Here is a 144179-nt window from a genome sequence, read left to right as displayed (position 1 = left end):
TTTGAACTACAAAAATCGGATCTATCTGGAGGGCGGGTAAAAAATTCGGAAAATCTTATCTGCTGCGAGTAAAAGGGAAGAAAATAGCTATAATAAGTTAAAATGAGAAAGGATTGTATGTAGTTTGAATTTTCTGTTTCTCTTTGAAAATCGGTGAATTTTCTGAAAAAGCGGAATACTTATATAAAAAAGTGAAATTTTTAGAAAAATCTGAATTTTTGATTAAAAAAAAACTGAAATTCAAGAGATAAAAGCTGAAATCCGCTAAAAAGCGGAAAAATCTCATCCCTGAGGATCACTATAAATTTATAAAAAATGCGGATCAACTGCCAAATTTCACAATTAAATAGAGTGGGTTTTTAAATGAGAGGAAAAGTTTTACAATTGAAAAAACGTGTTTTTAAATGTCTCTCTCCAAAACAAAATTGTCATTATTCAGCGATTTTTAAAAATTGTACAGTTTAAAAAGTTATTCAAGGTGACAAGTTTTCAGATGAACACATGGACAAATATAAATGAATGCTTGGTGATTCTCACAAAGTACAAAGCATTAATTAACGAAACTTCAGGGACAATTGCCATTTTTTTTTTAAAGGAAAAGTTCCACAGTTGAAAGAGTGGGTAATTCAAACGTCTTCCTCCAAAACAAAATTTTCATTATTCCGGGATTTTCAAAAACTGCACAATTTAAAAAGGCATTCAAGGTGACAAGTTTTCAAATGAAAATACAGATTTATAATACCTCAAGGACAACTGCTGCATTTTTTAATTTTATTTAGAGGAAAAGTTCTACAGTTGAAAGAGTGGATTTTTAAATGTCTCTCTCCAAAACAAAATTGTCATTATTCAGTGACTTTTAAAAATTGAACACTATAGAAAGTTATTCAAGGTGACAAATTTTCAGATGTACACTGTAGGGGGCCAGGTGGGATAAAGTGGTATTTTTTAAAGTAGACTTTCTAAAATCAAACTATTAAATTTATTTTACTGAACATTTTGATGTATTTTAGATACATAGGATTAATATAGATTGAATATGAAGCATAACTTATTAATTTTGTTTTATAGTTTTCTTACAGTAATGCATTCAAAAGAACATGTTTAGATATACATACTTTACTCCTAAGTGGGTACTCATACCATAGTTCTAAAATTAGTACAGTACAGAACCCGTTATCCGGAATTCAGAAAATCGGAACGAAATGTAATAAATTTTCCCGTTATTTTCAAAAAAATAATTTTTTTTCCTCATAAGATTTTATGATTTTTCTTTCTTTTTTGAAAGATGTTTACCTTACCATCATTTTGGAAATAATCATTAGTGTATTACTTCATCATTTTTTCTTCTTTTTAAGATTATTTATAAAAAAAAAAAAAACCGCTTTTCGTAGCGATTCAGAAAACCGGAAAAATCAGTTATTTGGAATAGCGATGGTCCCGATTGTTCCGGATAATCGATTCCCTACTGTATATACATACATTTCATTAAAAACCATATGTAAATATTGTTTTGGAAATAAAAATGTTAAAAATAAATAAACAAATATATAAATGTATCTTGATTATATTTAAAAGAATAAGTGCTAAAAATTTTTCTTCTTCGTATTATTAATTTAAAGTGAAAATGTTCATGGCCATCAAAATTTGGTTTTACTTTGGATGTTGTATAATTTGCTGAACTCCACACAATTTCATTAAAAAATAAGAAAAGTGTAATAGTTTTTTGTTTATTTGAAATAGAAGGGAGAATTAAAAAAAAATTTATATTTATATTGGTAATTTAAAGCGTTTTTACTCTTTAAAAAAGACATGTATTTTTATTCAATTTTGTTATTGAAGGATAATGTTTCGATTTCCATGAAAAAACTGCAACATGAAGGCAGAAACTAACGTGAAAACTCATCTATATTTTTAAATATGCTCACTAATTTGAACAATAAATACAATCCAATACAATAAATAATTCCTCAAAAACAAAAAAAGAGGACCCAGTAAGAGATAACAAACATGGGGTGCCTTTTTATCAGAATTTAGAATTGAAGCCTATTTCATTATCCACCTTTTATTTTTTGGTTTGTGCTGTTAGGTCAAGTGAATACTAAAGGGTGGGAAATCTACACTGGTGTAAGAAATTAAGAGAATTTGCAGACTTGGTCAATTATCTCTAGAACTACAGGACCGATTTTAATGAAATTTGTTATATTGGAAAAAAAAACTTTAACAATGGACTGAATCATTATGTTCATATCATAGTCTAATCTAACTAGAGCCCTTTGAAACATATCAATAACAGTGAAGTAGAAATATATAGTAACTCCTTCACATACAAAAATTGCTATTTTAGTTTGAAAAATTACATGACAATCAGCAACTGTTCAGATAATTGTTTTTTATTTGATAAGAATTTTGCATTTTATAGCATAAATAACAGCAATTATAAATAAAATTTTGATGATGAGTTAATTAACTCTTTTTCCAAAAAAAAAAAAAATTAAATTAAATCCCTTTCTGAGTTATTGCTATATGCTATATTTTATGATTGCTATATTTAGTCATTAGTCCATCTTCAAACATCTTGTGACAAATCCTATTTTTTTTTCTTTGCAAGCACAGAATGTAAGTTTTGAATATATTCCCTTCCAGTTTCTCTGATGTTGTAACACTTACATATACTAATAATCGTCATTAGAAAAACAGTCACCTTTATAGTAACTAATTAAAAAAAATAATTTACTTCTTACAAGAATCGCGATAGTTGATCTTAAAATTGCGTGAATATGAATAACAATTATGGATTTTGAAATCACATGAATATGAAACTAGATATACGATTTAGAAAATGAAAAAATACAAACTGGCATATAGAATTTTTAAAACGCGTAAATACAAATCACGATTCATAATTTTTAAATAGCGTAAAGACGAATCATGATGCACAATTTTTAGATTGCATAAATAAGAATTATGAATTTTTAGAATGCGTGAATGCGAATCCCAATGCCTTATTTTAAAATCACATATAAATACGAAAATCAATGTTTGATATTATAAACCGTATGGGCAAATCAAGACATTGAATTTTAAACTTGCGTGAATACGAATCTCTACATAGGTTTTTAAAAAGGCGTAAATACGAATCACAATATTGGATTTTTAAATCTTGTAAATAAGAATCGCAACACACAATATTCAAATCATGTGAATAAGAATCGCAACACGCAAATATGAAAAGCTATGTTTGATATTAAAATCGTGTGAATAAAATCTAGATATTAGCAGATTCCAGGATTGGGACTTCTAAAAGGCTCGTCAGAAATAGCTTCGTTTGAATTAAAAAATTCGGATATATCTGGAGGGCGGGTAAAAAATTCGGAAAATCTTATCTGCTGCTAGTAAAAGGGGAGAAAATAGCTAAAATAAGTAAAAATGAGAAAGGATTGGTAGCTATGTAGTTTGAATTTTCTGTTTCTCTTTGAAAACCGGTGAATTTTCTGAAAAAGCGGAATACTTATTAAAAAAAGTGAAATTTTTAGAAAAATCTGAAATTTTGATAAAAAAAGCTGCAATTCAAAAGATAAGTGAAAAAAGCGGAAATCCGCAAAAAAGCGGAAAAATCTTATCCCTGTATATAAATGTGATCGATGATTTCTTGAAACTTCTGGACTTCAGATTTCCGGAAACTTTTGGATCGCGGGTAGCAAAAAATCCGGAAGTCTGGATTTTTTCCGGAGCACAATCACCCCTGTGTGTGTGTGTATATATACACAAAAATTTGACAAAAAAAGTTTTAAACTTGTAAGCCATGTGATTGTAAATCCCGATGATTAATCTCAAAATTGTGTGAATACATGAATATGAATCACATGCATGATTTTAAATTGAGAGAATATGAACCCCGATATGAGGCTTTTAAATCTAATGAATATGAAACTCTATATTGAATATTAAAAAATGCGAAAATACAAATCATAATGCGTAATTTTTAGATCACGTAAATGCGAATCATGATGCATAATTTTTAAACTGTGCAAATACAAATCACAATGTCTAATTTTTAAAGCACGTATAAATACGAAAAAACTACAAAAAAGAATCACAACATTTGATTTTTAAGCTCGCGTGAATATGAATCGCTACATAGGGTTTTAAAAGAGCGTAAATACAAATCGTGATATTGGATACTTAAATCTTATTAAAAAGAATCGCAATGTTGAACGCTCGAATTTTCGAAACAAAATTTAAAAAAGGGGATATTTATATTTTAAAAAAAATTAAACTTTTAGATTATCGGAGTTATAAAAAAGGCTGAAGTTCGAGAGGCAAAAGCGAAAAAATCTCATCCCTGTATAAAGGTCAACTAGTTTTATCCCAAGGAAATGAATTTTAGAGAAACTTCAGAGGGAGGAATGAGGACTACAATACTTTCGCTCCACAGAAAATTAAATTCCCCATAAAATAGTTTAACTAGTTAAAAAAAAAATTTCTGCAGAAGTTAGAGGGAAAAATGGAAAGCATTTATAATTTTCATTTTCTCATTATTATTAGAAATCAAAAAACGAAAGTCTCCCTGAAAATATAAGAATATAATAATGAAATGGTCTTAAAATGAAGCTTATATTTAAATCACCATGTTACATATACAAGAATAGGAATAATAAAGAATCACTATGGAGCAATCTCGGGAGCAATGAAATTGCCATTATAGAGTAGAAATTTAAGTCATTGCTGCAGCCTATTAAAACAATTAAATATATCCTAACGGCAATTTGTTCTATTTTCAACATCAATTAATTTAAATACATATTTAAGTGTTACAAAAAATGTGATAGATAATATATCATAAAAATTTAATAATATCTGAAATATTTCAATGTAAATACATAATGTGGTATGAAACTTGAAATTCGTAATTCATATGCTGGTTTTTGAGAATTTATTTTTTCTCTTAAAGCAAATGCATATCATTGTTCCACTCGGTCTAAGAAACAGTGGTGGCCACTATTTGTATTTGGGTTAGAAAATGCGATTTGAAATATTTGGCACATATGTCATTTGTATCCATTTTCTTCTTCAAAATTATTAGATTTTTTAAGCATCAAACATGAGAATATGTTTAACACATTATCAAAGACCACTTTCTCTGATCCAATCAAACTTAATTCAAAAACATGCAGATGCAAAGTGCAAGATTTAATTAATTATGATGGTATAAATCACTTTGTTGGGGTGAATAAAACAGTTACACTGAGGAAATTGTACAAAAAAAGTCAATGGAAAGTGCAGTAACAGCAAATGTTTTTAGAATTTCATATATAACTTAATTTTATTTTTTTTCTAAAGAAGCTAAAATTCTTATTTTGGATTCTTTTGACTTTTAGATTTTTATAAAATAAATATCCGTTAAAGTTTAATTCCCCCCCCCCCCGTCATTTGACACCATTTTCAAAACCAAACAGAATATTAAGTTGAAAAAAAATTCAGATATTAATGGGTTGAAATAGAAAACTATGTCTGTACAAGACTTACAAGCTCAATGTGAGCTAAATAAAAAACATGCAATACAAAAATTTCCCATAACATCATAATCAAATATTTAAAAGGATAAACAGCTACTGAAGTTAAGTGAAAATCAAAGTTAATAATTTTCAAAACTATTTACTTAGTCATTCGTTGACGTTTGTTGTTGTTCTTAGGTTCTTCGACAATTTCGCCACGCTTTCGACGCTGAGGGGGCATGACAATTGACAACTGTCCTAATGTTGAGTTATTGTCGAGGTTTGTAGTTCTGTTGTCTCGTAAAGTCTAAAATGAAAAAACTTCCTTAATTGAATGTAAACATTTAATACTTGACAAATAATCATATATTTTAGAATGAAATACATGTTTATTAATTACACTAAGAATCTATATATAAAACAAAATCCTTATTGTTAATCAGAATTTTCAAAAGTAGGAAAAAAATGACTATAAAATTGGAAAATATAGAAAAATAAAGATATACAAATTTTAAATTTGAGCAAAAACACAAAGTCCAGCTTTTTGAAAGCTTTTGGAAAGAGTATGTAATATAAAGAGGGAATTAATAACTTAGATAATAACTAATAATAAAGCTAAAATATATTAAAGTAAATTATATAAAATGAATAAATATAAAGCTTAACATTGCTGTTTTGAAAGTTAAAGCTAACAAATAAATCTATTTTTAGAAAATGGAGTCATTTATGTATTGTATTAAAATTTAAAGGCTTCAATGAGAGATGTAGGACTTTTTTGTTTTTGTATAGGATATTTATTAAAACCAAACTTCACATAATTTTCTTTTCATGGCTACAATTACAAAATTAATTGTTTTTATTGTATTTTATATTCCAGCAGTTCCATCATGAAGTTTTTTTTCTTTATTTAGCCACTGATTTTTTTTTTTTAAAGAAAATTTTATACACAGGCGAGACATAAAAATAAATTTCTTAAGTGCCTCCACAAATTTAATTTTTTTTTAGAATTTAACTTTCATTCAAAATTCGATAAAGATGTCCAAGACAGAGGCTGTACTATATTATTTGAGTGGAATAAATCAAACAATTGTGGTTTGCATCATTCCTATTGGATAATTCATGTTTCTATCCCCATAGAAACATATTCCTATTGGCTGTTAGCTGATAGATCATTGATGGATTTCCGGAGGATTGGTAGGTGAAGAAAAATCAGCTTTTTAGAAAAAATTTGTATGCTTTATAAGCTTTCTTGGGATATAGACACTATTTTCATTGCTGATACAAGCGCCAATATTAGGATGAGGATCATCGTCATTAATTCGTGGTATTTCTGAGCGGTGTTGTATCTGAATTAATCTCTGACAATATTTTATTCAAACTTAATATACTTCTTTCATTTATTGAACAATGCCTAATAGGTCTATGTTAAAGAAAATGTTGATAAGGCATTTTCAAATTTTTTAATATATGTCTAGCATTAAAAGCAAGTTATTTTTTCAGACATTTCTAAAATACTCTATGTTGTTTTGAGTTTTTCCCTTCAAGGCAAAAATATTATCCATAAAATGTTGAAGGAGAAAATCATTATCAGAAACGTTTTTAAAAGTAAGGCGCTATCATAAAATCGCTATATATGTGTGTGTGTGTCATAAAAAAAGAATATTCACAAAAGCCAAAGAGAAAAAATAAAAACCGATTTTAATTTCTGAAAGAAAATTTTGAAGCTAAACATATCAGTTTCCATTTACCACATTTTCAAGAAAAAGTAAAGTTTAAAGTCTAATAGAAACCCTTGCGTAATAAATATATAGTCTATAAAATCAAAGGTTTTTTGAAAAAGAAAAAGGTAGATTGAGGCCAAAACAAAAATCATTCTTAATTTTTAAATGTAAGATTCAACATTAAAAATCTCAATTTAAATTTCTCACATTGCCGTATTTTTTAGAAAAGATTGACTATAAAAGAATAACATTTATTAGAAATGCTGTTTAAAAATGCTGTCATGTTAAAAACAATGATAAAAAGAAAAATTAATAAAAAAAAACAAAAAAAAAAATTGTTCTTAGTTCTGAAATATGACTTTAACGTTGACACAGTTTTTTCCGGTTATCCATTTCATTGTAATGGAAAAAAATGACAATAAAAGAATTAAATTGAATTAACATTCAGTTAAAATGCTGTCCTATAGTTAATACAGAAAAATAAACGAAAAAGAAACAATTAAATTTTTAAAACATAAAGTGTTGAAAAAAATAATGAAATTGACATGCCTGTTATGATTCAAAAAAAAAAAAAAAAAATCAGCTTTACAAAACTTAGTATTACAAAACTATAAAGTAATCTAGTCTCAATTCCTCTAATTTCACTTTTTCTCCTTCAGAACATAAATTAAGCAATTAATTTAATTATAACTTAACAAATATGTGTAAAAACAATTCTTCATAATGAATAGTAAAACATACGATTAGAGTTTCCCCCCAAAAAAAACTTTGTCGAAAAATACTTTTCCAAATAATACTATTTGCCGAGCATTTGGTTGAATATCTAGCAAAAAGGCTGAACCGAATATCCGTTACATCCCTATTTAATAATTAAATTTCCTTAAGCAATCATTTCAGTAAATATGATTGCAAGAACACTTTTTCCTTACATGAATAAAATAGAGCGTTTTTAAAACATAGTGTAATATTACAGTAAATAAAACAAAGAATAATCTCACAAGTAAATAAAAAATACAATGAAATCTCAATATGATAAATTTGAAGTATAATGCTTCAAATATTTCGATATCCAAAATCAAGTATTTTATTTAAATATTGAATATTTTTAAAAATTTTGCTAATTTAATAACTGTACAATTATTTCAAAATAAAAGTTAGTTACTTGTTAGAAGAGTCAGTAACTAAAAGATATTAAAAGTCAGTATACATTTTGATTCTACCACTTACATAATGTTTTTAAAAGAAGGTGTAAATAAAGTGAATTTAAAAGATAAAAATTACAATACAGAGAATTAAAAATTTAGAGAGAATATGTAACGTCACAATGGAATACCTGCAAGTGACATTGTGTGGGTACCTCGATCCTGATTGGTTGTTGAAGCGTGGCATTTGTTTACATTAGCAACTGTTTTTTTCTCATTTAATTATGAGTAAGCCAAGCCTGTCAAGTATCGTTCTCTTAAGTGACACATTTTATATTCTTTCAAAAAGATTTCAATTCTTTCACTATATATTTCTTACTTAACAGAAAGCCATGTAGAACATAATCAAACAAATTATGCATTGAAGTAGACCATAACATAAAGCAAAATATATCATAAACAAATAATAAATCTAAGTAAAAGATGTAGACGAGAAATAATTATATTTCAACAAATTTGATATGCCATACGGTGCTGTATTAAATTAAATTAGGAGGCTTCGCCCCTTGCTCGCTCATTCGCCCCCGGAACTGCTTTCACAGTTCATTTCGGATTGCTACGCAATCCAATGCTCACTCATTGGATAGGTTCTCAGGGGTCTGTCTAGGTTTTTCTGACAGGTACCTATTTTGTGAAAATTTAGACGTAATTTGTGAAAAATTAAAAATTATATTAAAAAATCAACACAAAAATATGGATTTATCGTTTCTTAAGGGGTACAAAAATGAAATTTTAAGAAAAAGTATTTTGTGAAACTACCGTTTTTCCTGAAATTGAATTTGTGAAACTACCGTTTTTCCTAAAGTTGAATTTGTGAAGGTACCGCTAAACGGTAGTAAATTCGGCCTGGACAGACCCCTGGTTCTTAACGTCTAACTTTTGAATACTTTTTTGATTACTGAAGTTCAGAAAACTTTTCACTGTAGAAAATTCTAAACCTGTACATTTCAATATTAATTTGAAATTGCAAACAGTTCACATGTTTTTCTTAATCACACTATTCTAAATTTCAGTTGTTGAGAAAAGTAACTGTTGTAAGTTTTGTTTTAAAGTCTTTCCCACCAGAGTGTTAAAGCCATGTGTTGTAAAACAATATGAAATAGTAGTCTGCCACTGAACGCCGGATGTAAAGCATCGGCTTCGATGAAGATAATTTTGTATTTTTAATTCTCTGAAGGGCGCCACCCTAATAATATGGAATTTGTAAAATAAATGTATATATTTTTGATTGTTGATGAAGCCCATCATTTTGTGTTTTCATCAGTGTTCAGAAGCAGAACAACTATAAGTTTTTTATTTTATCACAAAAATATAAAATGTATAAAAAACAAAGAAAAGAGTAAGAAAATGAGTATAGTCATAGAAACAGTTAAAATTATAATGTAGTATTTGTGAGTTAAAATAAAACTTTTTGTTTAAGTCATTGTTAACAATTCAAATTTCTCCGAGGCAATTCTAAACCTTAATTTTGTTCTAAATGTCAGTATTCAGACACACAACAGAAGTTTAATATGAATAAGTTGTAAAATGCAAATATATATATAAAGAGAGAGAGAATTCCTTTAAAAACACAATTGTTAATTTGGGCATTTGGCGATATGACACTTATAGAATTGAAGGATTTGTTACTTCAAGCACTCAGGTATCTTAATTTTGATCTAGTTGCGCTTCTATGTCATTTTGAATTATGTTGCTAAGTTAACTTTCAAAAAATTCTATGGCTGGCAACAGCATTTTTATTTTTTAAGTTGTTCATTTTTAATTCTTTTAGAATTTGTTCTTTTTTTAGCAAAATGCTTTTTAACCTAACAGAATTCTCTGCCGACTGTTCTCTCTATAAAAGAAAACAAAGTAAATATTTAAGTGTTGTGAAAAGAATCTTATTTAGTTGTACAAAGTACTTCATTAAAAATGAAAACTGTTGCCACCGTCGGAAAAGAAATACAGCCAAAATTTGGGAGCCACGTAAGAGAATTATATATATTAGATTAACGGTAATTAACATTCTAACTTATATGGAGAAACTTAGCACAACTTTAACACACCGTATTGCTTATAAACGATCAGCTGGAGGAGACGTCATAGGTCACATGTGTCTTCTTGAAATGCAAGTACCCAATTATGCTGAAATAAGCTTTTTGGTGAAAAAAATACAGACTAAATCATAAGATCCGAAATCAAAACAATATACCACCATTTAACATGAATTGCTGTTCTGGGACACCAGTGATAATTATTTTAATGGTGGTGTGAGTAAAATTTTCATTGTTTCGAACCAACATTAATTTTAGCACTGTAAATGCTATATAACACATATTAACTTAAAAAATTACTTTGAACAATGTTAATATCTCTGCTTTGTCATTTGATTTTACATTTTTGTGCATTTCTTCTCTTTTGTTATTATCTTCATTCAATATTTCTTCAGGTGCTAAAATCTTTAATATTTCTGATTCTTTCCAATCACAACACACTGTTTGATTGTTTTGGTAACTAGTTTTTCTTTTGAATTCATTAAATTAGAAAGCTCTTTCGAAGCTTACGGGTGGCAGATATGAATAATTTAGGCGAATATGCGCATCAATATTTTTATTGAAACATTGATAATGTTCTGTTGATAAATGCTTCCTTCATGCACTTTTTTCTTACTCAAATTTCAGGTTTTTATTAAATAGTATTTTTGCATATGACATTTTTGGATTTCTATTCTCAGCTTTCATGGTTTTTTTTTACCAAACTCATCTCTGTGGTATAAATCATAGTTTTATAAAAATTAAACATTATTAAAAAAATCCCTGATTTTCAAAATGAATTTGGTCAAAATGAGGCAGCAACAAAAGTATTGAAACTTATTACAAGAGTTAATCGATGTGTGCAGAAAGTTTTTCACTTTATCTAAGTCTGACGGATGGCTAATCTCCTCTTTATGCGCGTATCTTTTTTAGGAATGAATCATTCAGTCAATTTTTTACTCTTCCAGGAAATCTTTTACTTATTAAAACTTGCAGAAACGGTTCATAAAATTAAGTTCTAAGATTATGGTTCAAAAAGTCTTAAAAGGTTTTAAGTTGAAGAAAGTATTCTTTAGAAATTATGAAGAAAACAAAATCAAAAATATTTTATTAAATCAAGGGTCACCGAGCAATGTATTCAGCAAAAGGAATTTTTTTTAGCATAGCAAATGTGTAAGTAAATTGGATTTTTTCAGGATATTGGGACTGTATTCAAAGTATGACAGGGGGCAGTAGTAGATAATAGTCAACCCAAACTTACAAAAAAGGTGTATAAACACATCCTTTAAAATAAAATTACATTTTTCTTTAAAATTAAAAAAACGAGATAAGTGGGACAGTACATACGAATTTTATAATTTTTGTAGAAATTAGAAAAAGACGACTCACTAAATTTTGTAAATCTTGTGAGAGGGATGAGGAGGAAGAGCTGGGTTTCTCCGTGATGTTGATTCTATTGAAAACCAATCAAATATGTTGAATCTTAAAAGTAAAGAATACAAAAGCACGTTATTTTGATAGAAATAAAATTACATATTTTTTGGTAATTTTAAATTTCAGAAAATATATAACTTTTATAGCATCAGTTTAAATTTCTAAAGTTTTAGGTCTGAAATAAATGTTGAAGAATTTCATCTATAAGCAAAAAAAAATTTTTTTTTTTAAAGAAACTAGTCGAAGATTAAAAATCCCTACAAGGCTCCTTTCACCAACCCCCACGGTTGCTACTTTACAATTTTTCTTAATCTTAAAAGGTGATAAAAAAGATAATTTTGTCTATAAAATATATAACTACTATAAATTTATGTAAGCACATTTTATAATTATGTTAATCGAGAGTCCTCCCTAGGAATAAAAAAAGGGCATGGTGCTTTCTTGCAGAAAAGGGCACTCACTTGCCGCCATTAAAATTTATTAAAATGTGCATTATTAAATAATAACTAAATTTGATCTTCAATTTTTAAATTACCCTCTATGTGCATATTTTACACAGTAATTCTCACTCATTATCAAAATAATGGGAAAATGAAAAGCTCTTGAAAAATAATTAAAGGCAACATTGAGGCCTGATACATTGCTAGGGAGGCATGGTGCAAATTTATAGCTTTGTCAGAAACCTAGCTAACGGATAAATACAAAAAAAATAAAACTGATCAACTAATTAAAGTATGCAAATTTTTTTCAGTGTTATAAACTTTGTGGCAAAAATGGTTGTTTATTTTCAATAAATAAAAACAAATATTTATATGAAATGAAGTTTAACAACATATGAACAAGGTATAATTTTTCAGCTTAACATTAAATTTCTTCAAAAGTGATTTTATTTTACGTCACAGTATGTTCTACAACTTTTACCACTTCCTTCTTAATTTTAGAGCCAGTGAGAACAGGAACATTTGCGTTACTGAACTTTGCCCTCTAAATTATAGTACTGAAGATAAAAATAATTAACATCGTTTCCATCTTTGACCCGCATGTCTTTTTTTTTGCTTCTGACAACCCTAAATTTAATCAAATATATTTCTACACATATTTTTTTAACTATTAATTAAACATAAAATCTTAGCAATATATATGAAATAAAAATAACTGCAACATTTAAAAAGCAGAGCAAAAAAAAAAAAAAAAAATAATAATAATCAACAGCAAACTGATTTCTGTGTATAGTCAAACTCTCCAACCAAAACAATAAACTAGTATACAAAGTTAGAGATGGTTTTGTTTTTAAACTCGTCAAAGAGATAGACTATTTATCTTCATTTTGGTCAAATACATTTTCTAACTCATTTTAAAAAGTTTATTTCAGTGCCATTTCTCATATGACTTGTTTCAACTTGCTTTGAGTTGAAATATTTGATTAAATAAAATAAATGAGGGAATAAAAATCTAGTGATTTCTGTGTAAAGCAGCCTCACACCATCATTGTCAACAATAATACAATGAACTTGTAAGTAAATATAATTAAATAATTAGGTTTAATCAACTCTTCAAACATGATGGCTTTTTATTTTTAGTTTGGAAATTACTTGATGGTTTTTAAAATCTGAGTGTGTGACCTTGGAATTTTTTGAAAGAGTCATTTATTTTAAATGCATATAAATATTAACTACTAGGTACACAGAAAATCAAGCTAAATTTCCTTAATTCATTATGTGCAGAGGATTACAAGGACATTGAGTTAAAAAGTTAGGAATTAATGATCCTAACAAAACATAATTCTTAGGTTTTATAACACTGGCATACTATCATGGATGACATTCTTAATAAGAAACTGCATTTGCAAAGCACTGATTAAGTGTGGCAATATTATAGTCTTTAAATGTACTAAATACTCTACTAAGTAAATTGAAATTATTATCTCATAAAATTGAAAAATTCAAATTTGGGTAACAGTAATCAAGTTTTTTGCAACAAAATATGCTCCTTTTTAAACCAAAAGATAATAAAACTTATAAAATAAATTTCACTATCAGTTTTATTTCAAAAAATACAACAAATTACATTTTTGTTTGGTTAAGAATAGATAAATAATAAAAAGCAACTAGGAAGGAAAAAAACGTGTGTTGTACAATTACATGCAATATTTTATTCATCATAATATCATTGCACAAAAAAAAAGCATGAAGTTGTTCATTTGGGGTTGTAGAAATCTTTACAATCGAATACGTTTTTGGAACAGCTAAGCATTTTTATCTCTCTAAATTTTAACAAAGTAACAAATTACATTCAGGGACACCAGATAAGTTTTTGGGCTTATTGGAAAATAAGACGTTAATGTTTGAATTAATGCATGGTTAATGTCAAACAAAGAAAACTTAAAATATCTTGTTAAAAATATTATTAAACTTAGAAGAAAGTGCAAAGCATCTGTCTCTAGAAAAATTCACGTATTTGGTAATAAATCAACTTAATAAACTAAGGTATGTCATCATTGCAGCTTTTAATTTGAATGTATAATTATTATTCTCTTTTTATAAACAAAAGTGTGAGACAAAATAAGTTTTCTAAGAATTATGCAACTAATAATATACCTCATACGCAGTATTTGCCGGCAATAACAAAAATAAAGAATTGATTTTTAGCGAGCTCTCCTCTTTACAGCAGCTCTGATGTTATGCTTTGATTTTTGTTGTTATGTTTCATTCTGGGAGTGCGGCTTAGCCGCAGGGAAATTTCTAGGAAAAAATAATAAAATTTTTACTCAGAGGTTGTTTTTACAATAACAACATTATAAATAATAATAATTACAATTTCTGGTGAATTTCTTCGTCAAAATTGTGTTATTTTTTCCATTACAATAGAAGGAAAATGTTTAAGTTTTCTGAAAATTAAGTGCATAGCTTTGCGTACGATATCTCAAATTTTTCAACTGGTGCGACGAGTTCGTTAATTTCATTCGAAATCTTGAAAATTACAGGCGAATCTCATGATTCTGACAGAATTCATTGAATTTAAAATACTCACAAAACTGGTGCTTATATTTTTAAAATTTGGAAATAAAACTAAGTAAGAGATAAATCTTACTGGTTAAAACTTCTGTTTTCGTTGGATAAGATCCTTCCTTGTTAAGAAGCTATTGTTCAGCAATAAATTTTTCTCTTCAGGCATCTTTACATGATACATCGAAGAATTCCAAAAGTTAAGGATTCAACCAATAATAAGGACTCATCATGTGACGTCATGTTACGTAAGCCCAATCCAATTACAAATTTTAACTTTGCAATGTTGCAGTGCAAATTTAACGTGTAAACATTAATTATTTCGGGGCTATGTAAATATTGATTAATTATTTGAGGCATTCAAATTCTGAGTAAAAAAAAAAATTATTTTTTCTGAAACACAATGTTTAGATGATATTTGTAAGAATATAACTCAATATATATATATATAAGGTAGTTTCTTTAAAAGGAAGTTTTGAATGGCAGGCTTTTAAACAACATCCGGGTGCCATTGCTTATGGCTCCTTTAAAGTTTTTTTTTTAAGTTTTTCACACTAAACTATTAATGTAAACAATATTTTCTGGTGAGTGTAAACCTCTCCATCTCACTATGAGTTTTAGCTACAATTTTAACATATATTAAGAAGATCGTTCTATGGATAACCAGCGATATGGATTGAAGATAATGAAAAAAATTGAAATAAAATGATACATAAATCATCCGTAAATAATTTTAATGAGTATGTGTGCTTTTTAAAAAAAATTCCAGCCAGACAGATCGTATGAAATAGTTATATTGTTCGATGAAATACTTAACTAATTAATTTTTGTTGCCACAAGGAAATTGTGAAATAAAATCAATCTGCTCTTAAATCACCTGTAATTAGCAATATGAAAACAAATAAAATTGTTGATCTTGCAGTGTTTTTCAACATTTTGTGATAGAGAACTATAATTTTTACAATTTTAATTGTTTATACGTAGCTCACAATATGCTTCCTCAGGTTATGAAATTTTGCAGCCTTAAAGGTCGGAATTTTTAAATTTTAATAAAAAGTAGCTAAATATTATTCACTCTTGTGACTAAAAGAGACATACTTTTTATGATGTATCATCTTTATATTCTAGCTTTTAGTTATAAATTCTTTATATCAAGTGTTTGTAGCGCAAATTACATCATATGATGAGACTGCATAAATACAAATACACCAATAATCTTATTATATTAGTTAAAAAAAGTTGGAGAAATTTTTTTTTAAATGTTACAATAATTAGGTAACAGTATTTCAGTCTTGAATATGCTTGATAATCACTGTTGGTTTTCTTTTTGCAATTCTCTAAATTTCTTTTGCTCACATTAGTAAATAAACAATCATTACATTTGCTATTCTGTTTATTACAATTTGGGTAAAAATATTGCAAAACCAAATGTCTTTTTAATTTCTTTTGTAATAAAAATATTGATAATGCTACTTATGAAACAAAAAAGAAAGTTAGTTTCAGGGGATAATATTTGACTGTATACAAAAAGTTCATATTTTGTTCAGTAAGAAATTTCTTTTATTTCTCTCTGTTTTAATGAAGATTCAATTAATCTATTTCAACAATTCAATATTTATTAGTTCAATCAATTCTTAGTTTATCAATTCAAAATTATTAGCTGTTATTAGTTAATTTATATCTAGATCCACTGGGTATCTTCTTTCATTATTGATCTATTGTTTTCAATTTTACATATTTAATTTAATTTATTATCAATAAATTTCATTTGTTCATAAAGTTGTCCCTTTGTAAATTTATAATTTTGATATATTTTTGTCCTTGAAATGTATTAAATTAGAACTATTTTTATACTTGAAAATGTGACTAAGGATAAATTTGAAATGTTGAATATAATATGCATAGTAATAATTGTCTGAAATAATAGATTTTTTTCGTTATTCTTACTTAATTTAACAAGTAGGTTTCCATTTTGTTGCTGGATTACTCTATTTTAAATTAAGATTTAATTTTTTCATATATTTCAGATTAAAAATATATTTTTTAAAATTATTTCTGTGATCATATAACATTTTGTAGAAAAGACCCTATACTTGTTTTTATTTTGATGGTTACCTACCTAATTTATATTCTATTTCTTTAAACACTAGAATTAAGTATTATCTTTTGATTTGCATTAAAAATTCTATGAAAGGTTACTTTTGCTTATTAAAGACAATTCATATGAAATAAAACAAAATTCTTAAATGGCAAACTAATTTCAAAATAATATGCTATTATTGTGTACTACATGTACCATCAAAAGTTAATATGGAAATAAAAGAGACAACTGTTTTAAGTTTTATTTCAATTTCTAAGCAACTTTTTTGTTGAGATCAAGATCTTTGTTGGTTATAAGTTATAAATCTACCATTTAGTAAATTTTTTGGCTATAATGGAGAGAATATCTACTGTCTCTTTGAATCTATTTAGGTATATATCAAGTTTTACACTTTTTGCAAGAAATATGTTTCTGTTGTAGTGATCTGAAGAAGAATATTATAAAATAAATTAGAATATTACAAAAAAATCAGGCTTTTCGAACATTTAATTTCACTATCGATTGATTATCTGTGTCTTTTATATATACATTAAAAATATTTATATTTTGTGGTGTTCATATTTCATTTTTTTTAAAAACCTTTTTAAGAGATATTTTTTTTAAAAAAATATTATTAAAAATAACTTTTACTATCAAATTGAAAATAATTTTTTACTGGTGCTATCGAAATTCTGTAATAGTAAGAAATCATGTTTAGGATGGTAGAAGATGAAGAGATTGAAAGTGTTGCTATTGCTGCTCTTTCAGAATGCATTAAAAATATTTGCAATATGTAAGGCTTCTTAAATTTTGTTGTGTCAATGCTACTTTGTTTTTTACTTATTTTTCTAATTGATTTTCATTTATTTCAGATCAGAACTTTTAAAGTTATAGTGCTATAGACGAAGATAATTTTAACTAAAAGTGAAGGTAAAATGAACTATTATTTAGTTATATTTCTTTTAATCTATTTATGATTAGAAATATAAGATGTCCTTTACATCAAAATCTACTGATACAATAATAATATTTAGTATAACATATATAGTAGAACTCTAATTATTCAACACCAGACCATACGACACTTCAGATATCTGACACCATTTAAAAGTGTCTTGACAGATATTTTTTCATTATTGCAGCTGATGTTATTGTACTACAGTTTATTTTATGAGCTTCATGCCGTTAAGCTCCAAATTTAATTCTATTACTGTTCTGTAGAAGAATCTTAATTCTGGTTACGAGAAAATGATTAACAGAAAACAAAAATTATGTACTAAATTGAAAAGTTCTCCCATTTACAAGACAATTATGATTTTCGGATGTACCTGTAGCTCTTTAAGTGTCGGGTAATTGAAGTTCTACTGTGTATGAGAGTCAGAAATTTGTTTGATAAAATGTTAGACATATTTTATTGTCATTTTAATTGGAGAAATGTGTTTCTAAAAACAGAATTGGACAGGCCTGTTTGCTTTACAAATTTTTATATTATATCTAAACTAAAGTTTGATAAAATTATGATGCTATGAAAGATATTTTTAAATTAAAGCTAAGCTGAAAGCTATGTATTTCTTATTTAGGAGTCACTAATTTGATAAAATGTTGGGTATATTTCACACCATTAGGAGCAACATTTTTATTTAAGAAAGGTGTTTCTAGAAGCAATATTAAACTGGCCTATTTGTTTGTAAATTATCATGGATTTAAACTAGATAAAAGTTAGTTAAAATTATGAAGCTCTGAAAGATATTTTTTAATTAAAACTAAGCTGAAAGCAGTGTATGACATATTTAGGAGTCACTAATTTGATAAAATGTTGGATATATTTTGTTACATTAGGATCAACATTTTCATTGTAGAGAGGTGATTCTAGATGTAGTATTAATCTGGTATATTTCTTTTAAAAAATTTTCTGATGTATTTAAACTAAAATTTGATACAATTGTGATGCTATGATAAAGGCCTTTGTTATAGTTAAGCTGAAAGCAATGTATGACATAGTTAAGAGCCACTAATTTGATAGTGTTGGACATTGGGCCATTAGGAGCAACATTTTTATTGAAATAGAAGCAAAATTTGACTAGCTCATTTGTTTTACAAATTTATATTATGTTATATTTAGACAAGAGACTAAGTTATGATGCTAAAGAATAAGAAATTTTTAGCTGAAAATAATCTATGAGATAATTAAGAAATGCAAATTTGTTTGATAAGCTGTTAGGCATATATATATATATATATATAATATCAAAGAAAGGTATTTTCTGAAAACAGTATTACTTTAGCTCATTGTACAAATTCTTGATGACATAATATTGCAACTTCTATAAAGTTATGATGCTATACATGGAGTTTTTGTATTGTTAGTTGAAAGTTATGCGTAGCGTAGTTAGGAGTCCTAAATTTTTTGATAAAATATTAGATTTTTATAAGTGCCTTTTGAAAACTTTTTACTTTATTGGAGAATGGTTTTCTAGAAACATTATTGAACTGGTCTAAGTTTTTGCGATGTTATATATATTATGTAAAGTTCTATAAAATTACTATGCTATAAAGTTAAGCTAAAAGCAGTGTTCAAATTTTTATATCTTGTCTATTAATTTTATCTGTATCTATTACGTTTTTCAAAAAAACTGTTACACTGTAAAAGTTTATTAAAAGTACTATAAAAAATAAAATATATTAGAAAGTTAAACACCTTAATAGCAAATAATTGCAATATTGCAAGTCATCCAATTTTGCTCATTCCTTTAGTTAAAAATATATTGGATATCATAACTATAAACAATAACAAAAGAATTTGTGTTTACAATTAAAGTAATTATATTTATAGAAATCATTGAATTTCTTTTAAATAGTTACATTTTAACCAGAAAGCATAAGAGTTTCTAATTTGTTTTATTTTTTTAATGATATTTTAAAAATTTAGTTTAATATTAGTTAAATTTTATAAATGTAATTATAATTGAAATATCAAAAATAAATCCTAAAAGTAAATTTCAAACAATATTACTGTATGAAAAATTGTTTTATAGTGCATAATGCATGTAAATGCATGATTCAAATTAATTGAAAAAAGATATAATTTGAAAATCATTAAAAAATTTAAAATATTTCTTCTCTGAAACTTTTTAAATTAATGATTTTTTTATAGAAATAACATTTTATTTAATTCAATCAAAGATTTTAAAAAAAAAACATTTCATTTAAATAATGGTTTTAATTAAGCTGATTTGAATCTGCTAACCCTGGCAGAAAATTAGCCATTTAAAAAAAGGGGGGGAGGGGAAATGTTTGAGGATTTTAATAATTTTTCAGAAAACCTTTTGAAAAATTGCATATTTGATTTTTTGCATTTTTGATTTTTTGACCTTGAGGTCTTGTAAATTATGAAATTTCATTGAAAAGTCCTTGAAATCTAAATAAATAAAAAAAATTATCCCTTTTATGTAACTAGTTGTCATTAGTGAGTAATATTTAATGCAACCTAAACCAAAAAAAATTTGTGCATAAAAAAATTTTTTTTGGGAGGGGGGAGGGTAAAGATGGAGGTAGTTTTAATATTTCACACATTTCAGGAGCATCAGAACTATTCTTTACATTTGTTACTATTATCATATTTATAATAGTAGCAAAGTATTATATTATAAGAGCTGTTCTTCACAACTTAAGAAAAAAAATGCGATATCAGAGATCAATTGAACAATAATTAATTTTACCGGGTAGTTAATTTTATGGTGTCATCTTTAAACAATTTTACTATAAGCAAACAGGGCTGGTCCGAGGTGTAAGCCTGGTAAACGGCTGCGTAGAGCGCCTAGTAAAGGGGGCGTTGAATTCTGGCAAAGCTGGATTTAAAGATAAACTTTTTACCATCTTATTTTTTGCCTTTCTAAAACCTTATTTTATTGCTTGCTTGTGAAAAGTGACAGTAAAAATGTACTTATTTTCCAGATGTTTTATGATAAGTTTGTACTATTTTATTTTATCTGTTCATGATTTCTTTAAAATTTTTCAATTTTAGCTTTAAAAAAAAAAGAAACACCTGTTTTCCTTTTAGTTAGTATAAAATAATGTGAATTTGTTGGATTAGTATTGATTTTTTTCTTTAAATTTTCCATTTTATTGTGTTTATTTTATTTTTGGTGATTCATAATATTTCCAATTTAAATTAAAATTATAGTTAATTATTCTTTAATTTTATACAATAAATTCGTTAAAGCAGACTTTAGACAAGTTTTTTTTTGTTTTAATCAATGTTGTAAACATTCACATTGTCTGAAACCTTTTGTTATCAAACCAGGAAAATTTAAATGCAGAATTGTTAAACTTCTGTTGTAACTTTGAGCAAATATTAAGAGCAGGCATTTTGTAAATGTTATATTGATCAGAAAATATGGCAATCTGATGCTCCTGCCTTTATTTATTAAACTTTGCTTGATAATTCAAGAGTGCACTGGTCAAGATCCCCAGGGAAAAACATATGAATTGGGGCGGGAGTTCTCCAATCCCCCACCATTTTTTGCCTACACTGCACTATCAGGTTTCCATAGATTCTGATCACTATAACATTTTCTGTGTAATACAAAATTTGAAAATATGAATGTTTGAAATACCTTATTTTTTGCTCCAAAGATATTAGGTTTACATTAATCCAGCATTTAAATTTTCTGCGCTGGATGACCAATGATTCCTGATGAAGTGGATAACACAGAATTAATAATTAAAACCTGTTAACTCTTTTTGAGTTTAGTGTAACAAAAATGAAATTCTTTTCCGGTCCTTTTGATATTTTGTGCACTGTTTTGTTTAGCTATATTTTTAGTTTGTAAATGTTATGTAAAATTTAGCAAAGTGAAATAACTAACTGAATGAATTAATAACAAAAATAATTTCTCTCAATTTTTTTGAAGTTTGCTGGAAGAGTATAAAACACATTTCTTTCTTTCCAGGGCTGGGTTTTTGACGTCAAAAAGTGGTTTTTGACATGACAAGGGTATAATACTGGTTTAAACCGTCAAAAACCCGTCAAAAGTGTCAAAAACCCGTCAAAAGTGTCAAAAACTGAAGTTTGCCAAGAAAATATATAAACTTCAAAACTACCAACAGTTGCCATGCATTATATTGAAATTTAATTATACTATAGGTAATCAGCAGGTTTTAAAATATTTTTTAATCAAAATTAAGGTAAAATAACAGATTTAAAATCTCAGAAATTTATATTCAAATGCATGAGCAGAAAAATTTTGCACAAAATTTTTTTAAATATTTATATTTTGAAAAAAAAAAATTTTTTTTTGATACTTAAGAAAATTAAAAGTTTATTACTATGCATTTTTGACATATAAGGAACATATAACTAATATTTATAAGGAACTTACAAGTTATGTTGTATAAATACAAACTTGATACAAGTGTATAAAAATTTTTTTTAATGTTATACCGAATATCTTTATTATCCAGTATGTTAATTTGAATTTAAAAGTAGTTATATTTGTGAATAATGATAAATATAATTCATATTGTTTATTATATTTATTTATAATTATTACACTTATCATTTTAAAACAATTTTTACCTCTTAATTTTTTTTTTCTCCACTTGTATTAAGAATACAAATAATGCATATCTTGAAAGCAAGAAGTAATTATTCAACAGCTGAATATTTAGATATTCAACAAAACTATATAGTATTCAGCAAAATGAAATTCACAAGTATTTGGATAAACTAAATTTTCAGCATAGTAAATGAATAGGCTGAATATACTGTAAATCGACACTAACTACTCTGTGTATTTAACAGAAAGCACTTAAATTTGTAATGTCTTATGTTAAAAAGATTATTAAGAGGATTTAAAAGAATATTAAAAAGATTTTTCTTTAAAAGATGTCTAATGTACAAAGCTGCTAATGTTTATCTTTAAAAATGTCTAATTTTTAGTATAATCTATACTATACACTAAATTTGGTTATAAATAAATTTCTTAATAATATCACTGCAGATTTTCAATAACACATGAAAATGAATACATAATTTTACAAAAGATGTGAGCTTTCAAAAGTACAAGATTTTGGTTACTATTCAAAATATAAGTGTTTCTTCAAAATTTTAAATTTATTTTTTCTAGAACATATTTAGAAACACTATCCTTTATAAAAAATATATAAATTTTATGCATTAATTGAATTTCACATATGAATATAGGTTTTTGACATTTTCGACAGTGAGGTTTTTGACGTGACGGATTAAACCATGGTTTAAACCGTCAAAAACTGTCACATGTCAAAAACCTGCCAACCCTGTTTCTATCTTATATTCCTCTCCTTAATAATTTTTGTTTCTTAGAGAAATGTCTCCATTTCAAATTGGATTTTAAAGAGTGTCGTATATTTAAAATTCGATGTTTAATGTACGACAATCGAATCTTAAATATACGACACATCTTAAATATACAACACTTATCGCATCTTAAATATATGACACTTATTGAATCTTAAATATTCAAAAATCGAATTTTAAATAAACGACACTCTTTAAAATCCGATTTCTCGGGAATTATTTACCAGATTTCGCTCAAATTTTGTATTTTGCCATGAAAATTACGACTGAAAAAAAAAAGCTTAAAATTCAAACTTTTTCCCACTATTATTTAATAAAAAATAATAAGTAGCAAGAACTAACAAATAATAAATATTTACTAAAATGTATGTTTCTGCATGGAATTATCTTTGAATAAAAGAATTTTATACTTGTGTGCAAAAAATGTTTCGAATAAGCTTAAAAATTTTTCGAATAAGCTTCAAAAGTTTTCGAGATACGATGAAATTAATGTTATGGGGTCTAAACTTTGGATTGCTCTCCTGACTAACCTACGGGAACCATATTTCTCAGATTGTGGCTTCCCCTTATATTTTGGGTGTCAAAAATCTGAATCAGTTGAGGAAATGTATGTTTATTTTAAAAAAGTATGTTTTTGTGTCTGATTTTGCAACTTGAAATATTGTCTGCGCTAATTAATTAGCATATTTGAGATCACCCTCTCAAACTATTAAGAGTAAATCTTAGAACCTGAAGATCTGATCATTAGATCAAAAGATAGAGTTAGATTATTTTTTTGTCACACTGTACATCTCTTTATCAATTCATAGCTTCATAGTTCTATTATTTTGCTCTATAGAATTTGAAATAAAAGTACAATATATAAGTAGTTTGTACCGCATTTTTATTAAAAAAATAAAAACTTTAGATTTTTACTTATTTTTATAATTCTAAATAAAATTAATTTTACTCTGTGTATATTTATTATTGTCCTTAATGGAGAAGGGCACCAAAATCATGTTTGCTTACACTTGAAAATCAGCTTGGATCAGTACAAATTTGAAAGAAATATTATTTCTTAAAACTTTAGGTAATATTTCAATTACATTTAAGATTTTTAAGTACACTTTAACTTTTTTTCTGTGGAGCAACTAAGTGATAGGGCATCCATTTTTTAGTTTATTCGATCCACAATTTAGGAAAATAATTAAATGAATATGAAAGCATAAAACTTTTGACCATTCTCAGAAAAATATTCTAGTAATTTCAAAACATTAATTATTAAATTCGTAGCAAGGGTAATCTTTTTGAAGAAGGTATTGTATCTCAGATGTCCCCTCATGGAAGGTTGGCAGACATATTATTATTTGAAATTCTAATTTTTATGAAGCAACAAAAGAAGAAACTGTAAAGCAGTTGCTTATTTCTACCTCTATGAGAGTCTTCAAATTGTTAAATATTTTTGTTTTAGAAGATATTCTTTTTAGTAGTTCAATTTTACCGATTTCATTCATTTTTTTTCTGAATATGTGTGTCTTGTGATAAATTGTTAACTAATATTTGTGTATGAATTCTCATACATTGAACAATTATTCATTTATTAGATAGTAATTTACAATGTCATATTTAACAGTCTTATTGTTCAAATTAGAAAGATTATTTCTTAAGTTTTTAGGCAGTGTTCGCCCTAAGAGTTTTCTGAAGGTCGTCCCACCCTGCTTGCCCTTTGATCCCAATAAGTGCGTCCTCTTTGCCTTTCTTGTAAAAATAAGCCTCCATTCCTTAAAAACAGTGCCCTTTTAGTCATATTCCATTTTGAAAAAAAAAAAATTCTCAGTTTAAATAATAAATAATAATTTCACGCTGGCAAAATTATCTGTGTTTATAGGTTTAATTTTGATTACTATTACAAGTATTTACTTTGTTGGGATTATTCTCAGCTGGTTAAATTTTTATAAGTTTCTCTTTTTCTTAGGGAGACTGTTTATTAATGAAATTTTTTTTAAGTGATTTAAAATTATTTTTTAAATAATACTTTCAAGGTTTTAAATGCCTTTTTATGTGTTCATTTTTTCATAATTTTCAGTTAAAATTATAGAAAAAAGCTTTAAATTTGTTTATCAATCAATAATCTCTTTTTAGTTTACTTTTTTTTAAAAAATAATTTCTGCTCAGTCGTTTATCGTTTAGCATGCCTTTAATTATTTTTTATAAACTACAAATTTTTCCCTTGTTTTGATAATGTGTGAGAATTACTTTTTGAAAGATATACATAAAATAGTATTGGAGGGTAATTTAAGAATTGTTGAGAATTAAATCAGCGTTCCCACGGTCCTTAAAAGTCCTCAAAAACTGCTTAAATTTTAATATGGAAAATAAGGGCCCTTAAAAGTACTTAATTTTGGTTCAAGGTTTTTAAAAGTCATTAATTTTTTAGCATCACTATGGTTGATAGGAACAATTTTTCAGTTCCATTTTTTAAAACAAAATGGTGTTCTTTTATCACTTAGAATTAGACCATGCATCTATTAGACCATGCTAAAGCATTTTAGAGAGACAAAAATTCATGTGTGTAAAGGAGGCAAGGGGAAAAAAACATGAACTTTCATTAATATATTCTGCCCTTTGCCTAGAACGATACTTTATCAGGAGAGTGAAGCATTTCAAAAGAAAATAATAGTGTGGACAAGGGGAATACTGCACATGGAAGAAATAGTGCTCTTTTTTTTGAGGGGGGGGGGGGGCAGTTTTAAGGTACCTAAGTGGAATACCCACACTAGCCTTCAAAATTGACTGAATTCAAGAAATTAAGTTCTACTGGTAATGCATCTGCTTATAGGGATTAAGTAAAACACTAAGAAAAGAAGTATTAGTAAAAAAAATTTTTTTTTGGAACTAGAATACATAACGAAAACTACTTACTAAAATCTCTTATTAAATAAATTGGTATAATATTTCATTCAGTGTAATCAGTAACTGTAAATTTATAGAAAGGATAACATTTTTTGAAATTCATGATTGTACTAAAAATTAAACAGATTTGTTAGAAACAGGGTATTTGTACTAAAAATTAAACAGATTTGTAAGAAATAGGGTTTAAAAAATCTCAGCTCACCTAGGTTTTTCATCAAGAACCTGGGGTTTATTGGTAAAAACCAAGTGTTTTTTCAAAAATACTAACTTTTTTTTCCTGGGTACCAAATAAGCTAATTTTGCTTATCTGGGTACTAAATACTAAATTTGCTTCTAACAAGAAAGTTAAATATTTGGTAACTATTTATAATTTGTTTTGCTGCAATGTATATATTTTTTTAAAATTTTAAGATTGTTACACTATTATTTTTATTTCTTAAGGATAAGCAGATTTGCCTGGTAATTCTTTGGCGAGCGTGTTAATTAATGCATTTATATCAGTGCTTACATTACAATAAAATTTATTGATTTTTTTAGGAAGGTCAATAATTCGCACTGTCACTGGTGGCATATGTATATTCAATGATAAATAATCACACTATTTTTTTTAAAATTCTTTATTTTTCAAAAAAGTCCTTAATTTCTTCAAAAAAGAAAGTCCTTAAAAGTGCTTAATTTTTGCTCTGTTGAAAGAGTGGGAACCCTGTAAATTCAGTTATTACACAATTTGATAAATTTTTCTGGTGTTAAGCGAGTGCCCTTTTCTGTGATTTAGCTCCCTGCCCTTTTTTATTTCTAAGGAGAACTTTGAATAAAGGCTATAAGATTATTAACTTTTTTCTATAATAATAGCTGCCAACTTGATACGCATTTTAGGGCTTTTAGCTACGCATTTCTGTATGATTTTTTCTAGTGGTACCAAAGTTGTTTTAATATTTGACTATTGGCTCAGTATATTTTATTTTTTTAGTATATTAAGTGACTTTGATGACCACAATTTATTATACTTTAATCATATATAATAATGTGTAACTTTGTTCCAGTTATTTCATGATGAAGGTTTTAAAGTGTTTAAATAATTAAACCGAATTTTGCAAAACTTACTGTCTAATTCGCAACCAATTTTAAATTTTTTTTGCAGAAAAGCAGTTGGCAACTTAATATTACAAGGCTTTTTTTCTTCTTCATTTTGGTTTTATATTAGTTAAAATTACAGCCATGTACATATTTGACATTTATATTTTCAGTGGGTACTATGAATTATAATTAGGATATTGATTGAAGAATGTTAAGATAATTAATAAATGAATTAATTAATGATTTTGAATAACTACTATGCACTATTGGTATTTGAGTGAATTAAATGTAAAAAAAAAAAGAAGAAAAAAAAGCTTTTGCCATTTGAAGGTTCACGTGAAGAGGGTTTTGTCATTGATACATTTTTAAAAATTAGTTGGCCATCTTTTGTGCAAAAATATTTGTACATCATTGGAATATTTGCAATCTTTGCTATAATTTGAAATAGAAAGGTAATAAAAAATGTAGATTTTTACTTAATATTATATTTTTTTAAAGTGTATAAACATTATTCTCAAGTATCTAAATTATAAATATATTATTTTTAATGTAATAAAAAATATTATTTTAATTAGATTTGTTACTGTGATGAGTAATTTTGGATATAATGCAACTACGCTTTGAAGATCGAAAATCCAAAAATCATGGATATATTAGTAATCTTATTTCAGAAAAAGAGCATGATTTATTCCTGTATTACGTGATTAGTATGAAATAATTGGTGAGTACTGTTGATATAAGTATTTAATAACTGTATATATTTATGTTATGTGAAAACTTAATTTAAATCATTGCACACATTTTACTGAAACTTTCTTTTTAAAGGCAGTATTTACATATTTTATTTAAATTGAGCAATTATTACCTTCATGTTTAATTAATTTTTATTGTAAAATTGTGTTTAAAATACTCATGTAAACAGTTAATTAGAACAGCAAAATTTTAGGTAGATTTGATATCAAGAACTAATTAAACAGTTAAATCTCCCAATGAAATACAAATGTTTTAGTTACAAAAAAAAAAAAAAAAAAAACAATTCTAAATAAAATTAGTTGTAAAAAAAATATCTATATTAAATCGATAAATTAAAATATTTTTGAAAGAATATTGCATTTAAATAATTTTTCTATTAATCAAGCTTGAGAGGATTTTGTTTGAGTCTACATTTTTTTCCCCTGGTTTTATTTTTATTTTAGGGGGGGGGGGGGTAATATTTTACAATAATCAAATTCAAGAAATAATACCTCAACAAACATTAGATAGATTTTACAAAAAATTGGACTAAAGTCTGTTTAGTATACTTTTCAAATAATTATCAATAATTAATTAATAGGTAATTTCAAATAATCTTATGAAAACCTTGCACTAATATATTTTACAATTACACTAATTACAATTTTATGTCCTCAGTAACATAATATGTTCACATTATAAATTTAAATGTTTGGATATTCAATAAAAAGATTGATTTGTATCACAAATGCTGATTGAAAAAATTTTAATAGAAAAATGTTTATGCAGACAGAAAATTTCTTTTTCTGTACGCACATTTATGTTTTGTACGCACATTTTAATTATTTTAAAATTCTATTTTTTCAATTAAAATATTGGAAAAAAGTAATTTTTCATTCTTTATTGTGTTATTTGCTCCCTTTGTAGTAAAAGAGCATAGTTTTTATTAGTTGAATTTTCAATAAATTAATGTATTTTTATTTATGACTTCTGCTGGTGCTTAAAATATTGAAAATTTATTATGCAGTCGAACCTTGTTAATGCGAAATTGGTGGTACTGCCATAATTATTTCATGTTAAGCGGATTTCATCTTATCCGATACACCATGAAAATATTTTATTTTGTACTTACTACATAAATATTGCATACTTCATTAATGTTTGTAAACAATACTGTTATGCACCAAACAAATAAAATTAAATTCGAAAATTTTAATTAAATTTGTAACTATTTTATTGAAAATAACAAATGAAAAATATAATGTAGATACCAACACTTTATACATCCTATTTCTAGCTGAAATAGGCCGTAGTTGATTTTTGCTTCGTCTTTTGATTTTCACATCAATTTTAAAACTGCTGAATCTCTTCTAAACAATTTATAGTAAAAGTTGTGTTTTCGTGTTGAATAAGAAAATTCTCTAAATTTCTTATTCATGCAGCAGCATCAGTCATCTAAACAGTTGGTTGAAATACTTCTTGATTTTGTTCTTTTTCATCTGATGATTCGTTATTTTTTTTTCATCCAAAATGTCTGCAATTATGAATTTCATCCAAAATGTCTGCTACTTCAGAAATAGCATCAGAAGTAAGGTTTTCATCGACATTTATGTAATCTTGAAAATCATTTTAATTCAGAAGCCCTTGTTTTTTAGCCTTATGAATCAAATCAAATGCAGATTCCTCTTCCACTGATTCCGTAATTTCTGATTCAACTGTGCTAAATCCCCCATGTCTGAAACAATTAGAGATTGTGTTTGCCGAAGCATTTTTCCATGCTTCTCTAAGCAAAATCATAGCTTCCAAGAGGTCGATTGAAAACTCAATCTTGTTGTCATAACAGCTTATAATTTTATGTATGATTTATTTTCGATAATTCATCTTTAAAGTCTGTATTATTCTCTGGTCACAAGGTTGTAATTTTGCTGTCGTATTGGAGTAGTAAAAATATGCACTTTATCGCTTTTAATCCAAAAATTTCGTAGAGCCAAAAATTTCGCAATAAGCAAACTTTTCTTTTTTTCTCCAGGAATATTTCCTAAAAAACATGGATCCATTTTGAAAAAATGTCCTTATTTATCCAGGCTCTTTTCTAAATGAATAATTAATGGACAGTGTTTTTACATTTATAAGGAATCGGGGTCTTGACAGATTTTCTATCAAAGACTAGCTAGATTTTGTAGCTTTTTTGACTCATCTATGTTGCAGTCCACGAGAACGGTTTGCTGAATTTTCCACTTGAACACTTTTCATTTCTAAACAAAAGTATTCGATTTGGAAGAGCTTTAAAAAAAAAACACCATTCTCATCAGGTTTTAAAATATCTTTGGGAGTGGTGTAATCTTTTAAAATAGAAGGTCAATTTTGTGTGAAAAATGGTGCTATCTTTTCAGGATCTACAGAAGATTCATCACCGCAAACTTTTTTCTAATGATTCCATATCTTTCTTTAAATCTTTGTAGCTAGCCATTAGAGCATGTAAAATTAGTGATTCCCGTAACATCTGGAACATCAGCAAAAATTTTCTCTAACTTCATATACCCAACGAAGTAAAGCCACTTCAATTTCTTTGTGCTTTCGGTTCTGAGTCATTTTCTCTCTGGCTTGAACTGATTAGAAACAGGCAATTTCCAGTTTCTTACAATTATTTCAAAATTGTTGAAGGCTTACTTTTGGCAATTCCATATTTCTTTGCAATTTTAATCTTTTTCAACACACCATCAGAAATTTTGTTTAAAATTTTTTGCTTTGTTTCTAGCAGAAAGGAACATTGCTGCCTGTGACTCATGTTTCCCCAACAAGCATTATTGATTTAACCTAATGATGTGCAAGCTCAAAAACTTACTCTAAAAAACAAGATCAAAGAATAGCTAGACTAGATACAACCAGTTTAGTCCCCCTCCCATTTTACACCATTTTTCACTGGAGAAAAAACCAGTTTTCACTCTCTTCCTTGCTCAATAGGCATTCATTCCTCCTTCTCCTACTTTCAACAAAGGGAGAAAAATAACAAAAGCATTCCTCAAAATGAAAAATTGGCACTTTATTCACATGCTTGTCATCTGTTTTTACATCTACGTGTCCAGTTTCCTTTCATGTTAAGCGATAATCAGCTTAAAAATTTCATGTTAAAGATGTAAAGTACAATACTAATTGATTGTTGACTAACTGGACTAAATCTGTGCTTCATGTAGAGCAATATTTCATGTTAAGTGATTTCGCGTTGACGAGGTTTGACTGTATATGAAAGAGAGGAAGCTGATTTAAACGATAATTTTCCCCCACATTAAAATTGACATTCACTAAGCTATGGAACTCAGGTTAACTAGCAAACTATACAAATGATTATTACTTCTAATTATTAATTTATTCTAATTTAATTTTTTCTAAGAAATTATTAATGCATTTTATTTACGTTAAATTTTGACTGAGACACCCGTTTTTCCCCCCATCTACATAATCTTATTTTATGTACTATTTTTACTATTACCAGTCTTAAGCAAAAGGCTAAACACTGTTATACTTAAAGTAGTTTGAATTGTTAATATGAATTATGTGAGGACATTAAATTTCAGTTCTAAAGACACTATCCAGGATGAAATTTGAAATTTGCATACTTCCCTTTCAGCACTAAAATACCATTTGTCAGGGTCAAAAGCATGTTATGGTTGGATCCCTTTCTAGAAATCCCAAATAAATTATGCATATGATTTTTGAATCCTATGGTTTCAAAGGTTTTCCAAAGTTGTGTCTTGATATTTTCCCCAGCTGTTGCAGGTAAATACTAACTTTGGGAAAAATTTGGATAGTATTTTGATTCGTGGCACATCACATTATAAGACAAAACCTACTTGCTATTCTAAATATTCTATCACCAATGGCGAGTGGAAATTTTATGTCCTATGCTATATTCATGATTTATTCATAAGATAGCTTTTGTTGAACACATATCTGGACCGCATGAAACATATAAGCTTGTTAATTATCGTTTTCTATTCTAAATTAAATTTACATAATTTATTTTTGATTTAAAATTTGTTTAGTTTAAAATGTCTATTGTTGTTGTACAAGGCAGTTAAGTTTTCTGAGATTGTTAATGTATTTGGAATTGTTGTTAATTGGAATATAATGTGATTTATATCAATTATATATCCTATATGAAAATATTTTATTAAATATACTAAAATACAAGTTATTTCATGTAGTATTTGTTTGAATAAAATATTTTGTAGAAAATTTTTTATAAAATTTATTATATGAAATAATATTTAAAGTATTAGTTGTGCACATCTAGCTAAAAATACAAAGCCATTACAGACCAGAAAATTTTGTTCTGGCTGCTTTCCTATAAATTTTTCATTTGAAAATAAAAATAATAAAATTTGAAAAAAATCCAATTGTTCATCGTTTTCACTTAGTGGAACAAACAAAAGAACTAATTGGACTAACACTGTGGGAACTAATAAGAAAAATTGGTATTTTTGTGTTTTGTACTTTCCATTGCAAAATTGAATCCATTGTGATTATTAACATACTATTTTTAAAAATTTTAAATTGTGTATTTTGTGTGCAAGTCAGCTAGTAAATGAAGGTAATAATTTAAAATGAAATTTATATATTAAAAATGGGGGGGGGGGACTAATAAGTTCACAAAATATTTGAACTCCAGCTAACTTCTTTGGAAATCAAATTTTATGAAATTTATTTTCAGAAAAAAAGATCCTCTACAATTATACTTTTGAACAAACTTTTAAATTATTGGTTTCAAGAAATTTTGAATTACTATTTAAACAAAATGTGATTTTCATAACATTTTGTATTAAATAGTTATTGGGAGATTTTCTTTGATTTACATATGATGACCCTGAAATTGTATTGAGATAATAATATTTTTTCAACACCATATAATGTACATAGTCAATCATTAAAAATGAAGCAAAATAATCTTAACTTTTTTCTATGTTTGTATTTGTAATAGATTTCACAATTGCTTTATTGTACGTAATCTATTATGTTGTTTAAGGCCATTGATAGCACCTCTTTCGTCGTTGTGGTTTGAATCCCATGTGGCATTTGTCTCACATTAATAATCACTCCCTCCCTTCCTTATGTTCTATAATACCTGCAAACCCTATGAATTATTTCAGAAGAAAAATTCCCCAAGATTGCCCTTACAAATTTCCTACCACATATTAGATTACTTATAAGGCTAGCAGGAGAGTTAGAACATAGAAAGGTAGTGGGCGGTTATTAATGTGGTCAAGGAGGCATGGCAAATCTCGCATTCGTCCAAAAATGGTAAACTGCATTGTTCTCATCTTGAGAAATAAAAATTCTTGATTTAACCCTTCCACTTTCCTGAGCTTATTGCATTGAAATTTTTCTGCTATGCACTATTTTAACTTACCCATTAAATAACATGGGAAACTAGTTTTTCAAAACAGAAAATTTGCAGTTGAATGTTCAGAAAAACCAAAACTAACACTCAATGGATTAATAAATTGCCTACATAAAAGCTAAACTAATAGAAACATAAAAGTAATTACCAAGAGAATAAATTAATATAAAAGTAATAGGACCCATATTGTACTTATAATACACAACCAAAGATATCTAATAATATGATCTATGTAAAAGTTAGCTCTCCATTTTCATTGTTCTTTAGAAAGAAGTTAAAACAATTGATTAATATCTCAAGTACAGTAAAAGGTAAATAATAATTACACATTTAACCCTATGCATCCAGTATGCATAGTTGTTATAATTTAAATTCTGTAACTTTTACAATTACAAAGTTTATCATGCTAAATATTTATAAATAACAAATAAGTATAATTTGATTAGAATTTTACACCTGACTTCTGAAGTTTGAAAGTCACATGAGCAAGTATTATTCTTCTTCTGACTTTTCTCTCACATATTTAAAAATTTCTTTTTTGGTTTGAGTATTAATTGCTCCAAAATTTTTTTACATGCATTAATGGCATTTATTCAGACAGGATACCAAAAAAGTTTGCTTACATTTACTACTTGTTTTACTTAAATTTTTTTAAAGAGAAAGATTTTTGTGATTAAAAAAATTAAAAGTTGCATTGACTTAATTTAACTCATGTTCTTTGTTGACGTAGTTAATAAATTTTAATTACTCAATATATTTTTCTTTTGGAAAACCTGAGTCTTATAAGGTTTGTAAAATACTTTAATTGCAAAAGTTTAATTGTTGCTGTTTTTTTTTTAGCCATTTAAGCATGCTTCATATTTATGCACCAAAGATAATGTGGTTGAAGTTAGAAAATGAGTGACTGCTCTAATCTTTCGGAAACACCAGTCAGTGGGGAACAGGAGCCCACTATGGTCACTGTACCTGTAGTGGGCTCCAGTGCTTCAAATAACATGGCTACCTCTTGGAACAATGGTGATACTCTAGATATGCATGAGTCAAATGATATTTGTGGCCTCTCATTATGCAATGATGTTGTTACTACTTCTTCTAGCTCATCACATATATCAAGTGCTATGTGTACTTCTGATATTATGTCTCATGATAATTCTGATTCAACACCATTCCTGCATTCTGCACTGGCACATGATGCTGATTCAACTTCTGAATCCTTGGGTGTTTGTGACGATGAAAGAATGATTGTCGGTAGGTCTTTGCAAACTTCTCTGACTGTTCATGCAATTGTTACACAGGATGGTTTGACTGGTTCTCAGGGATCTGAAAGCAGTGATGACCAGCTTAGTGTTGTCGATAACTTAACAGCACAGAATTTTTTGCAAGAAACAGATTTAATGAATGCTGCTTCATCAGCACTTGGGCATGATAAATCACCATCTCCTGATCATGACCTTGACAAATCAGACATTCATCATAATTTGTTATCTCTTGATCATCAGTCAGTTACTAGTCCACATGATCATATGGAAATGGAAAACCTTTTGCATGAACAAGATTTGGATGGTCCAGTTTCATCTATGTCAGAGTATCATTTAGATCATTCTCAGGCTTCTGAACTTTCTGTTGGAAGTACTTCCCAGCTTGGAAGCTTAAGTAACTTGCAAGAGGTTGTAAGTGCAGATGGTGTGTGTTTGTCACCATCATCAAATAGTAGCAATTCTTCGTTAGATTTGCCTTCGGGTGTGAGTATATCATCAGGAATAGGTTTACCCCCTGTTTCAACTATCATTAGATCATCAGCTAAAGGAAGGTTTGATGTATTTTGTAGGCCTTCTAACATTAATATGATTATGGGCATTCCTCAATATTTAAGCAACAGTAATTCTTTCGATGTTATGACATCCATTAATAATATACAGCGATTGTCTTCAAGTCCTTGTGACAGTTTGAACAATGTTTCTTTAGCTAGTCCAATGGAAGAGTCATCATCGAGATGTACAGATGTTGTGATGGAAAATGTAGATGTTCCTTTATCATCATCATTATTGGTATGTTCATCAACTCCTATTAGCCATGTTGCATCAATTGTTGAAAGTAGATGCATTAAAGCTAATTCTGTGATGTCTTCTCTGGGACCAGATATTATGGATAAAGATTCTTTATCTGACATAACAGACACTCATTTAGAATCTGATAGTAGTCTTAATTTACAACTTACATCTAGAACTATTCCAAATTTTATTGGGGTAGTGCCACTTCGGGAAATTATGCACATATCCCCATCACCCCCTCAGGTTTCTCATCATTTGTCGCCTCTTGCAATTGAGGAAATGCAAAAAGTAGCTGAAATAAGTGAACACTTACGCTCTGGATCAAATGTTGAATCCCCATTTTCTTTGCATTCAAGTGAAGAATCCATTGCAAGAGCTATGCTTTCTCCTCATTTTAGTGTTGGAGAAAGTTTACATTCAGATAATTATGTTGACTGTATAAGCCAAAGGTCACAACCAACTTCTGTTTCAGCTATTGGAACAAATGTTATTGTTTCAACTTCAAACATAGACACCTCTCCGAAATTTACAGTTGCAGATATAAAAGCTATTGAGCATAGATTCAGAACTGAACAGTCTAGAAATCAAAACATGGAAAATGTCAATCATAATTTAAATAATTCTTCACTAAATAATGAAGTTATAATTCCAGATTGCATTGAAACATCACAAAGTTCTGATATTATGTATTCTGATGTTCAAGATGCACTAAGGCAAGATGCAGCTACAAGAAAAATATTGAAAGCTCATAATATTGTGCGATCTACTATAATTGAGAAAAATTTGTTACAGCAGTCTCAAGTCATTAAAAATGAGTCTGTGATAACTAGTGCTGATAATATTGCTTCTAACAAACTTGTTAATATTAAAACTTCTCAGAACAATAGTGAGTTAGTTACTATAAAAACAAATGACAAGGTAGCAATATCTAGCAGTCAAGCTGATACTTTGCAACACGTCAATCCATCTGCTGTAACTGCAAGTGTGATTCAACAACTTTTACGGGCCCAGTCACCTCCAGGGAAGATAACGTCTACTTTACAAAGGGTGCCACGTGGTGTAATTACTTCTGTAATGTCTAGTAAAGGTGATCATCAAGATGTTTTGATTACTTCCTCTTCACCTGTCCATGAGAATTCTTTAGAAAAGGAGGAAAATGAATCTAATATTTCAGTTTCATCAGCAAGCGTCCTTAAAGATTCAAGTCTGATAAATAGTACAAACAGTTCTAGAAATAAATCAGTTGTTTCTTTGGACATTAATGAACATTCGGTTATTAGTCATGGAAGTAAATCACCTTCCTCCTCTGAAGAGAAAGAAATCTCAATTTCTAGTTTAACATCTGCAGTTCTCCCCTCCCTTTTCCCTAATCTTTCTGCTAGTGCATTAGCTTCATTACAATCTAGTTTAAACTCGGCTCTTCCTTTAACTATACAATCTTCCCTGCCAAACTTAAGTATTGGAGAAAATTCATCTGGTGCATCTCATTTGCCTCCTGTTTCACCTACCTTATCTTCACCACCTCTTTCTCCTATTTTATTACCTAGCATTTTATCAACAACTTTAAGAAATACTTCTACTAAAGTTCCAATCCTGGATTCAATTGTAACTTCAAATTGTGTTACCTCTACTAATAATATATATAGTGGTCTATTAAAAACTGTTGGTTTATCTAATATTGTAAAGCAAGAGCCAGGTATTATTACAGGATCTGGACCTCTCCCTCCTTTTACGGTAGTTTCTGGTTTATCTCCTCTGGTGAAGAGAGATTTTAGTGCTTCTTTGGCTTCAAATTTACTTGGTGCTAATCATACGAGTGCACAGATACCTGTGGTGACCATAAAACAAGAGCCCGGAGCATCCCGAGCTTCTGCTAGTGCCTCAGAATTCAACCCTTCCATAATTTTAAATGCCAATGCAGCATTACCTAATATTGCCTCCATTCATCTTCCTTCTGCAGCTGCAGTCCAACTGCCAGTGGTTGTATCAACTTCTATTGCTGTAGCAACCACTGCTTTAACAAACCCAGTGCCTTCGCAAGCCTCGACCATTGCATTTGCAGGAAGTATCTCAACATCTGTTGCAAATTCAACTGCACCTACTAACTGTGAGGAACCAAAATCTTCAGACAAAAAATGGAATTGTTTGATGTGTAAGAATGGAAGTCCATGTGGCCTCCATCCAACCCAATCTCAGGGTTCAACTTCGGGCTCTGGAAGGTTGACCACACAACCCCAACCTGTACTGTCTGGAGATCCTGCAAAACCTTTTCAATGCACTTTGTGTGGCAAACATCTTGCATCTAAAAATGTGTATCAGTTGCATTTACGCAGCCATTCTGGAGAGAAGCCCTTCACCTGTAATCTATGTGGTCATCATTTTTCCCAAAAGACTTCATTGACTAGACATATGAGATCCCACACAGGTGAACGTCCATTTCCTTGTGATGTGTGTGGTAAACGTTTTGCTGATAAAGAGAGGATTAAGATACACATGAGAACTCACACTGGAGAGAAGCCATTTGCTTGTGAAGTGTGTGGCAAAAGATTCTCTCAAAAATCTACTGTAAAAAGACACATGAGTGTTCATACAGGTGAAAAACCATTTAAATGTGAATCATGTGGTAAGGGTTTTGCTAATCGTGGGAACTTAAATGCACATAGTAAAACTCATGCAAACACATGACATTATATAACTAAAATAATTAAAAAAAATGTTATGTATAATTATACATTCTGTATATTTGAAGGGTTGTCTGGTTACATTCTCTTAAAAGTTTATTGTTTGAGAAATGTTTCCAGCACACCACATGTAGTATATTATTGTAAATTTTTATGACATTTTAGCTAATAACCTCAATTAGGAGTTATAGGAAAATGTTAACAACTTGATACTGAATTGTTAGCAAGCGTACATATTTATGCATATGAAGATATACAGTATCATCGTCCTACAATGAGTGATCTTTTTTGTTAAAACACTGTTGTAAGTAGAGACCATCTTTCAATTCCAAATGGTTTTTGCAGTTTACTAAAAGTACAAACGAATAACTTCTGTTATTGCAATATCAAAGCAGTAGTTTCTTAACATTTTAGATCTTTCGAGCAAGAGAGAGATTTATGTAGATTGTTTTTATCACATGCACATATCTAGTACATAGCTGGAGTTAAAGTTTATATATAATATAATGTTATGATTAGCATAATGTTTGCTATTGTTTCAGATTAAACAGTTGTTTCAGGTCTTGAAACATAGTCATGTTGCCATTTGTTAATCAGGTTAAAATTTGAAGCTGAGTGATTAGTTTTCCTATAGTGCAGTGAGAAATAGTGGTATGCTGTAGCCATTCATGTTTGTCTGAGTGTGTGAATGTGGTGATGCTTGCGATTGAAGATTTTAATTCAATATTTATTATTCAAAATAATAAACTATTTTTATTTAATAAAATTTTTTTTAGTCTGTATATATATATATATTATTTAAATCATTAGTTATTAAATTTTATGATTTTAATTTTAAAAATAATCTGGCCAAAACTATTTATGAATGTTTCATTACAAAGGCTGCTGTTTCTAAAGTGAAAGAAAACTCTAATTTCATATTTTCTTTTTTTAAAAAAAAAATGTAAAATTTAATTTTATATGTTATGCAACTTTTAAAATTTTTCATCTTTTCGCAATGGCTCCACATCTTGAGGAAAGCCTCGGTCTTCTCCAGCTATTCCTGCTTTCGGCAACTGTTTTCCAATATTTTAATTTCAAGAAGTCAAGATTCCTTTTGACACAATAAATCCACTTATGCAGAAGTTTGCATCTACGTATCTTCCCCATGAGTTTAGTCCGAATGACAGTCCATTTGAGTTTCTGTATCTTTGTGAATCTTAGGTTCTTTAAATATTTTGTACTATTCTGTATTTGTCCTCCAAAATCCATTCACTTCAATTCCAGAATACTTCATTAGATTTTCCTTTTCAAATTGGCAATGCCCTCTTCATTACATGCAGTTTATGTCTATGTTTCCGGTGCATATGTTAGTACATGTCTTATAAGATTTTTATGGTAGTAATTTAATTCGAGAAAATTGAACCTGAGACATTTAACTTCTAAATCATTTTTCAAAAATAATTTAAAACTAAAAAAGTGTTAATAACTTTAGATTAGAATGGGCTCTGTAATAAAAATTATGCAGTACGGAAGCTGACTTAGCAAATTTTTGTGAGTATCTGCATAATTTTTTTTTCCGTCTCAGATTTCTTTTTAAAAATTGTGGAGGAAAAAGAGACTGCTACAATTATCAGCTTAATAAAATATTTTGTATATTTGAGTACAAGAACCAGTTAATTTTGATTTCTAGTTGCTGATTTCTTAAGTATTGTTAAAACCAGAAATTCATTTGAAACTGTATCTCTATAAAACATAATGGTATAACAGAGTTTTCCATTGTTGTCGAGGATTTTTGTTGTCGGGAAAATCATATGGTAAGATTCAGTTTTCCCACTTTAATTTCCATGCTTTTTTTAGTTGTTATCAGGATAAAATTAATAAAATGCATAAAGATATTGTTTTCCTATAAAATATTTTTGTATCCCTAATTTAAAGGTATTTGCCTGCAATATTTATTTTTCTTATTCTACTTTGCTATTGTTAGGTTTCATTATTGTTACTTCTATAATAAGTATTACCTTATTATGCTACATTTTCACCCAATCTTATTTAAATTTGTGTCTTCATTTTATAATTGTTATTTTTTGGTGCAAATTACATTAATATACCTTTAAAAATTACAGCTAAAGAGATTTCAGGGCTTGAAAAAACTCGGAAATTTTACCCGTCCCCGAGGACGGCTTGTCCAACAATGTACCCGTCCTGCTTTGAAACTAACCCGTAGCTTCTAAATAAATAAAAATATAATTTTCTCTTATTTATTACGAACATTTATATAAATTGCACAATGAATTAGTAGTTACTAGGATTACAAATGCTAAGATTGCATTATACAGTAATAAAAGAAATACTAGGTTACCAATAGTAACCTAGTAGTTCTTTTATGAAATAATTTATTTCTTTTATGAAATAATTTAAATGACAAAGATCAAGTTATCTGGAATGTCAATTTATCCAAGGGTACTACGTTTTTTAAATGAATCAAATATGACGTTTGCCAGTTCCACAATAAAGCCAATGATTTACAGAGGTTTCTGCACAGAAATCTGAAAGGGGTTTTCTATTTAGGTAGATGTTCTTAATTGCGTTTAACCCTTCTTGTTTAAGACCCGTACGTAATATGTTTTTTTGTAAGTTCATCGCTGAAAACCCCCTTTCAACCGCTGCAGTCCTCCCAGACGGAGAAAACATCAATTCCACCATGCGCAGTATGTTGCTGTATTGTGGGTCATTTTGCTGCATTTGGTCTGACGAAGGAATTAACAGGATTTCTAGGTTATAGGGTCATTTTAAAAGTGAGGTGGTACACTAGACTCTTGTAAGATAAAAAAAATTGAAAATGTATCATGAACATTAACGGGAAAATGGCCGTCCGCGCGGACGTCATATTCGAGGAATTTATTGTCCGCGGGGAATTTTTCACCACCGAGGACGGGCGGTTTTTCGAGCCCTGAGAGATTTGTTAAATAATTAAGAACTTAATGATCAGCTTCATGTACCATGATGCATGTGCAAATTGTATTTAGTATATCTGCCTGTTTGGTAAGCCTAAATTATTGAATTACAGTTGTGCACTCACCAAATTTGTTATAACAGTATACATTTAATTTTAGTATAACAGTATACATTTAATGTTATAACAGTATTCATTTAATTTTAGATGTTATTTTAAAAAATGATTTTCTGAGCAAAATTATTTATCTTCACTAATAAATCATAAGGGAAATGCTCGAACGTCGGAAGTAGGGGGAACAAGAGCGCAAGCAAACGGAATTATTTTAGTACATTAACATTTACTTCAAGTGAATAATTTCAACTTTCATACAACAGGGTTGGTGAGCAGCAGCAAACTGTAGGCTTAGCTTCTAGTATGAGTATATTGCTTATTTGTATTAAATATTTGAATATGCAAATTTAGTTTATGTTACTGACTATATATTATCAATTGTAATCTATAACTAGTCAGCTTGGTATAGCTATTTAAGGGCTACTATTATAATCATGCAGATTGACACAGAAAATTCTAACTAGGTATGTAAGGATTTAAAAATAATTTTTTTAGGATTTTTTTTAAAACAATAATCAATATAATATTATTGTTATTGTATCTAAATAAAAAAATTCTACACTCAAGAAATCTATTTAAAATATTTTTTTTTTTGTTTCACCTTTAAATCTTTTGATTTTGAATAATGTATCATGTAACAAAACAAATAATCCAAGTTTGATATGTATGTAAATTAAAACTTGGAATCTAATTTAAATTTAAAAAAAAATTTTTTTGATAGAAAATATGAATGAAGAGTTTTCTTATGCATAATAATGAAATAAAACAGCCTCAAATTATTATTTTTAATTTTGGATCTGAACAATATAAAAAACAAAATTTGAACTTAAAATATTTGGCATGGATCTTTTTTTCATATTTAATATTTAAGATACTTTATTTTTTTTTTTTATATTTTAACATATTCACCTCAAAAGATGATATTAAGATACGTCTTAAAATAAAATTTTAACTTTAATATTTTTAAAAATATTTTTTAAATTATAATAATTTAACAAAAAACATTGCATTGTTTCAAAAGTTTGAAAAACTTATTTTTATATGTTTTAATTTGTGTTAAATTATATCAGCTTCAAAGCACTCACTGAGTAAAAGGTTTTATCTATGCTTATTTCTATAAAAAAGAAAAGATTAAAAGGGTTAATTTATTTTATTAAATTATGATAATATAAAAACAATTAGTATAAGAGCTGGGCTGATTTTTATTGAATTTTCAAAATGATAATTTACTTTGTCTGATAATTAAAAAATGAATGCTTAACTACCTGTTAACTCTAAAAAAATAAAATGTTTTGTAAATAATGATGTTGTTTGTACATATTGGTATATATATGTGTATAAAGATTTGGGATTGACATTTTATTTTTTTAGATGTTCTCTCTAGTCAAATTTCTTTTTCATCCAAATATAAAAAAAAAGATCTTTTTATATGTACATACATTTTGTTATTTTAATTGGTCTGTAATGAAAATATAGTCAAAGTTTACATTTACAACTTGTTGTTTATCAATTCAATGTTCAAATTTATTGAATTTCATGAAGTGTCAAACATTTTATTTTCCTTAAAATCGTTAATGTTGTATTTCATCATTCATTTACATTAATTTTCCTAATTTTGAAAAAAAATTGGCATTGAGTCTTTTGTGACTTTTCGGTGATCACATATACTTTTGAGGATTGAATAAGGCGAACAAAAATTATCACTAAGTTTATCACATCATGCGAAATCAGTCAGAAACTAAGTTTGTTGCTTTTGCATGCCTCAGCAGCAACTACAGTTTTTTTTTTTTTTTTTTTTTTGCATTATTTGCTTGTAAAATATTCACACAACAGTTCAATTTTACCTTGGAAATGCTCCATGAATGTTTTTAAGCTCAACTGGGAATTTCGTTCTCACTGAACTATGACAAAGAAAAATGTTGGTTTGTGTCCCAAAATCACTACTGAATAATTATAAAGTATAATGCAAAAAATAAATATTACTAAGGTATATGCAAGATGCAAGCTATAGTACTTATGCATCTTATTTGTGTTAGATGTTCATGAAAAGTTTGGATGATAAATTTTGTTCACCCTGTTTTTCGTATTGGGGTTCATTCCCAAAAATCTAAAATTCGGGCATTGCTAAAAACTAACATCTTAAAAGAATATTTATTAGTTTTTTTGTATTTTTATGAGATCAAAATTATGTAAATGGTCATTTTTCAAAATCTTTGACATTTGCCTCTTGAAGTTTTTCTAAATGAGCATCAGATTCATAATCACATCACTTCTGTATCAGTACTTAGTTATTTACCTACTCTGATATTATTACTTGATAGCCTAAACCGTAAAAATTCTTGTCATCCTGTATTTGAGATTTTGCAGTTATTTTAAAGAAATCTGCTGAACAAAATTATGCAATTCTAATCTCATTAAAATCAGTTGTAGTTAAGATGAAATAAAATTTTGCTAACTATCACATTGCCCGAGAAGGTCTATGCTTTTGCATCTCTTAATTTTAGCTGTTGTGCTATGAATAGTTTTATGTTCGTTTTTGTAATGGAAATATAAAGTGTGAAGCATTCACTTAAAACTTATTTCTATACATAGTTGTTGGTTAAATTTGGACATTCTACTTCCTTTCTATAGTGGTAGCTTAGTTAATTTCAAATATGGATCCCTAAATTAATTTTTTTATTATAAACTAAACACAACCCTGGCAGCTTATGGCAAATTTACTGTCTTAATCATGACAGCTTTAAATAGAGTTTAATTCTCATTAAATTAGTATTAATTATTGATTTAAAGGGTATTTATTGCCAGAATTAAAATTTGAAACAAATCAAGAACTCCTGAATCAGAATATGGAGTTCTTGATTTGTCTAAAAATTTAATTTAGATATAGACATTATTAAGACACAGACTAAAAACCTTTTAGAATGGGGCTATGTACTTTGTAAATTTTAAAGCTTGCTTTTAATAATTAGTCTGAAAGTAAGTGTTTGTTAAGATATTATTTTTATAATCATCATTTCAGTTATCACCAGTGTTCATATTTAGTGATTATTATTTTTGATTTATTGCTTAGTATTTTGTTGGGGAAAATCAATATGCTATTTAAAGTTCAACGGTTGTAAAGTTAGCTGTCAGCCCATCTCTTTTACTTTGGTTATAAACATATGAAAAAGAGCACATTTTAACTTTAGTGTGTAAATGTTATTTTTATATTTTGATTTTCATTTCCAAGTGCGATGTTTAAGTTTCTTGATTTATAATGAACTAGGACTTTTCTTGGATTGTAATTAATAGCTAACGAATTTTTCTTTCATCAATTGTCTTAATAGTATGTAATTTGTTTTAATTATGTAATAATAAATCTCATTATTTTTAAAAGCTTTTAAATCATAAAGGACTATTTCTTTTATCTATTATTTTAAGAAATATTTATTGTCGTGCCTTTTAATTTTTAAATGAAATGTGTGCTAAAACGTAAAATTTTCTTGCTGTTGTGTGTTTAAACCAATTAAACTGAAATAACCATGTTGCTGTATAATTCACATTATAAATGTGAATCACTGTCACTGTGTAAAATGATGTAATTCAAATGTATATGTTCCAAAATTTAACATCTTCATGATTTTTCTTTAAACACTTACTAAAATTATACATTTATATTTTAACCATTTTTCTGTTTTATGGAATATGAATTCTGCAAGAAGAAAAGAATCACCATTAAATGTTGATTTTTTAAATTAAAACTTGAAAATGGCAAAATGATTTTGATATATATTAAAAGTTTTTCAACATGTGATGCTATGCTAAGCATTAAGTTTATTTAATCAATTTATATTCTTTTAACTAAAGAAGTTTTAAATCATTTATTCATTTACTTTTCCTGTTGTGTTTAACTGGAAAGAAAAGTTGAGTAAATTTAGAATCAAGTTTATGTGTAATTTTCATTTTACTTTTTCATGCCAAGATGTGTTAATGCATAATATTTAGTGTGCCACATCTTTCACACAAGAGCTTTTTGTTACATAACTTACACCAAAAGAAAAGAAATCCGAGTGTTTATGTTCTTTGTTGAGGCATTATGTATATTTTAAAACCAAAGGTGATGGTAAAGTCATAGAGATTCAGGTATCAGTAGAATTATGTTGCACATTTACATAGTTATTTAGTCATTATTAATTTTATTTTAGATTTTCTTATTATTATCAGATTTTAGTCTTGAAACAAATCTGTATATTTTAATAGCCAAGTAGAAATTTTATGTTGTGTCACTGTTTTTAATGTCTATATAATTTACTTTGTATATTTATGTACAGAAAATAACTAAAGAAAATATTATATTCAGAGTTTTTGTTTATATCAGTCCATCCAGGAGTTGTGCTGCTCCTTTTATATAAATCCTAGTGTGTGTGGCTTAAAAGGGTGAATGAAGTGTTTGTGTCATAGTTGGTTTTAGATATTAAGGTTGCCTTATTCCTGTATTTGCAGTTTGTTTATTGAAATGATGCGCAGTGAATCGAGATAAAGTGAGACTTCTGCTTTTAAGATGTATAGTTGTAAGATTTTTAAACCTATCATTTTGATTTTAATTATTTTTTTTTTAAACAAATACTTCAAGACAGTGAAAACATTAGAATTTTTTGGAGAAACGTATAAATTTATGTTTGTATTTGCTTTGAACTCAAGTTTCAATAACAAAAGACATAAGTAAATATTTTCCATTTCCATAACTACTACCGACTCTTTTCAGTGCTTTTTTTTACTAACTTTTTATGTTTGTAGGTTTTTTTCTTTGTATAAGGCAGGGATTCTCTATTTTTTTGTAGTCTCAACTCAGAATTAATAGGCAGATCTTTTTTACAACCCAAGGATCTGTTTGGAAATGAACTTCTTTTTAATCTAATATTCATTAACCTTTTAACAGATTTGTTACTCAGCAAATTTTGTTGTTTCTATGCCGGAAAAGATTTTTTCCATTCTGAATACAGGGTCAAAGTTGAATGCAGTCCTCAATGTTTGTCTCTTGGGAAACTGCTGGCACACGAGTAATTGTTATTAACATAACTAATTAACACGTGGTGGTTGTCTTTTTGATAGACAAATTTGTTTAGTGTCTGTTTTATTAGGACAGATTTAATCAATTTGGTCTATTTATTGAAAACAACACTTTTGGTAAGTCCACATTTGGTGGATGTTTTAAGAATTGTAACTACAAATATTTCCCATGCTATTGATGCTTAAGTTATGGACAAAGAATGATAAACTCCTCATTGAGACTGAAACGTCTGTATATTCTCTTATGTCTCATTCTTATAAGTATTTTTTGTGCAGGTGTGCAAAGGGATTTATTGGTGAACATTGTTTACTATCCCAGAATAATCATATTTTGTTTCACGGAAATAGATTGTATAAACTAATTTTGAAACTTTAATCTGCTCTAAAATAAACTGTTATCTCTTTCCTGCTAATTAATATTTCAGATTATATTTTATAATCTATCTAACAGATGTGGAGCTCGTATTCACCAATTTATTGATATGACCACCTTCTGACGCATAAGACTGAGGACCCTTGACATAAGGAATTACTGTAAGCTAAGGTCAAAAATACATTTTAATTTTTATTTTTGAGAAACTTAGAAGATTCATCTTGTAAGAAGCCTCTTCCCAAAACTAAGCTGCAACCCATATGTTGGAAAACGTTGGTATATGGAAGTGCATGAAGCAAATTGATCTGTACAAACATATAGGACATTACATAATTTTCACCATGAACTTTAAATTTCCGTTACCTAATTTCATACTCATTTAGATAATTTTATAGCTTTAACTTTTTTTAGTTGTTACAAACATTCCAATTTTTTTCACCTCTGCATACAGAATTGATTATTTTTCATTCCTTTGAAGTGACACATAGTTTCATTCTAGTTAAATATTTAAAAAATGAGTTTAAGAAGAAGTAAATTTTTATGTCTTATTTTACTCTATATATTAAATATTTTCACTGTCTTAAGTATTTTGTTTAAAATAATGTTATTAGAAGGGCAAAGTTTAGACTATTGGGTGTCTCAAAAATGACTGACGATTTACAAGAGAAAACAAAAGGAGATAGAAATGTACTGTTTGCTGCCTCTTGCTAAGAAAACTAAGAATATATTAAAAATATATTTCAAAATAAGTTAACATAATTCATCAACTGATGGCGCTGTTAAAATTAAAAACTGCAAAACAATGCTTTCTGCCTCATGTCAGGTCATTCTAACTAAAATATATGCACAGGTTAGTGGTAATTTTTTTTTTTTTATCTCAAACAGGGGCACATTTTTGCTAATATTAGATATTGGATTTTTATTGTTTTTTTCTTAAATAGCAACGCCATCTGCCCACGAGCTTTGTTACAAATTTTTAAAATTAGTGAAAATAAATTCTTTTTCCTTACACTGAAATGCCGTCTCTTATGCAAAATGCAGCAAATAGTTTATATTTCAAATCGTTAATAATTTTTGGAACACCCCATTATTTTAAATTAAATGTAGTTCTTTTAATCGTATTTTTTTCAAGCATGATATTATTGCCTAGCATCGTAACTTAATATTTTAGAGATCTTATCTTGCAAAACAAAATTTGTTTATATTTTAAGATATGCTTAATAAATATTTAACTAAATTGATTATGATTATTTTTTATAATTTAAATTGGAATTTAATTTTTTTCTTTTATCGAATATTAAATCACTTTTACTACTGTGATACAAGAATAGTTTGATGTCTTATGGAATGTATGCTTGTGTGTTAGGTTACAGACTTAAACAACTGTAGCCTATGTTCGCCCGGTGTTCATTTATTTCTGTATTTTTTCTTTTTTTTTTTATTTCATCATAAACAAGCACCTGTTAGTCTGTATCCGCAATTTTTTTTTCTTTTCAAATTTAGATGTTACTGATAACGAGTCTTAAAAAAATTGTATGTATAATATTTCGGGAGATGCAACTTGTTTACACTTCTTTGCAATTGACCAAAACTCACAACTTTGTAAATCACTTTGCAGATTAAAATAACATGCAAACACACCCGTCTCTTTCTTGTGCTCTTAACTGTTTCAATTATTGTTTAAATTTTTTTCTTTCTGATTATTAATAAATTCTATTTTATTCTTATTCCATTAATAGAAAGTTCTGTGTATGAAAGCCATAAATTAATTTTTTTGAAGGTTGTTTTCTCTTATTTGCAGTTTTGTTTTTATTACTTATGTTTTATTTAACAGAAAGATTGCTAATAAAATTATTAATAAAGTCAATTTCAAATGTATGTTTATTTTTAAAAATTACACGTATAAAGAATGTGCATTTTAAAGTTTTTTGCCATTCTTAAATAATTGTCTTTTTCTCCATTGTTTTATTTTAATTTAATTTTTTGCTTGTTAACTTCTTTTTTCATTTAATTTAAAGGACGTAACTAAATCATTTGTCCAAACTGTGAGAAATGATGTAATAACGTGCCGAAGCAAACAACTGTCACCATACACTACATGTTCTTTTTGTTAATTGTTATTGCATATTTGAATACGAAAGTTTTCCATGGATTTCTTCTATGGCAATATAGTGTTGTGATGAAATCCGAGAAGTAACAAGGAAAAATCAAGAATACAAATGCCAATTTTCTATAGCTAATATCTTTCAAAGGTCAAATCTTTTTTTTTTTTGTCAAGATTTATGGCATTGAAAACTTAATAAAATTTTTAATTAAATAATTTAATTCTATTTATTCGTAAATCAATCCGTTAATTTGTTCTTTTATTGCATTTGAATATTTTAGTATAGTCTTACAGTGAGGCCATCTAGGAACTAATTAACTAACATTAATGCTCAAATTGTTCTCAATACTTTTGAGATGTAAAAAAAAGTATTTTTTTTCTTCTTTCTGTTTTCGCCTTTGTTTATTCGGAGGAGTTACTCTCTTCTGGAGATATGCGGTTATCGATTTAAACTCTATAAGTTGGACCGTGGTAACCCAGTGGTTAGAGAATCAGACTCTGCCCCGGTTTCACCGCGTTCAATCCTCGACTACCCTAAGAACTCTTGGGGGGTCGGTCGCTAAACAGTACCTCTAGTACAAAGGTCTAGAGAAAATTTCCTTCGCCTTTAGATCTATGTTTAAATTGAGGAAGTGACCCCTTACGAATGACTGGTGCTGCCATCTATCCTTGAGGTTCTGAGCTAGGATGTACTTTTACTCTTGTGGAGCTTACTTGTCAAACGAAAGACGCACCTACCTGACTTGATTCACCAATGGCTGGAGACCTTGCCCAAGTGCCATTCGAAGTGACAACAACTCCATAACTCTGCAATTTTAGCTCAACACAGAAGGTGACAAAACATGAAGTTATATCCGTTTTTGTGTTACTTAAAGAGGAAACATTTTAGGGTTTTGTTTTCCACTAGCGATGTGCTTTTAATGTTTGCTCAGTATAAATTTTAGAAACCTGAAAAATTTGTCAGGACTTTAGTCCACGAAGTCAATGTTCAATGTTGAGGTTTTGTCTTAGCGTATCTATAGATAATGATAACATCTGCATTTAGTTACTAAAGCTATTTATAAAAATTGTACTAATTAAGAGTTTAATAATAAACGATTATGCAAGTTAAATATAGAGCTTTACTATTCGTAAAAGTAAGAATGTTTACCCATATTTTAGGTATATTCAGATTAGTCTTGAAATATCATATCTTTCCCTAAATTTTTACATTGCCTATTGACTTTGCTAATTGGAAATTGGGATCTTAATTTTCCATTTCTTCGTTTCGACTTTCAAGTCATCTTCAATATCAGGATTCTTATAAGGATGAAATTCTTCATATGAAGAAAATATTTCGGATATAGTAGATTCTTCATCAAATTCAGATTCTTTAGAAATTTCAGCAATCTCACCAACCTATTTAAAACAAACAACTTAATCACTTTAGGTTTTGCGTATTAGTACAGCGGTAATTATCCATCCTGGTTAAGGTGACCAGTGAGTGAATATATATATATGTGTGTGGTGTGTTTAAGCTTCAATCTGCTCTTAGGGATTGAATAACAAGCACATTTCATTCATAATTTTCGAGTCAACTTAAAAATTTGCCAACAGATTAGATTAGTTACAAAACGCGTGTTTAGTATAGTAATACCAAGTACCTACCTATAAAGAGTGTTCTGAAGTCGAGAGCGATAAGTTGAAATGTGAAAAGAATTAAGATCTAGGAAGAAGTCATATATTCCATGTGCAACGCAGGTTAGCGACACGGTACTGGCTTTAGAATATCGCAGTCTTAGGTCAATCACCACCACATTCGCGCCGATCAGCTGGCTCAACTTTAACGAACTTATCTTACTCAAGGGCTCCTTTTAGTGGCTTAGGTTAGAGCCGCCATTTCGGAGCAAAAACTTTCACCAATGCGGAAGAGCTACAAGATTTGTCAACTTATTGTTGCTACAAAAGACGTTAATCTCAACTAGGATAATACGTGCGCAGAAAAACGTGTTTGCTTTCATCGATTTACTTTATTTTTCGGAAACTTTTTTTTTAAAACTTAAACAAATTCAGTAAAAATTTTATTATTGTTATTTACGAGAAAAATAATATTCATTACTAGATAGAAAAAGTTTCGACACATGTTTGATTTTTTTAATAATTATAAAATTTAAAAAAAAAAACTAAGCAAATGGAGAAGAATGCGTAAATTTATATTTACATTAGATTTAAGCTCATCTGAAATTGATCCTGATTTTGGACAATTTATCCATTTCAGTTTTTTTGGAGGAATTTTTAAAGGATTTGGAATAGTATCAGGCCTTAATTTTTTTGTTACCATCGTTCCGATTTACTTTAAGTAGAGATTCTACAAACTGAACACTCAAGAAAATTTGAAATACTGTTTTATATTTTTATACTTAAAATGAATCATATTAAACGATTCAGAGTTTAAATTTTGTAAGCATACTCCCATTAGCTTTTCTACAACAGAAACTAATTATTTCATCAATTTGTCTCAAGAATTATAAAGAAAAAAATAACATTTATAGATTCAAAAACGTATGAAAGATCGCATATTAGATTTTCTTATTATGAATGTAAATAAACGGTTTGAACTTGAAGCGATATATTATAAGTGACTAAAAAAATTTAAACGAGCCAGGATTAAAAAGCTAACGATCTGATGTATTGGTGAATCAAAATGAAATACAATTAGAAATAGGTAAATATTTATTTTGAACAAAACAAAAGGAAATACTTAAAAGTGAATACGAAACTTGGCGATTCTGAGATAAGTTTGGCGAAAACTTATTCAGCCTATCTCTTGCCTTTATTTACTTTGTTTTATATCACACAGGATTGTTAAATAAATTATTAAATTTTGTTTAAAGGTCATATTTTAAATAAATATTTACTTAATAAATGCAATTTTCAATGTAAATTCTTATATTTGATATATAATAGAAATTTGGCAAGTTCATATTACAAGTTATCACTGAGGTTTAAATTTCGTAGTTGGTATATTGTTAACAAGGTAAAAAGTGTTTCATAACTATTCTTTTTTCAAATGACGATTCTTACGACTTGAAATAACAGGTCTTTAAATGACGATTCATATAACGATTTTTTTCACAAGCACAAAAAGTAAATCAGGTAACAAATACACGTATACCAGATACACCAGAAACAGTTTCCCGGAAGTATAAGCAGTTAAGGGCTTACAGTGCACCCTAGTGTAGAAAACACCATCCATATCTTAACTTTTGGATACCAATGTACCTAAGTTGTTTTTCAATGTTATCGCAATAAATATATCAATGCATTTATTAAAAATACAATGAAAATGTAAGTCTGTTTCAGATGATGAACATCTCTTCAGTAAGAATCATTTCTGGATGAAATTTTTTTTGTAAACAATGAAGACCTGAAACAGGAAGCTAGATCGTGGCTAGTTCTCTTCGTCGGTTCATGAGTATTTTACACCAGGAGTGACATGTTTTTTCTTTCACTAAGTTCCACAATTGGATTTCAATGGTTAAAACAGTTGTAAGCTATGATTTATGTTGAGGGAAAAACTACCTTTAACAATCTAAGAAATTGAAAAGCAATCAGATATACCTGAAAATCTTCTTTCTCACTCATATCAAGAGCGTCTTCTTCAATTTCATCTGCTCCCTGAAATACAAGCATTATTTTACTTCATCTTTATTCTTTAAATTGTGGGGTAAATTACCAAAATATCTAAGATCAGAATGAAGCAAATATTTACATACCTTGATTTCTAAAATTTTTTCGATTATTAAATTTAATAAATTATTCTATAAAATTATATTTTGCATGGAATTATCTTTCAATAAACGAGTTTTATAATTGGGTGCATAAGTTCTTAGATTCTCTTGAATAGTTCCAGATACATGGAATAATGTGCAAAAAGTGAAATTAACATTGCGAAGACGAAAGACGATATTATTTTACCTCTTTCTTGACAAAACTATAGTGGCAATATTTTTCAGAATGTGGTTACCCCCCCCCCCCATTTTTAGGGTCAAGAATCGAATCCGAATCCGTCGGAAAAAAAGTTATGTTCATTAAAAAAAGAAAAAAAAAAAACTTTTTTTCTTGTCTGTTTTTGTATTGTCAACACATACTAATTCGCACATTTAATTCGAATTCGCTTCCAGGTTTTTAAAGTTATTCCCTTGAAACATTTAATTGCATTTTAATGCTTCGATCATTAGAAAACCCGATCATCGGACAAAAAATTATGTGTTCGTTCCATTTAATACTTTGCACTCAGTACATTATCCACCTGTGATTACTTAATCAAACTATGGAATATGGAATCATATTTGTGCATTTTATAAGACTGTGAATGATTGAAAGCTATAAAATATTGTTGATTGTTTTTTGTGGGTCAAAAATCTGAAAAAAAAAAATCGAATTTTTTTGTTTACCAAGAAAACAGTGTGGATGAAAATTACAAATGTCCGTATTTATTTTGCTCCTCACCTAAAAATATTTACTTTTATTATCATTATAAAAAGGGATTTCTGTAGAAATGTTGATACCTGATTTTAAACCTATTTTCTTGTTATTATTAATCATTTTTAATTTTGTGTTTTTTAAGAGAAAATTTTTAATATGAAAAATCTCAGAAAGTCTGAAGTTTCTGTATGATACTTATAAGATAAGCCAATATACAAGAAGATGCTCTGTCATCATCTCTCTTAAACGCCTTATATATGTAATATAAAAAACTTCAATTAATCTTTTTATGTTATTTCTTTTTTATAAAACAAATCCTAATTAATTATTCTAATCGAAACACTTTCTCATACTTTTAAAAAGCCACATCCTGTTCTTAAATCTATTTTTGGCTCTGGTATGCATAATTAAAAGTAAAGACATTTCCCCCTTTACTCTTTGTGGGAATCTCGCGCAACCTATTTCATTTCTAAGACTTCCCTTTTTCCCTAAAATATAATAAAATAGAGGGAAATTCATTCGCTTCTTTCCCTAGGATAAAAACTTAAGCACATAGTTTTGGAGTGCAAATTTGAGCTCCGCCTGATGGAAAATGTTTTGAATATACTGTTTGAAACTAAATAAAATATTTTTGCCTTTCAACTGCTATCTGCGTGGCTCCACAACACTCGACCATGTCTGCCACCCTTTCATATATTGGTTTTGATTGACTTAATTAATGATCATCCTACATATATATACATACATTTATGAGAAAATACTTACTGGCCCCTCACTATCTTCAGAATAACTTTCAGTCTACGAAGAAAAAAGAAGCAATTATAAAGTGAAGACTGCACTGTTAAATTTGTTTTAACTTCAAATATTTTCACAAAATAGGTTGTTTTCTTAACACTTCCAGTTCTTATATAAAATTAGGAAACAAGTAAAAATTTTCTAACCAGCCTTTTTCTAATTGGTAGCTAAAATTATTTTAAAAATAGGATAAATTTAGATAGATATTTCAGTTTTAGCTTAAAAATACCACATTCACGTTAGTATATACTTTATAACTAAACTAGCTGAATATGCGTTCTTCATACGGATTAAAAAATAAAAAAGTGAATAATTACATCTATATTTACTAACACTACGAAATCATGCACGAAACTGTAAAGCACATACACGAGTAATAAATAAAGTTAAAATAATTCCAAATTTTTCGATTTATTATTTGTTGTCCTTCTCAATGACTTTTTTTTATTAAAGGGCTATACGTATAACCTTATATATTTTGGGGAAACCTTTGGGTTAACCGTTTTCTTGAAGGAACCTCTTGATCAAAGAGTAGAAAAAAATAAGATATCAAAGCTTTATCCTACTCAAATTTACAAAATTATTATTACATTTTTATTTTATCACAATAAAAACATGTTAATAAGATAATGAATAATAATGTTAATAAGATACATGTTAATAAGATACATGTTAATAAGATAAACAAAACAAACACGTGGTTTCATATCACTTCAGAAATATTAATTCGGTGGATTGCAAGGTAAACATATTTTTACGCTAATTTAACCTACATATTTTACAATAATAAAGTGCAAAGGAAATCGAAAGAATAGTTCTTACAAAATACAAATTTAAACATAAAATTTCTTTGGGAGGGCAAAATATAAAAAAGTGAAATAATCATCAAGGAGACCAAATTTTTAACCACCCTCCTGCCTAAGCTCTTAGCACCGTATTTTTAAGATTTTGGTACATTTGTACTCCCTACATTTTGTTGATTAGAAAATCTAAATCCGGAGAATAATTAGCTCATTTGAGGTCACCCTTTTGGGTAATTTGGATCGACTCATCGGGAAAATTATCGTAACAACATATTCTCGAAAGTTTTTTTTTTTTTTTTTTAAAGTCTTAGTCACAGTGGAGACCTCTAGCAACCCTAATAAGAAACTTTTAGTTGATGTTGTGAATTTCCAGACTAAACTCTTTACAATTTAGTGTTTCTGTCATATTTTTGTTTTCTCCTGTAAAATTTTTTTTTACCAAATTCTATAACATAATATTTTTAACAGGATAGCGAAAAGAAAAATATGCATGAATAATTGATCTGTAAGAATTTATATAGTATAGTAATTATGAGAAATAACCCTATATCCATATTGATAAAAGTATACGGAACAGTTAAAAGAAATTTCATAATGTATTAGGAACAATAGTTACCCAGTCTTCAAGACTTTCATCTTTAAATTTAAAAGGTCTTTCTGACATTAAGATTTTTCGTAATTTAGTCATTTTAGGTTTCTTCTGCTTTTTACTCTCCAAAATATGAAACATGTCTTCCAAATCCCTCTAAAAAATTCAATGCTTGAATTACTCTTGAAGTTATCTGTCAACTAACAAATGTGAAATGTATAAGAATGCACCTTACACTTTCTTGATCATCTAACAAACCATCAAGATTGTAAGAAGACTTGGAGGCCAATTTTCTTTCTTCCTCTCTGCTTCTGTCCCATTCTTCTAAACTTTTTAATCGGAACTGTTGCGATACTCTCTATTTGTATTACAATACAAACATAAAACAAGTATCCTTAATACAATATTTAATTACACTACTAACATAAAACAAGTATCCTTAATACAATATTTAATTGCAATACTAGCATAAAACAAGTATCCTTAATACAATATTTAATTTGCAATACAAACATGAAACAAGTATCCTTAATACAATATTTAATTACAATACTAACATAAAACAAGTGTCATTAATACAAAACTTAATTACAATGTAAACACAAAACAAGTATCATTGATATGATGATCATTGCATTAGATAAAACGATGCCACAGAGCGTGTATAACTTAACAATATCGGCAATTTATAATGGCCATATACAGGAGTTTACATTAAGTGTTTCGTAAATAGGTTTACTACCAATTCTTTTTAGTCATTTATTTTGATCAAATCAAATTTGTACACATCGTGAAACCGGGAAACGTAATCTTTACTTAGTATTGTATTAATTATTTGTATCAATTATAGATAATGTATCAATTTAACACGTCACGGGGTATACATACAAGAAAACAAGTATCAGTAGACTATCTATCAATTTAACATTTGAGTTAAATTAACAAAAAACAAAGGTCATAGATACAAAACTCTATTATAATACAAACATAAAACAAGTGTCATTGATATAATGACTATTGCAGGTGATAAAGAGATGCCTAGAGCGTGTATTACTTCACAATATCAGCAAATTCATATGCAAGCATTTAACAGTTATTGTTTCTTATATATGTTTATGACCAATTCTTTGCTTACCATTTATTTTTATCAAATCAAAGTTGCATACAGCGAGAAACCGTGAACCGTAATCTTTACTTAGTATTGTCGTAATCTTCACTTGTATTTATTTGATATCATTTATTTACATGATATCGTTAGATAATGTATCAATTTAATACTTCAAAGAGAAGAAATTTGATCTAATGATCGGATCTTCACGTTCTAGGCTCGAGGGGGTGACCTCAAATATGCTAATTAATAATTGCATACGATATTTAAAGTTGTGAAATCATGCACAAAAACGTTTCTTTGAATAAATATACCTTTTTTTTCGATGGATTTGAATTTCTGATACCCAAAATATAGGGGTAATAGCAATCTGGAACATGTGGTCCCAATAGTTTGGCCAGGAGAGTGCTCCTAAGTTTGGACTCCTTAATGTAAATTTTACTTTTTGCGTATTTTGTTGTATCTTGAGAACTTTTTAAGCGAATTAAAAAAATTGTGTACAGTTATAAAACAGTTATAAAGTAAATATGTGTTGTATTTTAACAAAAAATACCAGTGAATAGTAAACAATGTTAATAGATATTCACTGATAAGCTAAAATCAAATCGCAAAACTGATCTGGTGTTGATTGTGGATCAAGGGTAAAAACAGGTTAAAAACTTTTGATATAAACCATTACAGCTGTATATTTATGAAATACAATGTGCAGACAATATTTTAAAACAAGAGGTTTGTACAGCGTATATGTATGATTCTCGTTTTGTCAGTGCATTCCCACCGCTCCCGACACTTGAAAAGTTAATTTGATTCTTTAAATCGTGCAAAAAATTTAATTTAATTTCTTGAGAATTGTTTCAGTTTTTATTTCTGTTTATTATTTTTAGTTTTTGTACATCATTAGTATAGACATTTTGTTCCTATCATAATCCATTTAAATACTTTTCATAATGCGATACATTATCTTTTTTCATTTATACGTACAGGGCCGTAAAATGTTGTCTATCTAGAGTCATAGTAACTTTGTATTTCTGATTTCTAATGCTCTTTCTGATAATGCACAAAGAAGATACGCAGGCTGATTTAGTATTTTCAAAAAATATGATTATGTTTAGTAGTATTTTTGTAAGACACACAAACACATCGTGTCAACGATGTCTTTGTAAATAATTACTTAAAATAGCTTTAAAAAAATGGCATTTGACGTATGGGCTTAAAAAAATTTCTAACATGCATAATTTCAAGACTCAATCTTCTTGGTCTGCTGTATCAGACAAAATCAATTTTACTACATACTAAACAATAAGAGCTGTGATGACTCAAGGGATAGAGCATTCACTTTCCAATGTAGTGAACCGGGTTCGAATCCAAGCGACGACTGGTCGATATGAATTCCGCATCCAGCTTGCACCGACCACAGTGCTGACTTGAAATATTTTCAATGGTAGACGGATCATGGATTAGAGTTCCCTTGCCGTGAGGCTAGCAATTGGAGGTTTTCGTGGTTTTCCTCTCAATTTAACGGAAATGGAAGATAAGTTCCATCAAAAAGACTTCTACGACAGAAAATTTCACCCAATATTTGATCCCTTGTCTTCTGGATTGGGTTCAAAATTACTAGGCTACGGAGTTGAGCGTTAGTAGTCGTAAACCCAAAAATTGGGTCGGCTGTTGAACTGCGGTTATAAAATAAAATAGTAAATAATAAATAAAATATATTTCCTGAACTAATTATCGAATATAAAAAGTTTCAGGACTTATCTTATTTCTCTGCAGAACTTAAATATTTGATAATTAAGTACGAAATAACTTCCGAGAAGCGAAACTAATTATAAAACAACATTGAACATCTATATAGCGTCAGTGACTTTTCGACATTTCATATTGATAGACTAGTATCTGACAATCATTAGTATTTTTTTAAAATTTTTTTCTACATTTTTCACACAGAAATTAAAGCTCTACGATTTAGCAATAATTACAATCAATAAAACCCTTTTTTTGTTGTTCTGGTTTGCCTTTGACTGCATGATTTTGACCACAGTTTCAATCATTAATCACATTGCTTTGTGCATCTTACATACCTCTAGGATCAGTGTTACACTGGGAGCTTACCGTCTATTAAAATTCTCATTAGGATATCTAAATACTATATGTTTACTATCCATATTTTTTTCTTCTTTTTTTAAGGCAACCCACCCTTTTTCTTTAAATAGTTATGAAAGGATAAAATGAAAAATTATTATCATACCCATTCAATTAAATCTTTATCACTAAATTTATCAATGTAATTCTTCTTAGTGACTCTTCGTTTCCACGTGAGACTTTGAGAATTTGGATGTTCCAAAACATAATACGCTTTTGAAAGCTCCATCAAATCTTTCTAAAACAAATAAAATGTTTGTTATTCCCTACAATTAGCTTTACCTTCTTGAATTTGACGCGTCAAAATAAAACTTAATCAAGAAAATGCGTGTTCATTTAAAAGCCATGGATTACTCATTAGAAATTTAAATTACAATTAGTTTGTACTAATTTACTTGCTTATTCTCAAGTAACAATGATGCATGGAAGTACTCGTAAGTAAATTTAAGTATCAGAAAATAAATGCGATCAGTTATGTCTGTCTCGTGGAAAAATCTGTTATTTCGATGTCTCGAAATTTTGCAAGAACACAAGTAAATAAAACAATATTCATAATCCATGTTTATTACAGGTGGAGGCTACTTGGTCGAACAGGTATACTACAGAAAGGATGAATGATGGGATCAAATGCATAAATGTATGGAAATAATTATACAATATATGTATATATATATATATATATATATATATATATATATATATATATATATATATATATATATATATATATATATATATATATATATATATAAACTGCTGTTTGTAGAAAATGCAACACCATGAAGGAATCATCAGAATCAAATGAAATTCGCAGCAAATGTCAATTATAGGATATTATGCAAATTAATAAAGTTTCAGAGCCATCGCGCGTGCGTGGCGCGCGCAGCGCCCTCTGAATTGATGCTGAAAGCGTATAAATAAAGTGCTGTAGCGGGACGTTGAAAATAGTCTATGATTATTTGTTAGTGGCAAACGTTTAGTGAGACCTGAGTATGCCTCCACGACGGAAGAATAAGAAATTCAAGCAACTTACGGAGTTTGAACGAGGGAGGATAATCGGCCTTCGAGAAGGAGGATTTTCCTATCGCGCAATAGCAGCTCGTATGCAGCGGAACAGTTCCACAGTGATGCGAGTTTGGAAGCAGTGGACCGACGAGCACCGAACAACTCGAAAAACAGGCACTGGACGACAGAAGGTGACGTCAGAGCGCGATGATCGACACCTGCTCCGCATGGCGGTGAATGATCGCACAGCTTCCTCCAGGCAGCTGGCAGCACATTGGTCTACTGCTACAGGTGTACAATTGTCGGCTTCGTCAATTCGTCGTCGTCTGCTGCGCCGTGGATTGCGTGCAAGGGTGCCATTATACAGGATTCCCCTCACGGCGGATCATCGACGGCTGCGTCGGCAGTGGGCTCTTGAGCACAGAGACTGGCGAGCTGATTGGCACCAAGTTGTCTTTTCAGATGAATCACGCTTCAATTTGTGGACCCATGATGGCCGTGTTCGTGTTAGACGTTATGCCGGTCAACGCTGCCTTCCTGAGTGTATTATTGAACGACATAGTGGTCGAACACCCGGAGTTATGGTCTGGGGTGCGATTTCGTATCATGGACGATCCAATTTGATACGAATTGAGGGTAATCTCAATAGCAACAGATACGTCCGTGAAGTGCTACAGCCCGAAGTCGTTCCTTTCCTTCAAGGCATCCCTGGAGCTATCTTTCAGCAGGATAATGCACGCCCACATGTTGCGCGGACTGTTAGAGACTTCTGGACCCCAAACCTCGCAGCTTTCGGACACGGACGGTGACGTCACTATTCCCCGGAGTCTATTCTATACCACCGTCCGATAGTAAAACAAAATCCAAACCTCGCAACTCCCGAAGAGAGCGGTGAAGGGAATCCCAGCCCTCGAACAAAGGTTGGGACCCTCCCCCTAGGAAGTGACGTTTTGTATCGATAGTTATAAGAAAGTGACCAATGGCTTTTGTTTATCCTTTAATCGTTCTCCCTTCGCTTAGGGGTCGTGACCTCTATCCCAGAGTTTACAATGCTCTTTCAGAAAGATAATGTATTCTTCTTTCATTTTGACAGTTACATACTTAGTCTAAAATAAATATCTACTTATTTTAATCTTTGATCTTTCTTCAAGAATTTAATTTGTAGTATTCGTTTTAAACTTGTTTGCATTATTGTATTTATTATTAGAGAATCGATTTACTTATAACTATATTTACTAACAGTTTGCCAAAAAAAAGAAATATTCTTAAAATAAAAAATAATACGTCAAATAATACAAATCCAATACATCTTTATTTATTACCTTTTCTAAAAATCATACTTTGAATGTTGTTTTAAATAAATGTAATTGAGTCAATCAGAAATTTTATCACTAGATTATGAAACTTTAGCAATTATATGTATATTATCGAGTGCTTTTAGATTTAAAGAACTAATGATTAATAAAGGTTATTTAATTTCACAAAACATTTGTTTTAAATAATTACATTTGTTTACACAATTACATTTGTTTTAAATAAATGTAATTGAGTCAATCAGAAATTTTATCACTAGATTATGAAACTTTAGAAATTATATGTATATTATCGAGTGCTTTTAGATTTAAAGAACTAATGATTAATAAAAGTTATTTAATTTCACAAAATTTTGCAATTTTCTATTTTTACTTATTTTATTATTTATAAAATTTTTATTATATTTATGATTACTTTATTACCTTCTATTATTTATAATTATTATTTTTTTTATATTATTTGCAATTGATAAAATGAGTAGCTTTATACTTTATAACACTAAAATCTTTTAGTTTTGAAGCTACAATAAGTATCAAAATAACGCGCAATAAATAAACTTTAATAAATCGGTCGAATGCATGAAATAAACTTTAAACTAGCATTTTTTAAATAATTGTTAGTTTAAATAATCTTAAAAAAAATTTGCTTTACAATTTTAAAAGAAACTGCTTTTTCAATTTTTCACTTTCTTTTTTGTTATGATTCCTCTTTATTAATTTTTTTTTTTCGCAATTGCAAACTTATACATTTTAATAATTGTAAGTTATTTTTTCAAGAAAAACATTATTTTCTTCTTTTTTATAATATTTTTTATAATAAATTACAATTCGCAACTCAAACAATGCAATATTTATTTTTCAAATTTAATCATTTATCTCATTTTTGGAAATGGTATTTTCAATCGTTGTGTTATATTGAACTAGATTTGGAAAAAAATTCTCTGCACTGAATTTTTTGCCTTACATTTCCCTCTTACATTAAACCCAACTCAGAAGACAAGGATGCCAAGTAGTTGTACTTTATTTAAGAATTTCATGCTAGAGTTATTAGTTACACAATTTCACGATTGTCGTTCTAACCATAAGGGCAGTTCGTGATTTTTTTTATATCACAAATTCGTTTTTAAAGTTTAACTCGTTGCAAGTATTTTTAATACTTTTAATTAAACACATTTTCAATTTCAAAATATTCTCAATTGTTTTTATATTTGATGCTGGATTTTTTTTTTTTTTGCCTTATCATTTACCATTGTGTATGTAAATAAATTATGAAAAAGTAATTCGGAAAAATATTTGTTTTAAGTGCCACATAAATTTGTAAGAGACTTTTTGAATTAGAATTAATTGCATCAATGAGGATAACTTAAAATATTATTCGAATAATATCAAAAAAAGATTAGTATAATAATTACCAATGAATACTGGTATTAGTTAATAATTAAAAATTAATAATACTTAGCAAAGTATTAATACTTAACTAATATTTAAAAAAAAAATCTCAAAACAGAGAAAACAATTATGCTTGATTTTTTCTCTCCCTAAAATTTGTAATACTAACAATAAGTATTTTCAAAAATTCAAATGTCAAACAACAGCTTAAGAAATAACTAAAAAGTTTTCTTTAGTCTAGAATTTTTTTAGTACAATTTTTAAACAAAATATTTAAAACAACGTGATTTTTTTCTAGAAATTTTTTAATGTTTATTTTAACAATTTTTTTTCATAAAATATTACATAATTTTTAAAAAACAAATTTTTGAGTATATTTCGATGTCATAATTATAAGACTAGAAATATAAATAATTTTTTCTTGGAATATTGAGAACAGGAAAATTAAGGAAAAAAATAATAAAAAAAGGTTTCTTAATTATGCATCTAAATTTACCAGCAACTTTAAAACAATTAATTCAAAAACAATTTTATTAAAAAAGTTTTCTTTCTTTATATTCCGGTCTTTTTATTATGCTCTTTTATGGAATCCAACTCACAAGACAAGGGTGCCAAGTCATGAGAACTTTGTTAGAACTTTTGGGAGTTAGAACTTTTAGTTATACATTTCCATTGTACAGCAATGGAAAATGATCTAGCCATAAGGATTATTCGTGATTTTATTTTATCACAAATTAGTGTTAGTAGTTTAGCTCGATGCAAATATCAACTAGTTTTTATTGCACACATTTTTAAGAACAAAATTTTCTCAATTGTTTTTCTGATTGACGCAGGATATTTTTTTCTTATGATTTACCATTCTGTATATAATTAAATTATGCTAAAGCAATTCAAAAGAAATTCTCTCTTTTTACACGTCGCAAAAATTCGAAAAAAGCTTTTTGAAGTAGAATTAATCGCATACATTAAGATAATTTAAAGTATCACTTGAATAAAAACATAATAGCGCTAGTTTAATAATAACAAATAAATATAAGTGAATATCTTTAGAACAACTTAGCTGATACTTAATGGAGAATCTCAAAACAGAAAAGAAAATAATGCTTAAGTTTTTTTTCCACCCTAAAACTTATTATTTACCATTTTATTAAAGGAGTAATTATTTTAAAAAGATCAAATGTCAAACAGAAGATTAAGAAATAACTCTAAAACGCTTTTCTTATTCAATTGCTTTTTTAATGCTATTTCTAACAACAACAAAAAATTTAAAAAAGGTGATTTTAGAATTTTTTTAATCTTAATCTTAACAAATTTTATTCCTAAAAATAATAGATAATTTTTCAAAAAATAAATTGACGAATATATTTTGGCATTATAGATAGATATAAGAGTAAAAATATCTTTTTGTCTTAGAAAATAAAAGATGAAATTTTCGCATTTAAAGTATGAACAGAAAAATAAAAATAATAATAAAAATGTTTCTTAATTATGCATCTAAATTTAACTACAACTTAATAATAATTCAAAAACCATTATATCGAAAAAATTTTCGCTCTTCATATTCCATGCTTTTTATTACCCACTTATATTCTACCCAACTCAAAAGACAAGTGAAAATAAATGAAATTATGCTTCTTAATGATGTATCTAAACTAATCAACTACTTTATAAAAATTACAAAACCGATCATATTCTAAAAGCTTCAGTTCTTTCAAATCTCTGATAGAAAATTGCATAGCGGATTAAAAATAAGCGTACAATTTATAGTCATTCTTATTTAAATTTTATACGATTTTTAGTTATAGTAATCTTTTCTATTTATTTGGCACTAATCTCAGTCATAACTCACCAATTTTTTAAAGAAAAAAATTCCTTTTTTTTTTTTTTTGCAGATATTTTGAAAATATTACGAGGTAATTAAAATAAAAGTTAATAAAAACATGGCAATAATTATACTAAACATATTATGGCTAAGAATACACAAAAATTTGGAACAGAAAAAATGTTCACATTTTATTTAAAGTCGGGCAAGATTATTATAGATTTTATTATAAGTTCTGCTAGAAACCGAAACTAATTATTTAATCCATTTATTATATGAAATAATAAATTTGTGAGAGAAAAAATTATGTCTGAAATATATTCATAAAATATCTAGGTAAATGATTATAAAAAATCATAAAATATCTGGGTAAAAATTATCTTTGAAATTGGAAATCTAATTTAATCCCAGCGTTAAACGCATCCTATTCGAACGTTCGAATCGCTTTCACCAGCAAATTGTTAGGTGAAAGCTTTCCGATAGATGGGAGGAAAAATGAAGATCGCAGCCCGTTAGCAAAATCCGTTCGAAAGCGCGAGGTTTCAGGTTTTCCCTAGGAGTAGAAACGTGACGTCAAAATGACGTCATTTTTCTCTTCCTAGCTCGTTCGAAGTCTGCGAGGTTTGAGCTCCTGTTCAGCACAACGCATGCAACTTCTTCCTTGGCCTGCTTATTCGCCGGATATGTCGCCTATTGAGCACGTGTGGGATATGGCTGGTCGGCGTCTCACTCGTGATCCGCGTCCTGCAGTTTCCAAAGACGAACTTTGGTTGCGCATACAAGCGATATGGAATTCTCTTCCTCAAGCAGATATTCAACATCTGTTTGACTCCATGCCACGTCGTATAGCAGCACTTATTGCAGCGCGTGGTGGCTGCACCAAATACTGATTTCGGACGCTTAATTTGTTTCTTTTGTTTTGAAAATTTCATCATTTATTTGTATCAGTACAAGTCGTTTCTGCATTAAATTTCATTTGATTCTGATGATTCTTTCATGGTGTTGCACTTTCTACAAACAGCAGTTTATATATATATATATATATATATATATATATATATATATATATATATATATATATATATATATATATATATATATATATATATATATATATATATATATATATATATATATATATATATATATATATATATATATATATTTGTTTTTCCTTCACAGCGATTTGTGTTAATTGTTAGAATAATAATATATCTATTTTTAAGGCAATTTTTATTTTTTACTCCATAGCGGTAAGTTTGCTTCCTGCTTTTTTTCTTTCATCTGAAACTCATTTTCAATCACATTTTTATTTTTTAGTGATATAGACGCATTATAAAGAACAATTTTTATTTTAAAATACTTTTTTTTTATTGGAAACGTATTCTGTTGGCAAATTTAGAAACTAATTTTAAAATTTCCTGTGAATAAATTGTTGGTTTACTAAGAGAAACGCAGCAAGCCGTATGTTTCTGTCTCCTGTTTTTTTTTATCATCGATTTTTCAAATCTTCATTTTTTGTGTCATTATGTATGTTTCTAATGATTGACTGAAGTATTTAAATAATAATGATTAATTAATGAAACGATAAACCATCTTGACTTACCCAGTTATCGATTTCACCAGCTCTGATCGACACAACATCCTTCTGTCGAAGGTGTTCGTTTTTCTTCCCTAAACGCTCTTCTTCTTCTGCTTCTTCTTCTTCATCAACTTCTGACTCCTTCGTTTTATTAACTTTCTTAAACATGACAAACTGTTCTTCGACTTCTACGGACCTCTGTTCTTTTTTGCGAGCATTTTCTAAATCATAGAATAATTCTAAACGGTGGAGGCGTAGCGTATCTGATAGATCACCCTGGAAAAATACAAGTTTGCAAATGAAACTAGCGATACTATTTTGTTGAGAAAGACTGTTGTTAACCTATTACCATTATCTCAAATGTTAGTTCCCTTGTTATTAAAAATTAAAAATCATAATGCACGTGCACGTTATAATTATTTCAATTATTTTCTTCCTCACCATACATCTGCATTAAGTTATGAATAAATAATATGTTTGTATTAAGAAATAGTTATTTTTATCAGCTCGATTAATTTGAACAAATGTGTACTCAATTTTTTAATTTTTTTTATCCCTTCGCATTATAGCAACCATAGTGTTAATGAGTAATATGTAGAAATTTAAGGATTTTTTTTCTTCTTCCGCGACATTGTTATATCTAAAATATCTGAAATATATTAAATGTCAGTGGGGCAGAAATTTCACCGTAAAATGAAATGAATTAGTAACAGTAAAGATAATTCAAAAAATTTCAAAAAATAATACTACCTTAACGACAAATTGTTAAGTACCCTACTCTTAATGAGTGGTAAAAAATGAAAAAACTGCATGTGGCAGGTTTTAGCAGAAGGAGGAAAAGTAAAAGGAAAGACAAATTTAAATACTGCTATTCTGGCAATGGAGATTATGCAGTTTTTATTTTACGCTGATTCGAAAAAGAGCAAATGCGAGACGATTTGACTAATAAGTAGTTCCAAGAAAAATACATTTTAGTTAGCCGAGCGCAAGCGAAAAATCGCCAAAAAATGTAGACTTCCTCCAATTTTTTTAAAAATATTTCTTATTTTATATATTTTGTTAAACACATAAAAGTTAAGTGAAATAAAAAAAATAAATAAATAAAAAATATTTTAATTTATCTACGCCCGGCTAACCGGAAAGTACTTTCAGTAATTATAAGAGTTTCATTCATACAAAGTTTAATTTAAAAACTATGCTTTTCACACCAAAAAGAAAAGAAAAAAAAAAAAAAAAAAAAAAAAAAAAAAAAAAAACCTCTTCGCAACTTTTGAGCTGATAGTTCTATAGTCCTATTAACTCGTGTTTGATTTCATTCGATAAAACGTAGTTGAAATGGTTATAATGAATTTATTTTCAGACAAATATTTATTTAGAAATGATGCACTCTTCAAAGATCATTTTAGATTATCTTCTGATCATCATTTTAAAACTAAAAAAATGCAGTTAAAAATCATAAATGTCGTATAAAGTTAAATCATTTTACTTTATATTTGGAAAGCAGAGCTCTTATTAATTCATCTGTCGAAGCTTTTGAAGTAACATCCAATTTCATTTTACAGCCTACGAGATTTTCAATTTTGCGCATTTCTTTTTTCAATTCCTCAACCATTTTGTTTGGTATCCGATAAATAAAAATATTTTAGAGAGTAATTTTATCAGGAGAAGTTTTTCGTTTTATACTCTACTTTGGTTGAATTCACTCATTTATTCTCAACAAATCTAAAATTTTAATGGATTCTTTCTCTATTTTTTTTAAAATAATAATATATTCTTTCTTAGAAACGCAACTTTTCACATTAATGCTCATGACAACTTCATAAATGTCAAATCCGTCCCACATGAACACGTCAAAAGCTCTTTTCTTATTTCTTTTAAACTTTTGTGTTTATTCAGTAATTTTCCCTGTCCTCGGTTTCGGAACGATATGTCATGTCTTTTATAACTCCAGAAACGTTTGTTCTAGGGTTCTGAAATTCGTCTGAATCTGAACCATCTACTACTAAATTAACCCCCGTTCCTAAAAATCATTTAAAAATTTTAATTAGTCCGTTCGAGAGAGATGTTTATTTCTTCACAATAGTTTTACATTAGTCATTGCTATAAACAAAGCTGAAGACGATTCTATAATTAGACGATTCTGTAAATTATGACAATCATGAAATGGCTTCCAGCAACAGCATCATGCCAAACGATACTGATTTGTTTTCATAGGATGAACTTCTAAAAAAGTGTTATTCTTAATCTAATAATGTACAGTCAATGGCAAATTCAGTAAAAAAAACGGAAGCATTTTAGTTTTATTTATAGTGTCGATATGTCTTCCAGCTTCTTGCACGACTTCGTAGTAATAATTCGAGCTGCGGAGCCGGTTGCTGAAATGTTTGAATCCAACTGAAACTGCGCACTTTTCCGAGAACTTAACTCAGATTCTGACATTAAATTTTCCTCCGAATCCCAGGAAAGTTGTTACGATGTAATCGCTTTTTCTTATTTGTAATTCTTTATTTGTAATTTTTTAAAAACCTTTTTGTAATATAATTCAATTAATATTATTCATTTAACTCATAATTTGATTGCTGTTGTAACATTAAAGCGTTCTATATTTAGTTTCTATCTACCTATTATGCTAATAATAGAGTAGATAAGCAGATTTATGTTCCGCAGTGGACTGATCGTTAAGACGCTGTTCCCAGCAGATCACTGGCTGCGGTCAGTGTGCGGGTGGGTGACAACTTGGATTAGTGTTTGCGTAGGGAGTAAGGGTGTGCGGTATTGGTCCTCGTTAAACTGTTCTACCGTAAAGCGCTCGACTTCGTGTGCAAGTCATCGGGCTATCAAAGCGGGGGTGCTATCCCCTCTGCAGAGGATCAAAATTGTGATGGCATGTCCTTGAATCCTCCTCAGGGATGTTTCCCAGACCGTTGCCAATAGCCCATTGTGCAGCTCTAGTGCGACGTAAATGAACCACCACCACAACAACAAAGCATATTTATATCAGCTTTTCTTACTAGTTAAATGTATGGACCTCATATTAAGTTGTTCTGTCAGTTCCAAATTTAAAAAGATGAGAAAACATTGAAGAAAAAAATAATGAAGTGCAAATTTGTTAAAGACTTGATGAATCTTAAGATGAAAAAGTATGATATGAAATAATTTTACTAAATTTATTTGGTCATGCACGAAAAAGTAAGAAGTAAAATGTGAATTGAAACTTATAAGAATCCAGTTGATTTATCAGATATTAAGCTAATTTTTCAGATATTAAGTTCGTTTTATATAAATTTTTATTTTAAAAGTTATTATAAGAATTTCTTATAAAATTCCTAAAGAAAACAGTCGGAAAAGTCGGCTGTTTTTTTAAACTTTATTATTGTTATATTCAAAAGCAGCCGACTTTCCATCTGCCTTCTATAAAAATTGACTGTTTATTTAGCGTTGTTTTTTATTCGAAAGCAATCGACTTTTCATCTGCCTTTTTTATAAATTTTCTGAGAAATTTCATGCAACACATTTTGTGATAAAATTTTTATAAAATGAATATAATATCTGGAAAATTAATTGAGACTATATCAACTCGATTCTTATAAGTTACACATAATATTTTATTTCGTACTTTTTTGTACAAAACCATACGAAAGTTGCTTCCTTAACTTGTTTAAAATTATTTTATTTGCTTACCGTGATTAATTTGCCCTTTATATCGGAAAATCCGAAAAAATATCGAAATAAACTATTTAATCATTCCTATACTACTTTGAAATTTAAATAAAGTAGGAAGTAGTGCTTTATTTTTCAGACATGAGTGCGTAGCTATGAAAAATCTGAAGGTGATACATGCCCAGAGGAAATTTTCTTAAGTCGGCAGACGATGGCAGTAATTTTTCTTTTTCTATTTTCAATATTTAGAGATTTATGAGCAAATTGCAGCTGTATTTGAATTCGCGTTTCCGTCTCCAGTGGCGCAATTGGTTAGAGCGCGGTACTTATATTGCAGTGCTTGCGAGAAATGCCGAGGCAGTGAGTTCGAGCCTCACCTGGGGAAGGAGTATTTTTAATTTATATCTATGACATTATGCACTCTTATCAAAAGATTATCAAAAATCACTTTAATGGAGGATAAAAAGCCCGTTTATAGTTGAGTTGGAAGTCTCTTTTCCGAATAAAAATATTTCTCTTCGATTTAGCGAATTTTAAAAAGTATACAAATATTTAAATTGGTAAAAGTTACAATTATGAATGGATTTTTATATTTTAATAAAATTAAAACATTTTAATTCATTAGAGAAACAAAATTAGATACTGCAGACATTTCTAAAATAATACTGACTGAAAATTTATAAAATTCTAAGAACATAAATAATAAATGACAAGTTGTTTTATTATCAGGAAAAATTAATGATTGCCACCGGATAACAAAATTTCACAAGTAACTATTAAAAAATTGTTTGCCAATCGCCACGCGATCACCATTTTTCTCGTCGAAAATGTGACCCGTGTTCATTTTTTTATTAGTTTTTTTTAATAAATATGAAATTATTATGAATATTTTATAATATTTTAAACTCTATTTCACTTGTTTCTCATGATTTTTCTTCATTTTAGAAATAAGCCTTGTAATGCTTACCATATTATAAGAAATATTTCAAAATAAATGCCGTCTCACAACAATTTAATAATAATCTCAACAATTTTTTAATTGTTTAAATTTTCAGTTTTTGCAAAATGTGGCCACTATTAAAAATGCAACAATTGACCACTTGGCCATTGCTGATTGGCAATTTTTTTAAAATTTTGCCCTATGTGTTCTATAAAGGTCCTTAACTTTTATCTCAAGCTTCTACTTATTTAAAATTTAATTTGTTTGCATTACATTTTGAAATAGGCTTTCATCCACTTCCTATTTTATCTACTTTTTTGATTTAAGGGTTTAATAAAAAATAAAGAAAAATGATACCAAACTGGAATGATGAAAGGGACAAAATTAGCCCGTTTTACAGCACGCCACTGATTCAAGCTGATTCAACTGATTCAAGCAATCAATCCGGCAACTATATACTGAAATCGGGGGATACATTATAATGTATCATTAGTGTGTTATGTAAATATAATATAGGAGAAAGTGGACTAAGACAGGGTACCTAAGATTCGAAGGTTTGTTGCTTAGTTGTGTAAAAAATTCCTGAAAAGTCATAGATGTTCTGCGTCTTTTTATTGATGACGTTTTTTTTCTACAAAAAGTCAAATCACCCGGTCTTACTCAAGGGGTAAAACGGATACACATGCTAATTCCATGTAAAATTTAGAATCATTAGAATCTCATAAAAATGTAGCAGAAATTTTTACTTTAACTGGCAAATTATGAAAATTATGCATGTATACTTGTGATGTAGTCAAGGCCGTATTCAAGGAAGAAAGAGAGAGAGACAATCCCCTGAGCCCCGAACTGCTAAGGATGCTACCGAAATTCCTTCCAAAATATATAGACCTTATTGTTTCCTACTTGGTTCCTAAATCCTTAATGTTGATTAGGTTATGAATCTTCAGCAAACGTATAACACATTGAACTAAAAATAATTTTTATAACTGTAACGACCAATAAACAAGCCAAGTTTAAAAACAAAAGAACATTAAAGAGTTGACATAGAAAAGCAAACTTATCTACGCAACACAGTGAATTAATCAACAAAAACTAAGTCATCAACAAAAACTAAAGTGTAATGCAGAGTTTTTCCGTTGGGTGACAGAACTAATTTCGGCACAAATCAGTTATCGCACTTTACCTTTTGGTCTTATTAAATTTTTTTTAGACCTCCGAGAGTCTTCAGGCCTATGTGGATGAATCGTGTGTCATAGTTTGTCTTTTCCTATTTAGTAATAACTTAATTATTTTCGCAGAAGGCATTAGAGTCAGAAGAAATCGGAACAAAATCTAAGCACGATTTTCTTAATCTAAGCCAGGACTAGAAATATTTTTTAAAAATTGGTTAAACGTTATAGTAAAAACATACAAAAAAAAATATAGATTTTATTCAATTTAATTGTTTTTTTTTCTTACAAGTTTAACAGTTAATAATTTCCAAACCTGTTATTAAGTGCCATTTTTTATTTCATCGTGATTTCTTTAAATTTTTTATACCGTCTATTAATAAGCCTTTATTCATTAAAGTTGCAAAAACATATAATGCATAGTTTCATTATTTCGCGTTTATAACTTTTATGGGTGTAGTGCAATAAATCAAACTACTGCATTTTTTAAAACTAACTTCCATGCCTGTGAAGTTGGAACTTTTCATTCGAACTTTCTATCACTTTTTGACTAGCTAGAGAACCCAAATTCTTACTGGACCTCCGTGTTTGCTGACAATGCATCTTTTCCTGACCATTACGAGCCACATTTATTTTATTTCATTTCATAATCGGCGTTGATCAACCGACCCACTTCTGAGTTTACGACTATCGATGCTCAACTCCATAGCCTTGTAATTTTGAACCCAACCCAGAAGACAAGAGAACTCCTGGATCAAACATAGTGAGAAATTATCCTTCGGGGAGGATATTTTGATGAAACTAACTCACATTTGAGCTACATGGAGGGGAAAACAGTGAAAACCTCTCTCGATTAGCCTGACGGTAAGGGGATTTCACACAATGAATCAAAATTTTGACTACTTTTCTGTAAACTGCCGTTCTCAAATCTCCACTGCAGCTCTGTGTCTAATGACAATACACGTTCTATTATTTTCTGATCACTAAAAGCAGAACTTATATCTCCAATTTGTCCAGGAAAAATTTAGTCTACTTTCCTACTAACTAGAGTACTTATATTTCAACTGGAGCTTAGTGCCTGTTGCTAAAGCTGATTTTTTATTGTTTCTTAGATAGCTCAAACAATAGTTATCGTCAATCGAAATTTCGATAACGTTCATACATCAACAAAATTTTAAAAAAAATGCAAAGCTAAACAATTATTAAATAGAATAAAAGAATAAAAAATTCTTTATAAAAAATTAAAAACACAATTTCAAATTGGCTAATGCAAAGAACATTTTATTTTCGTTAAACCCAAAATGAAAAACGTGGGTTGCATCGTTACCGCTCTCTCTCCCTAAACACGTCTTTCGGGAATTGCGCATCCCTCCTTTTTTTTTTAATTTTAGGTCCGATAAAAGTTGTCTCATTATCTCCTTATTAATCTATTTAAATTTTCTTTAAATTAAAATTTCTTAGATTTCACTTTAAAAAAATTGCAATTTTTTTTATTTTAAAAATAAAATTGTAAAAAAATTTTTATTTTTTATTTTATTATTTTCTTTAGAATTCTAAGCAGCAACAAATGTAGTCACGTTATTCACGTTTATAATGTAGTTAAATATAGAACGAAATACCTTACTGATATCAAAACAAGTATATTGAGTGTTTCGAGCTATCTAAATTACGACGAATTACGACATCAGTAAGAACAAGTAATCACATCAGAATTTTTATTTAGTGTCCTTTTTTATATCCAGATTTACGCGACTTTTAACTAAACTCTAAACTGCTTCGGTCGCCATCTTTTTTTTTTTTTAAATCTTTGTTCTGTGAAATATTAGAGGAGATGGGAGAAATAATTAGTGTTCTTAGTGGGACAGTTAATATTCGGGAGACGTAATGTATGTGATTAAGTCAATGATATCAATGTCATCGATGATCAAAATGCGTGTCCGGGGTGGCCCGCGGCATCAATATGGTGTGATTTAAAGGTGAAGGGCCATTCGAATTATTGCTTCCAGGTTTCTTTTCATTATCAGCTTCCCAAAGCTTTTAAAGCATCGTTTTCATTAGAGCAATTACTGATTTTGCTTTTAGTGAAATGGGGAAATCTACCAACCTCTTTATTCATTTCATAGGACCCCAATACCGAAATATTTTTTTCAATGAAATGAAGAATCTTAGTTCTCATAATATTGCAATTCTTATAATATTGAAGTTCTTATAATATTAAATTGGCTCAAATCGTACCATTTATTGAAAAGTCAAAAGAAAAAATTACAATATTTTATTGTCAATGATATAAAGCGTATTTGAATAGCTACGGTTAATTGCGGATAATGAAAATCGCTGTAAATCCAATAGAGAAATTTGTGTAATGGACAGCAACTCCAACGCGTTCTACTACTGCTGCTTGAAGAGTTCTTCAATTCACTTTGTGTGGCACAGTCAACCAGCAAGAGGCCTTTTACTATTACTACCAAAATTTTCACAGTATTTACAGCGTTTTTTATTTTTAGTCTTCAATTGTACTTTCCTTTATGTTCCGAATTACAAGGTTAGGTGAAAAAGAATCTCTTACTCTCTCTTTTTATTGTTTATTTTTTTCTTCGTAATTTGACAATTTTTTAAATTTGAGACCGATTTTCAAAAATTTCTGTTAAAGATAAAGTCCTCAGCATTGAGAGCAAGCATGGCGTATGCGTTCACACTTTATGTGAAGTTTTCCCTAAAAAGCGTTTTTCATACGCGTAGAGTAAATAACTTCATAATATCTTATCCGATTTAGATAAATCTGATCAGATTTCTTGTATTATACCAGCATAGTTTCCACTTCATATAGGATTTTTTTACTACTGTTATATTATTTGAATAATAAAATGATATGTGTTATTTCTTCCTAATTAACTGAAAGCCAGTCATGCTTTTTATTATCCACTAATCGTTTTAGGAGCTCGTTATGCAATTTCAGAAAATGATGGTATCAATAACTTAAAAAATAAATTCATGAGATTTTTTTTTTAGTAGGATACCTCTGCAAGTGCTACATCGTAGGTAAATCGTGACATTTGTCGAGTAAGATGTTAATCAGGTTCGTCACGCACAAGCGTGACGTCGCTTGTAGGTATCTGATTTAGATCTGATTTAAATCACTTGTTTAGGCATAATCCATTCACTTCTTCAAGAGAAGTACTCAATTAGCCAAAAACTTTTCATATTTTGTTTAGCTCATTTTATTTGTTCAAATTTACATATTCCATTTTAATTGTTAATTTTTTGCAGTTTTTATTTATTGTCCAATATTTTAAAGCATTTTATGTATATTTTTCTTTTTTTTAACTCTACTTGTTATCTCAACATTATATTTCAGCCCAAATTCCCCCCCCCCCCCGTTTTTATTTAAGTATAAATGCTTAGCTTCTTTAAAGTTGTAGGTTTACGAAGATTGAATTGATTAACAAATTGCTTGAGATAAAATTTTTGTGAGTAATTAATCTTTATAGATTTATGCTTAATAAATCTTTTGTTTTAAACACCAATATCAAAGATTTATACGACCAAGGGCAATTTTTAATGTCAATAAGTATATTTTAAGCATAAGAAACTTGTACTAGTTGCCTTCGAAGCAAAAGAATAAAAAATCATATTTAAGGATTCAACTTAATTAGTATTTTAATATTGTGAAGAGCGTTGCTTTTAGTGCATTTTATGGATCTCTTTTTGTTGAAAAATATATCCGTCGTTTTTGTGTTGAAAATGTTCTAGACATTATAAAGATTATATATTAAGCATCATTAGTAGTCTTGGAATGGCAACTGGCAAACTGGATTTTGATGTCGTAAAGAATGGTATTCTGTCTTTGAAATTATTTAATATAATACAATAATTACGTTTAAATAAAACAATATTTGTCGAGAATTCTTTTTATTACTTCAAATAATTTAATTTATTTAGTTACTAAAATAGAAGAGTAACGATGAATTTCTGATAATTTAGAACATCTTTTAATAATGAAAACATTAATGACTTAGGTATTAAATTCTCCTGTGATATTTTAAAGTTAAATTGAAAGAAGATTAACATTTTTAATTACTAACATACATTTTTAATTAATAACATACATTTTTAATTAATAACATACATTTTTAATTACTAACATACATTTTTAATGAATAGCATTATAATTATTGTTCCTATTTTAAAACAAATATCTAATTTTATAAATTGAATCTGTCCAGATATAACCAGAAGTATTGACTAAACGTAGTTGACAGATTCAACAATTGCTTACATGAAACAACCTAATAGAAGCAACATTGCTTTTGTGACAGCTCATTCGCGTAATACCTGATAAGTTACTGATGTAGTTCAGTCTTTGTAAGAACAAAACAAAAAAAGTCTTAAAAAGATATATGTCTTTTTTCCACAAGGTAAAGAATGTTCTTCTGCGAAGGCTCTGAGGATAAATAAAATAACGTTTTTTAGCGATATATACTATTTTCATAACAGTTATAAGTTTGTAATAGCTTTTCATGCCTGTGGGGTTAAATTTAATTCACCTTAAACCTGCGCCCTTTATGATAATTATTAAAAGGGCACGAAATTTCAATCCGTAGGAAGGCCACAGATTTGTAGAAAAAAATTGTTTGTGATCAAGTTTTTTCTAAAATTTATTTTTAAATTTTTTTTTTAATGTTTGAAAAATCTGCTGTGCAACTCTTATCTGCTGTGTATTATTCGGGCTCATAAAAATATTCAAAAATAAAGAATTATTCAATAATATTAATGACTATAAAACTGCGAAATCTAAGGAAATTGGCGATTTCGTTTTCAAATTGTAATAGTTAAAAAAAAAAAATATTTAAGCTGTTTATCCGCTTTAAAGTCAAGATAATTTTTTTCTTGCCTTTACAACGGACAAACAGGTAAAATAGTTTAAAATAAATTTTTTTTTTTCGAGTTTAAGACATTCAAACTGTGGCTTTTTTAATTTCCTTGTAGATGAAACTTCGAAAAACTCCTCTAAAATCTCAGTTTTAAGTCGATTAAGAAAAAGATGTTACCTTAAGGAAATGATAATACGGCCCCTCTATTGATATTTAAAACCCCCTTTTTTCTCTTGATTTCGAAACTTGGCGGGTCGGTTTTTACTCCACTCATTCCATGCGACAGAATCCTGGTATGCGACAGTAGATGGCCCATTTCTGTTGATACTGGGGATAAACTGAGAAAAACTAGAAAAATCGTCACGGTGTCAATACTTACCTGTTCATGAAAACATCACCTCAAGCCATTATGACAAAGCTTCAAAAATGCGAGTCAGTAGATTTTAGTTGATTATTTATTATTTTATATCCCTATCCTTTTAAGAATTGTTTTATTATAGTATGATTGGTTAGTTCTTATATTTTACTACTGCTATGGCTAAATGAGTAATGCATCATAAATCAACAAGTAATTTTGAAATTTAATTACATAAATAATTTTAATAATAAACAAAAATGTTTTATATTCCATTTAAACTATGTGTTTCAGAAAAATTTAAGACACAAAATTCATATTAGAAAGACAGACATGAGTGATACTTAGCATTTACAATGCATTCTAAGAAACATGATACTGCCTAAGAATAAAATTGTTTCAAATTTCATTTTATTTAACACATTTTTTTTAAAAAAAAAATTACATTTTTTAAAATTATATTTTATCTGCACTAGTTACTTTTTCAAAAAAATTGTTCTAGATTCCTAAATAAAAAAACATATTATTGTTTAATATTTGAAACCAATTAATCTTTTTCAAAGTAACAGGCTTTATACATTAGCAAAGGATTTCAGAGTAAATGGAAAGAATTTTTCTTTTATTAAATTAATAAATTAATTTAGGTATAAACAATGATATTTCTTATGTTTGAAGTTTTAGGAAGTCAAAGTAACAAATGTTTTATTTAATAATTATTTACGAAATAATAATTAAGTGACAATTGTGCAGTTTATTTTCATGACCTAAATATTTTATAATAATTGTTTAATTTTGATGTCTTTTTTTCTAAAATGACCCCATGATATGAAACGAGAAAAATCAAGTAGGTAATGTGAGCCTACAGATCATTTTTGCTCATAAAATATTTAAGTTGAATTTCCATTTTTCCACACCATTAATTTCTCATAAAGAAAATAATAATATTTATTGTTTTACCGACTTTTTCAGTCCTTTTAAAATTAGAATGAGTCACAAAATTAAAAATTACCTACCCATAAATGTAATTAATGTTTATTCATTGCTCACAAGAAAATAAGCTCGAAATTCGAAATGAAAATTGCAATTAACAGAATGTTACTTGAATCAAAAATTTCAATTCTATTATTGAAATGTATTACAGTTATATCCGGTCCAGTTAATTTAATTAAATAATTATAATTAAATGTGCTAAGGAAGTGTGTTTAAAATGCAGCTTTTAAAAAATTTGTCATAAAATATTTTTGATCAACATCTTTAAATGTCCTCTTTGAAGAATAGTTATAGGCAACATGATAATTAATCCAAGCATCAAAGCTATACGAAACATCATGTTTTGAATAAGTAAGGAAAAAAAACACCATAATCTATTTTTTACTTACGGATATTATTTCTTGTTTACTATACATAAGTCACCACTGAAGCGGTACTTAAAATATAGTTGTGAGAAATTGAGTTTGTCATCAAAAAATAATTGGCATACTTTTATACGCTTTACATCAATGACTCTGTGAAGCTTATTGGCTAGAAAAGTTTTAAATTTGAACATGGTTATTCAATTTTAAAAGAGTATATATTATATTAAAGTTTGCATATTAATGCAACTAATTAATATTTTAAATATTAATTACTTATTTATAATTAGTAATTAATCATTAGTTATTAGTTATTATTAAAATATTAATTAGTTGCTTATTTATAGTAATAAAATAATAATTATTAGCATAGTAATCTTTTGCATAAAATATGAAAGTAAAATTTGTTGTGTAATTGTAAATTCGTATAAATATATTAAATTTAGTTTGTCTGCTAACAATAATTTTCAGTTTTTTTTTTAGTCAAATCGTTAGTTGCCACATTGTTAGAAAATAGAAATTGTAAAATTTAAGAAAAAGTTAGAAATTAGAACATTTTATGATACCACAATGAAGCTTTGGAACGTAAGGACATCAATTGCTTTCTAAAATAAAACAAAATTACTATAACAATTATACAGTTAATATTTAGTAGTTAGACTGTAATTAATAATCTTATTTCTGAGAAAAAACTTAATAATTTTAGCTAATAGAGCATTTAGAAATCAGATTCATATGCTCGGTTTTAAACTTTTGTTTTAGAATTTAAGAATGATATATAAGGATTTACTTTAAGCTAACCAATTGTTTTACAATAATAATTTCTAAGTTAGTTAAAATATACTTTTAAGCTTATTAATTGTTTTACAGTGATAATTTATGCGCCATTTAAAATTTGGAAGATGTTTTTAACACATTTCTTGTGAAAATAATAATAATTAAATAATAAAATAATTTAATTACATAATGGAAAATTAACTCATTTATTTTCAGAAAAGTTATCTAATTTTTAGTAGTAAATATTTGCTTCAGACTGAAGTAGGAAATATAGAGACTAATTTTTAAGCTTATGCCGACCGGCCTGTGTAGGGGTTAGGGAACTGCCTTTGCATCAGAAAGGTTCTGGGTTCGAATCCCGGGCAAGGCATGGATGTTATTTCCTTCTCTGCACTATCTGTCATTACTGTGGGAGCAACGTTGGTCCACCTAATATGGTGCCCCTGAAAGAGAGGCCAACCAAGCTGTCCTGTAAATGCCAGAATTGACAAAAAAATGTTAACACAGGTGGGCAGTAGAAATTTTTTTTTTGAGCTTATCAATTGTTTTACACTAATAGTAATATTGTCGTAAGCAACATAAAAATTGAGTTTACTTATATTTCAACGATATTGAATAGCCACCTTAAAAAAATAAAATCCAACAATGACGAATAAACTAATGAGATAAAAGAAGATTTGGAAAAATCGCGATCTTAACTCAGTAGACATGCAAAACATTTTTTATGTTTTTTCCTTTTTTTTAAAACTTAGTATACATATTAATTCGGTCATTGGACCTTAAAAGGTGATCGAACGGTTACTCGTGATTAATTTCTCTGGTAACTGACTGCATTCCTAAAATGAAAGTGGAAGTATATTCTTGTCTCACTTCTGGTACCTTCCTTGCTCGTGATAATTACTTGACGGCAAAACAAACTTAAGGCTATTAACACTGTGACATCTTCAGCATAATAAACTGGTTCAACGTGTGACACGTTCAAGGTTATCCAATTATGTATTCACATATACATTTAAATACATTTCCCCCATAAAATGCATGTTTATAATCAGTTCTGATTTAGATCCTTTTCTTCGGCAAATTGTTTTATGCCAAAGTTACAATGTTTGGAGCTTAGTGTCTGATTTCATTTTATTTTATTCTACATCTTCAAGAGAACTATTCGATAAGCCGTAAATTTGAAGTCAAATAGAATATTAAAGTCAATTCTGAAAATTGTTACAAAATGCAAAAACATGCCTATTTTCTAGTTATGAAAGTAAAAAGAACAAATTATGAGCAATGCATAAAAAATAAGCAATTTAAAAACAATGAATTGAATACTGTGCAAAAACAATATGGAGAAAAATCTGTTTAGAAACGAGAAACTAAACAAGTGCTTAAAATGTTTACCAAAGACTGTTTAAAAAAAACTTTAGAAAATAAACTGAAGTCAAATAAAATTAAACTGAAATAAAATTTTAATTCTAGGAACATTTTAACTGCCAGTAAACGTGCTCATATAATTCATTTTAACGGTTTATTTTTCTTAATATAATATGAGGGGGTGACAAATAGTTACTAATTTATGCAATGAGCTGAAATTTTTTAAATAAAGTGATTTTCCATTTGATTTTAAGGAAAGACATAAGTTGATTAATTTTTCTTCATGATAACCTACAGATAATATCCATATATACGAAGGGATCAACTAATATCTTGGAATTCATTTTGTTTTACCTTATTCATGGAAATGTGTTCAATAGAAAAAAAATGATCAAATTTTAAGATTGTAAGTAGTTATAAAACTTTTTCAATGCATGCAAGGTGAAAGTATTCTGTTGACAAGTTAATTTAAACCAAAGAAATGGTTTTTATGCCTTGCTCGAAAGTATCATGATAAAATTACCAAATTTTACCATATTTGCGAAACTATATAGCATACTATAAAATCATATTTAATTGTTAATTTTTCCATAATCATGACTAAAGCGCTTCGGTAAAAATTACCGAGTTTTTTGATAGAGCCATTGATAGAGCCAGAAACACCGGAAAATTTTACCATATTTTTATACTTTTGATAATGCTTTTATCCTAAAAAACTGACTAAACTAACTTGACTAATTTTATTCTCAGAATATCATTAGTCAGAAAGTGAAATTAATCGAGTGAATTCTACTCTATAAGCTGTTAACGAAAAATTTAGTGTTATAACGTAAGTTCAAATATAAAGTTTAAAAAAATATATATATATACAAATAAAGAGTTTTCCGAACTCTTTATTTGCGAAAAATTATTTCTAAGTTTTTTTTGTTCAAGGTACAAAGCTGAGCCCCTCTTACACATTCACACAAAAGCTATGAAAACATAAAAATGAATGGTTTCATAGAGTAGACTCCTAGTGCTAAAAAACTGTAAAAAATATATAAAATAAAATTTAAAAAAAAAGGTGTTCTTTTCTTAGTCGAATAGTGGGAGTGGCCTTAAGGGGCATATCTGTAAAAATGTTTAAAAAAAAGGGCTGCCTTTTTTTTTTTTTTTTGCACAAAATGTATTCTTTATATTTTTGAAGGTATTCAACTTTAAAAACGCATGCATACAATACTGGCACTTCGTAAAATGAGGGGCCGGTGTAAAATAAAAGATCTTTTTGATCGATTTCATAGCTATCGAGAAAATATTGAATGTTTGTTCATTTTTATTGTTGTTTTAAGTCAAAATTTTATTGTTATATAAGGGTAATAATGTGAAAAGGACAAGAGAAAGCCTGTATGTATTACAATCTCAAAATTGTGGTCTTTTAAATTTGACAAAGCAAATATACAATAGGAATAAATTATATAATTAATAATCTGTTAAAAGTCAAAACAAAACATTCTGAGATTTACTACATTTTCAAATTTTAATGTGTGGTAACTTTGAAAACTTTCAGGAAAAGGGAAATTTCAAAATTATAGGCCTTATTGAAACTTTAAATAAAATGCTTCCATATATATAAAAAAGAAACTTGCAAGAAATATTTCTAGGGATATAAGAAAAAAAAATTAAAGTTACCAAAAGTACTTTTTGTTCTGAATTTGTTTTTTTTATATGCTCAATATGAAATTAAAATAACTTTTTTCTGTATTAAAATAAAGTCTACAAAAAATAATGCTCTGATAAAGCAAAAAAACGTGAACAATTGTTAAAAATGCATTTATTTAAAAAGGATTTTTTTAACAATAAAAATGTTTCATTCTGAAAATTTTCTACGTAAGTGAGAATTTTAAAATTATAAGTTCTAATTAAAATTCCAAAGTTTTTCGGTATAAAAGACAAGTTAAGGAAAAAATACTGTTTAAATTTAAAGAAATCCACAAAGTATATTTAAAAAATTTAAAATCTTTATTTAAATTTTTTTATTTAACATCTATACTGTTAAGAGTTATTTAGTATCAAACTGTTAAGAGTCGAAACTTAGCAAACTTACAGCAGAAATTAAAATTACAAACCTATAGGTTCTATAGGCGATTCAAATTAAATTTTATGAATAAAAGAAAAAGTTAACGAAAATTTAATGCTCTGTTTAAAAAAAAAATTAAAACTTTTAAAAATGCATTTTGTTTAAAAGTTTTTCTATTTACACCCAAACCAAACTATCAGGTGTTTGAATTTTACAAACAACAGAAGTGAAAATTTCGACGTTATCAGTTCTGTAAAACATTAAAAAAAAAAGTAAGAAGAAGGACTATCCTGAATAACTTAATTAATCCAATGAGTGAATTTTCACATTCTAGGACTCAATCCTAATGGTTCGAGGGGGTGACCTTGAATATGCTAATTAGTAAGTTCATACGATATTATTGAATAATAAAGTTGTTACTTGGTTAGGAGAGAGATCAAAAATTTGGATCCCTAAATGTTAATTTTACGCTTTGTTTATTTCATCATATCTCGAGAACTTTTCAAGCGAATTGAAAACTTTTACTACATTCAATTATAAAATTCATTTATTTAAAGGTAATCCCATGCAGAAAATAAATTTTAGTAAATATTTATTTGCTAATTATTTATTTAAACACAGTTAAAAAAATTTTGAATTATAAGGTATTTAAATTTTTAAATAATTTTAAAGAATGTATTTTTACATGGTAAAATACAAAATATGAACAAAATCGGTCGAATACTTCCTGAGAAATCGAATCTTATAAATGCGATCTCACGCGAACACATTTCCTAACTTATATAAATAATTATGATTTGAGAGGCATAATTTTTTGTCAAATGTGTAAATGCGCCGAAACAAATGTCTCTTATCTCTTCTATCTCTGTTAACCCAGTTTCCTCTAATATAAATCAACCTCCCCTTTTAACTTTCTATAAGTTACTTTGACAAACTAGAGCATTTGAGTAATTTTAGCTTCTAATGTTTTTTACTTACCTAAAAAAGATTTGTAAAACCCTTGTCGTAATAGACAGGTGCATTATCTTTAATAGGTAAAGATATCTTTCAGAGACGAAATCGAAATTCTTCATTGGCTATCGGATTCCTTGTAGAAGACCCCTGCATTTGCAGTATTGTGTAAGTTATGAGCTGATAAAGATTTTTGAAAAAGCGAAACCTATCGTAACTAACAAATACTTTTCATTGACAAAAAGAAAAAATTTTGCCGGGGGATTTTTTTTAAAAAAAAAGTGATAAAAACATGCTTGAAGGTCAAACATTTTTGAAAGAAGGATTCTTGAAAGCTATTTAGTGAAATCTGCAAATGTCAAGGCTAATAGACAACATTAGTTACATGGTTGATATCTTATCAGTTTGTTGGAAATGTAACTTAGATTTTTGGAATTACTTTTATTGATGTTGTAATTCTGTATTTTATTCTGCAAGCTTCCTAAATCTGACGTTTTTTTGTTATCCACCATCTTAACCAATGAATTAATGAATCGTATTTAGAAACTAATAAAAAAAAAGAAGTCCGATTTCAATATTTTAAAAATTAAAGAAGTTTATACCAATTTTCTAAGTAGTTCTTGTATTTTTTTTTAAAGAAAGCATTGAATGGTAAGGGACTTTCCACAAATGTTATTTTGTTTTTATTAGCAAAATTTATCGAAAATTACGCAGGCGTTTTTGAGTATTATCTCCTTATAAGAATGTTTTCTATGCTTATTGTGGTAAGTTAAAATCCGAAGTGAAACTTTTAGAAATACGAACTGAAACTTAAATGTTAGCGCATGCGCGCATCCATTGGATAACCTCCCCCAAATACTTCTAGATTAATTGGATTTTACTTACGAGATCTGGATGTAAGATGTTATGTTTGTCTGCTTGTTAATTGTATACCATTGTTGATGTTGTTTTGTTGAATAAAATATGTTATTAAATAGTGCTGGTATTATCCTGGACCTTCTAAACAGTGACATTTAATGGCATCCCTGCCGGGATGATACATTACGAATTAATGTAAAAACGAAAGCACTACGTAAGCCAGCTAAACAACTACGCATTAAGTTAAGTTAAGATGGAGGCTTCTAAACAGGCACGTACTGCATTACGAGCATCTTTTACGAGAACTGCAAATAGGTTGGAAGCTTTCATAGCAGACACAGTTCTAGATTTTTTAGAAATAGAAATTTATTTGGAACGAATTAAGGAGAAAAATCATCTATTACGACAATCGCAAGATGAGCATTTGAAACTTATGCAGAGTCTGTAATGCAGCCCAGAGGATTATACTACGGAATTCGAATCTTCTGAGGATTATTACGATAAGTTTTCAGCTCTAAAAGTTAAAACAAATAAGGTATTATCGGCCAAGGACAAAATAGTAAACAATGCCGTAAATAACGTTTCCGAAGGAAGTACCACTACGAGCAGTTATAAGTTACCCGAATTGGAATTAATTAAGTTTGACGGGGATCCAAGGAATTGGCAATCTTTCTGGAATCAGTTCGAAAAAATTCACAAAGACGAGAGAATGGATGATAGAGACAAGTTTTCCTATTTACTGCAAGTCACTACCCCAAGTAGCACCGAATATTAGCTAACATCAGAAAATAGGTAAAATCTAACGTTATCTTGCACAACTTCTAATATTAGAAAGATATAAAAGGTCGCTGTTTGCTCAGCATCATATAATATTAGATTCCATGCTAACTAATATTATCTAGCGTTCGCCATAATATTCTTTTGCGTTAGTTTTGATGCTATATAATATTAGATTTTGTATTTTCTGATATTATTCTGCTTTTTATTTTTTTGGAGTAAGCAAGAGGAAGATATGGATGGTAGTAGAATAATTCGACGATACAATTTTACTTAATTTTCTGTATTGTTGTGAAGTAGAACAGTAGTTTTATGTCATTCCATGCATTATTTACTTAACAATACAGAAATACTAAATAAAATTATATTAGCGAATTCTGCTACCTTCCATTTTTCTCCTTACTCCAAAGTATATCTTATGTTCAGCTGATTTTTTTGAATATTTAAATTAGGAAATATTTTATTGCAACTTTTATTGATATTTTTTTCTTTTATTCATACAATAGGTTTTCTGACAAATTTTATATCATTAATAATTTTCAAGTCTTTAACTTTAAAATGTACGCTTAATTTTTTAAAAAAAAAAACGTTTATTTTATCAAAATCTTAATTTAATTTGTTAGTTTGTAATATATATTTTTTTAAATGGTTTCACAATTATCATTCATTATTTATATTCTGAAATTATATAATAAAAACCACACTATATAATTATAAAGTTATATATTTACATTTGAACTGAGTGGAAATTTAAACTTAAAATTTTTCCCCCTTACAATTGTTCAATTTTTAAGTGGACATTTCTTGTAATAATTGGCACAATAAAGAACAAAATTTAAAAATATTCAAATTACTTACTTCAACAAATTTACACATATTTTTTTCCCCTTCTTTTTTCACTGGAATTGCTAAATGGAGAAATACTTACGTAACTTTATTCTTTTAGTATTTGAAATTTTATTTAGCAAAACACCTAAAAACAAAACTCAAACGCAAGGTAGAAATTTTTCCAGGGAATGAAACCAGAAAAGCAACTAATATCACGAAAATTGCTAATATTTTTTTTTTATAATGTTAGAATAACTTCAGAAATTTTCATCAATTCGATAATTATTTAAAGGTGTTATGTTCTATTAAACTAACAATCTTTGCAAAAAATTAACATAACATTTTAATTTCAAAACTATCAGTAAATATCATGTGTTATCTAAATTAAATTTGCATAAACATATAATTGCATACAAGAATGAGACGAAAAAATAATAAACTTTTTTACATTATCTTTTAAAAGTTGCCTTTAGTATTAGTGATCAAAATTTGACTACAATCAATTACTCTTTTGAGAAAGTTACTATAACAAAATAGATTTTTGATTAAGACAATTCCATTCCTCGTTTTTCTCCGATTATATAGTATGCGTTATGAAGAATTAGCCTTAAATAAACATATATTATGCATTTAAAAAAGTTGCTTTTGCAAAGAACTTTATGTATAAAAATTTAAACAAGATTCTTCTCTAAGTTGATTTAAATTTTCTGTTTTTACAATAATGTAAATAAATGTTCTGCTAAATTTTAAATATTAAGCCTAAGAAATTTTTACTATTATCATTATTTTACCATTACATTAATTTAAATCTTTGCAAAAATCTATAAAATCAAAAATCTATATACACTTCTTACCTCAAATTTGAACTGCAAAATTGAAGTTAATAAATACAATGCTAGTAGTATAATTACTCATAAGTTAGAGTTAATGTTTAACAATGATGTTAAAATAAAACTGCTTCTGATATCTTCAAAATTTCTTGAATTTTCATAATACTTAAACATAACTATAATGACTAGAATAAATTACACTATGCAGTAGTTAAGAATAAAAAAATAAATAAAATAAAATCATGACAAACATTTCACTACTTAATTATTTTATTTTAAAACAAAACACAATATAAATATAACTTCACTAAACTATAAAAGCAATACATTCTTATATATTAATATAAGCTTATCGATATTCTTTTGTTAAAATATAAGTTAAGAACACGTATTTGTAATTAAATAAAATAATTTTTTTTTCAAAAAGCAACAGTAGGACCATGTGTTATCATTTTAATTATTATTATTTTTAAATTAAAAAAAATTTCAAAACTTTACAGTCATTTCATACAGTTTAAAGTTTTTCTTCAATTCAATTTTTTGTTTCTGTGCTACTGAACTATATTTCAGAGCAATAAACTGAAAATCTTTGCTTTATTGAAAGATTTTATAAATTGGTCCGCAGCATCTTTGCATATCACACAAACGCACAGCAGGGATGAATCGCACAGGGATGCACCTTTCAGCTCCGGCAGATTTAAAGAGAGCCTCCAGTCGTTTTGTTTTCTGTCAGGATCGAACATATGGCTCCCAGTTTTTTTTACCAGAAATTAATTTCCATTTGCATTGTACAGCACCCAAGCTCAAAAATGAATGGCTCCTTCCTGGAAGATAAGCTTGTTTATCCAGCAGACGAAGCTAAAATTATAAGAGAAAAAAGTTAACTTTACATTGAAAACACTAAACTTAAACCTCTATATTAATTTATATTGAAAACATTAAATTAGTTAAAGTAAATTTAAAACTATTAAGCATTGAATATTTCTTTAAAACTTAAATCATTTTATTTGAAAATGTTTACAATTTAATGGGTAGATTTCCGTAACAATACCTGCACCAAAAAATCTCAGTATCACCAAGCAAGAATAGAAAATTATTTCACTTATAACGGCTTTCAAATAATAATTTTATTTTTTCTTAATTATTATTTTTTTTAAAAAAGAAGAAATTATAGGTCAAAACGCTTAAGCTCTTTTCAATTGAAGTGAATATTCAAGTATATATACAGATACAAAAATATATCAAATTCAATACTTTTTAATTTTTTTTAAAGATTAAGTACAATGACACTTAACTGTTAAAATATTTTTGTACATTGTATAAGCTCATAGAGCCAATAGGAAATGTTCTCATTTTTCTTAAAAATTTCATAAATAAAAATTTTAACACCTTTTAAGCACTGTTCTTCATTTAACGTTAACGCACTTTGAATAGACCATATTGTTGCTTATTTTTTAACTATTTGCTATCATTTATAAATTATCATACATTGCTATCATTTATAATTATTCATACATCAAAAACATCTGTCTATATTCATGAAATGAAAATAAAGATATTTAACTCATCATTTTACAATATATTAAACAGGAAATTCAAATAATGTAACAACAGTGTTCAACTTGTGAATAAAATTTCAAACATTCTAAAATGCAATGGTTTTAACTAAAAAGTAATTGATTAATTAATAATTATTTAAACATGGCAAACTTGTTTACAAAAAATTTATTTTTATCTTTATCGTTGCAATGAAAAAAAATTCAAACTGCAAAACTCTTTTGTGACAAGCCAACAAAAAAAGTGGTGAAAAGTGTTAAATAAACAATTGCTAATTTTTTCCATTGCTTATTTTAAAATTTGATTAATGTAAAAAGATACTATGAGAATTTAAAATCATCAATTCATGGATGAAAAAATCATATAGAAGGAGAATTCTCTAACAATTCACATATTTCAAAGTTGTAAATATATATTAAATATAGTTCGCCCCTTCCCCAAATATTTTGACATAGCATTCTTTAAAAATCGGTATGCATACCCAACATTTGTCAAATATCTTTTTTCTTATAGTTTAACAAATTTTTACAGCATTAGATTATTTCTAATAGGAATTTATTTAAAAAATACAATTTAATCAAAGCTCTACATTCACCATAATCACCATTTTGAATAGACCATATTATTGTTTAATCATTTACAAATTAATATGAATAATGATGCATCAAAAACATTAAAATAAAAATCAGTCTATATTTAAATAAAAATGTTTAATTCCATTGTTGTACAATCTTTTAAACATGAAATTTTAATTAAAATTTCTTGAAGATGAAGAGCTATATCTGAAATTGCAAAGGAAAATTAAATTTACAATGGAAAAACCAAATTTAAAATTATTAAACAATGAATATTTATTTTAAACTTAAATTATGTAATTTGAAAATGTTTTTAAAAAATTTTAATATCTTTTACAATGAAATTCAATGAGTAAATTGCAGTATCAATACTTGCATCAAAAAATCTTAGCAGAGCCACACGAAAAGCAAAAAGTAACATAGTGGGAAGGAGATTAACAAAAGAGTTTAGCTCATAAACACTCTCAAGCAAACTATCATATGTTTAAAAAAAAAAATTCAAACTGCAAAACTCTTTAACCCCTTTTATTAGACCTGAAAATAAATACTCACTGTGTGGCAAGCTATCAACAAAAAAAGTGAGAAATAAACGATTGCTTACTTTCGTCCACTGCTTATTTTAAAAATAGTAGATTTTCTTAAAGATGAAAAGCTATATACTGAAATTTAAAAAAAAAAAAAAATTAGATTTTGAAATGAAAAAAAAAAAAAAACTAATTTAAAACTATTTAACATTGAATACTTATTTAAAACTTTAATTATTTAATTTGAAAATGATTTTAAGAAATTGAAATATCCTTTACAATGAAATTAAATGGTAAATTTCGGTATCGATACCAGCGCAAAAAAAATTTCGTTAGTGTCACACAAAAAATAACACAGAGGGAAGGAGATCAACTAAAAGAATTTAGCTCATAAGCACTCCCAAGTAAACTCTTAGATATTTAAAAATAAAATCAAATTGCAAAACCTTTTAACTTCTTTTATTATACCAGAAAATAACTACTCGCTATGTGGCAAATCAATAAAAAGAGTGCCGAAAAATATTAAATAAACAAATGCTTATTTTAAAATTCGTATAAGTACAGTCCGCAAAAAAAAAAAAAAAAACGAATCACCCTGAATAACTTTTGTTCTAATGATCAGATTTTCACGAACTAAGCGTCAATCTTAATGGTTCCTGGGGGTGACCTCAAATATGCTAATTAATTAGTGCTAACTATTAATTAAGTTACGAAATCAGACACAAAAACGCACTTTCTCTGAATAAACATACATTTTTTTTCACATATTTGGATTCTTAACCTTCAAAATATAGGGGGTAGCCGCAATCTGGGAAAAATGGTCCCCATAGTTTGGTCAGGAGAGCGATCCAAAGTTCGTATCCCTTAATGTTAATTTCACTTTTCACGTTTCTAGTCATATTTTTAAAACTAATAAAGCAATTTAAATAAAATTGCACCCACTCATAAAACTCATTTACCCAAAGATAATTTCATGAAAAAAATAATTTTTAATAATTATTAATTATTTTTTATTATTTAATTAAATTGAGGATGAAAAAATTTTGAATTATAAGGTATGAATTTTTTTATACCATATTAATCTACATATTTTTCAATTGAAAAATCTAAAGTTTCAACTGTTTTCATTTATTAGAAGATGAAAAAAATTAAAATTAATTATTTTTAAAAAAATAATGGGGCGATTAATATTAAAATGTGATAAACTTGCGAGGAACTTGACTTCGCGCGCGTAGTGTAAAATTTCATTCATATTTTTTTCGCTAATAATCGTTTGCTAATCTTTTAATTTTTATTTATTTCTAACTATAAAATACAATGTTTCCTTTTTAGTCGCTTAATAATTTATTTGCAATTTAGTAAAGAAATTTGAATAAAACATTTTGTATAAAAAACACTTTATTCAAGGAATTTCTAGTTTTATAAAATAGGATATGATATGATCTTCTGATAGAATGTGATTATACACCAGATTGTGCTTATTTAATGTGATTATTTTTTATTTTTTGATTTTGTTTTTCAATAACTGATACAATTTCAATAATATACATACGTATGCATAGATTTGGAATAATATGTTTATCAATTTCTTGAATATATATTTTATAAATATTAATAAAAATAGGTAGTCAACTTTTTTAAGTATCTCTCACAACATCGCAAAGTTCTCAACATCTTATAGAGTAAATTAACGAATGAAAGAACACTTAAGCTTAGCTTGCCTTTAAGAAAAAAATCATAAAAATTACAAAATTTGTAATTTTAGCTAAATGATGGTGTCGACATATTTGTTATTAAATACAAATTATGTAAAAAAAAATTAGATAACTTACATAATATTGTTTTAAGCTTTTGGTGGTTTAAATAATAAGTAGTAAGATAACCAATAAGTAGTAAGATAACCAAGTGAAGGAACAGTTCTTACCAGTGAATAAACACTAAATTTTCCAGTGAATGAACACTTTAGAAAATGTTTGATGCTCGTTTGGAATCCATTGGCTACACAAATGTCTAAAAACAAGATTTTTCTTGGAATTACAACATATAACCACAGTTAACGTAGAAAATGTTACTTTTTTTCCGTCATGGAATGGAAAGTAAAATATGTTTGAATACATAATTTAAAAAAAAAATTTTTTTCATTTTTCTTTCTCACAGTTTAATAGTCCGTTATAAATTATGAATGTTTATCATTGCGTAATCCGATGATGTTTTTATTATTATTATAATTAGATCACTTTGTTGTTTACTCTTTTCCCCATATTTTTTAAGCTATTTTTTAATCTTTTCAAGTATTTTTTTTCTCTTCGTCATATTTTCTGCTTTAACTTTTTTTTCAGCTCTTTCAATCTCTTTAAATTTTCGTTCTTTTTCTGAAGTTAACGCAAACAAGTATTTTTTTCTTTTGATTTAACCCTCCTCTTTTTTTCAAATTTTTGGCCAATGTAAATGTATCTTCGAAATTTCTTTTGATTTTCCAATACCATTTCTGGAATTCCTCACTGGATAATAAATGAGAAAAAGGAGTTTCGAAGTTTGAGTCAAATCCATCTCTCATTGACTTATATCTAGTGGGTCTTCAGCAGTACTTACCATTTACTTATGGAACCAATTGTTTTTGTAACTAACAATGCCTCAAGAGGACTTATATCAAAATCAGTTTTCAAGATACTTTCATTATCAATGTTAGTTGCATCCGCTTCAGTGCCAAAATTTGATTAACCAAATGTTTTTTTTTAAATAAATTCTTCAATATTGAGAAAAGCACAGGCTATTGGTTATTTGGGAGATTAAACTTTTCAGTCGTCAATGTTCCTTTAAAAATTTGCAACATAACTTGTGAGATTTCCCTCTCAAGCTTCTGAAGAAATAGTGCATCGTAACTCTCGAAGCATGTATTTTGTTGATAAGTTTTCTTGCTCATTATCTCTTGGTGTCTGTTTTGCATGCATTTGTTAAAGTCAACGTTTTTTACATCGAATGGAAAAATATCGCATTTCATAAAAGCATTTTAATTTCATCAGTTGATGCCTCAAAATCTTATTTAAAAATGGATGTAAAATTTTCTCGACATATTGCTTTACAATTCTTCTAAGATCTAACGGGAGATTTCCCTGAATTGGGTAGAAAACTAAACCAGAAAATTTGTTTTGATGAACAAAACTTGCTAAGTTTCAAATTAATATGAGATTTATACCTATCCAAAACGAGCAAAATAAGGAATTTGATAGCATTTTTAATTAGGCATGGGTAGAAACATTTGCAATATATTTGTAAAATGTTGTTTCATTGTCGGTCATTGCTTCATTTCATGAATCGCTTTTTCCAATGAAAAATATAGCAGGGACTGATTCTGTAATATCTCAAAGAATTCTTCAGAAAGGAAAAACTACCAATCGAGGTACTTTTTCTTTCCTAGGTACTTAAGAATATAAATCCTTATAATTTTTAGAGGCAAGGATTTTTCCCGTTTAAGGGCAGTATTCAACTCTTGTTTCGTTCGCATTGTAAATGCAATCACTTTCTAAAAGGATGCCAGGGCTACTTCATCTAAAGTTCTTAAAAGCAGTATTTCGAATATTATTCTCTAAGGGAAGTTTTACCTTTTGAAATTATCTTCGCATTGCACTGAGTTATCGGTGGATGTCGCCTTAAAAAAAACTTCATCCATTTTTCACCTGGACGATTGTCTTTAAATGGATTTTTCCTACCAGTTCCCGTCTGGACGTTAAAGACCGCAATAAGATAATAACTTAGCTAATTATTAGCACAAAGTCCTGCAAAGAAATTTTCTACTCAAGCTTTTATTATTATATTTAGTCAGTAAACATAGCTTATTAAGGTGTCTAAGGTATGATGTAATAACTAATCACTACATTTATAACGATAAATAATTAATAAATTATTATTATAATTCTTTAAATAAATTTAGCAATTAAATTTGCATTTTGAAATGAAATTGTTATAGGAACTGTTCATACAACATTTAATTGAATTTAAGGTGTCCTCTATATCACAGAACTACTAATTGTGAAATCATCTACCATGTAAAATCATATTTCACACATACTGTTCATTCACTGGGAAATCTATAATTAGTAATAATTAGTTCTAATTTTGATGTATAATATGACTAAAAGTACAGGAAAATTAAAAATTTTCTTTTATTTTCATTAACTTGAAAAAATCCCAATAAAGGAACACTTGTTTATTCATTGGTTTTTATCGTTTGGTAATCCAGTTAATAAGCACCCCCTAATCTCAGTACTTGCTTATGTTATGATGCTTGAAATAAATAAAACGTAACTTCAATAACCATATTTTGAATTCTATTTTTCACAATGAGAAAAAAAGCATTATTATACGCAATTAATTGTACTTTAAACGGATAACTACCACCACTGACCTTACAATTGTTTCAAAGAAACAAGGCGTTGACCAGATACTAACAAATTCAAAACTTTTTCCAGAGAAGACTCTAAGACCAGGTAACTCAATGCATTGTTAGATGACTTCCTATTGTTAGGTAGTAAGCTACTGTTACCAATCAATCTAAATTAAAACGTTTAAAATCTTATTTTTAAAAAATATCTATGAAATGTTCCTTCACTGGGGTGTGTTCCATCACTTATTGGTTTACCCTATATCGTCTTAATCTTAAAAGAAATTTTCGGAAGTGTTTCACAAGTGTTTCGCAGAACTATTTTACCTATTATTTAAGTAAATTTTGACATTTTTAAGAATCTTATTCTTTACCCTTTTACGTTTATTATTTCTTCATTAATATACTAATCAATATTTTCAGTTCTTTAATTTAGGTTTTCTTTAAAGTAAAGTTCCTTTCTAAATTATAGTCATTTTTCTTGAAAAGAATTATTGTCTGCTAGCTAAGAATAAAATCTTGTAAAGAAATTAAAGACATTCCGCTGTTTAAAATTATTTAATGCAAAACAGCTGATTATTTACTAAGTATACTATTTTTTCAAAAAAAAAAGAGTATAAATTATTGATTGTCTTTTTTTTTGTTTCTCGTGACTTCAACATAGATTATCTAAAATAGCGTTGATGTATTTTAAGTCACTACAAAGAGTATGAAGATACTGAACATAAAAAGCTGTCGAATTCGTAGCCAAAATTTTTAAGCGTCTTAAAATATCTCAGTATCCTAAATGTCGTTCTAACATCTTAGTTGTGAAATTAAATTTTTAATTATCTGACCACGAGTGATTCACTTATTATTTCATTATATATTTTACTCTTTCTTTATGATACCAAGTAGATTTTTCTCCTGACAATATACTAAACTATTTTGTTTAATTTTTTACTTTAGCACGATTCCCAAGATATTATTGTAGTATAATTTGTTATCAGGAAAATGCCTTATTTTGTTTAGCAGGAAATACTAAAAATTGAAATTTGTAAGAAGATTCCGAAGCCGTGCCAATTTTAGAGTCATCTGATTTTAAAAAAATGCTATAAGAAATACGCAATTTCCGAACTCATTTTAATAAAAATAAATAAAAAAACATGGCAAGAAGGCTAACATACTTTTTACGGAAACTGTGAAAACTAATTTTTCCCATATTTCGTCAAAAGAGGATAAGAATGATATTGCTCCAAGGGACCTACTCAATAATTTCGCTATTTCCAGAATGAAATCTGTTTGATCGAAACATATTATTCCTTGAAAATTAAAACGAGGAAAAAATTAGCTTTTATTATTTATCTAAACTTATTCCATTTATTTAATGATAGCGGTTTTAAGGTTAAGAATATGCGATGGAAGCCCCGTTTACTATTATACTATAAATGCATTAAATCATGTAGCTTGAATAATTTATTTTAAGCAAATTATTTAATAATTTAAGCAAATAAGGGTATAAAAATAAACTCGATCAAAATACTCCGAAAGTATACCCTAAAATATATGTAGAATAAACTTTGGCATCGATATATATAAAATATACCTTTTAAAAACTTATTTTAATATCGAGTGAAATAATTTAATATGTTGTGTAATTAAATGGATAATACCAAGAAACTGAATCGAAAGTATAAAAATTTCATTGATTTAAAAAAATAATAGATGATAATAAAAGTAGACATGTTTTGAGCGTCCAATAATGAAAGTCACAACTTATTCAAGCCTGACAAGTCTTGAGAATGGGCGATTATATTTGAACGCTCAAAGCATGTCGACTTTTACTTCCCTTTTCATACGTTTCGAAGTCAGTTGAGTTTTTATCGTCAATTATACTGTTTTACATTTGAGTCTTGATCATTATTTTGATAAGGATTTTACACTCGTTAAAGTAAACATATGCATTTTAATATTTTAACAGGATTCATGTGGTCTTTAAAAACGTAAGAGCATCAATATTGTAAAAGTTATATTTAACTTAAAAGTTAAAATTTTGAGACCGGATATTTTGAGTTAATGAAATTAAATATTTTATCTTTTAAGTTTTTCAGTATCTTAAGGATCTTACTAGCTCTGTTTAAAAGGAGAGTATCAGATATATATAAGAAAACATAAATAATCATAGTAGCAGTATTTGGTGGTAAATGTAGAATATGGTAAATGTAGAATATTGAAGAATATGCTGCGCGACATTGTATGGTGAATTTGCGAACGTAAGTTTCAGAATGCATCGAAACACGAGGAAGCAATTTGCTAATCATCTTTATCCAAAGAAAACCATGTAACCTAAATATCTAGCAGAATGAAGCGATTTTATGAACAACGAATCATACAATATGCAACATATTATTTCAATATCTTATTCATAAACATAACATATTTCAATGTCTTTAAAATGCCACTAAACATTCACCAATTCCTTGAGTTATAGAAAAAAGAAATATCGTAAATTACAGAAAACCTTGTGAATGTGCATTAGAATTACTATACAATTTACATTTTATTTTTCAAGCACTTTTTTTCATCTTTAAACTTTCTTGCCTAGAAGACTCGATTAACCCTTTCGCGCCGACTGTCACAAATACGTGACAGCATAAAACAGTATCTACCAGTCTAAAAAGATAAAACTGGTAATCAAAGTAATTCTTTAGCAGTTTATTTGTGGGCAGGGTTATAATTGTTTGATTTATTTAATTCACCATTACTTAGTTCAAAATAAAATTATTTAGTTATACTTTGAACTAGCATTGATTATATATATGATTAAACTAACAATAATTAAATTCAAGGAAGAATTCAAGGAAATTCCGTGAAATTAGCAACGCCTGCATTTAAGCTACCGTTTTTTATTTATTTACATCCTGGTTCTGATTTTGTACGAGTGCTTTCATGAATCACCCGTCGCCAAGGGGTTAAAGCTGTAAAAATGATTATCCCTAAAATTTTGAAAATAGCTGTAATAAGTTATGTCAATTTGATTTTAGTATGAAATACTCGAATAAATTTAGCAAAAACAGCATAATCTAAACAATATCAGATAAAAAGTTCATGTATTTAAATTCTAACAACTTAGAAAATCATAAATAATTTATAAATCGATTCAAATTTTCTTTTCAAAGGACATTAAAATAATTTTTTTTTGCTTTTTAGACAGAAATCAGCTTAAAAATTGTCTATTGCCTAGAAACTTCGGGAGATTTTCTATTAACAATGAATTAAACCTCTCTGAGCAATCACAAAACATTATTTCAATTTTTTTACAGTCATAGTATGGTTGCCTAGCAACCTAGTAAAATTAAGCATTCCTCTTTTGAATTAGTCAATGGGTTATCTTAAAATATTCATTTGCGCAGGCGACTTTTTTTGGCGGTTTTCTTGACTATCGCCAAATATATAAACCTTTATTGCTACCCAATTTACCACCCAATTTTTTTGAAATTTTGTCTACCCCCCCTAATTCAAGCATCCAGATTCCAAATATGTAAAAAAAAATAGATGTTTATTCAGAGAAAGTACGTTTTTGTGTCTGATTTCGTAACTTAATTAATAGTTAGCACTAATTAATTAGCATATTTGAGGTCACCCCCAAGAACCATTAAGATTGACACTTAGTTCGTGAAAATCCGATCATTAGAACGAAAGTTATTCAGGGTGATTCGTTTGTTTTTTTTTTGCGGACTGTACATCAATATAAAAAGATACTATAAGAATTCAAATTCATCAATTTATGGTTGAAAAAACCATTTCGGAGAATTCTTTAACTATTCACATATTTCAAAGTTTTAATATATATATTGATTATATATTGTCCCTCCCCCCAAATATATTTACATAACATTTAAAAGTCAGTATGCATAACACTTACTTTTTTATTGTTTAATTAAATTTTTAGTCTCAGATTATATTTAATAGAAATTTATTTAAAAACTTTATTAAACAATAATTATTTAATAAATATTTATTAAACTAAAAGAAACATTACAGAATAGAACAAACTCGAAAGGTACAACCCCAGGCAAACATATATATTTTTGTTTAAAAAAATTACAAGTTTAAAATCTATTTGGCGATTGCACTTGGCGGGACAGATCACGATACTGAAATATCCCCAAGAAATTTAAATAAAAATGTTTAGTTCTTTGTTTTACAATATTTTAGACATGAAATTTTAATACGGTAACAATATTGTTTGTATTGAACGTTAAACATTCTAGAATGTAATGGTTTAAACAGAGCTAAAAGTAGCAGATCATTAATTTTCTAATTGTTTTAACTTGGCTAATTTGTTTACAGACAATTATTCTTATCTTTTTCACTGTTGCAGAAAAACTTTGTTACAGTCGAATTACTTAGCAAACGTTCTTTTACAAGCATATTTTGAACTAATTACATTACTTATTATTTATAGCTAGACAATAAGTTAACACTGAAGTCAACTACTATGTGCGAACAATAATGATCACAATTCATAATATAAACTGACTTTATTACATACATGATTTTTAACTAAAGCAAAAACATTACTTACAATACTTCTTTAACGTCTCATGTAACTATCATTGAAATGTATAAAGTTTTCAAATAATTACTAAATTATAAATACCTTACGTAATTGAAAAGAAAGCAGAAATGGCGTCGTAAACAAACGAACAGAAGAAGCCAACGAGGAAGAAGGGGGACAAGATTCAACAGTTGAAAAAGTTTTTTGAGTTCAATCGTTCGTAAACTACCACTAATATTATTTTTCGCTTTCTTTGCATTGGCTAAAAATGACATTTTAAGTAATATTTAATTTATTGTTTTCTTTCATAAATAAATGTTTATTTATTAATAATATGGGATAACCTTTCGCAAAAATGTGGCGCTGTACCAAAAGTAATGAAATAGATGATTATTTTGAAAGTTCGAATGTTAGATCGAATTTTATTTAATTTTATATAATATTAGTTCTAAAATTAGAAGATAGGATTCAAGAGCATTGCGTTTTCTAGCAGGGCAGTATTATATTGCATCATTCTAATATTAGATCATATCTTTTTGCTACCTGGGACGCCTTCTTCAAAACCGAGAAGAATATTAGAAACGTTCCCCCTTACAGCCGAACACTATAAACAAGCCGTGGAATATTTAAAGGAAAGGTTTGGCAACGAAAGTGTATTGATCCAGATTTATATCAAAGACTTACTGAAGTTGGTGACTGCTGATAAAACAAAAACTGACTTATCTGTCCTATACGATGAACTACAAGGAAAATTACGAGCCCTACAAGTCCTTGGACTTACGCAAGATAACTATTCAGATTTCTTATATCCGTTAGTTGAATCAGCAATACCACCGGATTTATTAATAGTGTACGAGCGACAGAGAAATCAGTTTGAAAAAAAGGGTAAGTCTGATTTAGACTTAATAATAGATTTCTTAAGAATTGAAGTGCGTGAGACAGGGATGTGTTTTATCGGGATTTTTATTTATACTGGTGATAGACTGGATTATGCGAAACAGCTTGAAAGATGAAAAAAGAGGAATAAGGTGGAATTTCACAACTACTTTAGAAGACCTTGATTTTGCTGATGACATCGTACTTATTTCATCCAAATGTGCAGACCTTCAACTTAAAACAGACAAATTCAACAAATATTCAAATAGTGTAGGTTTATTCATGAACAAGAAGAAAACTAAAGTAATGAGAATAAATCAAAAGAAAAATTACAAAATTAAAATCTAAAATCACGAAATAGATGACATAGAGTCATTTAGCTATTTAGGTTCTATTGTAGATAAAAAAGGTGGAAGTAGCGAAGATATTAGACAGAGAATAATCAAAGCAAGAACATGTTTTAAGGGATTACATAAATTTTGGAGAGAGTCAAATATTGAAATAAAGACAAAGATAGTTGTTTACAAAGCTATTGTTAGAGCAGTACTATTATATGGCGCAGAAACCTGGAAACAGACTAAGATCGAAATACAAAAATTAGAAACCTTTCAAAACAAATGTTTAAGATTTATTTTTAAAATTTTCTGGCCTTACAAAGTATCAAATCAAAATCTATTAAAGAAAGCTAAAATAAAAACAATCGAAGATGAAATTAAAAAACGAAGATGGAGCTGGCTCGGACATATCCTTAGAATGCCCAAAGAAAAAATTTCATCTGTTGCGCTTACATGGGCCCCTGATGGTAAGAGAACAAGAGGAAGACCCAGACTTACCATCCAGCGCATGTTTTTGGGCGAATTAAAAGAATGTGGAATATCTGGCTGGGAGGAAGCAAGATCTATTGCTAAAGACAGGAGGCGTTGGAGGGATATGCTGGAGGCCTTAAGTGCCCAAGGCACGTAGAGGATAAGTAAGTAAGTAAGAATTGAAGTAGAAACTGAATCAAAACTAAAACTGGCAAAAGAATTTTCATGTGATAAATACGTGCCTAAGAGAAATAATTTTGATAAGTATAAAAATAAGTATTCAGTTCCTACATCGCATGAATTATTTACTGCAAATAGTAAATTTAAGAACACTGAAAATACTAAGTCTAAAAGAGTAGATTATTATTATGTAAGTATTTTTTGTGATAAGTCGCATGCATCAGAGAGTTGTAAAGAAACAGCTTCTATGTCATTAGAAAATAAGAGAGATATCATTAAGAAATCTAATGCTTGTTTTGTTTGTTTAAAAAAAGGACATAGAGCTAGCAATTGTAGGTCGAAACATGTTAAATGTTCAATTTGTAACAATAGACATTTTGAAATATTATGTCCAGATAATCCAAATAATAAGGTAGAACATGTTTCTACGGAAGAAAACCACGAAAATAAAACAAATACCTTAAGTAATCAATTACAACTCTCGGATGTATTGCTCCAAACTTTGGTCGTAAAAATATATAATGGTAAGAATTATAAGTTAATAAGAGCAATTGTAGACCAAGGTTCACATCGTAGTTATTTATGTAACGATGTTGCTAATCATATGAACTTAAAACCTATAAGTGAAGTTAAGCTAAAACAATCATTGTTTAGTGGTATAGAAACTTCAGAAAGTATTCATAATATGTATTGTATAGAATTAAGTAGCGTTGATCATAAATGTAAATATAAATTTCAAGTGTTAAGTCAAAATAAGATTTGTTCTGATATTAAACAAATTCCATATGGGCCATCGATTAGAGAGTTAAATAATTTGAAAATTCGCTTAAGTGATTTAGAACGGAAAAAATACCCTGTTGAGAAAGAAATAAAATTATTAATCGGAGCAGATATTGCGAGCAAAATACTGACAGGAAAAATAATAAATTTAAGTTCAGGCCTGTTGTGTATAGAAACGAAGCTCGGAAATTGCTTATTAGGCAGTTATTTATGCGATACGCCTACAACTACGAATGAAGCTTCTCTTTTTATTTCTTCTCTCCTTATCAATGAAAGAGAAATCGCAGATTTATGGCGCCTTGATTTATTGGGTATCTCCAATCCTACGATGAGTCAGAATAAACTCGAATTAGAAAAAGAAACTCTTAAACATTTTGAAGAGACAATTAAAGTCAACTCTATGGGAAGATATGAAATCGCGTTACCTTGGATTACGGATAGTTCGCTTTTAACCAGTAATAAAAATATTGCACTTAAGAATGCGAAAAATTCCAAAAAGAAATTAATGGAAAATAATGGAAATAAAGAAATTAATGGAAATTTTAATGCTTATTGTGAGGTTTTCGAAAATTGGTTATCTCTGGGAATTATTGAAATTGTGACGGATAATAAATTGGAAAATGTTCATTTTTTGCCTCATAGGCCAGTGGTTAAAGAAAATTCAAGTACTAAAATAAGACCTGTATTTAATGCTAGTGCTCGTCATTAAACCGTCATTAAATGATTGTTTGGCCACGGGACCAAATTTAATCGAAATAATTCCATCGATTCTCAATAAATTTCGTAAGAATAAAATCGGTGTGACCTCAGATATTGAGAAAGCCTTTTGTATGATATCTATTCACCCGAAAGACACCGATTTTTAAGGTTTTTTTGGTATGATAAAAACAATTCGGATAAATTGATAGAGTATAAACACAAAAGACTAGTGTTTGGTTTAACCACTTCACCCTTTTGTTTAGCCTTTACGTTACGATATCATTTAAATAGAGTTTCAGATCATTTAAGTCATACTGCTGAAATTCTCAAGAATTCTTTTTACGTTGATAATTGTGTGACTAGCTTAAGTTCAGAAACCGAAACTCGAAATTTGATTTTGGAATCGCAAGCGATAATGACACAGGGTCTTTTTAATTTACGAGATTGGCAGACCAATGCATCTGATTTGATAAATAATTCTGATAAGAAAGATGTGTCCGTGTTAGGTCTCAATTGGAATACGGAAAGTGATACGTTATCTTGTAAAATTGAACCTGCTGATTATTCTGAACAATTAATTACGAAAAGATTTGTATTAGCAATGGCTCATAGGGTATTTGATATTATTGGATATACAGCTCCTGTTATGTTGTTACCTAAGATAATTTTGCAGGAGACTTGGAATTTAAAATTAAGTTGGAATGATGAAATTCCAGATAATTTGGCAAAGAGATTTAAACTCTGGCTCTCACAGTTACATTTAATAGAGGACATTAAGGTTCCAAGATGGCTAGAATTTGAACCATCTAATGTTGTATTTAGCTTACACTTATTTTGTGACGCCAGTAAATTAGCATACGGATTTTGTATATTTTTAAGAATTGTTGTTAATGATATTGTTAAAATTCATTTGGTCAATGCTAAAAGCAGAGTAGCTCCTCTAAAGCCACTTACTATTTCTAGGCTGGAACTACTAGCCTGTTGTATAGGAGCTAGATCACTGTCATCCATACTTAAAGATCTTGCTCTCAGTGAAGTTCAAATTTATTGTTGTTCTGATTCGACCACAGCTCTGAGTTGGATTAAGCGTAATTTAAATTGGGGATTATTTGTATATAACCGCGTTAAAGAAATTCGCTCAGAAACTTCTCTCACCATGTGGCGCCACTTGCCAGGTAGCTCGAACCCTGCCGATCTTGCATCACGTGGCTGCACTGCTGAACAGTTAATCAAACGTCGTTGGTGGGAGGGACCGATTTGGCTCTACGATAAGGAAGAAAATTGGCCTAAATCGGATGAAAACCCAAATGAAGAATTGGTTAATTCAGAGCTACGTAAAACGGTAATAATTGCTTTAAATACTGATGATAGTGATCAATACTGGTATTGTAAATATTTTTCATCATATACGAAAATTTTGAGGATGATAGCATGGATATATAGATTATTTTATAACTGTAAACATAAAGATAAAAATTTGTCTAAGGTTTTAAGTGTAGATGAACTTTGTAAAGCTGAAATTTCTCTGATGTTATTAATTCAAAAGGATGGTTTTAAAGATGTAAATGATAATAAACTTAAGCATTTAAGACCATTTGTTGACCAAAATGGTGTTATAAGAGCTAAAACCAACCTTGATTATCGTGATGATACATCAGATTTCATTCATCCTATTATTTTACCAAATAATCATTCTGTTGTAAAATTGTTAATTTTAAGTTAACATGTTGATTATTTACATGCTGGTATTTCTCTATTGATGTCTCACTTAAGAGAAAAATATTGGGTTTTGAAAAGTCGAAAGACTATTCGTAATTGCATTAAGCATTGTGTGAAATGTCAAAGATTTAAAGTTAAAAGATGTGAAGTTATGCCAGGAATTTTACCTAGTGATCGAGTAAATGATGCCGCAGTATTTGAGATAATAGGGGTTGACCTAGCAGGTCCACTGTACCTTAAAGATAAAAGAAAAGCATACATAGTACTTTATACGTGTGCAGTGTATCGTGCAGTACACTTAGAATTAGTAACCCTTATGACGACCGAAGCATTTTTTCAGTCCTTAAGACGATTTATTGCGCGACGAGGCAGACCCTCAGTTATATATTCCGATAATGGAACAAATTTCGTCGGCGCAGAAAAAGCTCTTCGTTTAATAGATTGGGATAAATTGAGCTCAAAAGTTGCAGAACAAAAAATACGTTTTAAGTTCAATCCTCCTTCGGCAAGTTGGTGGGGGGGTTGGTGGGAGCGCATAATCTAGATGGTGAAACAAATCTTACGTAAAATATTAGGACGCGCTACGCTCAACTATGAGGAGTTACTCACTCTCCTTTGTGATTGTGAAAGAATAATAAATACGAGGCCCCTCACTTACGTATCCGAAGACGTGGCCGATATTTCACCATTAACTTCCGAATTGTTCTTGCACGAGATACCTTCCTCAAGTGTAGTAGATATTGATCAGGTAGATAAGAAAAATTTAAGTAAACGAGCTAAATATCTCCAAAAAATAAGAGAATTACTTAGAGCTAGATTTAGGACTGAATATTTAGGGCAATTACGCCAACAATCGTTAAGAGATTATAAGGATAAACCGTTAAAAGTCGGGGAAATAGTTTTAGTCGAAGATATTAATAAGAAGCGAACATTTTGGAATTTAGCTAAGGTATTAAAGGTAATTCCTGGCAGAGATGGTCACACAAGAGTAGCCCTTGTAAAGACAGAAAATTCAGAAATTTTAAGGCCAGTTCAAAGACTGTTTAGATTAGAGCTGGAAAATGAGTATGTTGATGTAAGAGGAAAATCATTGAAAATAAGTAGCAGTGGAAGAATTGTTAAACCTACTGTACCGTAATATGTTGTTAACTGTATGATTCATTAAGTATTGTTTATGTTAAGTATTTTGTATGATTTTTTATCATTGATGTATTTTTCTTCCATTTATATAGAAATTTTTATGTCAAAAAATTAGAAGTTTGTTGAGTATAATTACAGGTATTCTACTCAAGGTGGGAAGAAATGTGGTAAGTTAAAATCCGAAGTGAAACTTTTAGAAATACGAACTGAAACTTAAATGTTAGCGCATGCGCGCATCCATTGGATAACCTCCCTCAAATACTTCTAGATTAATTGGCTTTTACTTACGAGCTCTGGATGTAAGATGTTATGTTTGTCTGCTTGTTAATTGTATACCATTGTTGATGTTGTTTTGTTGAATAAAATATGTTATTAAATAGTGCTGGTATTATCCTGGACCTTCTAAACAGTGACACTTATACTATCACATTCTGGTGTATGGGTGATTATTGTAAGGTATTATCATTTCTTATTAAATTTTGTCTCATGTTACAAAAAATGAAATTTGTGAAAAACCCTTTATTACTCAGAGCTTTCTTTCAAAATTTACAAAAAATACTTAAATTACTTGAACTTTTTAAATCTCCAAGATATTCAAATCGGATTTTTTTATTAGTTACCACTAGGACTGGGCTATAAATCGATATATCGCGACATATCGATTTAACGCCTATATCGGCAAACCGATACAGCAACTTTCATTCCAAGCGATGCATCAGAAATCTGATTTAAGCCGTCGAGTGAAGAAGACGATATAACGATATAGCGATACACGCAAGGACTTTCTCTTACGTTCCGATGCCAACTCGCGCTGTGGAAGACGATATTGTTTCGTTATGTTGAGACGGCCTTGACTGATGAGCGGTAGAATCAGAATCACTTTTGAGACCTTATATCGTTATATCACATGTTCGTTTTCGCACCTTCGCGATTTGAAATCGTTTCTTGTAGATTATTTTCAATGGGATTTACTTCGTGATCGCCGTCGTAACCTTGTTCTGAACGCAATCTATTATTGAAAAGAATTTATAAAGAAAAGTTTCTTCATTAATTAGGTAAGTTTTTTATTTATTTTCTGACAAAACTTTTTTTATATTTTTAAATGTGAAAATTATCGGAAATCTAATTTAAGGCACCCATAAGGAATTAAATTACAAAGTAAATAAATTTGTTAGGTTATTTTTTTACTTTCTTTTAATTTATTAAAAACCTTTCGGATAAAACTTCTAATAATTTAATGGGCTTCTATTACTGATTTTAAATTTATAAATCTTGAGTTGTTTTTATTTTTAGAAATAAAGTTAAAACAAAACTTATTTTTTGGACATAAGTCAATAAACTTTATTTGTTCAAAACAATTTGAAAAGCTTGCGAATTTTATTCATTTCTTTTTTTTTTTTTAATCAATTACTACTTCGTTTTATTAGAGAGTAAAATCATTATTTTTTTTTTAATTTTCGTTTTATATTATTAGTTAATTAGCTAAATATATTACCGAATATCACAATTCTTTTGTTTTTATTTTTAAGAATTTAATTAAGAAACTTTGCCTTACTTTGTTTTTCGTTCGTTCATTATTTAATTTAATTTAATTATTTATATGAAATAATAATAAAAATAGTGTTTAAGAAGCATTTTTTTTCTAAAATTTATTTAGCTCTTTGTTTTAAGCATACAAATAATTTTTTAACGAACTTATTTTTTAAATTTTGTTCCTATGCTGTTAGGTAAATATATTGATAAATTTCACTTTTATTTATTTTTTTATTTTTAAACTAAGAAATCTTTTGTTATTTGCGTGATCATTTTTAGAAAATATAACAAAACTTGTGTTTACTTCTTCATTAAGAATTTGAACATTACGATCGAACTTAATAATTCTGTAATTATTTACGCATAATAGTACAAGCAAATATTGATTTGTTAAGAAAAGTTTCTTTTTTTAAAAAAAAAAAAATATTTTTAACACTTTGTTTTAAGTGTATAATGAATTTCTTAACAAACTTTTTTTTTAATTTTTTAAATTTTCTTTCAATAATTTCAGCTAGATATCTTTATAAAATTCCCTTTTTATTTTTAAACTGAGAAATCTTTCAGAGAACGAAAATTTTAAGAAATTATTACAATTCTTATGTTTACTTTTTAGTTTAAAATTCGAACATTTTTAATTTTAAACTTCGGCTTTTAGTCAATCTAACTTTTATTTTAATTAAAATATATTTTAAAATCAGCTTTTGTTTAATAACAATATTTTTTTTCATTAAGGGTGTTTTAGGGGTTAACTTAAATTAAGACTGCTTATACCTTATAAACGATAAAGAAGTGCAAATATTTCATTCTGTATCTACACACATTTTTTCAATAAATATTTTAAGTAAGATTTGTACATCTTAGTCAATTTATTTAATATCTTTCTTTAGCAAAACATATATATTTTCAAATTTATAAATTGATTTAAATCAATATGCGTATGAAGTCTTGATAGAAATCTGACTTTCTGTGCCTTAAAGTAAATGAAATTCAAAAATACTATATCGCGATACATCGCTATATCGCGATGCAAAACTGACGATATATCACGATATATAATTTCTAATATCGCCCAGTCCTAGTTACCACATACGATTCACTTCCTAATTATGAAAAAATAAAGTTCAAATTATTTCTGGTGTGTTCAGGGTGTTCGAAAACTCAAATTATTCTGGGTGGTCAAAAATTTATTGCCGGTTTCTCTACTCACTGGGAGCTTAACAGTTTATTGATGAGAATACGTATAACTTAAACACATCTAAAGCTATTAAATAAATTTCTAAGTATTTTTTGAGAAATTAAAAAAAATATATTAAAGACTAGAAGTGTCTTTTCAATTATTGTAGGAAAGTGTATCGCAAATTCTTTTCAAAATAACTACATTATTTTAGATACTTTACATTAATTAGTTTTCAAGAAATTCGCAAAATGTTCTTAGAGTTTTTTAAAAAAAAAATAATAAATAATAATTCATCAAATCATCAAAAGGAAGATTAAACTTTCTTGTTTTGGAAATTAGTTAATTTTTTTTAAAACTCTAATTACAGAAAATAATGAAGCAAATTAAAATAAGGACATTTTAAAAGAAAACAAAACCAAAGAGTAAACAAAAGAATTTTCGTTTTAGAATCAGGATATTTTCTGTTTTTCCAAAAATTAAAAACATTAACTTTTTTAAGCATTTTATTTTTTTAAAAAAATCAATTCATTTAAGGCAGGGTTCCCCAACTTTTTTGTACCTAAGAGCAAGTCCTAGAATATCGGTCGAGTGGCGGGCACCATTTATTTTTTCAAAATAAATTTATAGTTGGTAGGAATAGGTAATAATACACACTTCATATAATGCACAAAAAATAATTATAATAAAAATTAATTTAACATATAAATCTAAATAGTATAAATATTCTTGTGCAAAATAAAAATGATTATACTAAATTGCTTTCAAAACATACTAAGCATAAAAATTAATTATGAAATATATAAAATACAGTCAATGCGATCTTTGGCATTGCATTTCACTGGGCAGTGCTTCATAATTGGGAGAATATGATGAAATTCCTGCTCGCAAACAATCGTCAAGGTGTGCATCATCAAAAGGAAGATTAAAGGAAGTAAGTCGTGATCTATATTTTTATTTTATGATATTCACTGTCGAAAGACTTAGCGCAAGTGGAAAATAGGTAAGCTATATTTTGCTTTGTGCTTATATCTGTGGGGATGGAAGTCGTTTTCCTGGTGTTTTCTATTTTTGGTCGTGTTTATGAACAATATTGAAAAAGCAAAAAAAAAAAAAAAATAAATAAATAAAAAAAATAAATAAAATAAAAATAAAAAAAATAAAAATTCAAAAATTCATAGCATTTTATGGGAAATGGAAAACTGAAATTTTTATCGTTGGGCACAAGCAGCAGGTGCGCTTACACCGATCATCGCGCCCGCGGGCATAGGGATGGGGACCCCTGATTAGGACTGGGCTATAAATCGATGTATCGAGACATATCGATTTAACGCATATATCGGCAAGACGATACAGCGACTTTCATTCAAGGCGATACATCAGAAATCTGATTTAAGCCGTCGAGTAAAGACAACGAGCGCGAAACGATATAGCGATTTAAGACACGCAAGGATATAAGAAAACGATATAGCGATATAAGACTCTTCTCTTACGTTCCGATGTCGACTCGCGCTGTGGAAGACGATGTTCGTTTTGTTATGTTGAAATGGCCTTGATTGGTGAGCTGTAGAATCAGAAGCAGAGTTTTGAGAACATATATCGTAATCTCGCATGTTCGTTTTCGCACCTCTAAGTTTTTTTTTTTTTGTAGCGACTTGATATCGTATCTTGTAGATTATTTTCAGTGGGACTAACTTCGTGATCGCCGATGTTACCTTGTTCTGAAGGCAATCTATTATTGAAAAGAATATATAAAGAGGAGTTTTTTCATTAATTAGATAAGTTTTTTTTTAACAAAACTTTTTTTTATTTTTAAATGCGAAAATTATCGGAAATCTAATTAAAGACGCCCATAAAGAATTAAATTTGTTAGGTTATTTTTTTACTTTCTTTTAATTTATTAAAAACTTTTTGGATAAAACTCCTAATAATTTAATAGGTTTTTATTACTGATTTTAAATTTATAAATCTTCTTGTTTTTATTTTTAGAAATAAAGTTAAAACAAAACTTATTTTTTGTCATTTGGATTTGGACATAAATCACTCAACTTTGTTTATTCAAAAAAATTTGAAAGGTTTGCGTATTTTATTCATTTTTTTAAAATCATTTAGCACTTCGTTTTATTAAAGAGTATAATAATTTTTTTTAAAAATATTCTTTTCATATTATTTGTTAATTAGCTAAATATATTATCGAATATCACAATTCTTTTGTTTTTATTTTTAAGAAATTAAACCTTACTTTGTTTTTCGTTCATAATTAGGTCATTATTCAATTTAATTTAATTATTTATCTGAAATAATAACAATAAAAAATACTGTTTTAAAAGCGTTTTTTTTTTCTAAAATTTACTTAGCACGTTGTTTTAAACATACAAATAATTTTTAACGAACTTATTTTTTAAATTTTCTTTCTATACTGTTAGGTAAATATATTGATAAATTTCAATTTTATTTATTTTTTTACTATTTATTTTTAAATTAAGAAATATTTCATTTATTTGCGTGATCATTTTTAGAAAATGTAACAAAACTTGCATTTACTTTTTCATTTCGAAATTGAACATTAAGATCGAACTTAATAATTATGTAATTATTTACGCATAATAGTACAAGAAAATATTAATTTGTAAAAAACGCTTTAAAAAAAAGTTTTTAACACTTTGTTTCAAGCGTATTATGAATTTCTAAACAAACATTTCAATAAATATTTTAAGTAAGATTTGTACATTGTAGTCAATTTATTTAATATCTTTCCTAAGCAAAACATATATATCTTCAAATTTATAAATTAATTTAAATCAGTCTGAGTATGGAGTTTTGATAGAAATCTGACTTTCTGTGCCTTACAAGTAAATGAAATTCAAAAATACTATATCGCGATACATCGCTATGTCGCGATGCAAAACTGACGATGCATCACGATATATAATTTCTAATATCGCTTAGTCCTACCCCTGATTTAAGGTTTGTTAATATTTTTTGTATTCTTTTTGTTGTTAAAGCAATGTATAAAAATAATTAAAAAAAATGCGCGTATTTTTAAAAAAAAGTCTTAAAAATGTTTCATGGACCCTCCTTAATATACATAAAATCATATCTATGATTTGTTTTAAATTTTTTATTTACAATGCGAAAAATTCCGGATCAAATTACGGCAAAGCGCACTGGCGCTCAGAGTGTCTATACTTTTTCCCATAAAATCCATTTTTACCGGGACTGGTTGCAGAGCAAAAAATCTGATAGGCCGTAATTTTTATAGTAATATTTATTTAATTAGAGTGATTCAGTAATTTTACGGTAATATTACTATAAAAATTACGGTTATAATATTTTAATGTAAAAAGGATATTACGGATTATGCACCTAAAGCGCCGCTATTTTATATCGTTATTAAATTCGGAATTTTTTACAGTATATTTAATGATATTATTGATATGGATTTTTTTCTTTAGGGACATCATGAGGCACAATGATAACTCCTGTTCCCGGTATTTTTGTGGAAGTATTTTTCACCATACTTCAGTTCTACAGTTGTCACAGCAAGAGAATCTGAGCATTATTCCAATTTACGATTCTTGGATCATCACTGTCTTCGGCTTCATTTTAACCCTAGCACTGTGTTACTCACTTTACACGTGGTACAAGCAATATAGATTGCGATATCTTCTGAGGGTAAGTACAGTTAGAAAGGCTCATTAGATTTAAATGGCTCAGGAATAGCGACATCAGTGGGCAAGTTGAAACAGGATGCTTGATAGCTGTTTTGCTCACGTTGCAATACTTAGAATAAGAATGCTTTTGCACAACGCTCATCAATCAAATCTTTTCAATTTACTCAGAAAAAAATAATTAAGTAAATAGTATTTTACAAGAAATTAAACAAACGGTTAGTTTTACGTATAAAATTGTAAAAAATGCACAAAAATAATATTCGATAATTAGGGATTATCACCAAAGAATTGTCAATTCAAATTTGAGATGTTTGACTTTAAAATTTTTAGAGTACACACATGCTTCAAAGGTATATCATTTTTTCCAGTTTTGGTAATTAAAATTCGTAAATTTTCAATCAGTTATTTAAAGTTACATCCAAGCTTGACAGCTCAGAGTGGGCTTTGCCCTTCAAATGAAGTTCTTTCCAGGTTAATAACGTTTTCCAATTCTCGGTCTTAAAGGATACGGTTACTCGGTGAAAAAATTCTCCTCTCTGTCCGGCGCTTTCTTGCAGAAATTCAGCCCCCCCACTTAGTCAGTGGGAGGTAACTACTTTAACCACTTATGAATAGGAAACGTTTTGTTGTAATTTATCTATCCATCTCCAAGAGGAGAGCAGTAGAGGGTTGCAGCGTGCATCGTTATCGGCATACATTTTGACTCAGTTATGAATATTTTGTCATACTTTATTTGAACGTGTAACACATTATGAGAAAAAGTTAAAATATAATTTTTTTTTCGATTTTTTTCTTTTACGAAAGAACAAACTTTTTCTCTATAATGAAACAACTCATATTTAGGAAGTTATTCAGAATTTTTACAGAATTTTTTTTAAAAGCCTTTTCTACTGTTTTTAAAAGATACAAATAAATTATTCTTGTTGTAAAATGTTAAAAAATTTATTCTGATAGCTAATGTTAAAAAGCATAGTTTTTGGTTCTCTTAGAAATGAGATGCGTCTGAAACTTCAAATGTTTTTTTTCGAATTTAATAGTTTATTTAATTTTTCCGTTAAAATAATTTAGTCAAATGTAGATTTTTTTTCCATAAATTTTTTATACTAAATGGATTTTTTATCTTTCTTTCACCTTTTTCTTGAAATTTAAAGTCGCATACATTACGTTCTTACAAAATTGTAACACAAATATTCTTCGAGACAGAAATTATATTTCAAGCAGATAATTTATAACGTTATATCATGTGGTTTCTTGAAAGAAATTCACCCAGTTAACAATTTTTGAGTAAGCGGTATTTTTTCGGTAAAAATATATTATATGTAAAATATATCATATATACTTTTTTAACTATATTATTTCTATTTCATTTTTATATTTATCCACCTTTCATATATATATATATATATATATATATATATATATATATATATATATATATATATATATATATATATATATATATATATATATATATATATATATATATATATATATATATATATATATATATATATATATATATATATATATATATATATATATATATATATATATATATACGGAGGGGCTGTCTCATTTTTAATTACTCCTAACAAAATTACAAGAATCTAAAAGTTTCTGTACCTCCTTAAAAAAAATAACAATAAATTTCGTCAAAACTAAATAGTATTTATCACGTGACTTATTTTATGCTAAGTCTTACATATCATTCCCTATGCTACATCGCTTAGCTTGGATGAGCTAATATTCAATTTCTATTGTTAAAACTTTATTCATAGGAAACCTGCAGATGCAAAATATGTTTCTAAAGAAAAGAAGTCATATTACATTTACTTAAATGAATATGCTTATTCTGATATAAGGAATGTAAAAAGCTGGAGGAAAAGAAAAACTTTGGAAATTCCTCTGTGGAAACTAGTAATTAGTAAATAAAAGTTTAAGGGCAAAATATTTGTATTTTTGATACATAAACTGACCTAACTAACTTTTTATTATAAATGCATCAAGTGTACTCTGCAAGAAATTATTTTCTTATTAATAAAATTTTTCATAACCTTTACCTGGAGAAACGTTCACGCTGAATAAAAAGTTATTTAAATTTAACTAAACACTTAATATATAAATAAAATATTTTTTGCTAAACAAAAATGCTTAATTTTTTTCTTTTTATTTAATAAATAGTTGTAACCAGAGAAACAAAATTGAAAATTTTCGAGACCAATTTTTTTTCAATGAATAATATGGTACAAAAAAAAAGTTCGTTATTTTATCGTTAAAGTTCGTCGTTAGTTCGTTTATTTTAGAATTACATCAAAAGTTTCATGCGCGTATTCATAGGAATGCATGAATCATTTTGGTAGACGGAAAAAAAAGGTCCCGGAAATAAAGGTACGGAAAAAAAGGTCCCGGAAAAAAAGGTACCTGGAAAAAAAGGTACGGAAAAAAGGGTCCCTGGAAAAAAAGGTCCCGGAAAAAAAGGTCCCGGTAAAAAAGGTACCTCCATAGGGAAAATCTGTAGGGATATTTCCCCTCTCGCTTTCTGGGCAACATGAATGCTTCTCGCTGTTTCAATGAATATTCTTTTTATCTGTAATAATTCAGATTAGATCATTGAGGTAACGAGAAGGGTAAGGGGGGGCATTTATAGGCTGGTTGTATTACGCTTTTTTTTAAAATTTTATTTCACTTATTTATTCTTCTTTGATTATTTTTTAAAGCAGGAAGATACAATTTAAATTTTTCAATAATATTTTACTTTTTTTTTAAAAATTTTTAAGCGAAAAATGTGTTATTTTCTATTTTAAATTATATTTTGTGAAGAAGTTGCTAATGTGGGGCTTAAAGTAGCCAATCGGGGAAGTTGGGAGGATTTATGTGTTGGATGGTTATTCGTGATTGGAGGTGTAAGTATTGGTGCCTTTTAATTAGAGTAGCGGTATTTCTTTTCTTTATAAGCTGGGTATGTTTAATTTCTCTATTTATTTTACTTTTTAGGGCAAGATTTAATATAAAATATGCTATTTTTTTTTTCATTTTAAATGATATTTTTTGAAAAGGGTGTTGATATTTATATGAGCCGATTAAGGAAGGTGGGTGGATTTCTGTGTTGGATGTTTATTCTTTAATTGTGGAGAAAGGAAAGTATTGCTCTTTTTTAATTAGAGTCACGGTATTTCTTTTCTTAGAAGCTGGATGTATTTAATTTATTTATTTATTTTATTTTTCTAAGGGGAAGATGCATTTTAATATGTTTAATGTAAAAGATGCTATTTTTTATTTTAAATGATAAATTGGAAAGAGGGTATAGATATTCATATTAGCCGATTGAGGAAGGTAGGAGGACTTTTGTGTCGGATGCATTTTTTCTTTCTTTTTATAAGATTTTAAATTGTTATAAGAGGTTTCTTCTCTTATTTATTTATTTATAGGTTTTTTATTTCTTATAAGAGATACGTTTATCTCTATTAACTTATTTTATTGTCGAAAATTCTGATTCGGATGGTTGGTGTCATGGAAATATTTTAAGTTCATATTAATTGATGTTTAGTTTTGCTAATTGAGGTAAAGGAGAAAGAACATTTAAGCACAATGTTACTTTTTTCCCCTTCCTTTATATGATAAAAAAACTATTTAAAATTTTTTTGTTGTTTCTGTTACAGAATGTGTGTTATTCTTTATTTAACTAATAGTTTATAGAAGTAGTTGACACGACGCTAACGTTATTAATAGTTTTCTTGCCGTTTCATAATTTTGATTCAGATTCGTTAATTAGTGCAAGTATGAGGAGGAGGGATTTGATGCAAGAAATTTTTTTTCATTTCTAAGAAGGAGTTTCTTAAACTAGATATTTTTTTGTTAAATATATTTCTTTTCTTAATTAAAGAAGGATTTTTTTAAAACATATGTCAGTTTTTAAGTAATTAGTGGAGATACAATTCTCTGCAAAATTGTTTTCACCCTATTTTAACAGTTATGATTCACTTATTTTGGTAAAATGAGGAGTCTTTTACCAGATAGGTAGTCTTTTAAGGGATTATTTTAATACTGAATTTTATTAAGAATATTTTTTTGTTAATACATTTCATTTTAACACGGTTAAGATTTAATTTAAGATTTCGGCACAAAAAAAATTTTATTTCAAAGAACTTATTCAAACACGCGTTATTTTGCGCTGATAAAATACATTAAATAGCCTGTAACACATTTCTCAGCTATTTTTTGGAAATATATAAGTAAATTTCGCTTTGTTTAAAATCTATTATTTATTATTATTTCTGTTAAGAAATAATAATAAATAATAGACATTTCTGTTCTGTTATGTCTATTTTTATTAAGTTTTAAATATTTTTTTTTATTTCATTAAAGACGGTTTTATTTTTAATTCTTTTTAAAAACAGCATTCATGAAACTACATTTTTTAATAAAAAATCACTTTCTCTATGCACTTTCATTATCAGAGAAATGTTTTTAAAAGGACGATTCTGTTATAATGGTCTAAAACAGGGGTTTCCAACTTACATGAGGCCGCGGGCCACAATTAAAAATTCAAATCAAATGGTGGGGCCACAACTTTATCAAAATTTTATGAAGGACTTTTTCATGTTTGAAAGAACATTAAATATTATTGTCAGATTTTTAATAAGTTGTACAAAACAAAAGTATTGAATTACAAATTAAAATAAGAAGTAGATTTTTAGAAATATTTAATTGTTATTAATAATATTTTAAAAAATATTAAATAAATAATAAAAATTCGGGCTACAATAACTTAGGTTTTTATTAAAACTTACATAGTAGCACACAAAATATTCAATGAGAAAATTGAGATTTGTCTGCTACAACCACCAGAGAATAGATACTTACATTTAAAATTTACAAATGTGTGTGCAAATATTTTTGTCCAAAATGAGTGGTTTCAAAAAGTTAAATCGGATAATTTCTTCGAGAAAATTTCTGATACGCACATGCTAAATTATATTAACAAAATACAAAAAGAAATGAAATAAAATAGAGCTACATACATGATTATTTTTGCATTTGAATAAATATTTTCCTGGGTGTAAAACCTGAGAAATAAATTTTTTTGCACAATTGGTATGTTAAATTTCACAGATACGAAGAAATTAGGTTTTTATTAACGAGAAAAGCATTTTAAACCCATATTGATTCTTTACGAAAATTGTCCGCAAAAAAATGACAACTAGTAAAGTTTAGTCCGCGGGCCACAAAAAAAAGGCTTCGCGGGCCGGATGCGGCCCCCGGGCTGCCAGTTGGAAACACCTGGTCTAAAACAAATATCATTTTAACAAAGTGAATAATATATATTATAAATCAATGATTATCTAATTCAATAAGGTATGTTAGAGATTGAATCATGTTAGATGCACTGAAGTGTGCCTTTACCAAAAAACAAGCATTTGTGGCTATATTAAAATTTTTGCAAACAAAAGAAAATTGGTGTTATAAAAAAGGAAAGATGTTTGTGTACTTTTTTGTGAGTCTACTGCTAGAATCAGTGCATTTCATTAATCTTGTAAATTTCTGAAGATAGCAATTACTTTGACGTATGTGTAGTACATTAGTGTACTGCAAATGGATGTCCTTGAGGTTTCTTGAATACACCTACAAGAATAAGAGGGGGTTTCACTCTAACAACCCTTTCAACCTTTTTCTAAGAATGTTTCAGCCATTCTTTGTATTTCAGTTTTTCATTCTTTGTCATTCTTTGTATTTCAGTTTCCAGCAAATCAAAGCTGGAGTGCATATCGCACATAGAAAAAAGAGGAGCTATGAAACTCTTCAAAAAAGGTTGAAAACACTTTGCGTTAAGTTTTTAAACCAAAATCTAGACATCCCAGAATTTTTAAGTTCAATAGCTAATAATCTAAGAAAGAAAAGCATTCATTTTCATTCATTTCCAATTTCATATTAAAATCTGTATTCATTACTTTAGTTTATTAATTTTTTTGAATAGCTAAAAATGATACTACATGGCAGTTTTAAATAAAGCAAATTTTATATTTAAATATTCCTAAATGTAAGTTTTTAATTTTCTTTAACATCTAAAAGACATACCATTTCAAAAATTTATAAGATATTTTAACGATGATATGTAATACCTTTTTTGCAGAGTTTCATAGCAATGAACTATTTATGTTTTTGTATATTGTATATTTGTGAATTTGTATATTTTAAACATCGAAATCGTCACTATTTTACAAAAAAATAAAAAATTTTCCTCTAATGTATTCCAATCAAGTTATTTTTTAATTTTCTTGTGTTTTCAAAAAATAATGTCATAAAAAATGATGTTTATAAATATATTGTTGTAAGCAGAAACAAAGTTCTCCATATACGTCTGAGCTGAAGTTTTTAGAGGAATAGTTAAAAAAGTTGTCAACTATGTCATAAAAGGTTTGTGATATATTTTATTTTAAATTGAAAAAACTGATCTACTTATAAAACACATCTTATTTAATTCAACTTTATAAATATTAAAATAATTTAAATCCAATGAAAATGTAATAAAAATAATTACATATTTCAGGCAATATTACTGTATTATAAATTACTTTCTAGCAAATGCATAATGCATGCACAATTTTTGTTCAAACTAATTGGAAATTGAATATAAATGAATCATAAAAAAATAAAGAAAAATACATGAAAAAAAAAAACAAATTAAGCATACTAATTTTTTTTATTTACTTATTAAAAAAGCAATCCTACTTTAATGAATGGTTTCTTTTTTTCTGGAAATTTCATAATTACAAATTAAAATATGTAAAAGACCAGATATTATAATACATATATGCATGAAATGACTAATATATATTTAAGTATTAAAATAACATTCGATTCAATACGAAACAATGATATTTTTAAAAAAACCAGCTGACTTAAATCATGATTAAATCAATGAAATCCTGCTAAAAATATTCAATAAGGTTTGCTTCTGATAAGTTTCCAGCATTTTGATTCTAATTTGCTCTTAAATATAGTACATTGAATAAATGTTAATTGTGAATGTAAATAAATGTGAAAAAAAAATTCATTAATTATAATACTACGTTGTAATGCAACGTTAAATAACCTTTTACGCTTCAATTAGTAAATTAATTACTAAAGATGTAAAGTAATTAAAATGATAGTTGTTACTGTTTAGATAATTTTTTAAGTTGTTCTTATTGCCAATTAAATAAATAAGAATTATTATCTATTTAAAGAGAGAAATAAGCGAATAACACCACCATTACCACCAATCAAATGCTCAAGAGCCGCACCGGGTTCAAATGCCAGAGCCGGCGGGTCAGAAGATGCACTCAGTTCGCACTGATCACAGTACTAATGTAAAATATCCTCTGTGGAAGACAGATTATGGGTTAGAGTTCTCTTGCCGTCAGTCTAACCGTGGATGGTTTTCGTGGTTTACACTATATGTAACACACATGCTTTTAAGTTCCATTGAAAAGTCCCCACGAAGGCAAATTTCTCCCAATGCTTGATCTAGGAGTTCTCTTTGTCTTCTGGGTTGAGTTCACTTTTATAAGACTACGTAATTGAACATTAGTAGCCTTTTAAAAGCAATTAAGACATTACAAATATTTATAATTTTTAACAAATTTTAAAAAATAATCGAAAATAATTTTTAGATTTATTCACTAAAATAATGAAAATAAAAAGTCACTAACAGAGAAAAAATCTTTAAGAGAAATGGCACCGAAAATTGAAGTTTTTAAAACCCAAAATATAAAAAAGAAAAATATGCTCTCGAATTCGATAGCAAATGATATTTAAACATTAACCAAATAGTGGATATAGAATGCTCTGCCTTGTTTATTGCAATATCTTTTTAGATAAATTATAATTTTGTCATATTTTAGGGCTTAAATTATAAATTCAATAGTTAGGGGATATTATGTTTTAATAAATCAAAAACTTTAAAAAAAATTTAAATCAAAAACTTTTTTTTCTAAACTTCATTTTTTTTCCCTATATTGTAAACAAGAGGTGGCAAACAGTGGGTCAAGTAAGACCGTCAATGCATAAACCGATTCCCAAACATGCCATTGGTTAACTGAAACGGTTCTGTGCTATGTTATCAATTGTAACTTATTACAAAATAAAAAAAAGCGAAAAATGAAAGAAAATGACATACAAATACCTGTCAAAAAATTTCTATTAGAAGCGTTATAAGCGAAACACATTAATTTTACTCCCCCTCCCCTAAAAATTTCATGTAGCCTGATAACACTTTTTCAATAGATAAGAGTTAAGATTCCCGGTAGAATCATGATCTTAGAAAATAAATAAACAATTTTATTGAACATTTTCATATTTAATTAACTTTTTAAGAATAAATGCATAAATAAGAAACAAAAGTTGGATAAAAAGCGCTTTGAACACGCGCGACACGCAAAAAAACATGCACGGAACAGCAAAAAGTGCTTCAATCCAATCTTCTCATTTAAAATATTTTCCCCTACAGAATTTTCCCTACACAGGTACCTTTTTTACCGGGACCTTTTTTTCCGGGGAACTTTTTTTCCGTACCTTTTTTTCCGGTACCTTTTTTTCCAGGTACCTTTTTTTCCGGTACCTTTTTTTCCTAGAATCGAATATTTTACCAGAATATTTCTTTACATAATATATTAAATACAAAGACTCTAAAAGTATGTAAGAATATGCTTACAATAAATTTAAAGAAAAGCATTATTTCCAACAAATATATTTAATAATAAAAATATACTTCACGTTTCTATTAGGTTTATATCTGAAGATCTTATTGTCAGATCTAAAAATCTAATTTATTTGCAAAATAATGTATTATATATTATTAAAAACAGAATAACACTAATTATCAGAGTTACTTATTTTAAACTGAGTCATTTTCTAATGTTTTCCTTAAATATATATATATATTATATACATATAAACGCCGCTTATATATATATATACATATAAATTGTATATATATATATATATTATTAGGCAAAAAGAAGCATTTTTCCTAATTTTTGTTTTATTTTTCTAAGAAGTTAGAAAAGTTTAATACAAAATAAAACATCCCCTGAGCTGAAGTCTTTCACAATTTACACCTGCTTGTGAAGATGAAAACTTTAAAGTCATCGATTGTTATCAGACACACCTATGCAAGCTTGGTTGACAGCTGGTTGAAAGTAAAGCATGCATTTCCGTTGATCATGGTGTGGTCTTTTCCTCAGGTATTGTGAACTAACTATTGTTAAGAATTTTAAAAACGACAGACCTCAATATATATTATCAAGAAGACTATTTATTCTGACAAGATAACACCATTCACCAAGAAATAGCACTTTGCATGTAGAAGTGGCAATACTTCATTGGTTTCGGTATCTTTTTCTTTTAAAGAAGAAATAATAATTTCATTATCTGAAAAGTAAGTTGCATGGCAACAAGCTGTGCTAGCCTCAATAGAAAGTTCATAGGAATTTGAATGAAATTTATAACGTGATATATGAGATTTCTTTTGACGTCGCATACTTGAAAAGAGACACCCAGAAGGTAAACCTGACAAGAGGACATAGAATAATTGGTTGTTTCCATTAGGAAGAAATTGCTGGAAATGTGTGAAAGTAAAGGAAATGCTTACATTCAAAATGCAATTGTAAAAAGTAGACAGTCTAGCTAATAATTGATAAGGGGTTTGACTTTGCAAATCATACAAGAGTTAAGAAGAATAAATATGATATATCGAAAATATTTCTCTTACATGGCATTAGAAATTTTAAAAAGAAATATAAAAACTTACACTGATTATGTTCTTCGAAAGAGTATAGAGTTTATTTTCATAAAAGTTAATAATTTTCTACACAATATAAAAGCCTTGAATAAAGTAGAAAAAAATTTCGGTTTATTTTGTCCAGTTTCTTTAGTTGTATTGAAAAAAGTAAAAAAATAAAAATATTTATATTGCAAGTTTAATGCAGGAACCAATATATTTTGAAGGATTTTTTTAAAGAAATTAGATAAATATGTAACTTTGTTGACAATATTTTTTTAAAAGAAATAAATTAAAGAAGTACAAAACTTTTTTTATAAACGTAAAAATTATTTCTACTTTTAATATTTAATTGACTGCTGTTTAAAACTTTATTAATTTACGCTACTATTTCCTATAATATAATGTTACTCTATAATACATTTTTTTTAAGTTTCGTAATATTTAGATTTAAAAAAATTGCTCGATCTTAATTTTTTTGAAATCTTAAAAAAATTTTAGTTTTTTTTTTAATCTTAAGTTTTTTTTAAAGTCCTATGATAAAGTTCAATTCAATTTCAAATTCTGTAATACTACTTTAATTATTATCGATTTTATATTAGATAAAAATATAAATCCAATAACTGAACAGGAAAAGATGTACTTTGACAAAATAAAGTCTTGTAACTATTTATAAATCAGAAACTAATTTCATCTAAATATACTTTATTCCGACTTTTTAGTAATTTACTTTTTTAAATTAATAGCTCGTAGTAACGCATATTTTAAATTTTTTTTTCTACAAATCAAAAAGCATAACACAAATTTTTATGTTTAGCAAGAAATAAAAATTCTCTATTTCAAGAATTTGTAGAAAATTTAAATTTTTGTTAAAAAAAAAAGACTTTTATAGTTGAAATAAAGTTTATTATACAATTAAAAAAATTAATAAATTCAAAACATCAAAACTTAATATACAATGATAATTACAGTAAATTTATAGATCCCCTATACACTTATTCCAAATTACGTTTTGTGAAACTCCTGTTTAACTGCTTGAACTAAAATTTCATTTTTTTCAAATTTCAATATTATAGTTAACATACTTATGAAAATCCAAATACTATTATAAAATAGAAAAATATCTAATTATAGACATCCGAGCTAGTCTGCAAGGAAGACTAATAGGTTTTTAATTAAATAATAATATAATAATAGCAAATTTTGTTATAAGCACTTGTATTTTCTTAATTATTTTCATTATGTGTCATAAAGATTATGTGTCCACTAAGAGTTTGCAGATATCTTCATCATTCAAACCTCGCTTACGAGGAGCCATCGGAATTGCTAAAATAACGGAATATTTGGCTAAACTATTTTCACACCAACATTCAATATATGCCAACCTCCAATGCCGAATATCGCAAAACCCTCCTGCAATCCTCCCCTCGAAGCCTTAACAATAGAGGGGGAACTGCTTAAACCACTTATTATTAAGAGGAGAAGAGCAAATTTGACAGTGAAAGGGGAAAGAAATGTGTGGTACAAATGTTGTACCGAAACCGTCTTAAAATAAAATTATTTTTAGGGTACAACTGTCGTACCCTCCGTCCCCTAAAGGTTAATGACCAAAAAGTTCGTTCTTTTGGCCATCAATTAATTTTACGTTTAACCTTCTCTTTCTATGTGATACAGCTGGCATTAAAGCCTTTTTTTGTTGTTATGTTCTACGTCTATCTTAATAATGTTGTTTACTTGTTTCATTCATTGTCTTTAGATGATATTGACAATGTCCGGTTCCTTATATGAGCAATAAGAGCTCTAAATTGTTCTTTCACACTACTTTGGTTTCCTTCCTAAATAATTCTTAAGACCTTTTTTTTCAAAATATACCTACTATTTCCTTATTTTAGCTATAGTTTCGCATACATAATGTTGTCTAATAAGGTACCTATATAATATAAAACCTTTGTCTTTCCTTGGATTACATTCGATTTCATATATTTCCGTATTATATTTAAGAATTTGCAGGCTTAAGTTATCCTCTTTTGTATTCCTCTTAGTTTAAGTACGTAAATATTCACGGCTATTTTTTTAATGTATTCTTAAACCTTTCAGTAAATTTATCATATTATTTTCATTTGCATAGATAAGATTCCTATATTATTTTTATGAAATCTTGTAGCCCAATTTTGTCAAAAAAAGTATAGGGTTTTAATTTTTTAAAGTAACATTTAAGATACTATTCTTTAACTTATAAATTACGCGTTTGTGCTTGTCAAGTCATAAAACAAATTTTTTGTAAGCTCCATAATTAACTCCATAAGAAATACTCGTTTTCAATGATGGTTTTTAAATCTATAATTGTTATTATTTAAGATATAAGAAAAAAGTATTACATGTTTTAATTTTGGATTCGAAACTTTTTATTAACTTTGGCATATTAATACCATGCGGCATGCGTTTGTTACTGTAATAAAATGACTATTTTAATATGAATTTTGAATAAAGATATTTATTTAATTTTTTAAGGTTTTCGTTATTTTGTTGTGATTTTTCGAATTTTTAAGACAAAATATATAAGTCTAACTTTCGAAGGATACTGAGCAGCCGCAGGTAAGTGATATATTTTTATAGCATTCAAAGTGCTATTATTTATATCAAATTATTTGTTAAATTACCTCAGCCATTTAAATCTTTTATTATGGAATTTATATTTTTTATACATTTGATTCATTAAAATTTCTGTTGAGTGCGGTTTTATTTTTAATAAAAAGTAAGGCTTTTACTGCTAATAGTTTAGATTAATAATTAGGCTACAACCTAGGTTAAAAAATTAGATTTAATTAAAAAAATGTTAATAAAAATATTATTTTTATGAAACGAAACGTGCCCTTTATGGTATTCGCCGACTGTTCTTCGTTTTGAATTAAAGCACTTACATTAAATAATGGAAACTGGAAATTGATAATTATTATATAATAGGATGTATCGCGAAATTTTTTTTTCAAAATTCAAGTAAAAAAAGTTGTCAGTGTTGTCACATATTTACTAAAAAAGGTTTTATTAATACTTGCTTAAAAGTTCAAAAAACATTAGGCTTTCTAAATTTTTTTCGGCCACAAATGAAAACTTCATATTATTTTAAAAATACAAATATAATGCAAATAATAGTTTTTCCATTTAAAAATGTAATGCAGCAGTAAAAAACTTAAATATAACATTTAATTTCCCGGAATCGTTATAAAAACCTTTGCCTTACCCGAAATCTACATAATAACCTCATTTAAAGTTTGCGAAGAATGTTAAAATGTGCACATTTATAAATGAAACTTAAAGTTACCATGTAGATTTCAAGAGTTTCCATGCAGATTCATGCATTACATTATGATTTTTGCATAGATAAATTTTACTCCTCCCATCAGAAAAAAAAAACTTTTGGCCTATTCCAAGATCCTAAATATTTTTTAGTTTGAATGAAATTTTTTACAATTTTTCTACTTAATTTTTGAATTTCGAGAAAAAGTTTTCATGATATACATCGTATTATATGATAAATTTTATACTCGACATAACGAAAATCACCTCTAAATTATTTTGATGTGATTATAAACTATTTTCACTATGAAATTCAACAAAAATAATTAAAAAAAACTTTTTGAAATTTCTCGTAATTTTTTCATAGATTCGATTTTCTATTAAAAGATTTTTCAACATCTTTTTTTCAAAAATTAAATAAATAAAAATACTTATTTTCTTCATATATCATTAGCCAAATTCTGAAATAAAGTTTTTAGAATAAATTCTTTTTCTTGAAAAAAATTTTACTAAGAAGTATGTATTTTTTAAAAAATATATGTATAATAAATTATACTATAAAAAATTATACTATAAAGGTTTGCAGTTAAGTTAAAATATTTTCTTTAAACTTTTTAGTCAAATTAAAATAAAAACAAATCGACACCAAAACATTTACCGCATATGCAATCTTTTTCATTAACTAGCTTTACGAACGTCACCGGAAAAATCAGTGCGAAATACGAATTTTTTTATTAATTTCAAATCTGAGTCATAAACTATATTAGAGATTTTAATTTTAACATAAATTTTCGTTTTTTGTTTAAATGTGCCAAAGTCTTTTAAGTGAATATCGATCGACTTTCTCAGTATGCTTTAATTTTATCTAGCTATAACTTACATAAAGTTATTAATTTTGTGTCGAAGCATGCTAAAACGTTCTTAATTAAGCCTAAGACCTAAAAATTACCGATAAGTGCTAAATTTTAGCTAACGAATTAAGTTCTCATGTAGCTATCCTTATTTAATCTTTTTACTTTAATGATAAATTTAATTTAAAAACTGAAGACATTATTTATTTCTTTTCCAGATTTGCTTTTTAGGTTTGTTTACATTACTGGGTATCAACGTTTCGTGTTTTATCGAGTCATGTATTCTGGATAATTTTGATATTGTTTGCAAACTCCAGAGGCATACAGGAAATGTTCCTTCTATTATTTCTGCGGTAGCAACCGCTGTCATGTGCTGCATAAGGTTTTATTGGAGCCTACCACTTAACATTCGAAGGGTAATTATTTATTTATTATCTAAATACAGATTCCTCTTAGGTAATATAATAAATTCGGGTGTTTATCTATCTATTGGAAATAGTATAGTAATTATTAATTTTGTTTGGTTGGCTAAGTAATAATCTGAGCAGTGTGAAAAAATTAGTTGTGGGTTAAGTATTCATTTCCATTCATTTTGTTAGTTGTCTTCAATAGTAATTTAAGTGGGGTTAAACAATGGGTTATACGCTAAACATTTATCTCCATATAACATGAAAACATAATGGTCTAACACAGTTTTCAATGGTTGCCAGTGCATTTTTATTGGCTGGAAAATCACATCGTAGGATCCAGTTTTTCCACACTGATTTACATACTGTTTTGGTTGTCATCAGCATGAAATTAATAAAAGTCCTAAAAGTATTATTTTCCTATAAGTATTTTAGTACTCGTAATTGTGGAAATACGTAATAGCAATACGTAATAATACCAGTACAGACAACAAGGTATTTACCAGTACTGCTATTATTAAATTTTTGATTTTAACTGTTTTAAAACTAAGCCTAATTTTTTTTATTATAACGTATTTCTACGCTGGATTTTAAGATAAGATTATTTAAATAGGTGTATAATCTTATTAAACGTTTTACACACAATTATTACTTTTATGCAAATTACATTAATAATAATATATATTACAATTAAAGAGATTCGCTAAATGATTTAGAACTTAATTAACAACTTTATGAACAATGTAATGCCTTAAAAAATTGTATTTTATGTATCTGTCCATCTGGTAAGCAAACCAACTCACTAAATATGCTATGACAACATACTTTCAATTTCAATTGCTGTTTAAAAAAATTATTACTCAGAAATATTACTTGCGTTCACTAATAGATCTTAATCAAATAATAAGTGAAATATTTGGACATGAGAGCACAATTCGAAGCAAACATAATACTTTGTAATACATATATTTTAAGTGAATAGTTTCAAGTTTCTTAAGAGAAAACTGTTTTATACCAAAAAGAAAAGCAATTATTGCGAAGCAATAATCGGGGTTGGTCAGCGGTAGCGAACAGGGGCTTAGTCCCCTAGTTAAGAATAATTTTGCATTTTTACAGAAATAGAAACTCATTAATTATTTAGATTTACGAAGTAATTATTTAGATTTATTGTTGATCCTTTCTGAAATAGTTGTAGAAACTCCAAACATAAACGGTGCCGCATACTGTCATACCAATTATTGGTGTTGGTGCTTGCCTTTCACGAACAATAGCATATAAATATCGTACGATGCTCAAGTTATAGCTCGAAAGGTGCGTGAGGAAGTACAGTAGAACCTCTTTCCATTTATCCCGTATCTTTCCCGTATGAATAGTCCTGTTTTGACAGTCTCGTCACAAATGCTTTTCTTACAATGTTAATAATATCTGTTTATATCGCTTTTGAAATTAGCAGATTCTCGCCGATTCAAACAGATTCGAGATTATTGTTCAGAAGTTCCACTGACATTTTCCAAAAGTATTAAAGTAACTCCTGATGCTAACCATGAAGAAGAAAAGGGGATTTCTTAAAGAGAAAACGCCTCAATCATCACATTTGTTGATCATGCATCAGTTGATAAAAATGTTGAAACTTGTAGTGGTTCAAGAAATGGTTGCAGAAGCTGAAGACATGCCGATGTGATACCGATGTGATACACTATTATATATACACTGAAGAGCCAAAAAAACTGGTATACCTGCCTAATATCGTGTAGGGCCCCCGCGAGCATGCAGAAATGCCGCAACTCGACGTGGCATGGATTCGAACAATGTGTGAAGTAGAGCTAGAGATAATTGACACCATGAATCTTGCAGGGCTGTCCATTAACCAGTGGGAGTAAGAAGGGATGGGAATATCTTCTGATCATCACGTTGCAAGGCATCCCAAATATCTCCAATAATGTTCATGTCTGGGGATTTTGGTGGCCAGAGGAAGTGTCTAAATTCAGAAGAGTGCTCTTGGATCCACTCCCAGACATTAACATTATTGAACATATTTGGGATGCCTTGAAACGTGATGTTCAGAAGATATCCCCACCCCCTCTTACTCCCACTGGTTTATGGACAGCCCTGTAGGATTCATGGTGTCAATTACCTCTGGCACTACTTCACACATTGTTCGAATCCATGCCACGTCGTGTTGCGGCATTTCTGCATGGTCGCTGGGGCCCTACACGATATTAGGCAGGTATACCAGTTTTTTTATGTATATATATATATATACATAGTAACCTATAGCACCACATTGTGGTCCCCCTAAATATTTGACCTATAATTATAATAATTTTTTCTGGTAAGGTGCACTAGTACTCTGTAATATAATGCGTAGTCCAGTTGGAATATTATGGATCAATATTATTAAGAGATACAAGGCCATGTAGTAATTATATTATATTAATTATAACATTATAACGAGGTTAATATAACAGTGTATTAACCTCGAATTTCCTCATTCCAACGCTATTCAACATACTATTATAAATATACATATATAGTTACCAATAGAGTCACATTGTGGGATAATGGGTTTAGCCACAATCAGGTCTCGAAGCCTTTGAAACAACAAGAAACTTTCTGTATTCAATAGGAACTCGCAAGAAATGAACTGTTATAAATATCCAAAATTTATTGGTTCCGCTAAGAAGAAAAGATTGTGTTTAAACCAAAATTTACAAGGATTTTAAATAAATAAATATGTTTTATTTATCCATCTTTTGCATCACCAACATTTCTGCATTTAGGACACAATTTTTTCAATTAAAATTTTTAGACTAATTATTAAATTATTTATTTTTAAATCCATCACTTTATTATTTTTCATACATTTTTATGTTATTGTAATATATTTTAAGTTGAGCCGCATTCGTCGTTTTCCTGTATCTATCGTTCGTAATGAATGGTCACATGAGAAACGATTAATCGATTTTCTACTGTAGTACAACACATAATGAAGCATTGGAATGAGTTTTCTATCTTATCTCACGACCGAGGTGGAATAATTGGCATAATTTTATTCCTTCTTCTTTTGGCTATGCTGATATTCCGAACTTATACTTATGGTGGTTTGTTTTGATTTAATTGCTCCGGAACAGGCTCTAAATTATTTCTAAAATTAAATATTTAAAGAATTTTGACAATGTCGTGGACATCACTTGAAAATAATTAAAATTGAAATCGAAGAACTTCTGTGCGGCAACAGCTAAACAGTGAAAAAAATCTGGTAGATTGGAGGAGGGATTTAGAATATTTAAATACACTTGTGTTGTGCATATGAATTGGTTATCATTAAAGTTCATATGTTGCACAAGATAATTTTGAAAGGTGACCACGCTGATCGGCAAGGGCAACTAGTTTTTAATAAAAACATAACCATTTTGTCCAGGATAGCTGAGTTAGTAGGGCTTTGGACCCATGTCCAAGAGTTCGTGCGTTTGACTCCGGCCAGCCGAAGTCTCTCCGTTTAGTAAATGTGACTGGTGTACGTTAAACTTGTCGGATCACAGAGTTCACCACATTCCCATAGCAAATTATACCTCTGGGATTACTGAATTGGAGATTGATCGATTTCTGGTTCAAGTCAAAATTACGATCTGTGGATGAATGAATGGACCCGCCCGATAAACGGGTAATTACATGTGTGGCTGTAGTCGTATTTGTGGCCATAGATGGCGTCACTGAAAAACAAGAAACTCATACTCTGCCTTGAATTTGCTTGATTTCACCAAGCAGGTATGTTAATATTGGCAAGTGGCATTAGAAACAACACAACGTATACAAGTACTACAGCAAAACATCAATTTACAGTTGTGTGCAGTTGCGTTAAATTTGAGAATTCGCTTTAATATATTTAGAGAAAAAATAAATTAAGTCCCTTCTAAAACTATTTCTAGAGATTTCAGATAGCATCATATGCTTTACAAAAATGAAACAAATAAGTAGTTTCAATTAGAGTTTTCTGATAAATAGAGAAAGATCAATATTTTTCAAATATCAAAATTAACTGTATTTTAAAAATTATTTTCTCGATGTATTGCTAATAGCATATTTTACATTTAATATCAAATATACAATAATTATCAACAAAAGAGCATAAAATTATTAACCAATGAGCGTGAAGATTATTGCAATTTACACCAAATATCAACAGCTAGAATTATTTTAAAATCGAAGTAAAATGTTTTGAACTATACTTGTTTTGAATCTCGCGTTTATAATAAAACATAATAAATAGAATTGATTGTGATAATCAAAATGTGATCCAGCCGTAATCAATAACTACTTACTCAAAAAGTACTATATAAATAGTGGTTTAAAATTCCCATTTCAGAAACTGATATGGTTAATATCAAAAGAATTAAAATCAAGCACACTACTTTTCATTAGCAAAGAAATATTACTGGAAACCTGATTCTACAAGCGTGATTTATGAATGAGTTTGCATGAATATTAACTCATATTTAAACTTAAAATATCTTAAATTAGCTTATGTTTAATTTCTTTAATATCTAAAATAAAGTTGAGACAAAAATCCACCTGCTTTCAGATTTACAACTAAATATTTTTGTAATCTAATTATATTTACCTGTTACTTTGTGTGTGTATGATACTAAAAAAGTTTGAATTAGTAAACTTATAAATTATTTTATAAATTATTCTGCCCTTTGTTTGAAGTGTCCAGCTGCAACGCTCATTAGCAAATAAGCAATGTCGGCATATTTATGAACATCACTGTATTTTAGAATGTTTGAAACATCAGAGTATGTGAATTTGTTCTTAAAAACAATATGAAACATCTCTCGAATTGAGTAAACTTTCATTTATGAGGTCTTAAATTTCCTGCGGTTATAGTGCGCTTGAGATAAATACACTTGATTTAATTTAAAAAAATTATTAAAAGCAGCAATTGAATTGAATTAAATAAATTGAAAATTGATAACGCAAAGATCATATATGTGTCTAACACTTATTACTTATATATATCAACAGGCATTGAATTCAGAATCAAGCTCTAATCCACGAATTACATTTAAAAATGTACATAAGACAGCTAAGCAATTAACAGAAGATAAGTTGCAAAGTGGAATTTTAAAAGAATTGCCACCTGTTTATCCGAATGGCTGGATACCCGTGTTGGAGTCGACGGAGCTTTTACCGAAAAGCACAAAAACGGTTACAGCCATTGGTAAGTTATTTTTTGGCGTCTCTGAGAATATTTGTAACTTTGTAATCTACATTAATATGAAACCTAATCCAGCATAATTAATTAATTCGAAAAATTCATTATTACAGCTATTGGTGTGTCATAATCTAACTTATCAATAATAATAAAATGAAGAGTTTATATCTGTATGTGTCTCTTTTATAACTATATTTATTACGATCAAGATTTACTAAAATTTTTAAAATCAAATGTTATATGAATAATTTCATACATTTATAAAGATCTGCAATAATTTAGAATATGAAATATCCTACTATTCTTAAAATTAAACTAGGTGTCAAGTAATTAAAACATCATTAAGTAGTTAATTTTTCATAGATTTATAAATATAAAACATCTTATTTTATCATATGTTTACTAATCATTTAAATTAATCACAAGTAAAGCATTAATTTCTTTGCAGTGCCCTATAGAAACTCCATTATTTTTAATTACTGGCATATCTTTTCTCTTAGATATTATTTTAGTTTCACTTAATACCCTTGATAAGTTACTGAATTAAAGTGTGTACCACTGAAATAAATAACTCTGATTTTGTGCCGAAAATGGACGAAAGGAAAACTAATGAGAACGAAACATGTACATTCAGAAAGTAAGTATATAAATACATATTTACAAGGAGAAAATTATTAATTGCATCACCAGAAGGCACAGAAAAGAAATATCGTATACTTAAAAAAAAAAGAGTTTCGTCGAAATAAAGCCATTTTTCTTCAGTAATATATCCCCCATGTTTATGCATGATTTGAAATATATGATGACGCTTATCATTTACTAATTCCTAAAGGTCAGTGTCATCTATATTATTTTAGGCTTTAATAAAGAGAGCTTTCAATTGAAAAATTAATCGAGACAGCCTATCTTTGGCATATACACCCCTCTACTAAGAATACTCCTTTCTCTTGTTATTTCGATATGTTTTCTTGGGGATTAAAATCAGGAGAAGGGGCAGGCCATCCCATGACGAGCACACTATTATCCAATAGTCACTCATGTCAAGATTTTGAAAAGTGAATAGGGGATTTTTCTGCCGGAAAATCCAACTGTTAGTGGTTGTATTTTTGGTTACCTGCAATTAGTGGTTGTATTTTTGGTTACCGGCTGTTAGTGGTTGCATTTTTGGAAATGGCAGTAATTTTTAGTATTTATTTGGTAATCGGTAGCCTCTATGCCACTTAGGGGAAAAATTGGGTTAAGATTATCTCTGTAGCCGAAGCCTTCCAATAACATTAATGAGCCTCCACATTACTGCATGAAGGAGAAAAAAAATCCTCTTCTTTTCTCATACTATGACACGATGTTCGTAAAAATAGCTTTATTTCGATGTCAGATTTTTATTTATTTCACATTTTTAATTTTTTTTTCTGCCCAGAAGCAAATGACGCCTTGCAAACTGTAAATATGTTTTCATAAATAGATTTTTTTGCTTGTTTTGTCTTTATTGTTTTCTTTGAATTAAGTTACAACATAAAAAAGATGGCCTTCGTTTTGGTGGCACACTTTACGAGGCTTGTTCTGAAAGATACATCACCTATATGTGGAAAGGTAATGTAATAGGTATGAATTTCGGCTGCGTTGACTTTTAACCAGAAGTTTTGGATTCTTTTCTTCATTAGTTTGATAATTTTATATTGAGTCTGGTTAAGTAGTTGTTTTTAATAGACAACTCGATTCAAAATCATGCTGAATGAAGTGTTATCCGTCATAAAATTTCTTACAGCCAAACTTTAGACAAAATAAAGAATATCCGCAGAAAGTTGTTTCTTCATCTACACCCATTCTGAATTAATAAAATATGATTAAAAAGTTTTAGTATTAGTTTCTAATGACAAACACATTATTGTTGAGTCTTTTATGACTTCTGATTAGACGTTTCGTAATAGAAATGAGGAACAATCACGTAGAAAAAGCTAGAAGGACAGCGATAAAGCTATTGTTTTCAAAAATTTGCAATAATATATTACCTTTTTTTACACTGTGTATAATGTATTTTGATGTTTTAAGCTAGTCGCTCAGCCAGTTTGGTGGGTAGAGTTTCTTTAACCAAGACTTGAACTGGAGTTCGATTCCCGGGCTAAAAACTGGGCGTCCGATTAGATTGCACTTTCTCCAGTTGAAATCCACTCTAATACAATGTCCTCAGTATTTTCAAAGTCTGAAAAGCTTACGCGTAGTTGGATAATTTAAGAGTGCAGTGTTGAGGTAGCTAATTTATACTACCATCTACTCAATCCAAATTGTGGTAGGTGTATTGTGCGTATGTAACAATATTGTCTTCAGATCATCATAAAGGAGGAATTACAAACCGTACCCTATAACCCATCAGTACAGCTACTGTGCGAAGTTTACAACTGATCCAAACATTTCATGCTAACCTTGCATAGTATTTTAAATTGGAAACATAAAATATAAATTTAATATACAACCCCATATAGCCAACATATTTCATACATGTTTTATTTTTAATAGGAAGAAAATTTTGTGTCTTCAGAGGCTCTGATGAAAAAGCGTATATCTTGGACGCATATTGCCCTCACTTAGGAGCCGAGCTAGCAGCCGGAGGGAAAGTTTTAAATAATTGCATCGAGTGTCCTTTTCACGGGTGGCAGTTCGATGGACAAAATGGACAATGTTCTGCTATACCTTATGCTGATAAAAGTAAGCAGAAGATGATACTATTTATGGTAAAATTTTTTGTTTTAGAATTTACTTTTTATACTATCAAGATTCCATCTGAATATATTATAACTCATACATATATAGTTTACGTAATTTTAAAATGTTCAATAAGTTAATTTTTAAATGCTCGTTTAGAACAACCCAAAGAGATTTTAAAAGTTTCCTCTAGAGACTTAACGGTCTTACACGTGTAAAAATGTTCAGACCACTATTTGTATTTTCAACTAAATTGCGTGCTATCTTAGATACTTTTGTTCTTTTATTAATATTGTATACAATTCTTCGATTTTTCATGGTTGCTGTCGTTTTTAATCAGGTTTTTATTTTTTGGAAAATTGCTCAAAAAAGCTAAGAATTGCTCTTAATGGAAATGAACTTATGTTTCTTCAACCTGGTCAATGTTATTAAGTAATTAATATTTATTATTTAGTTGATTATTATTTGCTTATTTATTGATTTACCTTCGTCATGTGCGTTATTTACTTAAAAAAAATCATTTACTTAAAAAAAAATATCCTGTCATCTCTACATCAAATGACTTACAGATTTTTCCCCATCTTGTTATCTGCAATATTAACAAAATTTGTCAAACTAAATTTTCTTTTCTTCCGAATTATATTAATCGATTTAAGGTTAGAAAACCCTATAATAAAGTTGAAAAAGTTGAAGAATCAAATTCAAGTTAGACACTTCTTAGGGATTGACCGATATAATGATGAGAGTTGTGTGTAATCTACTTGTACAAAACAAACGAAATATTCAGTAATTCTAATTAAAATATTGTTCATGAAACTAATGTAAACTAGATTTATCGTAGTACAATTTATATTCACTAAGAGCTTGATCGTAAAAAGTATTGAAATCTAAAATTACGGCTTACATAAATATGCTGGGAAGAATAAATATCGATAAGTGTTTTATTTCATATATGTGGTTACGATATGAAGGCTTTTCGATAAGTTACGGATGTAAAATTTTTTCACTGGCAGTAGAATGTTATCATATAACAAAATACAATAAAATAATTAACAGGATTAAAAAAAGAAGAAAAGAAACATGTGAAAATAAAAACACGACCGAGATACTGAATCGTGGTCATTAAATTCTTCAAATTCACAGCAATAACCATACGCTTTGATATAAAGTTAAAAGAGGACTTTACTGTAATCAGGTCAAATAGGAACCTTTCAAAATGCGTTGGTGTGACGTCACAATGGAACTTCTTTTAGTATTATTCATCTATGGTTTTTTTTCTTCTTTTTTGCTATGCAAAACATGGCCGATATTAAAATGCCTGATATTTTTTAACGATGTTCTTTGAATTATAACTAGTTAAAATCTTAAAAATGATGAATCAACTGTAGTTTAGTTGCTTAATTCACCGAATCTACTATGAAAATAAAATATTTTACAGTAAGAAAATGATTGTTCCTAAATTTTTTAAGTATACTTTCATTAAATATTTGCATTTTGTTATATTTACATTTTGCTGCATTATTTTGCTTCGTTGCAGTTCCTGAAGTAGCAAAAATAAAATCTTGGAAGTCCTGTGAAAAGAATGGTTTTATATTTGTATGGTACCATGCCGATAATGAGGAGCCTACTTGGGAAATGCCATCTGTTTCAAATGTTGAATCGGGTCTTTGGCCCTATAGAGGAAGGACAGAGCACGTAGTTCATTGCCATATACAGGTTAGCTGCGATGAAATATTGAAAAATTTTCTTCTTTATTTTCCGAATTCTGTTAGTAAGTCAGTGACATAGACACAAGATGGCTGAAGTTATGAGTCATCTTTAGACAAAAAGGTATTCTTTTGAGTTGACGAAAATAATCGTTGATTTGAAAAACCAATTTAAGAAAAACGGTAATCTACTTAGAAAGCCAGATTTATTCTCAACAAGTTCCAAAATTAGTTATTAAGTTTGACAACAGATAGCACTGCTAATTGGGAAATATAATGACTTTTTTGTTTAAATTTTACAAATTGCAGTCTAAGGAGCAAAACTGCAGACGCCCTCAGACCCACCTGCAAATTTTTGAATAGGAATGATCTGACAGGAAGTACAAAACGTTTTTTAATAGTTTTTCCCAGTCAACAGTGGTATCTGTTGACAAATTTCGTTACCAATTGTGAAATTTGGTGAAAATAAATATGTCTAAACTCATGAGCATAATGTAGCAAACCTTACATTTATATATCTTCTCGTTTTCATAAAATTGATTTTCCAAATAGTGAATCGTTCTTCAACACACAGTAGCTTACAGAAACTTCATTCAACACTATTTCCTTACTTATAAAGTAACTAATTAATGTTATAGCCTGGTCGGCTATAATTAATATTATAGCAGGGATAGCCTGGTCGGTAGGGTGCTGGGCTCATGCGTGGGTTCGAACCCCGCCGGCCGAAGACTCCCCGTGTAGTGAAGTGACTGATGTACGTTAAATCTGTCCAGTCGCATAAATCCTTCACGTTCCCATAACAAATCAATTATAATCCCATAACAATACTGCTGGAGGTACTGGATTGGAGATCGATCGTTCTCTGATTCAGGACAAAACTACGATATGTGGATGAATGAATGGATGTATGAATTGGTTCGCCCTATAAAAGGGTATGACGTATGGTGAGGCAGAAGTTGAATTCTTGGCCATAGATGGCGCCACTGGAAAACAAGAACAATCGCACCCCCTCTGCCTAAACAGGCATAAGTCAAAATCAACAACAATTAATATTTGGAAATATTTTTCGCTTCATTTTATTTATTTGAATGTGTTATTTTGAGTCTAAGTATCAAATTTTAAAATTGTAAGAATTTTTCAAATTTTTTATAATTATTTGTTTTTTAAATCTTTTTTAACATCAAGATAATTATGAACAAAAAATTAAAAATACTAACTTTAAATTTGAAATTCATAACTAGGTTCCATAGGACATATTTCAATAAATAAAACGAAACAAAAAATTTTAAACAGCAATTATTTAACTAATAAATTAAGCACTTGCGTTCAAATAATTTTTCCTATAGCATGAAGAAAATAGCACCCCTTTTCTGTTTAAAAAAGGTTCCTTAAGAGTTTAACCTGTCGATTAATATAAAGTTTACTATGGCTTACTAAATGAGAAAAAAATTAATCACGAAACACAAATATGAAAACATTTTACAGCAAAATATCATAACCTGGGGTAATAATAATTATTTTGAGTCACTGATAATGAGACTTTTTAGTTTTGCTTATCATTAACTTAGTGACTTAAAGTAGCCAGAGTCAATAACTAGCCAAAATAGATTTCGATTATTGAACAATATTTCTACAGCTTTTGTTTCGAAATTCTTTTAATAATTGATGCAAAATCTGTTGTTATTTTTAAGAAAAGTGGTATAAATGTAAAAGAGATATGAAAATGTCTACTCAAACAGCTCATACGTTTTCCATGGTGTTCGTAATACGCATAATGATGTTAGAAATGCACATTTAGTTATACGGCTACATTGCATTACGCACAGTAAAATATGCATTTTCAATTATTGAGTTAAAAAAAAAACTTACTGTGAATAATTCAGAAATAAACATCTATTTATTAAAAAAGGTAATATAATTTGTATAAATATGTATATTTTGAATTTTTTCGGTTCTAATGTTTATAAAAACTATTTGGTGCAGTTGTATATTTCTTTTAAAAGTGATATTGAATTGTAGGAAATACCAGAGAATGGAGCCGATATTGCACATCTGCATATGATTCATTCGAAATCAGTTTTTTCTGGACTACAAACTTCGTTCATTGACACCCTTCTAGATCATCTCAAACATAACTGGGAACCTCGTGGATGGGAGCCCGATGAAGAAAGACCTCATGTTGCTAAGGTAAAGCTTATTCAACGAGCGAGCATGTTTGGAGTCAATCTTACCCCTTTCAAGTTAACAATAAACATAGAACAAGTAAGTTAAGCTTATAAATGTACAATATTGATATTGCTCTCTCTTAAGCTAAAAATGTATGTAGAAACAAGTGCATTGTAATGTGCAATACTGATATTATACAAGTGCTGATATATACATGCGTGCATTATACTGATATTCTTTTCGTAGTTTATGTTAAAAATGAATATAAAACAGTGCAGCTTATGTACGCATAATTATGTTTTCTTTTCCAAATCGAAAGTTAGTATTATGAAGCTTTTAAACATATTATTTTGATAATCCTTTTCTTTGTAAGATAAAAACGAAAGTAGAAACAAGTAAAACTTATGCATGCATTATATTGGTATTCTTTTCATTATTTACCTTAAAAATAAACACAGAACAAGTGCAGCTTAGGTATACACAATCTTGATACTTCTTTTCTTTAAAGTTAAAAATATGTATAGGGCGAGTGAATAACTTACGTATGTACAATTTTGATAATATTTTTGATAAGTTCATAAGGAAAACAAAAAAAGTAAAGCTTAAGTTTTCATCTTTTATTTTGCTCTTAAGTCCTTTACTATAAGCTAGATATTCTTTTGTTGATTATCGTTTTAAGATTATTTTAAATTATTTAAGGTTTTGCGTCATAAATGTTGATGCAAAGCTAGAAGAACAGACAGGGAGTGAATATGGATATATTCATCAAAATGTGACATTGAAATATTTTTCAAAACTATTTATAGAGATTATGATAAAGAAATTTGTAAATAAGAAATTTACTGAAAAATCTAACTTCTATTGACTACAAATTGCGTCCCACAGTGGATCGATCGTAAAAACATGATAGCCAATAAAACAGCGAAGTCAAGCATCCCTGGCTGGGGTCAGTAACTGATGGTTGACCACTTTGTTCAGCCTGCGTTGGGACTGAAAGTGCACGGTATCGGTATTCCTTAAACTGCTATACCGTAAAGTGAACGACTTCACGACCAGGTCGTCAGGCTGATAAAACGGAGAAGCTATTTCCTCTGCAGAGTAACAAAATTGTGACGGCATGTTTTTTGGATCATCCTCAGGGATGTTTCCCAGACCACCCCCGATAGCACAGTGTGCAGTTCTAGTACGACGTAAATAAAGTACAATTGACAGTAATATGGAGATTCTTTTTCTGCTTTTATCGGTTGTTGTTGTTGCCGTCTGCCATAAAAGCAGAGGGGGTGCGATTGTCCTGTTTTCCAGTGGCTCCATCTATGGCCAAGTATTCGGTTTCTGACACTCCCATACGTCACCCCCGTTTATAGGGCGGACCTATTAAAGCATCCACAGATCATAATTTTGACCTGGACCATAGAACGATTAATCTCCATTTCAGTACCCCCAGAGGTATAATTTGTCTTGGGAACATGAAGGACTTTTTGACCCGACAGGTTTAATGTGCACCTTTCCTCATTTACTACATGGGGAGTCTTCAGCTGGCTTGGTTCGAACTCCTGTCCTTACCAGAGTGAATTCAGCACACTGCCAACCAGGCTATTCCTGCCAGCTTCTATCGGTAAGGAAAGGATTGAAAATATCTTCATCAAATACAGAACTTCAGTTAAATTTTCGAAATTCTACTTAGTTGAAAAGAGAATGGAATTTTAATTTACAATCATTCTCTTGTGGGGATAACACGGCAAAAACGTTGGAAAATTTATAATCATCAGGTGCACAGTTCCTGCTGAGTTTAAAGCGCTCTGATTAGTCAGAAAGTAGCTGAATTTTTACAGACAGTGAATAGAAACGCTGTATTAATGTGCATAGATTCGGAAAAATTCATTAATAAATAATTATTAAAATTGTATTTTACAAGGAATAAGTTTTGTATGAATGAATTTTATAATTGCACACAAAAAATTTTCGATTCCCTTAAAAAATTCTCGAGAAATACTAAGTACATATCGAAATACTTAAAATATGAAATTCATGAAATTAAGTGGTCTAAACATTCCATCGCTTCCCTTCAAGTTGGTCATGCCCGAATTATTGGAACCGTATTTTCCAAATTGTAGAAAGAACGCAAATCTATCGAAATTAAAACACATATTTGTTCATAGAAAGTACGTTTTTGTGTCTGATTTCGTAGTTCGATATATCGTTTGCGCAAATTAATTAGTATGTTCAAGGTAAGGCCTTCGAAACATTAAGGCTGAATCTTAGTACAGATTAAATCTGATTATTAGATCAAAAGTTATTTAGGTGCGTCCTATTTTTTTTGCTCTGTGCGTTTTGATTCAAGCTTCATAACATACTTGGTAATTACATGAAATCACTGACTCATTTTTCAGATTGGTCCAGCAACCGTTCACTTACATTTGGAATCAAGATACGGTTGTGGTATATTATTACAATGCATAATGACAGAATCTCCACTTAGCCACAGAATTATACATCTTCTGTATACGGAATCAAGCTTCGGACAGTTTCCAGCGGACATGGTGATTTTATCGGAAGCCAGAATGGTATGTTATATTTAACAACTGTAAGTTAGTATTAATTAACCACTGAACTAGATAAATAGAAGATAAAATATCGTTTTCTTGATTAAGTCGAATTTGGTTTTTAAATTTAAGTATTTCGACAAATCTGTATTAAATACCAGCTGAGAGACAGGGGCATTATGCTAGAGTTAAAGTGAATTTTTCTTGCATAATCACTTTTTTATATTAATTGAATATTTTGATATGAATATAATGATATGAATATAATTTAATAATAATAATAATAATGATATGAATATATTTTGATATGAATATAATTTTGATATGAATTTAATTTTGATATGAATATGATGAATTGAATTTTAAGACGCTTTCTATAGGAATTGAATATTACGACAATAATATGATTGAGACCATAAACTATTAGAAATGGGCTAGTGTATCGCAAAGCTAATCTTGCAAATTTCGATATCATATATTTTATAACCTTCATATATTTTATAACCGTCGTTGAACAACCGACCCAATATTGAGTTTACGACTACCAATGTTCAACTCTGTAGTTTTGTAATTTTGAACCCAATCCAGAAGACATCGAAACTTCTTAATCAAGTATTGAGAGAAATTTGCCTTCGTAGAGGACTTTTTTATTGAACTAACCCACATTTGTGTTACATGGAGGGAAAAAACCCTTAAACCTTCCATGGTTAGCAAAAAGGCTTTAATAGAAGGCAAGGGGACTCTAATCTATGATCCATCTACTACTGAATATATTTCACTTCATCACTGTGGTCGATGTGAGCCAGGAGCTGAATTCGTGTCAAATCCGGTTCAAATCGTGTCAAATCGTGATTCGAATCCGGGTCATCTCATTGAGAGGCGAGTGACCTAATCTCTGATCCACCACGGCTTCTTGGCCTCATTCATATAAAAAATTTTGCTTGAAAAGTTGGCAGCACAGAGAAATTTATAAACAGTTCCCACTCTAATGTTAGAGCATATAAAAAAGCAACGCGGTGCGGCATAATGGTTAAGCTGGTTCAAACAGTTTTCGTGGTACACATCGGTGAAAAAATTTTGCTGTTAAAGATCAGATTGCGCTGACGTCATAGGTCACGTGTGGGTATCGGTTATCTTCTTCTTCTTGAAGTGCAAGTACACAATTGGAATAAGTTTCATGTCTAAGTTAATAATGTAAATAACTGGCTGCCATAAACAACCATAATATTACAGTACTTTATTGAATGATAATTCGCGATCGCAACGCTCGAGTACGCCGTCTAGCGGGAGCCTGTAAATATCGGACATTAATTTATCACGTTTTCATTTAGTTCCATCGAAATCATTGACTGAATCAGACGCCATTTTTTAGCAGCAAATAAGAAACGAAATTTCCCTAAGGAAAAGGCCGAAGAACTTGAAAAAAATCTCCAGAATATTAGTAAATCTTTCAGGAACAGAACACGCCAAACATTTGAAGAAAAATTCCTCAATAATTTTTCATTTCTATTATCAACATACTTGCAACTGATGACTTCCGATTTCGGATACTGTTACAGATGTGTGTATTAAGGTAAAATGCATTTCTTCTGTCTTCAATTCATTACGAATTAAAGTGAAGTCAACATTGCTTTCGTCATTCCAGTGAATAAATATGAATTCAGAACATACAGAATTGTAATAGTTATAACATATTCTTCTTCGTTATAGAATAATATATATTTCTGTATCCATATAATTTGGAAAACAACAATAAAAAATTATCCAAGTTACTTGAAATAGTGCCATTTGTGCTGATTCTTAATTAATTTTAATCGCTTTCTTGGTAAGTATTTTTTAGTTTTGAAAGAATAAGTTCAACTAGAATTCAGCTATTCTGTTTTTAGCTACATATTCAATTTCATATCTATTATACAATTTTGCTGTGTAGTATGTTATCTAAAAGTAATGAAGGGATAAACTATGTATCTATTATTTGAGAATAAAGTTTTCAAACAAGGAACTTATCATTTTGGAATTCTCCGGGAATTATAAATCAGGTAAGTGCAATGATTTTTACAATAAAAAATTTGACTGTAAATATTTTTTTTTCATTTGATGATGGTTCTCTACAGAATGGTTTTTTACGTCTGATTAAGAACTATAAGAATAATAAAAAAAGAAACAATATGAAAGTTTTTATTTCAATGTAAAGAATTCTTGAAATCGTTTTTTTATCCTAAGAATTCATTATTTTCCGTTTTTTAGTTTATAATTTTTTGATAAAAAATGTTCTCAAAATACTTTTTTTGAAAAATTAAATGGTATAACATTATGTGTTTATGTATACTTCTTGTATATTCCAATGTTTGAAGTAATATGATTCAGAAAAGTATGGAATAAAAATTCGGTAGGACTTATTAACGCCACCGCCGCTAATCTACACGCAATTTGGCGGTTTTTAAGTGCCGCTAATCTACACTTAAAATTTTTGCGACAATTCATAAAATAAAACACTTTATTTAAAATCAAAGTAGTCAATCGGATTTCGGTGGAAAATGAGCCGATATAGAGTTTAGCAAAGATTCAAAACAATCATATCGCCATATGAACTCTGATAAATAAGATTCCAAATGAAATAACATTTCCAAAACGTACGTTTACCAAGATAAAGTTTTATGTTGTGGGAATTGGTACATTTTCGTTTTTTCGGTAAAATATTTCCCTCCTAAAAAATACAATTGCATCTTGTTTTGTTTTTGGCAAATCCCAAAGACGAATTTTTGTAGCACTAAAAATGGCGACAAAAAAGAATTGTTCATTTGTTTTTGTTTCGTCAGCATTCTTTATTTTACGTTTCTTAGTTTCTAAATAATGATTTTTATTCAAAACTTGAAATTTTTTGATAAAAATTGTAGTCAGAAAACTTTGTTTACAAAATTAAATTTCATAAAATTATGAGGCTTATGTATACTTTTTGTTCATTTTAATTTTTGAAGTAATATGATTCTTAAAACTATAGAATGTAAAGTTTAAATGGGCCTTTCATGTTATATCATTAAATTTAGTAAAACTATTTCTCGGGCATTAGGTTTTAACTCTTATAAGAATATACATATTTTTTTCTGTTAATGTACATATATTTTTCCGATGTGTTTTGGATATTCCTTCTCTAATAAAAAGAGATACCATTTTGTTTTCGTTTGCATAAGAAAGAATATCAAGCATTTTTCTTTTTTAAATGTAATTAGTCACAATAAAGAAGGAACGTTGCAATGCTACATGCTACATTAACGACGTCTCTAGAGTAACTGAATGACGGTTCATGTAGAAATCGCAGGTATGCGTCTCATACAACAACGCCCCCTATAGTTCGTTGCGATCGCGAATAGTCTAGTGATATAGTTCAGCCTCTGGCTTGAACATCTCTATTTATCCGTTAACTGGGGAGGGGGGGGGGAGCAGACGATAATCCCAAAGCAAAAAGGTTGTCAAATTTTTAAAGAATTACGAGGATGGACGGCTACAACTAAACTAGAGTTTGTTTTCTTGAACCTGTAGATTTAGAAGCATCAATGACTGATTGCTGAGGCATTGATGACGAAACTTGACGATTTTCGCCAAGTTTCATTTGATATTTAACTAACGAATAAGTACCAAAAGGGAATCTCATCCACTTGTCCAATCTCGGTATAGGTCTAATTATTTTAAATTATTTTCTAACCGTTTTGATTAAATCCAAATTAAAAAAACAAAATCAGATCATCCTTAATCGGATCCTAGAAACATTTCATTCAAATTCGGAATTGGATTCCTTTTTCGAATCTTTTTGGAATGTCATGATGGAGCTGTTTCTACAAGCTTCCTCTACATATTACATCAAACTGAAAAGAAAAATTAAACTTTATATACCTCTTATATATCTATTTAAAAAAAAACTTTAAATCTCAATCAAGACATCTTTCAAAGATTAAAATTAAAAATGGGCTTGAAATAAAATTTTTTAGTCTGTTGTGCCATATTTTGGATATCAGTTACTTTATGCGTATGTTGATGTAATATCTCATTTTTTGTCCCATTAATTTTATAGCTCGATAGAGATATTGCTGTCTGGAACAACAAGCGTTTTCTTCGGAGGCCCGTTCTTGTTAGGGAAGACAAATTGATTACTCGTTTTAGAAGATGGTACTCACAGTTTTACTCGGAACATAGTCCGACTCTCAAGGAAATTAGAGAGAATACGCTGGAATGGTGATGAAATGTTTGATTTGTGTTACTTATTTAAACACGCCATGTACGAAAATATTCCTTTACAAAATGTGTCATTTTTTATTTTATTAATAAATGTTTTAGTTTTGAATGCATTAAACTAGTCATTTTCTTTTTCAAGATAAGGGCACTTTCTTTATTTTACCCCTTAAATATTGATTATATATTTTTTAACCACGTGATTTTCATTTGTGCAATATTTTACATGCATAATATGACTTTCAAATAAGTTGTTTAAAATTTCTTTTAATAATTAGAGTGACTCGACGTAAGATATGCATAATGGTTAAGTGGGCTCACAATTTTTATTTTACATATAAGATGGCATAAGTGTAAAGGAGTGAAGATAAGTTATTATGATAAGTTATTATGATAAGTTATTATGATAAGTTATTATGATGAGTTATTATGATAAGTTATTATGATAAATTATTATGATAGGTTATTAAGATAAGTTATTAATTTCAGTGGTTAATTTAGGTAGCATCATTAAAGTATTAAGTTTGTTTTTTAGCCGTGTGAGATACCCTTTAATTTGAATGTCAAGTAGGGATATTTATCTCAGAGAAATAAATAAAATTGTTTTAGGTAGAATTAATTAGTAAATATTAAGTTGAATATGGCCATAT

At 28.3% G+C, this 144179-nt stretch overlaps 4 protein-coding genes across 18 annotated transcripts in view; 2 read left to right on the top strand and 2 right to left on the bottom strand.

Annotated features, from left to right (window-relative positions):
* The window catches only part of SCCRO4 (DCN1-like protein SCCRO4), a 41397-nt gene extending 26318 nt beyond the window's left edge, over positions 1-15079 (bottom strand). Inside the window, exons 1-4 of one of the 5 annotated variants that reach the window (XM_043045261.3) lie at positions 14679-14828; positions 14462-14605; positions 11820-11912; positions 5660-5802 (exon numbers count right to left, since the gene is read on the bottom strand). In XM_043045261.3, coding sequence (XP_042901195.1) covers positions 5660-5736 — 77 coding nt within the window. In that variant the 5' untranslated portion in view covers positions 5737-5802; positions 11820-11912; positions 14462-14605; positions 14679-14828. Of the gene's footprint in view, positions 1-5659; positions 5803-11819; positions 11913-14461; positions 14606-14678; positions 14935-14954 lie in introns of those variants that run through there. The other 4 variants (XM_043045266.3, XM_043045269.3, XM_043045272.3 and 1 more) reach the window with 4 other exon arrangements.
* Positions 15080-15315: 236 nt separating this feature from the next.
* LOC107441763 (uncharacterized) lies at positions 15316-48458 on the top strand. Of its 6 annotated transcripts, none has more exons than XM_087159599.1 (5): positions 15316-15453; positions 17822-17879; positions 21902-22095; positions 27834-27979; positions 34229-48458. In XM_087159599.1, the coding sequence occupies exon 5, from the start codon at positions 34285-34287 to the stop codon at positions 38122-38124; it is 3840 nt and encodes a 1279-aa protein (XP_087015725.1). In that variant the 5' UTR covers positions 15316-15453; positions 17822-17879; positions 21902-22095; positions 27834-27979; positions 34229-34284; the 3' UTR covers positions 38125-48458. The 6 variants fall into 6 exon arrangements, with proteins under 6 accessions (XP_087015725.1, XP_015910618.3, XP_087015724.1 ...); XM_087159598.1 differs by having other exon boundaries at positions 15320-15609; XM_087159600.1 differs by lacking the exon at positions 15316-15453 and adding an exon at positions 15630-15898.
* Positions 48459-49752: 1294 nt separating this feature from the next.
* LOC107441756 (uncharacterized) lies at positions 49753-67478 on the bottom strand. The gene is made up of 8 exons (XM_043045297.3): positions 67197-67478; positions 65735-65986; positions 58706-58837; positions 55585-55707; positions 55377-55505; positions 53928-53960; positions 52296-52352; positions 49753-50093 (listed from the first exon to the last, which is right to left on the bottom strand). Exons 1-8 carry the CDS (start codon positions 67320-67322, stop codon positions 49923-49925), a joined length of 1023 nt encoding a protein of 340 aa, XP_042901231.2. The 5' UTR covers positions 67323-67478; the 3' UTR covers positions 49753-49922.
* Positions 67479-76596: 9118 nt separating this feature from the next.
* On the top strand, positions 76597-143645 carry nvd (cholesterol 7-desaturase nvd). Of its 6 annotated transcripts, none has more exons than XM_087159592.1 (9): positions 76597-76782; positions 110439-110658; positions 124784-124981; positions 129998-130193; positions 132702-132890; positions 134425-134603; positions 136613-136855; positions 139150-139323; positions 143372-143645. In XM_087159592.1, the coding sequence occupies exons 1-9, from the start codon at positions 76736-76738 to the stop codon at positions 143534-143536; spliced, it is 1611 nt and encodes a 536-aa protein (XP_087015718.1). In that variant the 5' UTR covers positions 76597-76735; the 3' UTR covers positions 143537-143645. The 6 variants fall into 6 exon arrangements, with proteins under 6 accessions (XP_087015718.1, XP_087015720.1, XP_087015721.1 ...); XM_087159594.1 differs by lacking the exon at positions 76597-76782 and adding an exon at positions 104892-105331; XM_087159595.1 differs by lacking the exon at positions 76597-76782 and adding an exon at positions 107829-107917.
* The last annotated feature ends 534 nt before the right edge of the window (positions 143646-144179 follow it).

The sequence above is a fragment of the Parasteatoda tepidariorum genome, chromosome 3 (genome assembly GCF_982258835.1).
Source record: "Parasteatoda tepidariorum strain Cologne lab strain chromosome 3, Ptep-v5.0, whole genome shotgun sequence".
Taxonomy (NCBI): Eukaryota; Metazoa; Arthropoda; class Arachnida; order Araneae; family Theridiidae; genus Parasteatoda; species Parasteatoda tepidariorum.
This window is presented reverse-complemented; position numbering and strand designations above follow the sequence as displayed.

Bases quoted from the DNA above. Each gene is read 5' to 3' on its own strand.
- LOC107441763 (XM_016055132.4), top strand. From the start codon at position 34,285: ATGAGTGACTGCTCTAATCTTTCGGAAACACCAGTCAGTGGGGAACAG.
- LOC107441756 (XM_043045297.3), bottom strand. From the start codon at position 67,322: ATGGTTGAGGAATTGAAAAAAGAAATGCGCAAAATTGAAAATCTCGTA. The intron at 65,987-67,196 runs GTAAAATGATTT...GTATTTTTCCAG, and splicing joins CTCTGCTTTCCAAATATAAA to GGTGATCTATCAGATACGCT. The intron at 52,353-53,927 runs GTAAGTATTTTC...CTTGTATTTCAG, and splicing joins CTGAAGATAGTGAGGGGCCA to GGAGCAGATGAAATTGAAGA.
- nvd (XM_087159592.1), top strand. From the start codon at position 76,736: ATGAAAACATCACCTCAAGCCATTATGACAAAGCTTCAAAAATGCGA. The intron at 76,783-110,438 runs GTCAGTAGATTT...TTTTTTCTTTAG, and splicing joins ACAAAGCTTCAAAAATGCGA to GGACATCATGAGGCACAATG. The intron at 110,659-124,783 runs GTAAGTACAGTT...TTTCTTTTCCAG, and splicing joins GATTGCGATATCTTCTGAGG to ATTTGCTTTTTAGGTTTGTT.